Below are 121896 nucleotides of genomic sequence, written 5' to 3' on the forward strand. Positions count from 1 at the left end.
GACACCAAGGCCCCTTGTTTTAAAAAGTCGGGATGTGATGGAGGGCTGTGATGGCCAAGCTCAGGGAAGACCCAGTTACTTCTGGAGCTATAAAACAGGACACGCTGTGGGGCTGGAGGATGGAGATACATGCGCAAGTGTGGATAGGCTCCACGTGCATCGTGTCAATCTGCCATCTCAGAAATCACCCCTGAGTGTGTCTGAGGCCATGTCTCTCCAATATGACCATGCTATGAGAGACCTACTCCTAATCTTAATCTCTTGAACAACCAAATGCTTACAGCTATGGAGTGCTGGAGCTACTAAATGCAAGTCCATGAGACCACCTGTGTAACGTGGAGTTTGACCCCGGTTGGGTCTGAAGAGAGGCCAAACTAAGCCACTGGAGAGCATGCTGTGCCTGTCTGGGTGCTGAGGCCGTCACACTCACTGCTGCTGGGGAGGTAGGACCGTGACAGGCATATCACTACAGAGCTGTAAATTGACATTAGAGTTCAAGTAGAGTGATTAGCAGCTGCAGAGCATCTGGCATTTAATAACTTCTGTCTACATTATAAATGTCAGAACTGACTTACACCTCATTGGTTCCCAACAAAGGCAAAGCCAGATTGGTCTATCTGCTCTTTTGAGCTGCTCCGTGAGCCTGGATGCTGCTGCCAGGGCAGTGGACCCAACCCAGCCGGAGCCGCCAGCTCCAGTACGGTCCTTTCTGCCCCCGTCTGAGTTGGGCTTATTGCCAACAGCTGAGATTCAGCTGTGAGATGTTGTTAAGTCCCAGTTGACTGCTGGGGTTTAAAAAGAAAAAAGAGGCAATTTTCTGTCATGTGTTGTACCTAGAGGATGTGATACTCAGCTTTGGACCTCAATGGGAATTTTGTCCTCGAGCGTTTGGTGGGCAAACTGATTTGCTTTGGCTAGCTGTACTTTCCTTCCCTGCTGAGGTTAAAAATGTGATATTTATCATGTAAACAGACGTGGACATTAAATTACAGATGCTCATCTCCTAATACAATTTTCTCAGCTCTCACAAATCAAAGGACCTATATTCAAATTTATACTAAGCAAACATCTTCAACATTCTCTCTCTCATATTGCTGCCAAAAGCATCAGTAACCAAGCACCAGAAACCCAGGGAGTCTACAGGAATACGTACTGTCAGAAAATACAGTACTCCAGCAACTTCTCATGAACCGACGACAAAAAAAAAAAGCCTGTGCTGTTCTCGTAGCAGAAGTTAGTACAGCACATTGCCCACTTCCCCACATTTTTTGCCAATGACATGCTTCTCCACCACCATAAAGCAATGGATCTACTGACCTCCCTGGCTCATTTCCCTGGCTGTTCATTACAGGGATGAGTAGGTCAGGCAACCTTCTGGAGACTAGAGCATTGCACAAGACAGACCCACTTCCTCCCTCCAGCTCCTGGAAATTTTGCAACAGTGCAGCATTGAGGACGCTGCGATCCTAGCAGAGATGGAACGACAGCGCAGCCCAGAAGCAAGCAGGATTGTACAGTTAGATTTGCAGTTATACACAAGATGCACACACCTTCCACAGTCACTGCCTTTCTCCAGCAGATCTGTAGTCTCTCCCAAACAGTCCTAGGGCCATCGTCCCCACCTACCTGAGCAACACTTCAGGTCCCTGTGCCTCTTTGAAAAGCAACACTCATGCAGGGGGGTACACTTATTTCTTCCTAAAAGCACCAGTTTTATCTGGTCATAAGACAGAAATTTAGTCCTCTTACACACGCTGTATATGTATCATACTATTTTGAATAGGAAAACCCAGCAACCCCCCCAAACAATACGCAACCAAGTTTATCCTCCCAGATGCAGCTGCCTTGGGCTCGCACCCAGCCCAAAAGTGCAGGCAAACACTGGCACGGCTGTAACAGCAAACAAAACCTGGCAGGCAGAGCTCCGGCTCCCTCTTCTCCTGCATCAGTCCAGCTCGGCGGCTCACCAGCTCCGTGGCTCTTGCAGCCTCCCAGTTCTCCGTCACCCCCCCGCTCTTGTCCCCAGCCCCTCTGCGCTGAGTGTCAGTACAGACCTGGCAGCTAAGGACAGCTGGGTGCAGGGCTCCAGCCCCTCCTGGGGATAAAGAATTAGGAAGATGTGAGCCCTGGAAATCCCCCCGGGTAATACCCCTGGGGTGTGAGCGGGCAGAGGCTGGCTCCTTGGCTCCTGCAGGGACAGCAGCCTGGCTGTCACTGTCCCCTGTCCCCGGGATCAGTGCAAAAGGTAAGAGGCAAACAGGAAAACACCCAGACTCACCAGGCTGGGGGAGGGCAGGAGCCCGTGGCGTGGGTGCCGTCGGCCGGCCTCCCGCTGCAGGCTGCAGGTGCCGGCTCCAGCCCTGGGCACAGAGGTGGGAGGCGCTGAGGGGGCACAGGGGCAGCTCCCGCGCCGGCACCTCGGGGTGACACAGGCCCAGCACCACGGGGTGCGGGCAGGGCCGGCACAAGGGGAGCGGGAGGAGGATGCCGGGGTGTCGGGGCATCGCCAGTCCTGCTGCCTTGGTCCCACGCGAGCTGCCCTTGCACCCCGACACTCGCCTCCCCACTGCCCTGCGCGCTCACACCCACAAACGCACCGTGCCCCACGTGTCCTTGGGTCTAGACAAGGGACCAAAGCTGTGCAGGTAGGCACATACAGAAGCATTTTTAGAAACAGCAATAGTGTCAGCAAAATCCCCTGGGATTAGGAGCTGTGATGACATAAGGTGAGGTCAGTCTTACAGTGACATTACAACCTTTGGGGTGTGAGGAGGAAGGGAGGAGCCATTTCTAGGGCTGCCCCTCGAACCCAACACAAACAGCTCACAACGGGGGCCCCTGGCTAACTCCTATCCATCACCTAAAAAGAAAGAAAAAGCCCAAACCCTAAAAACCTATTTTCCATTTGAGAAAGAAGTGTCTGTAGACACCACTTAGCCAAAGGGAGTGTTCATTAATGTCCACCTGGAACCTATAAAATGAACTTGTTAGCTTTGCAAGGCAGTTGCATTTAAACTCATTCAGATGATGCAGGTGGTGTGGGATAACATACTCTCAGCATCCCTGGGGCCGTGACAGACCGGCACTGGTGCGTCATGTGGCCCCTGTCAGTTCTCAGCCCACAGCAAGCAGGGACAGAGACGGCCCCTCCTCGGCTTTACCAGGTGCTGTTGCTAGGATGGCTGCTAGGGAGGAGAATTTAGGCAGTGATTGAGATATTTAAATGAATGGATGAAAACAGTATCTTGATATTTTCTTCCATGCCCGCTTTCAGCTTTATTCTGTGTTCTCGATGGGGTGGGGAACATAGCCCATGTTTTTATTGCCCATGATATTGCTGCATCCAAATGTGGCAGCAGGCTGTTAACAAGATAGGATAATTCCCATTACTGGGAAAAGACACTGCTGTAAGGATGGGCTGTGGTTAATTAGGAAAACTGCACTGTTTGATAAATAAATTGATTAAATCCTCCAGCAATGCAGAAGGATCAAAAAGAGGGCTAGGGCAGCAAAAGTTCACTCCACTTTGGGGCAGCTTGAGCACGCTGGAAGGTGCTGCCTCAAACCTGGAGAGGTTCCAAAAGGGGATGAGAGAGGAGGAGGAGGAGGAAGAAGAGGAGGAGGAGGAGGAGGAGGAGGAGGAGGAGAGGAGAACGTGCATTGTCAGTGACAGCAGAGAGCAAGCAGTCAGGCCCTGCTTCCTCCTTGTAGGGGAAATTTTGGACAAAATTAGATCACACCACTTCCTGGCCCAGCCTTCCTCTTCCCATGGCTGAAGAGCTGTGAAGGTGTTGGGGAAGAGGAGAATGGCTTTGGTGTGGACTTGGCAGCCACACCCTTCCTTTGGAAGAAGGACAAGCATAGGGAGGGAGCTGCTGGGACATGAGGCAGGCTGGGCACCAGCGCCCAAGGAAGGCACTTTGAGCCAAGGCTTAGAGGCAGCAGTCCCATTTCTTGTCACCTCCCCCCAAGGTAGGACTCCCCACTGGCACGAAGGATGATGGGCCATGGAGAAGATCTGAGCTGTGCTGGAGCAGCATCACCTAAACCCATGCTGGGGCAGCATCACAAAACCCACGCTGAAACTATCAAAGAGACTTTTCCCTGGGGAAGGTGGGAGCACATCATGGGGAGCAGGAGCCGGTGGGTGATGAGTCAGTCCCCTGCCACTGTCTGGGCAGGTGAAGGGTGGGGTGTCAACCTACCACCCCAAATGCAGCCGGGAGGTTACAACCCGATAAGGGGTGTGATGGGCAGGGAGTGAACCCCTTCTGGAGGGGAACAAGGGGCAAGTCTCCCTTCAACCCCATATAAACACCATTGCACCTCTGGGATTTGCTTTATTTTTCTTATATCACAGGAAGTTGATATTTGCAGTCATATTCCTAAAATCAGCAAGAGATCTGTGAACAGGATCCCACTGGCTAACACCCTGTGATGGAGAAGAAAAATGCAAATACAGTGACTAACCCCTGCTTTCCTTCACCCCATAGCCTCCTCACACCACTAAGCACTGGAGTAACCTCCAGCAAAACTGCTCCAGTTGATGCAGTTCCAGAGGGGGCTGAGCTGTGGGCTGGGCAAACCAAAGCAAGGATTGTTTTTAAGAGATCTCAGGGTCTGTGTGGGACCTCATTTCCACTATCATCACACTAGCATGGCTCCATTGCAGCTGAGAGGAGGATTATATCTTCATTAGGCAAGAGCAGATTCATTTTTTTTAGAAGCATCTGTGTAACTTCTATTTGACTTTGGTGGGACTTGAGAGTGTGTCAGACAGGGACAGTATTGTTTTTACATAGCAATGGTAATATACAAGGGCTAGGTTCAACTCCACAAAACCCCTCCAGGCAAGAAGTTTCTTTGCCCTCATGGATCTGTCAGTAGCCGAAGGTTTCATTTCCTTCAGCACAATGACGACATGTAGAGTGATGAGATCCCTCAGAAGGCAAATGCAGATTTTCTCTGGAAGGTGATAAGGGACATTTCACAAGCACAAGGATTTTGCAGATCTCCTGAAACCATATTCCTGGTGGAGGTGTGGAGGTCTTTTATTTTTAAATTGATCTTACCCTTGTTTTGGGGAAAGAAATACTGAAGCAGGTATAGGGAAGAGAGAATATAGTTTACTCTTTCAATGAATCGTTGCTCTTTCTTAGAAAGGTTACTGCTGTGGTTCTTGCACATAAACAGATGAAATCTAACATGTTTCTGTCCAGATCATTATCTCTGGCACTTTCCCATATATGTCATGTTAATCCTCCAAAATCAGGGGAAAGCACCAGGAAGTTATGCAAACCCTTGCAGAGTTTTGCTGTTGTCACAAGCAAGAAATGAAAGGGCTGCACAGGGCAGCCCAGGGGAAGGAAGAAATAATTCAGAAGGTGCCTTTGGTCTCCTCTGGTCCCACAGTGAACTGAGCTGAGCTCAGCTTATGGCAGGCACCAGGTTGCAGCTGCCCACTTGCCTCTGCTTCCTTATGGCTGAGCCAAGAGAATGGGAAGATGACTGGGGCTTCGAGCCCTTCTCCAGCTCTGGCCCCCATCCCAAGAATGTCTTCCTACAAAATGGCTCTATGGCTGAAGGTCTTGGCCGGCTGCTTGGGACATGACTGCTGATTCAGCCCAAATGCTGTAGAAGTGACTTTGGATTGGGGGTTATACAAGTCACGTTACAAAGGATGGGCTTTCAGGAAAACCACAGCATTGGCTTTCTGCAGGTGAAGCTTGAGTCAGATAGTCAAAAATTAAAGTAGTCAGAACTGCACATAACATTTAGCGAACCTGGCAAAGAGGGTGACATTAACTGACTTGCTGGTATCCCAGCACTAATGAAAGCACATCCAATTCCTAAAAGCAAGGACATGGACCACCTGCTCCCCTACATTTGCACAACCTCTCCTATTATGCAATTGCAAAATAAAGGTTCACTTGGCTGCAGCAGCAGGAGCGATGCCACAGGTCAGAGACGCAGCTGACACAAGTTGGCAGAGCTGCAGCAAAGTAAGCAGAGCTGTGTGGATTTACACCAGCTGGGGAAACTGGCTTGCAATTTGCAGCCTGCCTTTGAAATACAATTTAGACTGAAAAAACCCACAATGTTAAATTAAAAATGTGCTGACACCTGCAGTGTTTGGAAGAGACACTGTATGGAGATGCTTCTGACCCCCATAACAAGGTTAAATGCAATTCCCTTACTTAAGAGTAATTCATAGAAGCCGGCAGAAGCACAAAGGCTGTAGTGTTATATTTTTATGATGATGATTCAGATGAGTCATCTCCAATCAGCAAGCACTCACTGCTTTAATGACCAGACAGGGGAAATTCAGTTTAGCAGTGACTGATGCTGCATTTTATTCTTCTGACCGTTCACCAGGCGTTGTGGGAAGGCTATACCAGTAGCTACAAATTCATATCCACTCCGGACTATGTCTCCTGAGAGCAAGCTATGATTATCAGCTCCTATAGTACCTGTGCTGTGACTCCTGTCCCTTCCCAGTAACAGCATTTTGGGTGATCAGTGGTGCAGTGCCTGTGGGGAAAGGACCTACTCCTTTTCTCACCACCACGCAGCACACCTCTACTGTCCCCACCACTCAGTCGCCCGGGCACTGCTGCAAACACGCGTGGAAGCAACACAGTTACCTAACAACAAGCAGAACCTCCTTTAAAAAAAAAAAAATCACAGTCATGCTCCATGGGTACATAAAGATGGCCATAAAATTCCTGGGCACATTCCTACTGGCTAGCAATGTCGTTTCACAATTGCCCCAGTACTGCTGGGGAATGAGTGCTTCCCGGGACAGGAGCACAGTAATCACATTAAATGGTCTCGGCTCAGTGCTGGGTACGCAGGTGGCCACAGCTCAATAACCACTAGTAGCACTGGCCCTTGGAACCCAGCAGCTGGGCACATTGCTCACAAAAATATTCAATTCCATTTTTTAACAAATGGTAGTTATTTTTTTTCCTCAAATGAGTCTGGTAAGTAAAAACAGGATTTTTTTTTTTTTAATTTACCCACCACACTCCCCTACAAACATTCAGTCCTGTGAAAAGATTTTTTTAAAGATGCTGTTTACATGGGTAACAATCCCCCAATCCTTCCCTCACCCTGAAGCCATCCCCAAGAGGAGGCCAAGTTTTGCCCCAAGCAGTGGTACAAGAGCCCAGGTCATGACAGAGCCATCACATTTCTTTTTTCCTGCTCCCAGGAGGAGAGAGCCTGCCTGCGTGCTATTGCTGCTCCTGTCTCCACAGATTAGAAAAATGCATTAACAAAGGGGAGGAATAACTATCACATGTTTCCTTGAGAAAGAGCAGTGATACAGGCAGCTTTTTTGCTCTAAGGGATGCTTAGACTGTTTTTTCCACTCTTCTCCAGATTTGCAGGGATAAATCAGAGTCTGCTCTGAAGCTGGCTCAGACACATGTGCTGCCCTGGGTGCACTAACAGAGGTATCTGCACGGCTAACAGCATCCCTTCCCTGGCATGCATCCTGCACCATCACAAGTCCTCCATGTGCTGCTCACAGAGCACCTTATGCCGTCAGGTGGTTGCTGCTCAGGGACTGGTTTCCCCCTCCTTTTAGGGCATAGATGCTGCCTAAAAGGTCTGCAAAGGCATGACTATTCATTTCTGACAGAGGCACACTTGTACCTCGGGAGGAGCATGTCCATATGTGCCAAGGTGAGGGAAGACATGATGCAGAGGGGGAGGCAGGTGTTTCCCAGTGGTGCCTCACAAAGAGCAGCTCCTTAGCCAATTTGGAGATCGGGCCAGCCTGCCCTGCGCTCTGCTTTTGCTGGTACCATCAGCTCCTCACCTGTTGGGAGAGTTAGGGCAACAAGCCAGAAACAGCTGAGGGGAGATAGCATTGCCTCCCTGCCCATCTCCCCTCAGCACGTATCTGTCAGAGGAGGTGTCTGGGGCTTTGCTCTGCAGAATGCTCATTTTAGGCTCAGGCTCTTAGCCTGTCACAGGCAACATGTCTCTGACCATGCAAGCACTGATGGTGGGGGACCCTGTCTTGACACCAAGACAATACACCCCTGAAATGTCACCACACGTGTGCAGGCAGATATTTCTTGGTTTCACTCTGCACTCATTTGGGAGACAAAAAAAACCCCACTACTTTCTCTGCAGAGATCATTTGGTTCTGCCTTCTTCAGAATATTCTGCTCCTTAAAATACTGGGTTGGGACTGAGAGCCCCTTAACCCTTCAAAGTTTCCTAGGTGGTCTTGGCATGTTGCCCGAACTCATCAAAAATTGGATTTTAAAAAAATTTAAAAAACCCAAACAAATCAGAACAAAAAGATTAGTTGCTGCCTAACTGCTGAGGTGCCCAGCCTAACCTGCTCATTGACACTGGGTTTGTTCATGCCCTGGCAGGGGCACATGTGTGCACCCAGAATGGTCCACAGCAGCTTGATGCCTTGCTACTGCCAGCCCCCAGCTGCCCCCGACCTGTGTTCCCAGCAAGGGTCACCTGGCCAGCAGTGCCCCTTGAAGCCACACATACCTCTGAGCAACCAGCCCATGTCCTCCATGTGCCCACTAGCCCACCACACTTGAGGATGCCTGGGAGAGTTGGCCATGCCACTGCCCCAACCCCCATCACTCAAAGCCTTAGAGGTGCAGGAGGCCCCAGGGCAGGTGTCTCCTTGGCCCAAAGCATTTCAAGCCTTCGCCACCCACGTCCTCAGACACAGCCCCACAGAGCAGGCTGCTGCTCTCACCACGCACGTGGTGCTCTCTCCTCCTGAGGCTGGGTCACATCATCCCGCTGACCCCACAGGGGAGTAAAGAGGCTCTCCTATGCTGCAAGCTGTGAATTAGGACCCTGTCCTGGGAAGCACATTTGTCTAAATTTTTGTATTCAGCCAAGTGACATAAGTCTGAGATGCTGTGGAGCTGCTGAGGCACACCTAGGGCAGCCTGCAAGGTGCTGCCTTGGAAAGCAGGTGACATGGTTGTCAATGTTTTGAGGATGTAACCAAATCCTTGTCTTTCATTCCCTACATAATTGCTGTAACCTGTCCATGCAAGCAGCCAAAAATATATTTTAGAATAAGTTCAATCCTACCTGGCCTCTGTTAGGTGTATCCTGCAAAAGCCCCTTGGGCTGTACACAAGATTTAGGCAGAGGGAGAACGGACAAGACTCTGGATCCCAAGCTCAGACATATTCTCCCCAGGAGTGCGTCTCCTGGCCCACTCCGGCGCACCTGGCAGCAGCTCTCCTTGGGAAGCTGCTGAGCATGCCTGGGCACCTCCAGGGCTCACTTGGATCACCGTTTTGGTTCAGCACACTAGAAGGCCCTGTTCTCTACTGCTATGGAGGAGGGTGAGGACAAGCAAGGTCTGTACCACCTGTGCACAGCCAGAAGGAGCCATCTGCTTAAGAGTCTCACCACACTTTTCCCCCAGGTTGTCTAAGGGGGATTAGGTACATGTTTGCTGTAAGTTTACAAAAAGGTGAGACTACATGCATCTTTCAAAAGGAAGGATTGTCTTGAAAAAAGTACAACTAAAATAACACTTCAGACATATTTTGAGTGAGGATTTAAAGATGCTGTCTGAAGATCTCACTTAAACCAGGTGGAATTACAAAAGCTAAACTCAAAAAAATAAAACATTATGAGAAAAAAGCCTGTGAAAACAGTGCCATGGAAAAGCACCACAGACCCCTCCATACTTTGATGCTGACATCATGTTAACACTAATTAGTGAGTGGAAAATACTGTAAACTTTCTCCTTTGCAGTACACAGAAGACAAAATCCATGTCAGATTCCATTAAGAAATAAAAATGACATTTTTCCAAAGACAGCACACACCTTAGAGATGCAGGGTTCAGGACGTACCAAGTACCAAATGAGAGCATATGCCTGAGCAGGGTTTATTGTCACTTGTTCCGCCCAACCACATAAGGACATGATAGTACAAAAAGGAAAAAAATCCCACTCCCTGTTTATATTTAAGGTTATATCTGCAACTGACCATGCAACCTCTGCTGCTGCTGAAGCAGTAAGCCAGAGGTTTTCAGATATCGTACAATGCCCATCACAACCCGAGCTTAGTACCCAAAAGGACACAGCATATCCATGCTACAGGACAGCAGTCAGGGGTTTGTGCCCCCTCTCCCTACAGCACAGCAGCACCCCTGGTCAAGCAAGGGGTACCCAGATGATGCTCCCCTTCACTACTCTGTCCTTCTGCATTGCCCAGCTCCCCTCACCTCACCTTGGGGGGGAAAATGTGGGCCTGACAAACCACAATCCCAACTCAATCAGGTGACAAAACTTAAAGATTATATTTACAAAACACATCTAATCAAACTAGATCACACAGTACTGATCTCCAAAAAAACCCCCACCCCAATCCCCCAAAACCTGTATGGGCAGCGGAGGGTTTGTGTTCACAATGACCCATGAAGAGTCATGGCGTCAGACAGGAAGGGCTTTTGGAAGCCACCACAGCATCATCACGTTGTTGGAGGTTTATTCATTCTCTCAGTGTTTAAAGTATTGAAAACCTGACAGATTTGCATTGTTCTCCTTTGGCAGTGTGTTGCCTAAGCAAAAATAATATTGAGCCTTTGGCTTTTCCTCCACTGAATCCAACCAACTCAGAGAGCATTTTATACCCACATTTTTATCAGCAGATCTCCCAATACACCAAGAAGCAGAGATGTTTTATGCTCAGAAACCAATTTCACTGGCGGTATTGCCAGAAGAAAGAAAGAGCAAAGATCCCCTAATGGTACAGAAAGAGCAAGCTGTCTAAATGCCCCCTCTAATCTCCCAGGAATTTGCACTAAATTGCTAGGTAAGGTTGGGAGAGGAGGGCTCTTCATATGCTAGGAAGGACAATCTCAAAAATGCACCCATTCAGGAGAAGAGCCAGGTCATAGGGGAAAAGAAACCTTGTATCTTGAGAAGCAAAAGTGAAAAATACCTTTCCATTAATTTAGCTAAAATAATGAAAGCTATATGCTCACTCTCTCACCCATGCAACTCACAGCTTCCTGCACTTGCACATCACATATGGTCCAACCTTGGCTGCATTATCAAGGAAGTCTTTCACAGGCAGCACTAGTTCTGATTTTTTTCCCCCTCTTTTCTTCTTCTAAAGAAGCTGCATGTTTTACAGTGAGGCACAGAATAAACTTTTCTCCAGAAGCAGCCGCACATATCTTCCCGCTGTGCTATTTTTCCCCTTGAGCAAACACCAGATGCGAGCAGTATGAGCAAATTGCCACCCTTCAGAAACCTCCGAGATCCTTTGTGTTTCTGGTCCACTGACCCACAGCAGAGCGAGAGGGCCAGGGCTGCCCCTGGGACGCGCTTTCTCTGGATGTGCAGCTATGCCCCTGCAGCCTTTGCCAAAGCACTGGCACAGATTTGTACTGTTCTGAGCATCTCATCTCTCCTTACCCCAATTTTGCATGGATTTAACCATGTTAGTGTGAGTAAATTTTCTCAAAGTTCGGTGTCAGGAAAGTCAGACCTCGCATATCAGCTTGAGGGCACAGCCAGAGCTCAGTTGCTCCTGAAATACCTTCCTGAGTAGCAGCAGAGGAACAAGATCAGCCTGACAAGGACAAGTCAGTGAAGCAGGTTTCTTCATTGCCGTACCCCGACAGCTCAGCCAGCACAAAACCTGGCTGCCATCATCCCAACAAGGGTCTGCACAACAGAAATACATAGCGCCTGCTTTCTGGTGTCTGTCCTGCCCTCCTCTGCCTCGGGTGAATGCTGGGCACAGTCCGAGCCTCTGGCCATCCTGGCACTCCACAGCCCATTCGCACCTCTCATGCCGTGATTCTGGCTTCCTCATCCCTGCAAATTGGAAGTGGTGAGCAAAAAAATTGCCTGCTGCTCAATCCTTCCACAGGTCGAGGAAAGGCTTTCCATATTTGTAAATTAAACCAGACATCAAAGGCAAGTGTGAACCACATCACCCATATTTTCTTCAACAGAAGTGATGCCACAGGGCCCTGTACATTAGATAGCTGCTCGGGTTATGTAACAACTTGCTTGTAGCTTTATAAACCAAAGGGCGAGATCATTCTTTGGTTAGAACATGAGGATCATACCTTGGTTAGTACCCAGGTTATCTTTTTTCTCTGATCACAACCAAGCAGAAGGAAATTAAATCCTGAGGCTTAGGAACAGAATGTACAGAAAAGTCAGCCTAAGAGTGGTTTTACTCCACCCGGAGCCGGCGTTTTCAGCCAGGTTCCTCTTTGCTTTGACACACACATTTCACGGGAGAAAAAGCAAAAGGTTGTGAGCTGACTCAGAGGACGTGAATATCAGACAGGGTACTCAGCATCCGAAATGCCTTGAAGCAAAGGTACAAGCTGTGACTCTTCTTCCAGGAAACCTTGACCAGCTCCTACATGCAAACAGCCATAACTGGTCAATTTCATTTAACCCAATATTTTGAGTGGCCAGAGCACGTTTAGGGAACACCAGTAAGAAACTAGTGTCAAGCTAAGCAGCCTTTGACACAGCTTCTCAGCTACCAGCAGCTACAGCTGCAATAGGCACTCCTTGCACAACACCACATGTTTTCAGACAATTCCCTATGTCTTGCTGAAATTACAATCATAGAATCGTTTAGGTTGGAAAAGACCTTTAAGATCATCAAGTCCAACTGTTGACCTAGCACTGCCAAATCCACCACTAAACCATGTCGCTAAGCACCACACATACATGCCTTTTAAATACCTCCAGGGATGGTGACTCCACCACTTTCCTGGGCAGCCTGTTCCAGTGCTTGACAAGCTCTCAGTGAAGAAATTTTTCCTAACATCCAATCTAAACCTTCCCTGGTGCAACTTGAGGCTGTTTCCTCTTGTCTTATCACTTGTTACTTGGGAGAAGAGACCAAACACCCACCTCTGTACAACCTCTTTTCAGGCAGTTGTAGAGTGTGATAAGGTCTCAGCCTCCTTTTCTCCAGACTAAATAACTCCAGTTCCTCCAGCTGTTCCTCATAAGACTTGTTCTCTAGACCCTTCATCAGCTTGTTTGCCGTTCTTTGGATATACTCCAGGACCTCAATGTCTTTCTTATAGTGAGGGGCCCCAAATTGAACACAGTATTCAAGGTGTGGCCTCACCAGTTCTGAGTACAGAGGGACAATCATTTTCCTAGTCCTGCTGGTCACACTATTTCTGATACAAGCCAGGATGCTATTGGCCTTCTTGGCCACCTGGGCACACTGCTGGCTCCTATTCAGCTGGCTGTCAACCAACACCCCCAGATCCTTTTCTGCCAGGCAGCTTTCCAGCCACTCTTCCCCAAGAGTAGCATTGCATGGGGTTATTGTGACCCAAGTGCAGGACCTGGCACTTTGCCTTCTTGAACCTCATACAATTAGCCTCAGCCCATCAATCCACCCTGTCCAGATCCCTCTGTAGAGCCTTCTTACCCAAAAGCAGATCAACACTGCTGCCCAACTTGGTGTTATCTGCAAACTTATTGGGGGTGCACTCGATTCCCTTGTCCGGTTCATTGATAAAGACATTAAACAGAACTGGCCCCAATACTGAGTCCTGGGGAACACCACTTGTGACTGGATTTAAGTCCATTCACCACAACTCTCTGGGCCCGGCCATCCAGACAGGTTTTTACCCAGCAAAGAGTATGCCCGTCCAAGCCATGAGCAGCCAGTTTCTCCAGGAGAATGCTGTGGGAAATGGTGTTAAAGGCTTTACTAAGGTCTAGGTAGCCAACATTCACAGCCCTTCCCTCATCCACTAAGCGGGTCACCTTGTCATAGGAGGAGATCAGGTTAGTCAAGCAGGACCTGCCTTTCATAAACCCATGCCGACTGGGCCTGATGACCTGGTTGTCCTGTATGTGCCGTGTGATGGCACTCAGGATGGTCTGCTCCATAATCTTCCCTCGCACTGAGGTCAGACTGACAGGTCTGTAGTTCCCCAGATCCTCCTTCTGGCTCTTCTTGCAGATGGGTGTCACATTTTCTAACCTCCACTCAACTGGGATCTCCCTGGTTAGCCAGGACTGATGATAAATCATTGAAAGTGCCTTGGTGAACACTTCCATCAGCTCCCTCAGTACCCTTGGGTGGATCCCATCTGGCCTCACAGACTTGTGTGTGTCTAAGTGGTGTAGCAGATCACTAATCGTTAGAGACAATAATGATATATGTGAATTAAGAACACATTAGAATGATTAAGGCATTTCCCTAACCAAAAATACACATAGAAAACAAATACAGAGGTAGCATTGGGTAAGCATAACGCTGGTTGGGAGTTTCTGCTTTGCCGTTGTACTGAGGCCACTCATTCAGTATCATGCAGAGCCTCTGGACCATAAATGCATTGAAATGAGGAGACCATGACCACAGATTATTGTATGGCAGCACCACCATTGCACCTGGTGCTGAGTTCAGATCCATCCCATACAGCATCCCACACCGTACCTGTCCCTGCTGCACCTGAGCACCATCTCCTGTTCTAACATTGCTGCTACCCTGTTTGTTATGCAGTCTGGAGGAGAAACACATGCTGCAGAGGCTTGAGCAGCACAGTCTCTGCTCAACTGGTGGACAAGAAATCCTATTTTTAACCAAAATCAATAACTAATTCCCCTCCCTTTCAAATAAAATCGGCTCTTGTTTAATACCTACCTGGAGTTAGTGTCCCAAGCTGCCTGCAGACTGCACAAGTGCATGCCAACCATCCGTGGGGGTTAGGAGCTGACTGTGCTGGCCTGAGGTGAAGCAGCCTATCTACAAGCATGAGGCTTAACTAGACTTGCCTTGGGCTGAGGTTATGCAAATTCAATTAATCAGCACTTAAATCCTTACCTCAGAGCAGGGCCTGCAACACCAAGGTGAGCAGGAGAGCAGCAAAACAAAGCTTAACACAGAGTTTACCATTGGGCTGCTCCGTTCTTGAAGGAAGTCCTTCTCTTCCTTATCTATATCAGCATCGTGTGTTAACTGTAACTTCCTCACAGCAGAGACCTCATCTCTTGTTTATCTAGAAAACCTCTCACAGAATTTAGGCATGATGTAATTAGAGGCAATGATGATAATAATTGATTTTGAAGTTATCATCCATCTCCAGTGCTTTTAATGAATGTCAGAGACAGACCCTCCCAGAAGTGCCAGAGGCTGTAGCTCCACCTAATGACATTGCTAAAAGAGAACCTCAGATGCATGCTGGAAGAGATTGATGGTGGTAGATAGGCTGTCAGTGCTGCAGTTAAACTTTTATTGTCAGTCATCTGGAGACATAAGCCCAAGGCTACTGAAAAAGGCAGAGCTGGAGAATATATCAGCTAATGGCTCAGGCAGCTAATAGTCAAAGGCAGTGATGGGGAGAATAATATTGAAGCGTAGGCCAAGAGTTTTGTATCAGTCCACTGAAATAAATGCCTTGATCATTCACAATATCTATACCGCCAGCCTTAAAGCCCAGCCCCTCAGTATATTGTCTTTTTTTTTTTTTTTTTTTTTTTTTTTTTTTTGTGTGCAGACATAAAAGAAAGAAAGAAAGGGAGACAGAGATTTATCAGTCATGCAAGTTCAGCGGAAAGCTCGGGGGAAGGAACCAGCTCTCTGAAGTTCAGAAGACTGGCTGACACTTGTGATCATGAAAGACACACCCACATAATCTGATGGCTTTCTGAGAGCCGTGAAACATTTTTATTCTACACCATTAGCTCCTAGACTGGCAAAAAAGCAAGAATCTTCTTGTGCTACCACCTATGAAGAGGGGAATTGTTGGACAATTAAAGCTCTGTCTTGCTTTCACCATCTATAAAATTTTCACCTGTAAGAAATTCTGGTAAACGCAAGTCAAAACCGCGTGTGCAGGGAACAGAAACGTTGCACCTCCACAGCACCCACCAGCCATGCAAGGATGCTCTAGGTCAGCAGGCAAGGGGCTGCCTCCTGCCTGCTTCCCACTGCGCTCACCAGGGCTGCAGCTCCTTCAGCTCCCTCGCTCTGCACTCTTCCTCTCCGCCTGGGTTTTTTATATATATATATTTATACACACATGCTTTAAATATGCACATGTGGACACACACTGCATATTTTTGTTACTTTAGGCATTTCTTTTCCTCCTAGGCAAACAAGCCTTCCCAGCTTTTTTTAATTCCCTCCCACTCAAAACAATAGGCTAGACACAGAGTGAAACTGTCCCTCCTTAAATCAGGCTGCCACACATTCCTCTTGCTTTAAATAAGGGACTATTGCTATACTCATAATTTCCATTCTTTCTCAGTCAACAAGCAAGGCTGAAGCCCATGCTGGTTCTCAGTCAGGGCAGAAAAGGCAGCCTGTGTTGCCCATCCATTGCTTGGTGCCTGTGACAAGCCATACTCAGTCATAGTCCAGGGACAACACCACCACAAGCAAATGGTGAGGTGACCTTAATCACAGTGGTTGTAGAAGGGTTGGACTTCATTACTGAGATGCTTTAACACACTACTCTATTTTCCTGCTTTTAAAAATTCGTGACTGAACCTATGCCTTCTCGTTATTGAAAAGCAAACAGGTTGCTAGTAAATGAAAAGCTGATAGTTAAAAATAAAGTTTCAGATCCAGGCAAAAATGCTTTGGAAGACGCAGACTTACTATGGGAGAGCAGGTCTTTCATTGAAATCCCTAATTGCTACAAAACTCATGGGTTTTGAAAAAGTTGTCATGGCAGAAGTACCAGCACTGTCAATACATTTGAGCTCTGTTAGCTTCCCAGCAAGCCATCCCAGGCATACTGGGGCTCAGCCCGCAATGCCTTTTGCAGATACATCCCAACCCAGTGAAGTCCAGGGACTCCTTGTTACCGACTCCTGTGGGTCATCCGAGCCCAAATCCTCTGTCACACACAAATGAAGACACTCAGGTGCAAGATACCAAATGCTCCATCTTGCTATCATGTGCCAAGCAGCAGGTCTATTTTATTTAGAAAACTGTATATAGTTATAACAAACATTTTCCCCAAGCAGTGGCATTACTTGACCATGCCATTCATAATGCAATGACTAACAGATTTACTAATTTTAAGCCTACTTTGTTTGTTCCACACTAGGAAATGGAAAATGTGAATTCCTGTTGTTCAACTCTTGTGCCAGATATAGTACATTATTTCTTTTGTTTGGAAAGTTTCATTTCCAAACACCATCCATTACTCAAACTGTATTAATGCAACAAATCTACCATTCAAATAGTTTCCAGTAGATCTCACCAAGAGGATGTTTTTTCTGGTGTTATGACCAGCTACACTCATGTCAAAAAGCTCCACTTGACATCACCTTTTAACCCAAATGCTTTTAAAAAAATAAGTAGGAGTCTTGTCTGTTCAGGAGTTTTAACTGCCAGCAATTTGCTACCTGCAAGCACCACAGGAATGCTCTAGACAGCAAGGACCACTAGAAACTTCTCAAATGTTTTAGCACCTTAGTCTAGGGTATTTTATCTGAACCAAAAACATTTGGTTCAAGTACTGCAGAGCATTGTAGGCTGAGTCCCCGGATGCCTGTCTCCATCCTACACCACCCCAACAGCAGCTTGATTTCTCTGGGAGGTTTTCCTCCATGGTACATTGGTGGGAAAAAACGAAGTGATTTGAGATGCCCCCCAGTGAGTGTTTGGCAAGCACAATCCACACCCTGATGCCCCTGAGGCCATGTGCCATGGGGTGCCTGTGGTGACCCTGCTTCCAGTTCTGGCAGCTCAGCCACCACCATCCCTCTTGAAGGCTTAGTGTCATCACCATCATGTGACCAGAGGTAGGTGGCCCTATGATTGCCCTTGACCCTCCTGGCCCAGCACCAGAAGCAGCAGGTCTCACCCAGAGATGCCAAGGAGAAATCAGGTAGTTGCTGTGCATTGCCCCTCACCTTTCTGTCCTTAACCATGTACCCATGCTGCAGCATCAGGAATAACGTGGGGCTTGCCATGACAATGGCTGGGAGGTGTATGAATACTTGAGTCCTTTGCATAGATGCTGCTGTTTATTTGTAACTCTCCTCCACTCAGCTCTGCTCTAGCAAAGATGATCTTTAAGGTCTTTAGAGTTTCTCATCCTTCACAAAATGTAATAATGCTTCTGATGGCAAATTAATCAAACACGCTGACAGCCACGATTTAATTGCTGGAAATGAGACAATCTCTTGAAAAAAAGTCAAAGAGAAAAGCGTACCTGAAAGTAAAGCTTTCTAGGACAAAGCAGTAGCATGAAAACAGTATTCTTGCTTAGTCTATCACACCTGATTTCATCTCATCACTACATCTCAAGTTCAAAGTTAACCATTTATGTTTCCACAGAAGCGAAAAATGTTTCCATGGTTTGTTTTCTTTTGAATGTCATCCAAAAAGTCATGCCCACAATTATATCAATAGGTGTTAGTGATCTGAATGCCGCTGTACCACCCTAGTGAATAAAGCAGGACATGAAAATTGCTTGAAAGTAACAAGAAGCAAAACTCAAATTGACCCAGTATCTATCTGGCATATGGAAAAATAACCAAGATATCAACCCTTTTCTTTTGAAAGCTGCAACGTCCAAACCCTCAAGTGAGAGCGGGGTCCCCTTTGGCCAGGTGCCCTGTGAATGCAGCTCCTTCCCCAACACCCAGCCAACAGAATCAGTGATGCTCCCCATCCTTTGCACCCCATCACCTGATGCCCCACGAGACAATCTGCTCATGCACATGAGTCCCTCCACTTCACAAAATATCCCCTGGTGAACTAGGGCCGCCCAGACCTCCCCCCTTCCTGCAGCAGCAGCAGCACAGGCAGATCCCAGCAGAGGTGTTTTTGTCTCTGTGAGACAGGGTGCCCCGAGTGTCGTTGAAGGGCAGATTCATGGCCTGGGAGACCTGTTCTGCCTCCGCCTCCTCTCTGGCATATGCAGGGCTTCACGGGGGAAGAGGTGGAGAGGGACTGCCAGGTGTTTCAGTCCCTGGTGCTCAGGGGATCCTTGCGCCTCCCTACTTCTGCCAGATTCAGAGACCCCTGTGCTACCAATTCTGCCATTGCTGCTCCCAGGCAGCACCGCAGTAACTCACGGTAGCATCCTCGCTAACGAGAGGAGCATCCATACTCAGAAGGGAAAACTGATGACTACGACTTCTCATATATTTGGTCAAAGGCAGTTTTTGTTATTTTTGTACTTTGCTTCCATGAAGTTGTTTTTTGTTGGTTTTGGTTTTTCCTTTTTTTAAGCAAAGATCAATATCAAATCACCTTGCAAATATTTACACATGTAGGAAAAAAGATCACCCAAAAATCCAGTTGAAAAAACCCTCACAACTAAAGAAACAGAAGAAACTATGTGCCCGGTCAGACAGCAACACAAGTCAGTACTTAGACATTGCATTAGTATAAAATTCATATTTTAGCCTGCTTCTGAGGTTGCTTTTCTGCATGCTTTGTTTTTAAAACTGAACCACTGGATATCTGGAAGGAATATATAGGTCTTAGGGCATCTGCTTGGGGTAACAATATTAACACCAAGACCAAATACACACACTGATGAGGCTGCAGATGATCTCTTTGCAATAAGCACTCCAGAGCTGAGGAGGCTGGCGATGGTGAGAATCCCATCCTGTAACATCTCCCATGCCAGGCTGGGTCGAGCCAGCGTACGTTGGTCCCAGCACTGAGGCAATGCGGTCCCAAGAGCTGCTGCAATTCTGCCTGAGCACTTTCACATGACTTAGTCCTCCTGTTTAAAGGTTTCCTTTCTGCTGCATGACCATCATCAGATGTTACAGTTTATAAAAAATACATTTCCGGAGCATGTGTTTGTGTGGATTTCATTTATGAGTTGCCGCATTCAGCACAGGCTCAGTGAGAGCTACCTTGCTGCCAGTAGGCATGACTCCCACTGAAATAAAAGTCACAAGGCAAAAGCAACTGTCAAGCCAGGGAACATGGCATGAACCAAACCTTCTGGACAGAGACAATCTTTTTGCTCTCTTTGTACAAGAGGAACCCCAGTCAGAACACTAAGCACTTAAGTACCTCCAAACGACAGCAAAGGCCCTTGACACCACACTTGCACAAATCAATTCAACAGTCTGCAACATATAAAAAATTGATTTTCCCCGCCCGCCCCCCAAAACCTGAGCTGGGTGCTTGTGCCAACTGCTACAATGCATGTCTCCCTCAGCAAGCACCTGGCACAAACCCACCAGCCAGCCTCTGGGCACAGGGCAGCTCACAGGCTGATACCCCAACACCGTGCTTTGTAGAGCATGCATGAAGTCTGTGTCCATTGGGCCAACCTTTCAGCAGCTATTGCTGGTCAGATGTGTCAAACCAAAGCTATTTTTTCTTTCAAGGTGGGTCAGAATTTACCGACCTGCCCAAACAGCAATCAGCCAACAAAGCAAGCTGCATTCAGAGCAAGGTCAGTGCAAATAATTGCGTTTTTTCAGCTAAAAAGGGGAAAGAGTTCTCACCCCACCACCTCCACCCAGAGCAAACCAAACACAAAAGCCTTCTGTTCTGTCTTTGAAGTAAAAATCCCCTGGCATTTCAGTTTGTTTGATAATATGCTGTTAGCTGAGGTTAAAACCATGGAAATATGTTGATTTGGAACACAAGGACTCTAAGCATGAGTCTATCACCATTTCTGTGGTTGCACATGCACAGGGACATCTCTTGTCCTCTGTTTTCTCTCCAATTAATTATAAAGAGAAGAAAAAAAATAAACAAAGATATGGGGTAATTCCCATTATGATCTTCTCAGTAAGCTTTTTTACCTGGCAGTCAGGACATCACAGCTGAAGTTAAGGAGGAGGGGCTAAGCCCTGGGGCTCTAGCCCTGCTCCTTTGAAGTGCTAAGAAACAAAGGAAATGGATTTTCCCTGGCAGGAAAAGTCTTCAGATTAAATTATCCAAATATCTTTTTAATTCCATCTTTAATAGTCATAGAATTGGATTGCACTGGTGGGAAGGGCAGGGAATAGCACTGTGCAGCTCCAAATCTGCAAGTTACAATTAAAAGGCTTTCAAGCAGTCAAGTTCAGCTTCTACTACCAGAAAAACTTTTGTCAGCACGGCCTCTAGTTGCAAGAGCTTAATACCTGCAGGGTTAAAAGTGCTAGCTGGGGGATCTGAACATGCCAGGGGCCTGACAAAACATACAGCCTCTCCCTTCCACCTCCCCAAGGGGAAAGCTATGTGCTTGCTTAGGAGATAATGAAAAAAGAAAATTTGAGAGCAGCTGTTTGTGCTTGAGCATCCATCTGCTGCACCACATAGAGCTTTGACACCCATTTTAAGATGCACAACATGGGTGTCTGATTTGCTGATAAAGAAAATGATCACAAGAGGCTGGATGCTCACATGCTTGCAGGTTTGGACTTCACCCAAATGAAAAGGTTGGCCTAAGCTGGGGTCAGCTCATTGTGTCACCAAGCCAGCTAGTGTGGACATAATACAACAGTAGATGAGTGCAGGTATTTAACTTAGTCAGTTTTCTGATGTATTTATGGGTCTCTGGTAATACCCTGGAAATATTACTGCTGTGTTGGACAGACTGGGACACAGAGCTTGAGAAGAATTTGGACCTCTGTGAACTGACCTTGTACATGCATCAAAAAGTCATCCTACATTTTTACCAAATGCTTTAAAAACACTTTAAAAGCTTCATCTCTGCAAAACACTATTTTTACCTGTAACATATTTTTATCTGTAACAGATATTTTTAAATCAATTGTTCCACAAGTAGCAGGATGAAGGAAACTTGCTTTCCTATGGATTACCCACTTTACAGTTGGATTTTTCTTGTGCTCAAAAAGACCCCCAGAAAATGGTAGAAGCGTTCCAGCAAGGCAAGACACACTTGTGTGCATTTCCTTCCTTCATTTTGCTTGCTGGCTCCATGTCAAATTTCTGTTCTCTTTATTCCTTTGCCCTCATTAGAAGCACTAGCAGGTGTCTCTCCTGCATCCGGCTATTTATCATCTTCTCATGGAAGTCCCATGCACCTGGCCAGACAGCAAGATTACCTGCCACATAAGCTCTCCACGTGGCTTCTGTCTGAAGCACTCTTTGTGGAGTTTGTTTGTGGAGTTGGAGCAGAATTTGCTGCACCATCTGGCAGTGTGTAATCAAGTGGAGCACAGGGAAATTGAGACATTTGGAAGCAAAATAGCTAGCATCTGCATATAGCAAGCAGCCTCATAGCCAGCCAAGCTGTGGTGTCATCGGCAAAAGTCTGCCATTTCCAGATCCAGGCTCAGTGATTTTGCAATGTCAGCTGAGGAAGCACTTGTTTTTAGGACGACTGGGGACCATGCTGCTGTTCAGGTTGACTAATGGTAGCAAAATGGCAACCTTCTCACTTCCCACTCACCCTAGGCAATAGGTGACAGCTCTGCTAGCATGTCCTCGGGCTCTAATGAGTTACCCTGTGGGTAACAGACTAAACGTGTCTCTTCAGTGCATTTCTTTTTCTGCCAGCAGCCAGCATCTATTTAGATGCATAAGCAATTCTGCATGACTCAGCTGTCCAAATGAAAGCATCTACTGCAGAGGAAATGAACAGCGCTGGCACCCGCTGCCTACATCATCCCTCTTACCGCTCACCACTGCCTCACACAGTCCAGCCTGCAGAAGTGACACGACTTCTGAGACTTTAGAACAACTCTCATCTGCCCCAGGGTACAAGAAATTTATTTCCAGTAGGACTCCATTTTTAAAGTGTTCTCTTAAACAGCTGAGAGCTTCCTCCATGCTCGTGAGCTCAGAGCCATAGACTGGGGCTGTTTCTATCAGTGCCTCACTTGTGCTCAGTGACTTATTCTTTCTGGCCTCCTCAGTGTCTTCTCTCACATGCCTGGGTGTCTCGTCCTCTGCTTACACTGTAGTTCAAAGTTGCTTAAGACAGAGACCTTCTGGAGCCTGGCATTTGCAAAGTACACGCATCATCATGAACTTTGGTGAACAACAACTAATCATACATTTTAACCTGTGCAGTTCTTCCCTCCTCCTCACAGCCCACACATCTGCCACAGCCTTCAGCAACCCTGATATCTGATGAGCAAGGTACCCCTGAACCAACACAGCAACACCTTACTTCTGTATTGATGTTCTCTGACATGGAAACTGGGCCATGCATAAGATGAGTCCCAAAATGGCTCTGGCAACGCTTCGGATGTATAAGGGAGGCAAGGGCAGAGAGATCAAGTACTGAGCAGTACTATTACCCAAATGCATTTTGGAAACCTTTGGGAATAGAAGGAAGTTACAGGACATGTGGACAAGTTAATTCATTGCCATGCTCTATGGAGAAGAAAGATTGGGTATTTACTACTAACCAGCACAACACTCCCCCAAAACAGTGCTAGTTCCTTCCCTGGATGGTTCCACAGGCTGACAAAGCATGGAAAGGTCTTGCTAAATGTCTCTCCCACACAACACAATTTCTCAGAGAAATTAACAGCATGACGTACTGCACCTTCTTTCTAACCTCATGTAAAAATTTTGACTGTTAAACCACTCTCCTTAAACCAGCAGCAAGCCATTAGAACCGCTCCTCAGCAAGATATGTACTGGAACACAGTAATGTGCTGAGGAAGCTTTTTGACCTACCTACCTACAGGAGCTATATTACAGCAGCACTACCCTATAATTAAGGTTGTGTCAAAGTTTCAATTCTATAATGCTGCCTTGACAGGAGAGAGTATCCAGAGTTGAAGGTACCTAGAAAACTCATGGTTACTCATCAAATTGCTTGGGGCTTTTGTTTAATATTATTTTAAAATATTTTTTAAAAATAATACAAATTGTTTAGTACGTCTGAGACTTCAAACTGAATACCTAGCTGTGACTCACCCAAATGAATTCAAGACCTTACCGGTACGTACAACAGCTCCATGTCCCTTCTTGAAGATTTGCCACAGCATAAACTGCATTATTTTCATGAGTCTGAAGTTTCCATCTCACCTTTCCTCAAGAGATCTAAGGCAGTAGAAGTCTTCACTCACACTACTAGTTCTCCAGCATAATTAGGTTACCTTTTCCCAGCTTATTGTGAGCACACTGCATCTAAGTGGACTTCCTAGTGGTACAGCAACACCAGTGATGAGCTCAGCTATATAGTACAGAACATGTGTGTACGTGTACCTGCTATCAGACTGAACTGTGTATTCTCCTTAAAGCATAAAAAAAAAGCTCCCAGAAAATGCTTAAGTCCTTAGCTCTGAAAATAAAATAATTTTCTTTGAAAATAAAGAAACTATATTTGCTTGTACTTTTGAAAACAATCCCATAGTTGTGCTTGGCTGAATCTTGAAACACAGAGATCCTGATCAGCAGCACCATGACTAGTTCAAGTTCAGGTGGTGAAGGAAGGGCAGTGAAACACAGATGTGCAACTGGAACATAAGAAAGTAGAGGATTTCTCTCTGTGAACCTCAAAAATTAGGAGAAGGGTAGGGGGTTGAGATGTACCTGGTGCTGCATAAGCAACCTGGTGATGTGGAACGTGTTTTGGGAGAGGAAGGTGAAAAGGGAGCAAAGTTACAAAGAGGATCAGTGTGACAGTCCCTACAGCAGTAGTATTGCCAGTGGGTATGAAGAACCTGGAGGACTGCTGTGCCCACCATGAGGAGCCATACATGAAGGCACTGAGGGGTGGTGAGAGACGAAATCTGAGCAAGCTATATGCAGACTCCTCATCTCTGCCTCAGGAATCTCTTTTGCCTCTCCTTTTCCTAATGAATTCATGCAGGCCTAGCATAAACCAAGGAGCCAGGGCAGGCGTCCAGCTGCCTCGCACTCCAAGCAGCAAGGTGACCCTCTCATGACCGAGAACAACAACTGCAGTTGTTGCTGGCCATCCCAGTTAGGACACAGGCAGAAGCGTAAGCGTGACAGATGCCAGCGCGTGACCTGAGATGCTTGACTCTCAGCCACCCTGCTGACTAGCCCAGGCAGGGGCAAATGATGGTGACAGAGTCACAGGTGTGGTCTGGTGAGGCCATCTTCTCATCCAGGAATGACAGACTAGACAAAGGGACAGTGCACCAGCTCTGCTCGCTCCTGTCCCCATACACCTGCCTTGCAGTTCTTCAAGTGGCTCGTATCTAGTCATGGATCAGGTCACAGATGATACAACCACGTCAACTACAGCAGGAAACCAGCAAAAGACACTAGTGACAGCTGCTCTGTGTTCATACTTCCTTCCAGTTTCTTAATTCCAAATCAGTTCACCTGCTCCTAGGACTTCCTTCTGTCCTGCCTCTGCCTCTTACCCCCTTTTCCATCACAGTACGCTCCCTCTCTTCCCTGTGTCTCAGTCTGACTGCCACTTGGTCTTCCTTAAAAGCCCAACATAGAAGATTTAATTAAAAAACCCCAAAACATCTGGAGCAATGGACTTCAGCATGCAAAAACTCTCTTTGAAAGCCTTTTCCATCTCTTTGAATGAAATCCTGTGCATGGCTGAAGAAATACAAGCCCAATCCTTTTGGTCTTTAGAATAACGCCAGTACGTCTGAGAAGCAGATCTTAAGGCAGTTTGGGCAGATACCTTGTTTCAGACAGAGCCACCCTACACAGACTGGAAAAGCAATTACAAGCAAGACTACCCTGCAGCATTTTAAAAATTTTTTTTCCTTCCAAGAAGTACAATTCCTTCCAGGTGTTCTTCATCACAGACAAGCTCATTTCCCTTCAGCCAGAATACTGCATGCTATGACATGCAATAGTTTTGACCTTCAGTATCAGAACAAGGAATATAGTGTAATTCCCCCTCACAAGATCTATATTAGCATGTATTTTCTCTTTGCATACTCTCCCTGCTTTGAATGAGGTATGGAATACACACAAAGCATCTAAGAGATACATCTGAGAAAGAATTTGGCTGAAAAAAAATTTCCTTGCAGCCTTTAACGTTCACTGGCTGTCTGCTTCTGCAATTCTCAAGAGACCAGAAACAGCATTTTTACAAACATTTGAACAGGACATAAAATACGAGAGGGACACTGAGAAGATGCTGAGAAACACTGAAAAAATCTGTCATTTTCTAGAGAAGTAAATGCACACAAAATCTCCACACATTTGCTCTGGTAAAGTGCCAGCTGACTGCTGATTTCTTTGTCATCACTGAGCAGGGGATCAACCAAAAAAGGGGTGAGTCCCCCTGGCCTACTACACATAAGTGCTTCAACACCTGAACCATTTCAGTCACCGCTGAGTACAACAAGCACCTCAGCACCTTGCTGCTTCAAGTCATACCAGGACAGTGGGATTAAACTCCATTTCACAGAACAGGCAAAATCTTAAGAGTGGAAAACAAGAGGTACAAAGGGCTGTACAACTACTTTTTATGCTAAGTCATGTATTTCCCCAGCTCAAATAACATCAATAAATTGATCATAAAATCATAGAATGGGTTGGGTTGGAAGGGAAAGGTCATCTAGTTCCAACCCCCCTGCCATGGGCAGGGACACCTTCCACTAGACCAGGTTGCTCAAAGCCCCGTCCAACCTGGCCTTGAACACTGCCAGGGAGGGGGCAGCCACAGCTTCTCTGGGCAACCAGTTCCACCAGCAGAGTGAAGAATTTCTTCCTTATATCTAATCTAAATCTACCCTCTGTCAGTTTAAAACTGTTATCCCTCGTCCTACCCCTACACTCCCTGATAATGAGTCCCTTCCCATCCTTCCTGTAGCCCCCTTTAAGTACTGGAAGGTGCTATAAGGTCTCCCCAGAGCCTTACTCTTCTCCAGGCTGAACAACCCCAGCCTGTCCTCATAAGGGAGGTGCTCCAGCCCCCTGATCATCTTCGTGGCCTCCTCTGGACCTGTTCCAGCAGGTCCATGTCCTTCTTATGTTGGGGGCCCCAGAGCTGGACACAGCACTGCAGGTGGGGTCTCACCAGAGCAGAGTAGAGGGAGAGAATCCCCTCCCCCAACCTGCTGGCCACACTTCTCTTGATGCAGCCCAGGATACGGTTGGCTTTCTGGGCTGTGAGTGCACATTGCTGTGTCATAGTTTTCCATCCACTAATACCCCCAAGTCCTTCTCCAGCAGGGCTGCTCTCAATCCACTCATCATTACTTATCATAACAAAGGCTCAATCCAACACAGCTCAGCTCCAGTCCTGGAAAAGGTCAAAAAAAAAAAAAAATCCCTGCTGCTGTTAAAGGCACTTTACATACCTGTTCCTCTTTGTATTTGCCTGACAGTAACTCATATTGAGAAATGCTTTTGGATGAACTCACTTGTGGAAGTTAAATACACCCTGTGAATTAGCATTACTTTATATAGTGGCCACAAAGAGCTGGGCATCTGAACTTCACCTTTCACATATGTAACCAGCCAGTTTTCATTCTCTGTGCTATGTGCCCCTTTTAAAGCAAACTGTTTTAAGAAGAAAAGTTGAAAAAAATAGTTTGAAATTTTTCTCATACTACTTTAAACATGTCTAATGGCTACTAGCAATTTTTACTCTCATTTATGTGGCACAAAGCTAGGCCAGGGGAGCTGGTAGAGCAAATGATAGTGTGATACAAACAGAACTACATTCCAGAGAGTTTCTATCCTCTGGCATAAAATCATACCCCACTTTTAACAGGTAGCTTCACTGCTGGTTACACTTCCTTTGAGCTGGCACACTTAAATATATAAGTTAGATTAACGCTAGTTTGAAAAGGTATGACATGAAGACATGTGCAAGCATTAACCACTGCAAGCCTGCAATGCATGCCAGCCTTTTGTAACTTGCTTTTCCTGTTACGTGAGCACTGCAGTGATGACTTCTTTTCAGTGACGAAAAACTTCTCTCCACTGAACTGCTACTCCCCAGCACAAACAGCCCACACACAAAATGCTTCATCATTTGGATTAACCCCATGTTACAGTATGCACACTTACTTGCATGCAGGGATACCCAGAGATGCACAAAGTTACTGAAGTTATTAGAAGCAACCTTGCTGTGAAATATTGGATACACATTTGATGTGCTTTTTAGAGGTTATAAAACACAAACTGCACAAACAGAAACAAAATTATTCAAAACCTGTACTGCATCCTTGTGGCCTCCTAACAAGTAGAGATGTGAAACTAACTGCCAGCTATCTTTCAGTAGTTAACCTGCTCTGAAAATGAAGATTTCTTAGCAGGCAGATGCAAACGCTTTGCACATGTGAACATTTTCTCATGAGTGATATCAATGAAATTAAGTAGAGCACAGCGTGCCACATTGCAACTTACTGCAAAAATGGCTTACAATTACCTTTAAGAAGTATTTCGCTACAAAATTTCCTATACACCACAAATATGTTTCAAATCAACTATATTCAAAGGGATCAAAGACAAGGAATACTGTATTTTCATAATCTAATAGTGAAATTATTTCTTTTCCACATCTGCTGTTGCAACGGGAGCCTTAGCTGGAGGTTGAGTTTTGAGGTTTAGTTTTATTCAGTGGCATGCAATGACATTGCTTGATATTTAGCTCCACCTATGGGCACCTCCACGTACCTCTTTCAATTCATTGAAATCAAACGATTTAGTTATGCTTTAAGACTCTAATCATACAAGTCTCCCCTACCCTCCACCCCAAAGAAAAAAAGTAGATGTACGATTCCTGTTGAGAACTGCATTGAAGTTAGGATGTAAGTTATTATTCAGATCATGCAGCACACGAATTGGTTAATGAAAAGGAGAGAAATGAGGGAAAAGGGGGGAAAAGGCAACCCGGACAACTGCATCTTAGAAGTGAAATTAAAAAAAAAAAAAGATTCAGGATCTCTTTTTAGAGAATATACAAGATTACTTCCTTATTTTACAAGGCATTCTTACGGACTGACTCTTTTAAAGTCATGAGAAAGTCAGACTATTTTATTTAATTTTCCTCACAAGAGACACACACTGTAAGGAAGCACTAAGATGATTTCACCAAAATCTATTTAAAAGCCTGTCAGGTTTTGAAAGATGCATTTTTAAAGTTTTAGAAGAACTATTACAGAAAATGTTGAAAAGATCTTAAGAATCAGGAGACATAAGTTTATGATGTAAGGGAGAGGGGAAAGTAACAACAGGATTTTGGCAGAGACCTGGCAGTATAAACTTTCAACCACTGAAATGCAGAGGCAGAGAGCTCAAAGGGGAGCTCCAGAACATGCCTAAATCTAACAGCATCCCTAGGCACCCCAAAAAGCACAACACATTCCCACAAAGGAAATTCAAATCAAATAATGGTAATGTCTATCTGAATGACACTTAAACGACCTCTTTAGTGCTCTTATAGGCTTGATATTGGACTAACTCCAAATATTCAGTCAAAAGACATAATGCCCAGTAGCACAACAAGACTCAAAGACAGATATATTTTCTACCTCTTCCTCCAGATTTCTGCAGTACCCCAGTAAGCCCTATTTTGTGAAACCTGTAACTCTAATAGTTAGGCTCCAGATGAAACTGAATAAAATGGATTTAAAAACAACGGAGTTGTGAGCAAAACACTGGCTACCCACTGAAATCCTCAGTATCAAATGCAAGTACTCTAAGATGTAAGGAGCCTGTCCTAACAAGTGTAACAAGTTGAAAAGTAGTAAGTGATACACATTAAAAAAAAGAGAGAGACAAGTCGAATTCTTTCCAATACTCTAGGGCTCTTTGTATATTTATCCTTGAACGAGCTCCTCCTCACTGGACTTCAGAAGTGGTAGAGTAGGACAGACACCATCAAAATTTCCAGAGGTTTTGACAACGGTAGGTTGCAGCCAGCATCGCACTCATGAGTCTGACTTGTTCCCAGACCTATACAAGTACTGAAGGTATCACAACACACTCTAGGAGATAGGGCATTGATTATGGCTTGGCCAGAGTTACAGATACATGGTACTGGAACACAGTACAACAATCTGCACCAGCAAATAAATAAAGGATAAGCGTGTATAAATGACAGTAGGAGACATGCAATACAGAGCAAACAGAAAATCAGATATCATTTCATTAGGGTTAATAAAGGCCATGACACTTTGGGCATTAGGTGAATATAGGAAAAGCTCTTAGCTGCACTTGGAGGTTTCATTCAAGTAGAATGTGGTAGTAACGAAATTGCAAATAAAATTAATTCCTGGCACAACTTCGATGGCAAGAAAACATACACACACTCAAAGTGTAGACAGGTCCACACAAAGTTAAAAGTTAAGGAGATAAAGGACCTGCTTGGTATATGGTACAAAATGAGCTGCAATATATAGGAAGGACAAAAGAAATAAAGGTAAAGAGTGGAAGATTTCAAGATGGGACAAAGATACAAACCCCAAAACACCACACCCCAACAAATTCACACTCTGAAAAGGATTGAGACTACAAATTGTAATCTATAAATACCTAATCACTCTAAATATAAAAGTCATTGACAGACTCCAAGTCTAGCAGCAACAGTAGCACCAGACTGAAGATTACTGGAAGATTTCTGGTCAGTGCTCCTCCCATGCTGTGCTACCAGCATACACGACCTTTGCAAAACCTTTGTAAAGCTTGTAACAAAATTCTGAAGCCACAGATAGTGTTCTGTCATCCTTGGATAAGAAAGAAAGTGATTTCATAAAGAAGACCTAGGAAATGCTTGTAAACCTCAGAGACTCTCAAGTCTTTTGGAATTACGGAATAACATCCTGTGGAAGGGCAGGGGTGGGGTCAGGAAGCAACATTAGGAAGAACTGGAGCTTCTTGAGCCGGTCTTTGGGAGGCAGAAAGTCCAGAACAGAATGGGTGACATGGTTGCCAGAAACGACAAAGTGCTATTTGGAGCCTCTATCTCTTCCTCCACCCATTCAATCTTTCATACTTAAATTCCCACCATTTTGTTTCTTTTCATACTTCAGATAGAGAGTACCACAGTAAAAAACAATTGCCAGTTACTTAAAAAAAAAAAAAAAAGCAAAAGCAAGATGACAGAGGTGATATAGTTTTAGATACATAAACACATTTATCAATGTACATTTTGTCAGAGAAGATAAATCCAGTCCTGCCAGATCCATCCTGTCACCTACTCATCAATCAAGTCACCTCTGTGGTCTTGCTTTATGCACTGTAATGTACAGTACCTTGGGGATGTCTTATCTTTGTTATTATTGGTTGGTTTGTTTTCTTCTTTTTAGACATCCAAATATGAATTATGAAAAGCATGAAGCAGGTATGATTTTCTGAAAGTCTCTAAAGTGTGTTGGGCGAGCCAGGATAAAAGCAAAGATGACAGAAGCAGCACAACAGCTGAACCCAAGACTCGGTAAGTGCATTTCTTAACTTAAGTCTATGCCTAGAGTAAAGGTCAAGCCCTTGCTATCATTTTGTATGTTTGGAACTCAAGAGAGGGTTTGGGACACACCAGAACAAGCAAGCAAGCTTTACAGGTACAAATCACAATTTCAAGTTAAAGAACTTGTCTTCCTCAAGACATTCTTTCTAGTGCGACAAAGCAAAACTTGACTAGGCAGGTGATTATGCCTAGGGCAAAATCCATGCTGTAACTGTTAACATGGTATGAGAGAGTATTGCTAGAGTTCATTCCTTCCCCACCCTTGACAAGTCTGGACTACACAAGAAGAACAACTAATACGCTTGTCCAGTATTTCAAATATCAAAGTTACTACACATGTTGCTGCTCTGAAACACAAAACCCTGATTAGAAACACACTTTAGTCTTAGATGTTGTTGAACTCACCTTGGTAACAAGTAATGCATGCACAAATGCATAATCCAGTGATAGGGATGTGTATCACTAAGCTGGTAACAAGTCTTGCAAAATGACAAATGCTAGTGATCGCTTACAGATTTAAGGAGATTGTGTATGCGAACCTTATGCAGAGGGCAAATAATAAAACATGGGCTCTACTTCCAAAAAGAAAAAGAAATGAGGTCATCTCCATAAAGCAGGATGGCTCAGTTGGAATTACTATTTCACCTTCTATCTTTTGTTAAATCATTCTGTTACTCCACACAGGAATTCCCCTGATGGGCCTGCTACTGATGAGCAGCAGCATTTCACAGTTTCAAACCACTTCTGTGTATGGAACAATTTCTTACAAACATCAATACTTCCCAGTCGTAAGTAGAGAAGAATGATGAGCATTAATATCAATAACTCCTTTTTACCATGAAAGGATTTCTACCCGTATCAAGAGTGAAACCTTCAATGCATTTTTGCGTAACATGCTTTGCAATGAAGACTTGCAGTTACTAGGTAAAGCCATTTAAATGCTGATATATTTTCATATTCCAAGAGCTTTTAAAATAAAATTATTCATGTTGTAGAAGAAAACTGGTAAGGATATTATGAATGCACAAGGATTATTATAGAATAGTAAGATGTTGATACCCTTATTACAAAGGGTCAACTTCAGGCACAGAAGAATTAGTTTTGAACTGGAATATTCTGGACTGTATTTTATTCATTAGTAGATGGCTCATGCTTTGAGATCATGCAAGTCTCTTAAGCAGAAGGCTGGAAAGTTTTTCTCTGAATAAAATCATTTGGTTGGTAAGGATGTGGCCTGGGACAATATTCTTACTGTTTTCAAATCAGAAGTGTTTGGAAGCTTAAAGTTCAGATTTTGGCGCAAAATCTTCAACTAGTTTTATGCATAAATACCACGACATATCTAAGAAGACAACAAAATATTTTAATTTAAATATGCCCCATACTATACAACTGTATAAAATACCAACTAAGCATTCATTTGAACATTAAAAAAAACAAAACAAAACTGGAAAAAGCAAGTAGCACACTGTAGTAATGATAACAGAAGGTGGCACAAGCCAGGATATACATCCAGAAACACAGGCAAGTTACCATCTCACAACCTTTTTTCACAATTACCATCAGAAGGGGAAATACACTGTAACCATCCCAAGACTTCCATGGTGTCTAGTGCCCACCTTATCAGGCAGATGTCAGTGTACTAAAATGATGAAAACCATATTGGTATTTAACATTCTGTTCTTTTTAAGTGAAAGGTAGCACTGTTTTCTTAGGATTGCTAGGAAACAGAACAGCAGCTACCTGGGTTTCTAATGCAACACTAATGCTTTGATTGGTAATCATGGAAAGATGGAAAAAGGACAGAACAGGAATTATTCCAACAATTTTCATTTAAATGAAGTGAAACACTAAGTCCAGAAGTAATTTGAAAAATATGGAAAAAAAAAAATCTTGGAAATGCTTAAAGGCAGTTGTGACAAACCTACAAAGTCTCTCTCCATTTCATTTATTTATTTAGTGTGTTAATAAGCAGTACATGTATCCAGCTGATTGATACACCTCAGTGACACAAAATACTCTTATGCCATGTCCATAAAACACTGCTTCAGCAATACATGGCATTAGCTCTTCTTAACACTGTTAACATGGAGAGAGTGCCACTTGAGTTAGGTCCAAGACAGACACTAAGCACCAGTGTTTGTTTCAGTTTACAGGGCATACCAATCAAAACAAGATCATAACTGCAAGTATTACTAAAGTTCAATATATTCCTGCTCTCAGTAGTCACAGGATAACAATTTCTACTTTGCTTAGCATAATGACAGGCTTTCAATAACACTGTGCTTACACTGCACCACAGCTTGGGATGGCTTCATTATACATCTTACTTTTTAAAATATGTATTATATATTTAAAAAACAAGGTGTGAATCTGGGCATTTAACTCATTGTTTGCTTCAAATGGCACAGAATGCATTTCTTTATATTAACTCCAGCTACAACACTCATTCTCAGACCAACTGTGACAAAAGCAAACCAACAAAGAACCATGCTTTGATTTCCAAAACACATGTTGAGAAGCTTCAAACATCCCCTTTCTAAAACTGTGATATTTTCCCACAGATATCAGTTACTGTCTCTTAAAAAAAAATACTGAAATCTATGTCAAAGTGAGGATCTCCATTTTAAAAAACAAGTAATAAAATACACTTCTGTCATCCCTCTTCCTCTGAACTTGTATGTCATGAGCTACTGTCTTTAAACACTAACATATAAAAAACCCTAAAGCTTCTCCCACATATACCCATTACTTCAGTATGAATCATTACTTGGCATTAAGCATTTCTAAATACCAGCTTATTTTGGAAGCAAAGCTAAGAAAGTTTATATTTATGGACATACAAAGCCCGTAGAAAAAGATACAAGTGTGCAGCTTGTAGAACAGTTCACATCAGGAATGAACGAGGAAAAGGCACTCCACCTCTCTTCGCTGTTCTACACACTGTGTACAATTTTTTCAATCACTGTTAAACCTTTGCTCACAACAATGCAGATTCACATACTGAGTAGAGTTCATGTCTCTCTGTTACCATTTTTTTCACTGAAAAATTACATTGTTGTGAATACGCAGCATTAGCTTTATTTATACGTTTAAGAGTACTTTTTTCCAAATGAGAAAGCCAAAGCTACCGAACAGATGTTATTGAAGATATAAATTAAACTTAAATAATTTAAAATCAACTTGTTTAAACAACTTTCCTATTGCACATTTTTCCATTACTTTGCCAGATAAAACCCTATATACAGGCATTTAAAAGGTTAAAATTTTAAAAGCACAAGTTACATAGCACCAAAATAAGGTGCTGAAGAATTTGTATGCCTGCTGGAAAATGAGTGCCAATAAAAACAAATATAAATATATATGTATATACACATCTAGTAGTAAGTCCGGGATGCTGAGATAATAAATACTTTAAACAATTTCCCAGATTTCCAGAAACGTGAGAAACTATAGAAAATAATGCAAAGTTACTTTAGAAGACCAAGAATACACATGCACAAAATCTATTATAAGAAAAAGGTTTACAATTCCCATACTTTAATCTTTAAAACCACCTCTGTTATCACTATGTACTCCACACAATGACTAGCCTATTAGTTTGAGGACTTATGTGAGTCAGAACAAAGAAAGCTTCCCCCAGTTGCTTTATAATGGAACAGCCTACAGTACTCCCCTGCCCCCCTCCCCCAACAACCTAGTTTGTCCTGTTATGTTTCAAAATGTCATCTTCTGCCTATCTTTCGTTCCCAGTGATCTGGGAATACACTCATGACATCCAGCAACCCGCAGCATCAAAAACAAGGATGAAACTTCCTGTATTTTTTCTGAGCAAACTTATACTGGAATTTCTCCTACTATAACTGCTGCTGTTGCCACCAAACCTGTGACCTGCTGTTACCACAGTAAATGTTTCCCTTACATATGTCTACCAAAAAACAACAGCAGTTCAACTTAAATGGGTAGGAGTATAATCTGGCCTTCTCGTCTGAATAATTTTTGGTTTGGGTTTCTTCGCTTCTTCTTCCACATCGTTTTCCTGGTCACTCTCACATACGTGGACGACAACACTAGGAGTAGTGTCAGTTGCAGCATGTAGCTCATACTTTTCTCCTGAAAGTTAAAATATTAGCAAAACTGGTTAAAGAGGATCCATTCTGCAGAAAAGTATGAAAGAAATTACTAAGAAGAAAGGAATACATAAAAATGTATAAGTAATACACTGATGACAAAAGCTTGATGCCACAACTCATTAGATAGTGCAGGCAAGTGCATTTCCAACAGTCACATTTACCATCCGGGAGTATTTAGGTTCTGTTTTCAAAGCAACATAGCTCAGCTGTTCTCTTAAAAGCAAGTTTACGTACATCACCCTAGGTATTCAAGAAAGCATTCTACATGAGCAGTCGTAAGTCTTCTTGGTGGGTTTTTGCCATTTTAAAGCATACAAGATTATCTTTTTAGACAGGTATCTTCCTGTACCACACTCAGGAAGACTTGTTTTCCTGAATGATGGCAAAACCACAGGATCCTCCTTTCCTGCACATGCTTTTAGTGTTAAGAAAGCTGGATGCAGTTCTTCCCACCTCACACAGAGGTGCTCTAACACTGTTCTGCACATTATTTTCACCAGAATCTTTCGATATCACCGACACAGAGTGAACTATAAGCTACTACATAGAGAGCTTATGCATGGAGCTGAAAGTTCTGCACTACTCTCTTTCCCACTCTTTGCTACTGGCATAAGACATGTTCCCTAAGCTGGTAGGTAAACAGGTATATAAAAATACTACAGAAAATTGATTCAGACTACAGTTTTTACTCTCTTTGATACTACTATTAAATGTGGCCATTTTTTCTCTCCCTTAAATTTAATAGTACAGTTGCAAACAAGTTAAATCAAGAGTTGTAGATTTTGGGAAATATAATTTGCACCAATTCTCATTAAAAAGATTGTCTTAACAGAGGAATAAAATGACATCAAGCAATGTGATCACTAATCACTGAAAAGCAGAACCATGCTTAAAATAAGAGTTTAGTGGAACTTTACATCTATTTCTGATTCTCCTGTTTCTCCTATCTGCGGTGCTATTTTTAATTAATAGATCTATAAACAGTCTACACAGCACGGTTAGCTGAAATGACAAGCAACTTATGTGATAGCACTAGAAATAAGGGGTAGGAATAAATTCTTAATATCTCCTTTAGTTTGGACAGTGGGAAAAAAAAGATGATCCTGATATAAACTTCTTTCCTTACCTTTTCCAATAAATGAATAAATTGCAGCAGATGAAAATTAGAAGGAGCAAGGAGTGGCAGAAATCTCTCACTCTTAACTCCAAGAGAAAATGAGGTTGATACTGATAGTTTCCCTCCTACACATACTATCTCAGATGCAGAGGTAATTCTAACACAGCGCTACACAGCTGTTAACTGGTTCATTGTCATTGTCTGAAACAGGACTTTCCCATCCCTTCAAAAGGTGTGTAACTACACAATTGCCTCTTCATTTTTAGGAAGCTGCTTCTTGAAAATTCTGATGAACAAGCTAATATAGTGAAGCAACATTCATACTCTTTACAAATCACATAACTGATCACATTGTGGAGGTCTGGGCCCTCCAAGTGATCCTGTGGAATTACTACATGCATAAGAAACTATACCATTTACTAATACTTTTTCTGATATTACAAATTTAATTGGTAGATAGTAATTAATTTGAAAAGTTCTAGAAATTCAGGAAGTTTAAAAGGTGTTTTACTCAACGAGCATTCTAGTGTTTCTACTCCTTACCTGGTCCTAACTTGGAGATAGCATATAAAAGGTCATAGTTAATGACTGGAGTAGCATCTTCTACTTGCTTCCAATCAACAGGTGGAGAGGCAGGAGGTGAAATCAAAAACTGTTTGTCTGGATTTGGTGGTGCCAAATGTGAGCTTCCAATGTGCAAAGTCTGAAATGAGCATAAAAGCCAAAGCTGTTGCACTATCATCAACGAATCCATCATTTAGGAGGAATTTTAAAGTTTGGATAGATGTTATGCTGTAACAGGCACTCAAGGTGGCAGCATGTAACTATAATATTGAAGAGAGCTGCATGAAAGACCCAGTATACAAAATACAGACAAGCCACCACATTCATTAACTCTGATGAAACATGCAATGAAGTATGCACATCCGCATCTTCTCATTATGGAGTTTTACAAAAATTTCACCAGAAAACATCTGTCCTTAAAATACCGAAGTAGGAGGAAGCTGGATATGGGCTTTAAGGCCTAATGACAAATGGTGTTGAAACTCATTACCACAAGTGAGAGTGGTGAGAATTCTAGAAGGTATATAAATAAACTGGCTCCTTCAGGACTGTCCCTAGGGACATCTGAAACAGACACACATAGATTAATTTTCCCATTAAATGTATGGAGGAAAATACACAGCAGCTACCAAAAAGCACCCAGATTACCAGAACCTGAGAGTTTCACATCTTTAGCAGCAGATGCTAGCCAGCTAAAGAGCTACACTGACGGTGATCTCCAAATACAAACATGCTAAACAAACGATTTGCAGTAGTGATAGAGGGATCAACAGGCAGAGATGTGCACTACAGATGAGCTCTACACTTTGAATTCCCTCAGATACCATTTGAGCATGTATGTGTGTGTATACTGTTGGCAGAGCACACTTGGCTTCCCCCACCCCGTTAAACTCTATCTTTGACTATGCTGATTACTATCATCTACTCCCTTTTCCCCAAGGTTATCAAAACAATACAGAGGGAGACATAAATACAAAATATGCGACAGCCTCCAAATACTTGTAGCTTTGGAACAACCTGTGATTCTCTAATCAACCTGAAAAACTTAACAGTGTTCATCAGCATGACTGAAGACCTGTGGAAGCTTATCACGAGTAAGTTATGCTTTAGCACCGCGTAAGGATAATCACAAAAAGACTTACCTGAGCAAAATACAGTTTTATTTCCTTTCCAAGGAACTCTGTCTTGTGCAACTGGATTCTAGCATCCGCTGCAGATAAAGGGTTACTGAAATTTATTCGTACTCTTTTGAAGCTCTTAAAATACTGAAAGGTGATATCTCTGTCGTATGTTCTAAACAGCGATTCAAATTTGGCCTGAAAAGAAAGAACCAGAGTAGAAAGTGAATATGCAACACTCTACATTTTCTCTAAAGAAATACAGAAATAAATTGGAGTTACTAGTAGGGGCATACTATCGCTCTTGAACACTGATGTATTTGTAACAGCTTAGATTTAGTTTTCTTCTCTGTTATAATTAATTTTTCTAACCTACCACTTGTTTTCTCTATAGCAGCTTTTTTCTCCCTGATTAAAAAAAAAATATACTGTCGTCATCAATAAGTGTTGGACACGATACTCTGATTTAGTGTCATAATAGAAATAGTAGTATTGTTATATTGGAAAGAAATGCTTGCCTTATAAAATTAATATCCAAAGGCCTTGAAAAAAGTCTGCCAAGCATGCCTTTGTCTAAGTGTGCAATTTTCAAGGAAACCAACACAACAGTTTTAGTAGAGAAAAAAGAAGAAAGCATATTTGCAAGCTAAGTGTAATTTTCTTCAGTGACTCAGCATGCATAATGAAGTTCATGAACACCTCCTGTTCTAATAGCTGCTACTTTCATTTAGGAAAATGAACATATTATTACTGAGCTCAAGTTTAATAGCCTCTTCTATTTCGGGAACCAAATTCTAAAAAGGCTCCCACTATCTTTCCTAAAAAAATTGTAAGTACTAACCATACAGCTCCTGTAGGGCCCCTGACACACTTTCTGTTTTGACTGCGTGGTAAGAGTAGGAACTGAACCTCATACCTTCATGAATCCGCAGCTGAGTTACTCTGCTGTCCTATCTGCATGAAAAGACTGAAGCACCTTTGCCAACAGCTGGCTATCTCCATTTCACACTTCAGGTTTATGCTCCTAGGGCATCTACACAAACCTAACTTGGCTATTTTTCATATCATTTATATGACGAGTGCTTCCACTCTTACTTCAGGATGCCAGACCAAAGCAGGAGAAAGAAGCAGGAGGTTCTGAAGCTGCCATGCTCTTGCAAAGTGTTTCAGGCTCACACTGAGAACACAGTAACCAGTCACAAGCCTTATTTCAGTGATGGCAATAGATCAAGCATTCAGATTTCAGATATTTTCTCTTCATAAAAACTTACTAGAAGTTCAATACAAAGCCAAAATAAACAAGTATGTAAAATCACATTGCCTCATTTTTTTTTCACTGTTACATTTTCAATTAGTAGAAAAAAGCAACAAAGATTACGTAAGAAGGCAGCGATTACTTCAAAATTTCATTTTCCTTCCTGAAAAGCTCTGCTTCACAAACTCTCCACAGCTGTGTACAGAGCTACCATGTTTCAAAGACATTTTAAAATCAGAGCTGTCCTGCTTCTTGCTGAGCCACACTTAAGCTTCTTCAAAATGAGCTCTGAAACCAGACCAGGACCATCCACATGCAAAACCTGTATTTGTTAGCCTCCTGTACTCCAGAGAGAGCTGGAGACAAGAGTGAAATGTAAGCCAACCCCATGCTAAATTGCATTTCAAAGTTCGCATTCAACATTTAAACTCAGAGAGTACATGCAAGGTTTGTGCAGCATGTATAGTTTTTTAAAGTGTGTGTGATTGTAGAGGTCATATACATCATGGTAGCAATATGACACTAAACAAAATGTTATTTTTGTCCTTAAGGTATCTTAGTCAACAATTCACTGTATCAGGACTGGATTACTTACACTGTATTAATTCTAATCAGTTAAATATAAATCCGAGAGGACTTCTTATAGTTTTAAACATTATGCTCTTAACTATAGTGCCAGCCAAAAAATCCCACAAAAAGTATAAAGTGTACTATAAATTAAAGGAATCTTACTACCAAAATTATAACCTAAACATTTGCTGAAAATGCATATGCAAGTGAAGAATACACTATACAGTCAAGGAAGTCAAGGTAAACTTCTGATAATTTTCAAAAACATTGCTTAAGATCTAATAATTTCCAGAGTTAGAGTCATTCATATCAGAGCATACTGTCGCAGACTTGTAAGACCCAAGACCCTTACATCAAACTGAAATTTTCTTACAAGTCAAAAAGCTACCAAGGCTTTTTAAACAATTTGAAACAGCACCTATATACTTCAGTATTCCAGTAGTTCACAGAAATAAAAGATAAAGCATACCCTTGTTTCTGCTTGATTGAAGACATCGCTATCTGCCACACAGGCAATCAAAGAACTAAAACTGTAGTTAAAATTTCTAAAATGCATTTTGCGCTTTGCCAAAGCGATACTTGCTGTTCCACAGAAACCAATGACTTTTAAGGAAGCTGTTGGTCCTGCAGGCAGCGTTTATAAGGGAAACAAGTCCTGCCCCTCAAAAAAAAAAAAAAAAAAAGGTTTCAGAGCATCCTGTATGTGACAGCGAATTCCTGAACAAAGTCCTGCATGCTTTGAGGCAGTCAGGAACAAAATGTAAGCTGCGACTGGAAAGAGGTGACGTCAGCACATTAGTCAGCTTCCCTATGCTAATTACCAGCGCTCGGGAGGATGGAAAAAACAGCTGAGGTTTGCACAGCAGCTGCTTTATCGAGCCTCTTGCAGCATAGTTTCCACTGGTAGTAATTCCATTCAGCACTCAGACAACATGCTCTTCACTGGAATGGGACAACCCATCTTAAGATGGAAAATGTTACTGCTAAAGGACCAAAGTCTAGAGTAATAGGCTGTAATTAGCCAGGAGGAAAATTTCAAGACTTCGGAATGGAAAACAAATCCCTCAGGTCAATACCTTTTGGTAATTTTGTGGAAAAAATACACGGACTGAAATCTAGAGATTAGGAGGAATTGATTTGGGAAAACACTTTTTCCCCCCATTACAGGGAGAATTTTGTTTTGAAGATTTCTTCTAAGCAGCTATATGCACTAATTACCATGCTCAATGTATGAAAAACTCATTCCAAACCTCATAAACCATCAAAGTTTTTTGTTTTGGGATGGTTGGGGGTTGCTTTTGTTGGTTTGCTTGGGTTCTTTAGGGGGGTTTGGTTTTGGGGTTTTTTTGTTAACAGGAGCTTCATCAGAAATCTGCTGGCAGGGTTTTAAGAGACAAACTGAACTACCGACAGCAGTGACGAGGTATGAAAGCTACATTTCTGACATTTGCTGGTTTATTTGTATTCCAGTTTCTGAACTTTTCCCAGAAAGTAGCACAGGACACAGCTTTTTAGGTGAAGTTTTTTGGGGGGGTTTTGTTGGGTTTTGGGGTAGGGTTTTTTTGATTTTGCTTTTGTGTGGTTTTTTTTTAAAAAAATCAAGAACCATTTAAAAAAATCATTAACATTTAAAGTAATTCATTAAGCTAAGCTTTTACAAGCTATTTGGAACTCTCCTACGCAGCTTCAGATCAAAATTTCTAATGAAGTCAAAATCGTTAAGTGCATTTAGTTCATTTTACTGTAACACAGGGTTATGAGAGAAGCATCAAGCTTTATGAAATACTTGCAAACAATAAACAGTCATAAGTTTAAAGCCTTATTTAATAAATATTTAATCATGTATAACTATTCACATGAATAGCCTTCTCTATTTCCATGGGCTCTACTTACTTGCTTAAAGTTAAGGATGCTTATTGTGCCACAAGCTAAAATCCCTATTTAATAGTCAAACTCTCTGCTATTGTAAAGTTACTTTAGTGTAAAAGTTATGTTAGCATGAAAGACTACTCGGACCAACTTCCTAGCACCTCTTCTTAGAGATCCTCGCTTAAAAATAAGCTCAGCTCGGGAGAAGAGAAGGTATTCTGAAGGACAACTCAACAACTGGTGTAGATGCTGCCAGTGAGATTAAACTAAACTCTGAAAGAAGAGTAATATGTAACAAACCTCCAGTGCTCCAGAAGCACCTAACGTACTGGGTGCCTGAAGGACAGAAAGACAAGAAGAAACAGCAGCTCCTTTCCTCTCTCTGAACTCCCAGGAAGATGGGATGCAGTGGCTATCCAGCCACTCAACACAGCCAAGAACAGGTCTGACTTCCCAAGCTCACGACCTGTACCCAGAAACACAGATACCTAAGAGGAGGATTCATAAACAGCCATCATGCCAAGCAGTGAACCACCTGAGCTCACACAGAAAACCATGCCGAATATGTCTTGAATCCTGCCCTTGCCCTGGAATTAGGTCGTCAAGTGTCTTAAAGACTTCGGAAGTGGAAGCACCAAGCATGACTCCATAGACCAGCAGTCAGGATGCTCATCTGGAAAATATGGTCATGAATCACCTGAGCGTAAAAGGAAAACAGGCTTTCTACATCTGAGGTGAACGCTACAGCTACTGATAAGAAAGTAAAGAAGGTCCCCCCTTCAACCTGCTACAGCATCAGAGTCATTTGGCATACTCTGAGGCTACCAAGGTGACTGCAGCATCTCTGTGGATAACAAACAGGTGGAAAGAATATTTCTTTTGTAGAGCCTCATAGGGCCTACACAGGAGGCAGTTTGAGCTGCTCAACAGAATGAAGCCTTTGGCAACTTAGCTGCAGACCTTTATATAAGAAGCTTTGACACACTTAGCTAGCAGTCCAGTGATCGTAAAAGTCTTCAAAAGCCCTATTTTGGACTTCACTGCTTAAAGTAGGACAGGTAGATTCTAGGCACTTGCATCCCTTTGTAGCTCTAGACTTAAATTTTTATGCCCAGATCCCATGAAGACATTAAAAATACCTGATTTCTATCCTCAAGGCCACCTACACATTACTGAGACCCAAGGAAAAATGACTTTACAAGTCTTACTACAGCCATCTTTCAAATATAACTTTGTAATCTAAAACAACTATAGCCTGCTAAATTACTGTGTTATCTGTAAACAAACCAACTATTTTTGACATTTAACACCTCACAAAACAATTTTTTCACACTGTGTTCTCCAGATTTAAAAATAAACATTGAGTCTTCTACTGATACACACTAGGTTTTTACTTTGTCCATTTAAAAAGACAAAGAAAAAAAATCAGTCCTAGTCTGTTCCATTTTATCATTATCATTATTTTTTGGTAAGGTTATGTCACCAGCCACTCTTAAAGAAACAATTCAGGCAAAACAAGATGGTTGCATATTGACACTCCATTCGCAATGCAGAATAAACTGGGAACTAGTAGTCTGGGAAAAAGAAAATAACAAAAACAATCACTTTGGAGTAGTCTAACATCCTTACTGCTATGCTTGAGTAGAACAAAAATGCAGTCTGCAATGTCTCAATTAGCGGACTAAATAAACTACCTTGAATTATTAAAAAACAGAGGACTTACTTTTTCAAAAGGAAAACAAGTTTTCACTACCCCGCTTAATTTAATGAAGTGTTATCTAAGGTAGCAGCATTATGTTGAGAGCCCTGAGATCTATTGTGGAAACCAACAAAGTTACAAAACCACCATTACAAAATCCTGACAGTGTTGCAATGTTCCTTCTGTGGTGTTCAGGTCCTGTAACATTTGTTAACCACATGCTAATGAACTGTCTGGAACAAGAACAGGGCAAGACTATCAGAACTTCTGGATTTGATGTTCTGATATTATCAGAGTGCAGGTTTTCTCCTCCCTTGTCTTCAGAGAGTTTGCTGCTTTCTGTCTTCTCTTTGAGACTCCCTAGTGACCTACAGAAAGAGAACAAGGGCAAGGAGATCACCTGCTTAATGTTGTCATCCAGATACCAAATAATGTCTGATACTAAGGAACACAAACTTCATTAGTGCAATGGGATGCAGCTGTACTTTGGGCAACAAGAATCAGGGAAACCAAACAGGTAAGAATTGTATGACATGACAGTCTGCCCTACTTTCTCAGGTTTCATCTTTCCCTTGAAAGGTACAGATTCTGGGGCTCAAGTTTTAAAAGTTGAGTTCTAAAAACTGCAGACAAGATGCTCGATGAACACCTAAAGTACTCCCTAACATCAATAGCACCTGACAGATCCTCCACTAGTAGCACTTCCCAGGCAGCGAAATTTAACAGAGACCATTTTTTGATTACTTGGGGATGAAAGGAGGAACAAGGAGTCAAATGAGTATATGGAATAGTGGGAACACAAAATGACTGAATGCCATAAATAGTTCCATAATTTAATCTCCACATGCAGTAAAACAGGTAAGGCACAGAAGATGAGGAAACGAGACCACAGGAGTAGAAAAAAAAAAAAGCAAGTCACAAAAATGACTGTTCATTGATGATAACTACATTAGCAAAGCTAACAATCTGGAGAAGAAAATTAACATGAAATTAAATGTGTTGGTAATTCTGTAAACTTAAAATTATCACCTACGAGCTATAAATCAGAACACTATAGTCTATTATTTTCTCTCATCCCTGGCAGACTTTTACATTTGCCCTTGGAGGGTGCTCTTTATGTAATCCCTGTACTCCCACTATATATACTTGCTGATCTTTTGCTATCAACATATAGTTTCTATTTCTGTCTTCATGTTAATTATCTTGACTTAGACCTTACTTATGACAGGGATAAACATCTTCAAGTTATCTAGAATGAATAACCATACTGTTTTCATTTTCCTAGTGGTTGGGAAAGGAGAGGAAGAGGCAGACAATAAAGTATAAATAGCTTCCAGAGCTATCCATGCAAGCCCAGGATCGGTAAGCTCTGCTCTGTGTGCACTAGCACACACCTGAATCCAAGCAACCTTCTAACCTGCACTGTTCTGTCAGCACAGGAACAGGGGTGCTACATGTCTGCATGGGGCAGGCGTGCTGAAGGAGAGAATGGGAAAAGACAATAGATGTTCCTTCCTTGAACTTAACAGTCATCTAGAGCATAGCTTCAACACACATTCAGGTAAAAACAAAAAATTCCCCCAAACTCAGACCTACTGAAAGACTAAGGAAGTTTAACATAGGAAGGGCTAATGAGCACATGTCCTTGACAGTTATTTAAGGGTGTTCTGCAAACTAACACCACCATCAGGAAATGGTAACATTCTCCATCACTGGAAAACCTTTTCCCTACCCTTGGGATTCAACAAGTGTGTCATTTTTATGTGGAGGTTTGTATTGTTGGGTTTCTTTTGTTTTGAAACTTACCTGATGAGCAAAAGAGTCACACCAATGCTGTCTGGCTCAACGACAGAGCCAGGAGTGAGGGCAGTGACTTAAGTCACTTGCCTTAAAATGTCTGCACAGTTCTTAATCTCATTTTACCAGTCAAAAGTGAACCAACCATCCCCCCAAAAAAATTCCCCCTGAAACAATGACTGAAGGGAAACCTGCACATGATTTCATTTTGCAAGTCTAACAGAATTTGTTATGAAGTAAAATTAACTGGCAGACCAATCATATTTGTATACTTTTCTCCTCAAAATCCTTACAATAGCCTGAGCACTGGGAGACTGGCAACCTTGATGTCTGATCCAGAACACTGGCATGGCTATACACCTACTCATGCAGTCAAGCAGTAACGCAGCCCTTAACTTCGCCATACAAATGTCTCCCATGCCAGGCAAACCCAGATCAGAAACACAGGGAGAAGAAGGAAGTCAGAATTATCATATAACTGAACATGTTAACGGACAGTTTCTTCTGCTTTGTGGTTATAAAAAACTTTATGTTTTCCAAAGTTGCATACTCATTGATTTTTGTATTCTACATGTTCATCAGATCAGAAAGATATGACAAGCAAAATAAGTATATATACACCAAGTTAGTACACCAGCAGAGAAATAATGTGCAACAAAACACCTTTTTAACAAGCAAAATAGAGCCTTTAGTATTACGGAATAAACTGCACAAATATAATCTGAAAATTTATTTACAGTAAAGAAGTCACACAGAGCAGAGCAATGCAGGCGCACAAACTGGTTTTCCAAATTACACAGAGCTACGTGCAGTGTACTAAGTCAAGGTAACACCCACACAGTGACAAAATGGAAAAAGGGGCATGAAGCATGGAGTTAAGACTGTCATCATCAGCTCCTCTCATTAACTTTGTTTATAAGGTGGAACAGCAAGCACATGACCATTCACTATTTCATATGCTTACAAGTATTTCAGTCACTGAATTTCCAGTCATAAAAATAGAGACAAAAATTTGTACAGTTTTAACAAAATTTTAGCATCTGATTCCATATAATAGGGTACACGAAAGAAAAGCCTACCTGTACTACATGAAGTTATGTCAAGTACTATATAGGAGTACCATTTGAAAGAAGTATTCAATGGCTATAAAACTCTGAACTACTGGACAATATTTTCATATCTAAAAAAGAACTTTTCAGAATGAAAGTTTGAATACTTGTCAGGCATATTTATCAGAGCACTAGTTCAGCATAATTATCACTAGCATACTTTGTACATTAGCGTAGATACTTATTGCAGACACGGCTAGACTCAGCTGACAATAAAAATTAAAGGCCATGCATCAGGGGTGCAGTGCCACCTCCATTTTAGACTTTTAGCTGTTCCAAGAAAACCTTTTCCTCTTCTAAACACAAACCAGAGCAGAGGAATGAGTGACCATTTTCTAAGATGTTAGGGAAAACATGTAAAAACAAGCAGAAAAACTATGAAGATTTTGCACTTTACTAAGATAGTACACATACTTAAGACACAAGACTCAAATACCTTTATATACCTAAAATGATAGAAGGATAAATGCCAATCAAAACAAGTTTTTCAAAAAACTATGTATTTCTCCTGTATTTATTTCTGTTTAAATTCATTAACTGATTCACTTCAATTACAAAATCGTCTACAGGTAATATATTTAGAAAGAGCGTATCATGAAACACCAAGTCTTTTTGCAGTAATTGGTAGGGGGGTTGAAAAAAGGAAGGAGGAAGTTCTTGCAAGGTCAATCATAAACATTCCTGCCACCACAGAGAGAGAATTTGTTTCAAATAGTCAAAACAACCTTCAAGAAGATGAGATGCTTCTTAAAAGTGTATGAAAATACCTTAAAAAGATTGTCCAGCAATATTATAGTTCAATCTATTACATGTTGGGGGCAGTGGGGGAGCAGGGGGAGGCCTGCAAAAAAAAAAAAAAAAATCCGGAAAATAAAAAGCCAAAGACCAAGATGATAATCTTGAACCAAGGCAAACGTAAACAAGATCATTCCCATGGCCACATGTAGTTGCAGTGTCAATTATTTATTTCTATTTAAGGCATAAAGGGGAAAGAAAAGGCAACGGGGACAATAGCACAGTCTATAACTCATCACGGAAGCGGTGCACATACCACACTAGAAAAGGCTAACTATGGAAAGGGAAGGGCAGGAAATCCTTAAACAACTCCTCTCTTCTAACTTAAACTTGTTGAAGACTTCTATAAATATAGATATTTATATAAATCCTTTACTCAGAGTGGAAATTAAAAACGTGGAAAGAGGAAAATTCTCCAAAGATCATCTATATTTATTATGAACTAAAAAAGAACAAGGGCTTTTAAACCAAAATGTGTTAATAGGCCATTTTTGCATACTATAGAAAAAGCATCTTTAAACTATTTACAGCAGAACTGAAGGAAGTTATTTGTTAAAAAATGTTCCTGCACCCCCCAAGATAGAAAGTAATCTCTCATAAGCACCGTGTAACTATGAAATAAAGGAAGCATGTATTCTTCCTACCATTATAACTAGGAAAAAATCATCAGCAGTCTGACCTTTTCAAGGTTATTTATTTGCATACCAGCGTGGGGGGGGGGGGGGGGGGGGGAATCTATACAGTAATTAACAGATAGGTGGATTTGCAAGATGAAACAATTTAAGAAAGGGACATGCTCTACACATCTGTTACTAAAACAAGAACAGCCCTTCAGATAATTATTTCTTGAGTGAGGGGGCACCTTCTGAAGATGATGAACATTTTGTTTTGTAAAGAGGGAACAGCTGTAAAGTTATTTATAAGCTAGATTCCACAGAGGGAGAGGTCCAGGGGATAGGGCACATGCTTAGATTTGGATTCATACATTCTTTAAGCACGTCATACATATTCTGACACTTACCACAGCTGGAGCACTGCACTCTGATGCTGCCTCTGCACATCACCCATGCATTAGGGTGAGCTAAGGGGCATTCATGAAATGTTGGTGCTGGGCTTGTACGCTGGTATATAAAAGATACCACGTTTGGAGACTGAACCGGAACCAAATTTCAGAGAAACGGGCCTTTAGTGTTAACCTAGATATATTTAAATGTTGACAGTGATGTAAATAGAACTATCTTCAGCAGCTGAAACAAGAAGTGATGAGGAATGGAAGCTCTTGCAGAAAGACAATCATGTTATGAGAGCTTACAAGAAAGGATGTAGAGTGAAAGACACAGAAACCAAAGTTCCCCAAATCTCTGTCGTGGTAAGAGGGAAAAAGACCCCAGTAAGTGATCCTGCAGCATGTCACAATCCAGTCCCACAACAGAGTATTTTATTCAAACTCTATCAAATTGAAGCCAGTGTGGTCAGAGCTCCCCAATATCCAGATGTTCCAGTAGTAAGCACACACTTTCAAAGCAGAAGCAGCATCCACAACAAATGAAAACACAAACGGAACACTGAATCTAAATTTGGTTTGATTTTAAAAACCCAAGCCAATAAGCTGTGATCTATTTTGACATATACATGTATCAGTACAGTGATGAAGACACGATATATTTTACAACGGTTTTTAAAAACTAAATTTTGAGATGATTAGGCAGAGTTATAACCCAGATTCATATATTAAAGACAATGTCTTCTAAATATATGTTAGAGTAAAAGCTTGATGTCAGCATCTTAGTCTTTTAAATATTGCCTGAGAAAAAAAAAATTGTCCAGCTCTCTGGTTTTATGAAACACACCCTGATCATCACTGCAGGATTAAACGGCAGGTGGCATTTTTTGTTCAATATGCTTCCATATCCATTGAAACTTTTTGGAAAAGACCAAAAAAAGTCAAGATATTTTTATCTCACTTTGTGCATTCCAGATAATGAAGGAGATAATAGTAAAAGGTCAGTACAGAGGAGAAAAAGCAGAAGGAATGAATCTGTGTCAGCTTATCTTTAGTCCCTACTCAAAATCTAAATCAAGAGTTACCATTATAAAGCATGAATCATTGCATATTAAAGCTTCAGATAAACCAATTTAAGAAGCCTAACTACTTTTTCTTTGAGCAACCAAGGTTTTGTTTTCAAATCTGTTCTGGAACAGTAAGATCGTATTTTAGTGGTTTCCAGACCTATGATCAAGGATCTCTGATGGATATTTCAGATCAACTGGTTAAACAAGGAATTCCAGAGGTCTTTAACGCAAGAAAACTATGAAGCCAGATGTCATTTCTACTCATGATCTTGAAGGCTGCTAGGAGCACGCCACCAACCTGTGTTTTGGTATGACTTGCAACATTACCTCTACTCCTCGATTCCACTGACTGCATTGCAATATGACATGTCTGTATCATGTTAAGATAAAATTTTAAAACAAGTGATATCTGATGATGAAAATCAAAACCCAGTCATTCCTATCTGACTGTACTCAAACAGAACCAGAGCTTTTGAGCTGAAATGAATCTTTTGTGATCACACTTGGGAAAACAAATCAGTTCACCATAGCTGGTTAAACAAAACAGTAGTAAGTAGGAAAGGACAATGCAGTATTCACTCCTCAGTTCCACCTGTATTTTCCTATTGGAAGGTCTTGAAATTCTGTAATTTGGAGTTTCTCCAGAACAGATGCACACTCCTCAAGGCTAACGAAAGCAAAAAAAGGCAACTTGGGCCATCACTGCAATAAACACGTTATTTACTTCCCCAACATAACAGCAAGGTGCTACCTTTATTCAAACCAGTGGTCTTGGCGGTCCCTCCTCCCAGAAGCTGTTTCTCAACATTACTCTGGTAAACTTTTGAGAATTTGGGTATAGTCTTACACCCAAAGATAATACACAGGTGCCATTCTGTGGACTACTCCCACTCACAGATGGAGTACAGCTGATTCAATATCTTCAAGAGCTATTATTACTCTTTGATGACATTTGCTGAAGTAGCATACTGGTTTGCCTACAGTCCCATTACTTTACAGCAACTCTGGAGCACTTATTTCTGAATAAAAAAACCTGAGGAGAATGGTTTGGAACAGTCAATCAGTTTTTCCTCACAGGATCTCCAAAACCTGTGAGACAATTTTGTTTACCATTTAACCAATAATTCTTGAAATTACAACCTTATTTCTTCTCCCTTCACTTAAAAATTTCACCTATTAAAGATGTGTGAATTGAAATCCAGGCTTGCTCCAATGAATGCCAGTTAACTTACTAATAATTCAACAGCCTTTCACATGACAGAAGAAAAAAAACTTCCAGAAGGTTATTTCAAAAGGAGAATAAAGAAGAAATCCCACTCAAATTAATGCAATTACAAACATTTATTTGAAGTCTAAAACTATAGACTGTGCCCTGAAGCTATATGTCCTTTCAGCATAAAGCCATAATGCCAAGAGATCCACAGTTCTGACCACAGAAGTGTGCATCACCTATGGACGTCAGTAAGGTTTCTATGAAGCCAAGTGCTGAATTCAGCCATTTCTCTGCACACAGAAGCTATCCACTCCACAGTTACTCCACTGAGGGATTAAAAAAAAAAAAAAAAAGACTCAAATAACCCACTGTTTTGTGTTGTTTTTTTTTTTAAAACACAGATTCCAAAAGCACTGCCAAGAAGGAAAGTAGCTGTTTTTACTGAATAGACACTTACAAGATTATTTTTTTTTTAATAGGAGCTTAAAATATATGAACTGTTGTCATGCTTGCATTATGTAGCCTACATATGTTCAAACAGAATATAAAGAGCTGTGCTCTATCACAGAAGGGCTATTTACAGATTCAATGTGCGACAGTTTTCCAGCCAACCATCTGAAAAATAAATACCTACAGTGTGCTTATTCCTTCCTTGGAAAAATCCATGACTTACACTTCCATTTCCAAGCATTAAACATTAAATTCCTGTTCACTGACTGGTAACATAAAAGTGGTAATTTGGAAATTCCACTACAGAATATTTGAGTAACCAACTAGACTCATTTAGAAAACTTTTTAATATGGCAAGTATATGCCAAAATTTAAAGTCTCTTTTCAACATGTTTCCACTCCTGCAAGGAATTTACTCAAATGATCCACAGTAAACGGATTACAATTTTGCCCTCATTCAAGTATTCTGGAAGGAAATAAGCATTTTCGTACGTTATATTTACTGGCAACTATTTTTCTATTCATATTAAAAACACCATTTCACCTGGAAAAATAACTTCTAAGTGCTAAAAACCAGAATCCAAAAGTGTGCAAAATTACAGTGACTAAACAGAATAGTGGACTTACAAAAAAATTATCTGAGGATTTTATATGCTGAGAGCATTTTAGAAGACATAAACAACTTCTGTTTAATTAAGTTTGCTTCATTGAGAAAAATATTTTTAGTAAGATGCAAAACCAGAACAAGTAAATAAGAACTACATAGCATTCTGTCAGTCCATATGGGAAGATTACACAAACAGAGTCTATTCAAATACTCCAACACCTGTGCAAACCAGCATCTTGAACTGATCATGAATAAACCTGCTGAGGAAAGAACGGAGCCCTCTACAGAAAAATCTTCTTTGGATTTTGGAACAAAGGTGTTAACCTGAACTAAGCAACCATGATGCTCTGTTATCACCAATTCATGTAATGCCACCTGAAAGCCTGATCAACACTAGAATTCCTTCCCACTCATCTGTAACTCAAAGCCATCCTGTGCTCGGGATCAACAAATCATTCAGTTCAGAGTAGCTGGTGTCTCTCTGGAAAACACAAGAAAAGAGCAAAGAATATTTATGATCGCTGTATACCTATGAAGTATGTTAGAAAGCACATAAAGTTTGTTCTCTCCTGGAAAACAGAACACAGTCATTAGCAAATAGCATCTTAAAAGGTTAAGGAATTTCTGAGGAGGACTCTACATTCACTTGAAGGATTACTAAGAGCCTACAACCCTATATTCAGACATCACTCAGGGATAATCTCCTCAGGACATTACTTAATCTTTTAAAGAATGATCTAGAAAAAAAGGCATTGTGTTTTACTTTGAAAGAGCTCCTTCATGCAAGTATAAATCCACAGAAGAAAAATCTCCCTTAAAGTGATAGGGAGAGTTTTCTCAAAGTCATCAGACACGGACATCAGACACGGACAGTCTTGAGCCTCTTAGCAAGCTTCAGTCAAGTACGATACCAGGCCAAAGGGTTAAAGGATAGCATTTATGATAGAGTTGTGTGAAAATATCAGCGACCGGACAGAGTAGGAAGGCCAAGGAAGAAGCATGCAGAACTCCGTTGTCAGCAATTTTGCTTGGCAGAAGCAAGCAGCTTATGTGGGCCTCCAGACAAGCTAGAACAAGTATCAGCATATGCCGCAGGATGTAAAGAAAGGAGAATTAAGAACTTTGTAGAAGGTGACAGCCAAGGACACAAACCCAAAGACAGACAGACATTTGTTCCACAATCTGTGAAATATGCTTAGCGTACAAAGGAATTTGCAAGCTTTAGGGGCTCACTTAGTCCACATGCTATAATAAGATTTTAAAAATAAAATCACTGAAGTTACCCTAGCAAGAAAAGTGTCTTGGTTTACCAGGAGTTTCCAGAGCTCAAAACAAAAGTTACGAATGAGTGAGGGCTAAGGATAATTTAGAAGGACCACCTCCTAACTTGCACATAAAAGCTGAAATGCACACTGAGCAAACAATGTGACTCTTACAAAGTATATTTGGCACAGTATGCATGCTTTTGGTTTTAAGAATGAGAACACAGTGGCCAGAAAGAATTATGAATGGCTATTTAGGGCTCAGTAGATTGGTCAAAAATTGAGGAGAAAAAAAGAATCCAAATGGATGGAGAAGTGCAGTGATAGGTTCAAGCTTGTTCTGTATACCAAGCAGGGGACAGTGTTCAGCTCAGTGGTATCTTGTATGGCTAAGAATTAACTTCTAAAAGCCCTTTCTTGTCATTAAATTTCTTCAGATGTATTTAACTCAAAATGAGGCACCCATCCACTTCACAAAGAAATTCAAAGTTAAAGTTGTCTAAGCACCATTCCTTTACATTGCCTTCTTTCAAAAATAGCCCAGCAAGTTAGCAAGACACAGTTCAGTACAGCTGAACAGGAAAAGTGAATGCACCAGTTTTCACTTACTAAATTACAAAATATTCAACCTATTCCACTAAACTGGTCTAATCAAGAATATATCCATGCACAAGCTGTTGCCGACAAAAAAAAAAAAACAACAAAAAAACCAAACAAAAACCAAAATGCAAACTAACTTCCTATGCAGCCCCCTAAAAGAACCTGGATGCAATTGCCTGGCAGAACCAGCTCTCATCAAGGAAGAGGAAGCAACGAGAAGTGAGACTTGTCAGTCATTCAATACTCACAGCTTCATATCTACGAAAGGATGTCACTAAGTCCAAGCAACTCCCTTCCAAACACCAAGGGCTCCCCATGGCTTTTGGATCAGTAACTTGTGTCACAAAAACTACTGCAGGATTCACTCCAAGGAAGATTGAAAGCTGTACTCCCTCACCCCACACACTTCCTTCTGACATTTCTGATATATCCTTCTTAGCCTCGTAATGCCATAATCATTATCATTATTCAGATCACACTTGCCAGTGCAAAAAGCATGAAAGTTCACGCACTTCAATGCATTTGCATGGGTAAAACACACAACTGTAGAATTTGCCTGATAATTACACTGATAACATGGAAAAAAAAAATTGTCATCCAGTAAAGAAATACTTGGCTAATTTACTGCATGTGAGGACACATTTTCCACCAGTTCTCTGAACAACAGTTATCAATACTGCAGGATGTACATTATCAAATAAGTACCTTGTGGAGTACCGATGCAGAACCTTCATTTTTATAGTTAAGTGGTTTAAACCGTGCAGTCTTTGACTTTGCTTAGTTGTTACCCTGAGTAAAAGCCTGACAGTCAAAGGAGAGAAGACAAGTAACAGTTTCAGAAGAGAGGGAAAACGCACAACCCCCTTTTAAATTATGCCAGCAGGAAAACAGGTAGAAGAGGCAAGTTCAGGGGCAAAAGTAGAGAAATTCCCTGAACATCTTAAAAACTTGAAGATTTCTCCCAAAATACCCACACCTTTTGTCTAGTATTAAATTTCATATTTATTTCAAAATAAGCATTTTTAGAAAGCTATGAGAAAGTCAAAGAGCAGAATAGCAAGCAATTACAGTTGCTAACTATAGCTTTTCTTATTTATGCCACATGATTTGTATAAAATCATGGAAAGCTGCACTATTTCCTGATAGCAGAGGCAAAGGGTGGTCACTCAAATATTTGACTAATTCATTCCACTGGATTTTCCATAAGTGATTCATGGCTGTACTCAACTTTCCTGGAAAACATTTCACAAAGTCTGCACAGTATGTAAAGCAGCATATTCTCATTGTCTAGTTTCTAATTATGAATCTTTGAGACTCTCTCTTTAAAAGCAAACAGCATGTTTTAGTGACTTCATTCTATCAAATACGATTTTGTTAACTGAAGCACTCTTATGCCCAGAATAACTGCCATCACACCAAAAATGCACACGCTTGTTTTCCTAAACAAGTTACTCCAGGCTTACACACAGTTCTACTTCAACATGTAACTAGACTTAGTACATCCTTTAATAGTCCGTTTTATCCTCTCTTGCCCATCCTGATCCTGACATCACTATTTTATGTCTTTATTCTGTCCCTAGTTAAAGTTAGTGACACTTTCCTAAATGAAAGGAGGATCAAGTTCTTATCTATAAGCTCGTCTAAGAAGAGATTTATCACTGTTTAGATGTTGCTGCCAAAATGAGACAACAAAACCCCTGAAACTATCATAAATACAAAATCACCTGTTTAATACAATTGAAGGAAGACTATGAGGACAGGTTACAATTTCACTTTACGGCAACCTCAAGAGCCAGAGGCTGTGAAAATACAAACAGTTCCTGCAAAAAGAAGCCTCAAAGAGCAGAGTTGGGCAGATGTAACGCCCTTTCCATTAACCCAGAAAAGGCTACTGTGTTTAAATAGCAGGACATAACGCTCTATCAGTGTGTATGTGGGAAAAGAAAATGAACAGACATATACATACAAATCCCAAATCTATAGACACACTCATAAACACAACTGGAGTTTCCCAAACAATTCTTTTTGCTTCTTTATAAAGGGTGGTATTATAGGCACTGGCCTGATTCAAGATTTAGGTTAAAATGATGTTCCGCATGGTAAGAAATTTACTCAGCCTCTTAAAAGGAGTATCTCCGAGGAAACCTCCTCTGCTAAATCCTCCAAGATAGAAGTCTTGAGAAAATGGGAAAGAGGGTAGGTTGTGGCTGGAGGGCATGGGGGTATGTAATTTGATTTTGTTTAAAAATTTTGCAAAGAAGTCTAAATATTTATTTTCAATGCTTATTCTTCCCCAAAAATATTATGAAAAAAACAAAACTTATGAATATTTTTCACTCCATTTCCTATATATCCCCCTATCCAGCCTTAGATGCCCTAAGAAACAGGATTTTTTTTTTTTTTTTAATTTATTTTTTGGTAAGGGAATTTAGAAAGAGCCTCTCTGAATACCTGCGTCTTCTATTAAAAGTCTGTTCTTTTCTTGGAAGTCACAACACTACAAAGAGTTTGTTTACATAGAGGGACTGTGAAATAATTACAAGTTCCCTGAAACTACTTGCCCAACTGGTTTCTAAAATCCCTTGTGGTGTCAGTTCAACACAGCACACACCAGTGAGGCTGACTTCAGTACCTGATCAAAGTTCTGGTTATCCTGTCTGATCAAGCCTGAGTCAGGAGGGTACTACTTAAACAAATGAGTCTTCAGAGTAGTTCCCAGGACCCTCATCTCCTCTCATTTTCATTATGAAATTTAAGAGAACCTGATTTTCTTTAGTATGCAGATAAGCTCTGGGTATAGTGAAACTACATATAACATCATTTCACATTATTTATACCTGCGTTGCTGCCTCTGTGCAATTCAAAGCATAACAGGTTGATTTCTCTCACCCAACATTCTTTCCTACTTAAAAGGGCAATCGATTACCCAATTCCTCCTTTCCAGACAGTCTGAAAGACCACTGCTCACATTTCTCATGGATTGAATATGACTGACAAATTTCGTTTTGAGGAGAGCTTTACAGTCCTTGCTTCAGGTAAGTTCTGCTGGACTTCCATTAAGTCCCTATTTGAAATGACTTCAAGTGTTTACACTCTATGCCCTATTCATTTTTACCAATTTTAGAAACATAGGTTATCACACATGTAAGTAAACCAGTACTATCAAAATAGGCTTTCAGTGTTATAAATTTGTTCCTATTTCCCAGTGAACGTAATAAAGAAATTTCAGTGTGATATTAAACATGGATATAGTTTCTCAGGTTTCCCTACTGCTTTCAAACTTCTTGTTTACTTGTTTTTGTAGTCCCCCAAACCCTGTTTTGGAAAATACAACCATGAAGCCTTTTCTCCAGCCAAGGAAGAAAGGCAGACAGCTCCCTTCAGGGCGCTGCCCTGAGCTATTCTTAGTCTGTTTGCTATTAATGTCACTCTCCAAGGTATTTCCGAGGAACTTCATTAAGTTACTGCAACAATAACGTCCTAATCAAAGGAAAGACTGTATACTTAGCCTTTAAGTAAATACAGAAATAAAGACATCTTTTGCATGTGAACAGTTAAGGCTTATCATTTCTTCCAGATGAACTGGGTTTTGATGGAACTACCTCTGTAAAACACTTTATCTCCAAGCTTTTTATTTCACAAGTTTGACTATGAGGAAAGCACAGTAATGTTCTCAGGTGTTCTTCATAAAAACAGTTTGTGCATGATTAACAAATACTCTTTGAGGAGGCAAAGTTTCATAAACAGTGTATTTTTAACCACCACAGACTGGTCACTTCTCAAAGTCACTTGATTCTGACTGACTCTAAGGAAAGTACTACCTTGGTTGTTTCTAAAGCCAACTCAGAAAATTTTAGCTGACATTTCAAACCTGCCAAGCAGAGCAAAAAAGGGCTTACAACAAGCATTTCCAGTTCTACATTATGCAACCGAATGTTACAACAAGTTTTTTGCAGATTTAAATGCAAACGTATTACACAGTCTTCAAATAAGACCATGTGCAATGCAAAGTACTAACCAGAACAGTCAGCAAAAAAGTCATACTTAAAATAAGCAGGGAGGGAGGGAGGTGGGAAAGGAGGGCAAGAGAGATTAAATAATGTGCAAATACATGAAAAGATTAAGTGTGTTGGAAAAAAGAAGTGGGGAGGAAAAAAAAATAATCTTACCAGCAGCTCCCTTAAGAAACCATGGTCTTGTGAATTTACAAGAGAAGCCACATTATCAACTACCAGAAAGAGTTAGCCACATGTTTTGAGGCTCAGAAGCTACCAGTTACATTAAAGATAAATCAACTTGCAATAACAAAACTTTCCAGAGTATGTTCTTCCTTACAGGGGATGGAAAAAACCCAACCAAACCACCCCACACTACTAAACTAGGAACATGTCTTTCAAACTGCTCTACTGCACACTGTTTTATATGTAATTAAACACAACTGCAGGACATAGCAATTACAGTAATTTCTTTTCTGTCCCATATGGATGAGGCTCCAATATACTATAAAATAAATACCATCAGATCTGTCTGTTCAGCAGTAAACTTTGGTGTCCTACATCCAATGTATTAAAAAAAGATTATTCACTTCAAGATTTAAGGTGACCTGGTTGAATTGACACATTAAGACACATTTTCAGCACGTATTGCATACAGTCATTCTTTGATTTTAGATTTTTAGATCCAACTATTTCCCACTCAAACCCTCATGGTCTGTCACACTGCTAACTTTTTGGTCTTCCTAGCCTTTACTCTAATTAGTAGATATGTCCAACTGTTCAGAAAGAACATGGCTGACCTTTCAAGCTAACATCACCCCTCAGCGTAAGTGTTCCCAGTGTTGTGCCAATTCCTCAGTGCCACAAGCAGCAGGTTCTCCTGCCAGAGAGCTGCCCTGGTACGCAGGGGCCTTGGAAGGGGCCTCAGCTCCTCCGCTGACACTACCTCAGCTACCTTGGACTATGTTAGCACAAACTGCTGATAGCTTATCTGCAAGTGGCTGTATTGCATTGCAGTTTTGAAGCACTGAAGTGTTGCAGCTCACTTTTAATTCTCCTGTTGCTTGGCTTTCACAAGATCCTTTACCTCATACTTAAAGCTTATACTTGGGCAATTTTTAAGGATAAGATGATGGGGCAACAGCCCGCCTAACAATTATGGTTAAACTACAGGTTCCAAACACTGAGCTGCAGGAGTTTAAACCATGTTTAGTCTAGGAAAGGGAGACATGGAAGCAAAGAGCACAGATGCACAGATTAAGTAACTTCTACTTTCCAATTTACGATCAACCACTAAGTGATCAGAAGTTAACTCTTATCATTTTGCCTGGTTCTCCTATAATCGAGGACATTTAAAATTTGTTTAGAAGGGATATTAGACTTTACTTTTTAAAGCATCACATGCCTTCCGTTTCATTACTCACCGTGGCATTTAAAAGAGTGGGTCTACTACAAATAACTTTAATAGCTGATTAACTGTGGGAAAGAAACACCCCTCAAAAAACAGACACCAGTGTCATCATCTGTTTCCCAGACCAAAGGACTCTCTAAATAGCATCAATTCAGGTCCCAAGCTATGTCATACAAGTCTCTTCATCACCGCTGTATTGCAAGTTACAATGGGGCTTGACTGTTCAGTATTTGTTTACTTCCTGCACTGACTTCTACAGGAATTTACCATGGACAGTCACTAAAATATTCTTAATTTAATGGAAGTCCACTATTAAATAAAAAGCTAGTTCAGAACATGTTCAGAGATAAAAGCTGTAAAAAAAAAAAAAAATCAGTGTGGTGTTCCGTAACACCTGAACTTCTGTGCATTATGGAGGGGAAAAATGGACTTACAGCAGGTCATAAGAATTAAGCAGCTGCACATCATTTTATACTGGTTAATTCACTTTGACTAACAAATTTTTTATGTCTTTTAGGCTTCAAACACATCTTCAGGACTGCATCATCTATGGGGTCTGAGATTTATTACAGTAGGTATTATTATTTTCAGCTAGCAAATTAAAATTTGCTGTCATTTACAGTATCTAGAAGGCAGCTCTTCAAAGGTTCCCAAGAAAGAAGCTTGCAATTTCATTTCCATCAAACATGCACAGATCTCAGAATTGTCAGCAGCTTTAAGAGTATGCTTGGCATTTTCAGAAGGGAAGGAACAAATACAGGAGACAAAGGGGCAACACACTCACACAAAACCAGTTCATTCACACCAGAATGCGATGATAGTTTGACAGCACTGGACAAGGTCATGTGTATGTATAATCTAATGCCAGGAACACTGCAAAATCCGATGACAATTCTAAGGTGCGTTTCCTAGAAACTGTGAACTGTGCTATTAGAAGCAACTCACAGCCTGCAGCAGCTACCCAGCTAAAGCCTTGTTATCTCCTTGGCACACTTCAGAGCCTTCAAAAGCCCTGAAAGTCCCTGCCTTAGTGATAACGGCAGTAGAGTGCAGGGCAGCTGCTCAGAAAGAATGGCCTCTTCCAAGATTGCAAGGCCGGTGTTGCCAGGATGCTTCCACAGTAGCCTAACTTATCAACACTTCCCTCACCACACCACAGGAATAACCTCCTACTCTCACTTTCAGTTCTGCTGCTTCTGTTTTTCTAAAAGTAAAGTGGGAGCTTGGGGCATTTCTGCTCATACAAATATGCTTTGCTGCACGTTGTCAGCTATCATTCTGGTGCACTTAATATAGCTTATATTTAAAATTCAGCCTCCATGTGTGTGCCAAATTTCACCTAAGATACTCAGTTTATCCTTTAAATGACAAAGATGGTTAACAGGTGAAACTAAATATAGCTATTACCTTGGGTTTTTTCCTTTTTTTTAAAAAAAACCTTGCACCATCTTGGTTATTTTTTTTTTTCTTTTGATCTTTTGCTGTCATTTCCAAAAAGTAAAGCAGGAATTGTCCCCAAAACATTTTTCAAAATTGTTACGGTATTTTTTCAGCTATGACAGGTACATGAACTGTCATACTAAGTAAAGATGTGGCCATAATCCTGATGAAATTTAATGAAAAATACTTCTGCAATTAACTATTTACTATCATTAAAAAATGCAACTATATTATGCCAAAACTACTACTTGAGGGAAGACAAAGTCAGAAGGAAGATAAGGTCTAAACTGTATGAAAACAGCATGTATTTTGGGGCTTTTTTAATGACTAGCTCTTTATAGCATGACAACAGTATTTGTTTAACTTAAGTATGAAAGGTATTATCATAGGCAAGTTACAGTGTTCATCTTCTGACCACTCTTCTGATACATTCTCTGTGCTAAGGAAAAAACAAAAGTCAAGTTAAAAAAATAATTATACTCTAACACAGGAGTCTTTAGAAAACCACAGTAGTTGTTCAGAAGCAGGCTGGTATTTTTGTGAACGTTAAAGAATGACATTTTCCACTGGAGTCATGGAAGGAAGAATGGAAGATAGTTTCAAAATGTTTTTAAAGAATGTTCTGGATGTGTAGCAGAAGAACAATGTAATTGTAATTAGTGATTGTACTTCTAAGAGCATATTAAGCACACCTAGAAAATTCAAAAGCGTTTAAAAAGTATACTAATAAAGATAATAAAAGGAGCCACAGAAGAGTCTTGATTTTAACCTACATCACATGTATTTTTGGTAAGGTTAATGTCTAATATGCTGTCATTTTCTCAGGCATGTTGTCAGTGACATACTAGATACTGTGACAGATTGTATAACCCATATTTGCAAACATACTACAATGTAATCAATTATAGTTTCTTAACAGTTTTGCAGACAGCCTGTCTTGCAAAGTTTGTGAAGCTTCCTATGTAACTAACCCTTTCATTTCAGCAGCCACATAATAGCAACACGAGGGCTGAATTACTTCAACTGCTAGTGGCAATATCTTGGCATTAAAAAGACCCAGCAAAATAGACATATGACCATCTGACCTAAACTGAGATGCCTCAGGGTACTTTTGCTGTTGAAACACTACTAGTAAGAAAAAACACTGGCATTTAAAGCTTTTGAGGTACTTAATAGTCCAGCTTTCAGGATGCATTTAATTTCTTTGTTTATATGGCAAAAACACATCTGTTTTGATTGAAGGGGAAAAAAAGGATCAGTATTAGAAAATAACTCCTGAAACCATTACAATTTCCTGAATATTCAAGGCAAGAGTTTTTGTTTGTGAACTTACACTTCAATTAATATTGCTGAAAACCAACGAAGTTTTGCATTTCACTCCACCTTCTGCTTCCCCTGCCCTTCCCATAGATATTTTTGGTTTTCACTATTTTTCAGCAGGGGAGATGAAAACTTCATCATTGCAGTCTAATATTGATAAGAACAGTTTTATTTTGGCAGCTTACTAAGGAAGAAACAAGAGACACAGCTGCATCTCAAGTAGTTAATTAAGGAACAATCTCTCCTGAAATCGTCCCCTGTGAAGAATTACTGGACTTAATCTGCTATGGGCTAGGTTACTAAAGTCCCTTTTAAAGTTTGCTTGGCATACACCAAAGAAAAAAACTTTTAAAATGTGTTCAAAGTCATTATACACCTCTCCGGCACATAACCTGCTCTCCCACCCCTTTCTCGAGATAAAGATATCTGACTCCTGATATGAAGGCTTTATCTAGTCATACCTAACAGGTGGGCTCTAGCATCCTTAAATTATATGCTGTAATGAGGCGTGAACACATGGGCTAACAGCATTTTTAATAGAAGTCACAACGATTTAACCTAGTCTCTGATCTGATTATTCTTTTGGTTATACAACCCCAGGCAAGAGTTATTCATACTTTCCACTGCCTGCAACAGCAGCTGTTTCACTATCACCCTGGAGCCTCAGGAAAATTCAAGCCCTTAATCACTGTTTCCATTAGCCAACTGATCTTTGCTATCAGCTTGATGCGATATAGCCAAAGTGCCAAGCAGTAACTACAGGAAATTTATTTAAAAAAAAAAAAAAATGCATCCTGCAAAGAAGCATCTACATACCTCAGAAGTTGGACAAATACCACTCATGAGTTCCCACTGAGTTCCCGCTCACACAAGCCACGCACATAAGCGTTCTCCACAATACTTCACAAGTATGTATGTTCTGCTTGACACAAGAAAATATCTCTTATTACTTAATATCACATCCTGCAAGATATATGCATGTTAGTTCTCATCTCACGTTTTGTTCTTTTGCCCATACTTAATTTCATCCTCCTCCCTGAACTGGGCAAACCAGTCTGCAACATACATATTCCCACTTTTAGACAAGAAGCAGGACTAAAAGTACCATCAGCTTCCTATAGCAATGGATGTATTAGTACTGCAGCTTCCTAGCAAAGCCACCAGTCCTGAAATATTATCAAAATTCTATAAACAAATATCAGAGATGGGAGTTGTTGTAACACATAATATTATTTACATTTGTTGGATACACCTTCCCTTTCTCATGTTTTCACTAGAAGCTCCCAGATGTGTTTTATTTAACTATATGGATTGTGACAGCTTCTTCACCTACAAAAACTGGAGCGAGGAAAAAAGCAATTTATTATAACAATATAGCTTGCGTCTTCTGGCTGTTCACAGCTCAGTTACCCTGGCTTCCTATCCCTACACAGAGAAAGGAAATAGTATCTCTGAGAAAAAGAGAAGCAATTCTCCATGCCTTTCAGCCAGCTTTTATTTGCAAAGCATCCTGATTTTTAAGAGGCCTTTTCATCCAGACAATCCCTTGTTTACAAAGCAGGCCCAAACCTTCACAGAAGCTTCCAGAATGGTACTCCATCAATGAAAGAAAGTAAAGTGATTTTGTTTTACCCACCTATACAGCATCTAAAAGTCAAAGTCTGACCCTTTTAAAGATACCAAGATTTTTTTTTTAGAGCATGATACAAACACACATATGTATCAACCTATTTATCAAGCAATCCTCATCTCACCATAATCTCAACTCAAAGCCAACATGCAATCCAGCATATTTACAGCTAAAAAACTGGACATATACCTATCACAGCATTAAGCTTTTAAGAGTTTCTATGTGTGCCTCAAGAAAACTCTCTACAGCTTCTCAATAGGGCAACTACAATGTAGCTTCAGGAGAGAAGTGCCAAAAGCACCTTGTTCATCTCCTTGCCAATTGTCTGCCAAATGACTCAAGTTCATTCCATTCGAAAACATCCTTCAGCCAGGCTGAATATAGATAGGAAAAACTAATCGCAATACTTCTGACTCACTCCTTCAGTCTTGTAATAGGGCAGTTTGACCACATTTACCACTCCTAAAACCACTGTTGCAGCACAGAGATACACTATCCAGTCCACGGTGTTCACTGTGTGTGCGTGTGTTGCATTTTCATACCTTTTGTATTTCAGGAACAAGTAGTAACTAAAATCCAACTCATTAGGTTTGCAATGTACTCTCAGTTCAATAGCTAAGAGTGTGTTTACCTTCCAGGAAGTCGGCCAACATGAAAAAAACTCAAAAAAGAAAACATCAAAAAGTAAAGCCAGTTTAAATCCAACTATTAAATTCTGAAGTATCTGAAAATCTGCAAAGCGAAGAGGAAAGTTTATCTTGGACAATGAGGTTATATTTTAATAAATTAACTGCACAAGCTATGAATATTGATAATTCTGCCTTTATGAGTGAGACCAGTAATAAATAATGACTCACATAGTTAACGAAAAGAAGAAAGCCATTCTTGTTATCCCTGGCAGTACAAATGCTTGGAGGAAGAGACAAAAGGTATAAAGCCAGGTACATATAAACTACTCTTTGCCCATCTAAACCTGGCGATAGTACTTCACAAACTCTGAGGATTAAGTTATACCCTAATCACTGTGCTTGACAGATAGTACTCATGAATCAGTCCCACCCCTTTTTTAATATGAGGCTCCTGGATTCCCAAACATTCAAGGGCAATGACTTCCATGGTATAATCATACACTACACACACAAAACTAAATCCCCCCATATTTTAGACCTGTCCCAACTTCAGTTTCACTGAAGACAGCAAATTTTTCAGGTTCACTAATGCATTTCCAACATTCTCATACTGTATGAGGAAAATAAGAGTACAAACATTCCACACAGTGCCTCACTCCCACACCTCCCTTCTCTCATGGAAATGGCTTTATGCTTCAGACTTTTTTGGTAGAATTTGATAGAGCCAAAGGAAGTTTGTTTGCTTGGGGTTTTGGTTTGTTTTTTTTGTTTGTTTGTTTTTTTTGGAAAAAACCCCAAGCCTGAAAATCCGTCAGAAATGCCAGGTTACAATAATCGGTGCTGCATGAATGATCTCTTCAGATTTAAAAAAACAGTCTCCCTTGGGGGGTCGGGGCAGGTTCTGGCTATCTGAATGGAAAAAAACTGTAACTAATTATAAAGTCATTCCTAGTTGCTTTTAGGCCAAAGGTGTCTAGAAACTTCATCACAGACAAAGTGAAGTCCTTATGTTACTGACAAGAGTCTCAGTTGGGTCTATCTCTCAGATACTTCTATAATCGGCTGTATCAAGTCTTAAGTGGGAAAAAAAAAAAAACCCAAACAACTGAAAAACCCACCCACAGTCTGCATGTCATGGTTGTGGGACTTCTGTTTTACCAAGCTGAAGCCTCAGTGAAAACCAGGACTTCTTAATTATCTTACATTTTTTATAAATTAGTACATAGAAAACATTAACTACCTTCACCAACTCTTCTTTTGCATTGTTTTACCTGTCACATTGGTGTCAAACAGGCTTGGATTATTTATCAGAAGATACAGCAACAGTAACAACAAAAATTTCATTTTTCCTCACTAACTTGAGAAGCATCTCCATGAAAAGTCTGAAGTATACAACCATGCTTTGGACCTGGTCATACTTAGAGCAAGAAGAAAAAGCCCAAACCAACTGCAATTAAAACTACCTAACAGCCCAGTTGAGGAAGGTGGCACATCTTTGTCAGAACACCATTAAAAAGCCCAACAAAAACAAAAACACACATCCAGATCTCCAGCATGTTTTCACACATGTAAGAACAAAACCCAAACTACAATGCCATTTCTATTTAATGTACCACATATGACCTTTGTGTAACCATTTTAAAATTATTTTCCTCATTTTTCATTTTCAGTTCTTCTGACATTCAGTTATGACACTAAAAAGCATGTTCTTTACTAATGACCAATATTACTTATAAGTTTATAAACCGCATTGCTTATTAAAACTTGTCCAACTGAATAAGCAACTTCATTAACAAACTGCTGTAGAATTAGTATGACTGGTGTCAAAAAGACTGTCTTTTTATCATTTTAAACCTATTCTGCATAGGACAGCTCAGTCATTGCTGAACTTAACCTTTTATTAATGCTTATGTTATTGAGAGGTGTTTGGGATAAGTTTCAAGTTAGTATCACATCTAACATTCTGTAGTTATTTCCATATTTTTCTTTTTACATGGGTACGTATACACCAGTATTCCCGGAGAAGAAAACTAAACTTGTTCCTAACCAAAGAATATAAGGAAACACACCCCATAGCGTTATAAAGTATATTAGACTTGGTGTGACCAGAGCACAGTGATTTACACCAGACAAAGTTCTTCCAAGTTTCCACTTGATTCTCCAGGAAGATTAAAGCACTTAATCTTGCTGTAGCACAGATCTTGCCTAAGATCTTTTTTCATGACTTTGAGCTAATGATTAGAGCATTGGATCATATGGAAATATTTTTTGTTAATATTGTCATTAATAGCCTAGATTTTGGAGATTTTACAATATTTGTTTTTATTTTTAAGGTATTTTTAAGCCACCCAACAACCATCTTATGCAGCAACACCGAAACTGTCTCTAAACAAAGATAAATTTTGACTGCTCCTTATTCCTATTTTCACCCCATACGTATGACCTATGTTAGCATATTATATAAATATTACATACTTCCATTTTATTTCTACTTATAAAGGTATTTGCATTGTTTGCTCGAAGAATGGAATGATCAGCACACTTTAAGGACTTAACTAGTAGTGGATTTTTGACATAGAAGTAAGTATTTTGTTATTTTCACCTGACCTAGGAGACCTACAGAGGGTCCAAGTGTGATAGAAACCTGAACCTGCTCCCAAACACCTTCTCTTAACAAAACCAATATACTCAAAGCTGTAGCACGAGGGTTCTTATTAGCACCTTATTTTATCAAGGCCTCAACCGGTTATGATGCACTTCTAAATGCCCTGAGCAAAACTAACAGTTACAGAAATTAAAATAATTCTCCCTCCCCTTGTGAAATCAGCTTTTCTACTACAGTGTCATGGTATTATCTGTACTTTCACAAGAAGTATAACATACAGACAATAGTTAAAGGAAGCCACCTAGATCACTATTTAATTCCTCAAAGTCCAAGTATATGAAAAAAGCAGTCAAGCATTGCTTGACCAAAAAATTTTATACTGCACAGTCTTCTTCAAAATCCTTCTACTCCAGCTGAAAATAGAGTATTCAGCTCAAAACTTATTCAAATCACCTTTGTGATTTGAATTTTATTGAATTATTTATTTGAAGTTTATTCAAATCACCTCTCAGCATCCCACATGAGAGCTGGAAAGGAGCAACCAGAAAACCTACTCTGGGCTCACAGGCCAAAAAAGGCTACTCAAGTGAGAAGACTGAAGACACCATCCTTAAACTAAACAGACACATTGAGATCGAATACAACTTTAATATATGGAACAGTATTCATATTTTAATTCCATTTTCTTATTAAGGAATAGGATAGAAAGAATGGACAAAACCCAGCAGGACAGCATCGTAACTAAGCAAACTATGGGCATTAAAATATCTATTGACTTTGAGTCTATAAAGTGTATAGCTTTTGTCTTCAAAGTGAGGAATACTCTAATTTCACTCTCTCTGGATATTTCACCTCTTCATGACCAACTATTGCTTAGGTTTCCACACAGAATGCTTACACAGTATAAAGTGTTAGAGCTCTTCATATTATTCATAAAGTATGTCATCTTTTTTAGACAAAAAATATTTTTTCCAAAGACCCTCAGAAGCTGAGGGGGTTAAGCATCCCCATCCCAACAACTCTCAGGAGCTCGAGTTTGTCCTCAGATGCAGAGATATGAACAAGTTCTGCTTGTGCACTTGGCAGACTGGAAGCATCCCAGGAGCCGTAAAACTGCATTAGCGTCTTATTATGCTCTACTGTAACGTCAAAGATTATTACGTCAGCTGTAGCATTATATTTATATGGCTTCCAGACTTCAAGTCACTCAAAAGTCTGCCTTAACCTGTTAATAGCTGCAGAATAAATCTGTATCATCTGAAAATATAGGAACTAAATACTTCCAGAAGTTTTACTGCAAAAATTTTCATGATGGAATACTTTTAAGTTTCAGGTTTTTTGAAATCACCCTTAATCATTTTACTGTTCCTGTTACCAAAAACAGGTTATTGGGTTATGATTTTGAACAACAGTCTTAACCCTGGGCTTTTTTGGAAAGCAATAGCATAGAAAGAACTATAGATACTGCCACAAAATATTTTCAGAAAAACAGTGGCAGAGAAAGAATGAAAACCTTCAAAATATAAGCAGAAAAGTACAGATGCCATTAGTAATTTTAACATTCCCATTAGGGAATATTTCACCAAAAACAGAGCTGTGGTCACAAAAATATAAACATATAAAAAAAAAAAATCACCTTTTTGAAATTTACTTTTAAAATATTTTTTTTAAAACGTGATCTAAGAGGATTAACCAACTTTAATTAAAAGGATTAATGAGGCATGTGACTGAGACAGGAAGAGATTACCAGAAAACCCAAGTACTATTTTGTAAATACTCCCGAGAAATTTGACAAACTTCCTGTAAAGTACAAGTAATTCTCTAAGTATTTAAAAAACAGAAAATACATTCAACATCTCATGATTATTCCAGTAGGCTGTAAGTCAATTAAAAATTTCTAAAAGCACGGCTCATTTAACAGCAGCTTTATTTTCAGATCAGTTCACAAACAAGTTTTTCCATACTGAAACTACCTAAAGCTAAAGGAAGAGTAGAATTTTAAAGCTATGATAATCATTAACAAGATTCAATACACCTGCCATTGCTCTTTTTTCCCTTGGTTATACTACTGCAGAGATTTCTGACCTTATTTAGACCTTATCTTCAAACACAATTATAGTCCTTTTTTTTTTGAATAAATAATCACAGACACTGTTTCACAGCCAGTTCTACTTTTGCTTGCCACTGGAGGTTATGTGAGGACACAGACTACTGTAGAAGACTGGCTCACTCCTACTTCTAGTGCACTTAAAAGCAATCAAGCTAAGTTTCTTTAAAAATCCAGCCTTCAGTGAAGTTTTCCCTAGTAAGCTCCAGAGAAAAAAACTATTATCATGATTTAACATCCTGTTTTCAAGAGTTATCTATGAATCTAAGTTTTCGTTAATTATGGAAACCTTCTGCTACATTCATTAGTTTGCAGTAACTTGCAAGATTTAGCAGATTAAAGCAATTAAGGTTTTAAAGTAATTTTAGGTACTCAACCCGTTCTAAGCAAAATTAGCTGCATCAAAAATCTTTCATCTCTTAGCCCTAAAAATAAATTCTTTTTTCAGTAGCCCAAAGTTGAATTATTTCTAGATACTCTTTATGTTCTTTTACTCTTCACAAATTAAATGAGTGATACTTGTCTACAATTAAGCTGAAACGGAAACCTGACAGTTAGAACAGACCTAGGTAACCTACTTAGCAAGAGACTACCAGGGCATAAATGAAGTTATTTAGCCCCCCTGTGGCTGTACTCAGAACTTTAAAGTCATCAGTGAAGTATGCCACATCCCTTTAGGATTACAAGATACGAGCAAGTGTATTACCTACTGGACTTGCCATTTCACAGTACAAGTTCTATAAAAAAAAAATGAGTGTCCTCTACTGACATAAAAAGGCTCTTAAAAATTGAATACCAGTTGAGGAGGATGGAAATACGCAAAAGCATAATTGCTGGCTCTGGTAATTAGCTACTGACACTTTTTTTTTTTTAATGGGTTCACAGGAATACAGTTACAATAGATCAAACTCATCTGCATGTTGTATGAAGAAATACTGCTTTTCTCTACAAAAGAATTACAATTCCTCAAACACAGAGTCAACATTAAAACTACCAAAAAGCTGGCAGTTAGAGGTAGAAGACATTTCAGGAAATCAGAACAGAGTTTTTCCAAAGTAATCAGCCAACATGAAGATCAGATAAAGGGTTTTCATTTAAGATGATTTCTTGTACTTCAGTAAAAGCAAAAGAGGATGCAGAACCTATAGGTATTCCTCCAGCTGTGCTTTATTAAAACTTGAGAGTAAGTCTTTAAGTGTTCTCTGGAAGATTTTGGAACCAACATTGAAAAACTAGCCATGAGGTATTTAAGCAAGTCAGATTTTCTTATGAAAATAAAACAGAGAACAAATTGCCATTTACTAGAACTATTACCTTACTTGATAGGATGGTCTATTTTTAAGAGATTGATTGCAAACCCAATAAAACTCGTTCAGATTTCTCAACTGTGACATCAATACCTTAATTTTTTATTTTTTTTTTAAAAAAGAGGAAAAGCAAGAACATACAACCAGCATTTCAAGTACAATTCACCGTTTGGGCAGGGGGAGGGCAAAATAGAAATAGTTGTTGTCGATAGCTGTCTTATCTCACCTTTAATTGGATCAACCCTCCTCAAATAGGGCAATCCAGGATTATTAAGGGGCCTACTGAGGAGAAAAAAACACCAACTATGTAGACAAGGTATTTTAGGAGTGTTACATACACTGAAAAAAGTAGAAAGTTCACAGAACAGAAGAAAACACACTGCACACACCAAAATTCATAGAATATTTATAAAACACTATTTCTGGTGATGTCATATTTTACAATACCTTTACTCACTATTTTATCATCACAGAAACAAAGTTCCACACAACCGTTTGCTACACCGATAAAAGCATGTTTGATTTTTCTTTATGCACTCTATAGTAAATTAAGTGAATTTTCTTAAAGTTAACTCCATAACAAAGCATAGCCTTTTAAATTACTATCTTAGAATAATTTTCAGATGCCAAGTTGTCACTCTACACCAAAACACCTTCTTTTTCTTGGATACCAGAATCAGTAAATGCTAAGGTAGAGCTGGATGCATGCATGGAATACTCTGTAATCTTTTCCCCACTTTTAATATAACCTTGTTCTTTTCATACCATCCAACAGCAGTACGCTGAAGCCACCTTTCACGTATCCAGTCTGAGATCCAGTCTTAATGCCTCATCCCACCTTTTCTCTCTTCTCAGCTGTCTTTGCATTTGGCCAACAGAACACGTTAAAAATTACCCAGCCCATGAATCTGCTGTTTTCCTACACAAGTCATACATTTCCAGCTTTAAAGAGTTAGCTCTTGCCATCTCTACAGCTGCATTAACTGCAGCTAAATTATGTATTTCAATGGCTGAGATTCAGTTAGCAAAAACCTAAGCCGATTTTCCAACTTATTAAAAGTCTGTGAACACCTATCACATTCATAAAACACCAGGTCCCAAGCCCCTCAACTTTTTATTTTGCGTTATTTATAAAACTTTGAGAAGGACTTTTCTTCCCTCTTGGATACACATATCTATTCACGTTCAATGTAATTCTTCTCTTCTTTGACTTAGGAATTTAAATTTTAAAATCAACAGCTATGCTGCAGTAACTGTACATGCTGTCATCCATGGTTAAGATAACACAGTTTATGCTGAGATGATTAGCCTCAAATTAATTTATTATTTTAAGTAATCCGCATTCCTTCCTGCTGCAGCTCTTGGCAAGAAAAAAAAAGTACTTAAACCACTTTTTTATTGTAGTGTTAAGGATGCATAAGACTTTGTCCCGATCTAAATTAAGTGTCTGGAGACAGACATGCTTTGAAATCAAAACAGAAAGAAAAATGATTTTAAGTGTTCAGCTACCCCTTGGCCTTGCATGGGATTATGTGTCTATGTTGTCATCCATCTAACTGCTGTTTCAAAACATGCACTTCAAGGTCACAAGAATCCATCTGAGAAAATACTAGTACTACATGCAACTGATGATACTATGTAGAACTGATTATCCTAAGCATAAGAACTGTTTTCCTAAGCATACTTGGAGTGAACTTGAATTAAAGTCAATAGCATAAATCCCAGTAAAGGTGGTATTCCCATCAATCACACCTGCAGGTGCCCCAAGGGATACAAAAATGTATTGCCATTAAAAGTTACACAACCTTAGAAAGTAACTGGAATACAGTGTAGCTGCATCTCCTATTTCCAGCTCATTTTTAATGCATTATAACTGTTACCAGGGTTGAGATGTTGGACTACTACAACAACAACTCTAAGCTGTTTTTCACAAAGAGACAGCCAATTATTTTAATAGGATTTTAAACCAGTACAATTATTGACTAATTTTTCAAGTCCATTTCATTTCAATCTTTTTAAAAACTAGATATCTCCTTATCGGTCACTAGAAAATAAGAGCCTGACAGCAAAACCAACTATAAAAACCAAGAGAACAGTTAGCTTCACTCGTTCATTAGTTCTTGCCAGGGCTGAGACAAGTTAAAAGAAGGATGAAAAATTAAGATTGATTTGAACTCCTTCATCAAGAAGGCCACAGATAACATGAGAAGCCATTCTCAAATATTTATATTCACTTATTACACCTGTAGTTGCAGTTTACCTCAGACACGTTTAAAGTATTCCTCTGACAGCTACTGTTACCCTTCTCTGCTCTGGAACAACGGCTGGTAATTTTGATTACTTTTTAAACAAAGTGGTCCTCAACTCAGACAAGCGCTGCAGATCCGTGGGAGCTACCCAACATCTCCCTTTGCCTGCAGGCAGGCAGTTTCTGCAGCCACTCGGCCCCCTGCCTGCTAACTGCCTGCCTGCCACCCTCCCGGGTCTCCGAACGCTGCCTTCCGCCTCGCGTCTCACCGAACGCCTTCGGCTGCATCAATGACCCCTGCCTAAACCACAACCGCAACGCTCGGAACAGAGGGGTCGAGGGCAGGTTGTTGGGTTTTTTCTCCCCTTTTGGTCTATGGGTCTACGGGTTCAGGTCAGAGGATCAGTCCCGAGGACGGGGACCCGAGACTTCACACACCGGGCCGGCGGAGGGGCCGGCCCGCCGGGGCAGAGCCACCGCGCCTCCGACCCTCGCTTCGCGTCAGGCGAGCGGGCGGGGAAGCAGAGCCACCGCCTCGGCCCCCCACCTCCTGCGGGAGGGGCTGCCACGGAGACCAAGGCGCCCGCCCTCACACCCACCCTCGCCGCCGGCCCGCAGCGCCCGCCCCCGCCGCAGGCCGCCGCTCCCCACACGAGCGGCCCGAGGTGGCGGCGGACCCGGCGGGCGGGGACCGGCCGAGCCGAGCGGCGGCAGCTCCTCGCCGGCAGAGGGAGCCGGCCCGCGGCCCTGCCCGCGGCCCCCCGGCGCGGGGCGGGCCTGCCCTCCGCGCTCACCCGGCACGGGCCGTCCTGGAAGACGCGCGGGTCCAGGTTGCAGGCGATGGTGGCGGTGGGCAGGTCCCGCAGCGCCACCGCCTCCATCTCGCCGTCAACGAAGCTCCAGTCCGTCTCCGCCTCGGCCGGCAGCAGCAGCAGCGCCTCCTCCTCCTCCTCCACTTCCCCGGGCGGCAGCGGCGGCTCCTCCTGCCCCGCCGGGCCCCTCCCGCCGCCGCCGCTCTCCATGGCCGGGGGCGCGCGGAGCCCCCGCGGGGCGGGGCCCCGGCGGCCGCGGAGGCACCGTCGATCGCCTGGCGCCGGCGGCCGTTTCTCCCCGCTCCTCCCCGTTTCCCCCCCCGCGCCTTGGCGCGCGCACACAAAACTTGCAGCGCCGCCCCCCCCCCCCCCCCCCTTTTTGTTTCCTCAACCCCCGCGCCAGTTCAACCGGCGCCTTCCTGCTCCCCCACACCCCGCGCGCAGGGCGCACGGCGCCGCGTCAGCCAATGGGAAGCCGCCGCCGCCGCAGCAGCAACAGGTGGCCTGCCCGAGCCTGGCGCTGCTTCCGCCATCTTGAGTGAGGGCAGCGGGAGGCTGGCGGGCTGTGAGGGAGCCCGCGGGGGGCGTGGGGCAGCGGCACACGGACGGGAGGTGCGAGCGGCGGTCAGGGCCCGGTGGGGAGGCGGGGTGAGCCAGCAGCTGAGCTTGGACACGCGCCTGGTGAGCGCGGTCGCCCGGTCACGGGTAATCGCTGCCACCCAGGGCCAAGGGGACTGGCCAAGGCCTGCTGCGGTCGCATAGCCGTGTTTTGGTGCAGGAATGGAGCACGGAACGACACGTCTTCATTTAGAAGACAAGGAATATTATGCAACAAGCAGATGAATAAAAAAACCCTTACTCAGACACTTGTAAATCAGCCGAAAGTTGCCGTCGTGTACATCTTAATTCTCTTATCTGCATTAAGGAGAAGCCAACCAGCCCTTGATGTTCTGCAAACAGTTCACTGAACAGGCAAGAAAAAGGAAGCCTAGAAGAGAGGGGAAAAAAAAAAAAAGCCGTAACTTTGGACACTTGCATCGCCTCCTGCTGGCAATTGATGCAGCTAATCTTCACCCTTTATACTTTTTTAAAAAGTAGCCTATTGCTGGGCCAAGACCAAAAGTGTTTTGTCTTTAAAATTTGTGAAAGCTGGCACATAAAAGCCATGCCTATGTCCTTTACTCCTCGCTTTGGATGTGAAGGAGGCGTTTCCTTACAACCTTTCCTTTTTACCTGTTTCAATAAGGCCATAAAGGACAGCTGCACCTTCCCAGGCTACACTCGAGGAGCTGCTTGTGTCAGACATTCTTATGTAGAAGAATAAAGTTTACCTAATGTGCTTAACTGGTTAGTCCAACCTAACTGACCTAGACAAACACTTCTCTTACATATGTATACTTAGCATCACCTTCCCGGGGCAGGCCCAAAAGTGAGCTTTGGAGGTCACGTTTTTTTTAAAAAGTTATTGTGACATTCACACATCTACCTCAAATGTCCTATACTAGTACAAGGGTAATGAAGAATAGTAAATGGCAGTGAGGAGTGAGAGGATGCTGGACAGTGGTTGGCAGAGTACTAACCTAATATTCTACCCCTGCAGGACTGCATAAGAAAGAATGAGGTCTGAAAAGTGGAAAAAAACATAAGTCAGAAACCTGTTTTCTCACCTGAGACCTGTTCAATGTCAAAAACATGGCTGCTAGCAAAATGTACTTGAGTTCCTGTAAAGAACGAGAACTGGTGGCAAAATATGGGTGTTCCTTCTTATCATGAGAAAGCTTCTGAGGGGTTAATCCTATTCTCCTTTCCAGTTACAAGAAACTTCTCAAAGACATGAATGAAGAGACAGTTGTAATTTATAACATAGTTCAGAGTCCCAGGGCTTGCTTAGAAAGCATAGTGATCTTGTCATCAGGTGTCATCTATCCAGAGACTGGAAAAAAATTTTCATTTCATAATATCTGGTGTTCCAGATCACGGGTTTTTACCTGTATTTTTGTAGCTAACACGTGTTAGTGTGCACTTGGAAAACTACTGTGCCAAATATGGGAGTGTATTTTGTAACCAGACTATAAACATACTGATACAGGCTATGACAGGTCACTTCTGATACAGCAAATATTTTCAATGGTGTTCAAAGTAAAATACTCTTATAGATATTTTCTTCCAAAATACAGCAACATGAAAATCTAAACTAGGCGAAAACCTAATTTTGACAGTTGTGAACGCTGTACTGCCTACTAATCTGCACTGTGCAAAGTTTACAGCTGAGGCAGCAGCCCTGCTCCTTGAGATACCACTGTTACCTTATCTTAGGTTAGCACTGCTGACCTTTTTTTCCAACAGATTAAAGACTTTAAACTGATGAATTACTGGTCTTAGTCAATTTTAATGAGATCTTGCAGGCTACAACAAGAAGGAGGAAAATACCACATGAAGAGATAATAGTTTTCCTTCTCCCTCCTCTTCTGTTAGAAGTTTTTTCAGACTCTCTAATCTGATTTGAAGCATTTAAGCCTTTTTCAGAGAGTTAAGCTCTCATCTTAGATACAGGATATTTCCATGATCAGTTGTTCTAAGTGACATAAGTCTTTGTGTTCTCACACTAGTTTTCACAAAAATTCATACAAATGGTATCTTAAAAGAAAAGTCACATATGTGAACAAGCTGAAACTTTTCAATGCTAAATTAGCATTAAAACCTCCAGACAAGCTAACACCATTTTTCTTAGAGTTGCTTCTTGACAGGAGCAGTGACACTTGCCTCTTTGAGAAGAAGCTAGCTCTCTGTATTCTCTGCATCAAGAGCTCTAGCCCCCTACAGAAATCCCACCTGAGGAATCTGAGTGGAAATCTGCTGTTATATATATTCAAAAACTTAAAGTCAAGAAGCAAAACCTGCCGACAATAAATTCCTGTAATTGCAGCCTGCCATCTTAACTATTATGAAAGCCATTGAAAAATATTAATCTACCCACTACTGGTCTAATGGCATAAGCCACCTCAGCTGGTTATTGTAACTCAGGTGTCAGATTTGTGGGTGAAAATAAGGTATTAATTATATTTGTGTCATAACAGCTCCTAAAGCTCAGCTGAGATCATTATCAGATCCTATCAAGTGCTGCAGTACTCCACAGTCAAAGGACCTATCTGCCCTAAGAGCTTAGAAGTTCAGACAACCACCACCACCCCCGCATTAATTTAGTCATAGACTTCGAAGAAAAATTAAACCTGATTCTCCCTAATCTTAGGGTTTAATGACAGATCAATCGTTTCTTTTTGTTACATAGGAAGGGAAAGCAAAGTACGCTTTGACAGGAAGAGCTGGCAAACCAAGAAAAAAATGTATCTTCACCCCCAATGTTCAGGTTTGGGGGCAGAGTGTATCTTTCAATGTAAGTGACAATGATTAACGATAATGTTTTCTTTACACGCAGGAATAAAAGATTCCTGGGGTAAATAGCTAAATGCACACTAGAACAGTGCCATTCAAATGTTTTACACAACACACACTACCATCTAGTGGTAGAAGGAAAAGCACGATCTCAGAAGGGCTACTTTTATTACATGCATCTGCATCAAAAATCCTCACTTCTCAAGTGAAAAGTAGCTAACCAGAACGAAAAAAACCCACAAAAAAACCCAACCAAACAAAAACTATACAGAACTTGATTATAATTAAATGGAAAATGTTTGGAGAAAGAATAAACATGTGGCCCTATAGGTAACTGTTTCCTAAACACTCATTTAAACCACTGGTTTATTTAATATTCCTCAGAATAGATTTTCATTGCACCTATGTAATGGCTACACATGGGCAGATATAGTTAGCAGTTTAAACGCATGGCACTGGTATCAGTGACAATACTTCAGAAGACTTGAGGTTTTTTCCTGCATAGAAGCCTATTCACAAGACAGTACTGCAACAATTCCTTGGCTGTAGACTTTAAAAAAGGATATGCATATCTTAACATTGAAGATTAATTTTGGCTATCAATAACACAGTTTTCATTAAAATAAATTTAAAAGACTCCCATATACTGCAAGTACAAAAGCACATTCTCAGTTGCTTCCTTATATTGACATTGAAATGTTTGTACTATCAGTTATTTGCATATATATGCAACAGAAAATCTTGATTTCTTAAACCTGAACCAAATAATCACCTAGTTTACAATAACGAATGTCCAACACATTCACAGACTTAAAAGCTCAAAGCAACCCAACCATCCAGTTGAATCTAAAAGATGATCAAAAGAACTCAATCCCATACTCACACTTTACCCACAGTCAAGCATGGCAAACCAGTGTATGATACGGCATTTTAGATATTTCTCTTCTTAGATTATACAAACTTCATAAAAGCCTGACTGGTTCAGCAACACTGACTTGTGGGGATCTTCTTCATCAACAAGGTTCAAGGAAGGGCTTCTCAGAGTCCTGTGTGGGAGGGCACACTTTAAGTGTGCCAGTCACTTTTCAATCCAGTTCTTTTGTTGGAGGGGAAATGCCCACCCCTGATTCCTTCCCAGAGCCAGGAAGATCTTTCCACACAGTGGTGGCTCCTTCACAGGCTACCCAAAGAGCTTTACCTCCTACGTCTCCTACAGCCATCCTGAAGGCCTTCTTTTCTAGGAGGTTTCACTAAAAATTCTACTCAGTAAAGTCTTCATTTTACCTCTTTCAAGTGCTTATTATTTGCCAAGCAGCCTCTCTGGGTTAATTTCTCACAGATAGACTTGTTCCCCTTAAAACAGCCTCCCATAGACAGAGAGAGGTCTGACCCTCTTTAAAGCAAGCCTATCATCTTAAAGTGAATATATAAAGTACACAAAATTTCACTACTTTTACTTTAACTTCAGCTTGAGCAAAGCACATGCCCCCAAAAGAAAATAGATAAAAAGAAAATTCCCAGCCTTATTTAACAGTTTGTTCTGATGTTAAATATTGTTAAAGTTATGTTTTGTTCCTAGCTTAAATTTGCCTGGTTCTCACTGATAGCCATTTGTTCTTGTTATGTTTTTCTCCACTGTAACAAAAAGTCTCCTGATGTTTAATGCTTTATTTGGAGTCCCTCCTCACTATTCTTTTTGTTCAGCTAAGCAGATCCAGTCCTGCAAATCTCTCAAGAGTGTTTTTCCTCTCAGAACTGCTGAAAGTGGTTTCACGCCTGGTCATACTTCTTCCCATTATGTTCCCTTTCCTTCCCTGGACTAATCCAGATATCCTAAGGGATTCCCCTTTCACAGTATCATCACCCTTGCCCTCTGAGGGTTGGATGTCATCCAGTGCTACTTGCCAAGCTCCTGCCATACCTCTGCAGCATCATGCCCCTACCCTGCCTTTCCTCCTGGATGCCTGCGATCTTCACAGCTGCTTGCTCAGCTTGGCCTCTGTCCACCGATAGCTGCAGCAACCACAGTAACCAGGTGTCCTGAGCGCACTTACTCAGTTTGATAGCCTTCCCCAAGCCTCACCAAGGCAAACATACATCTTAAAACACCATTACCACAGGTTTGATTTTTTGTTGGCTTAGAACAATTTGTATAGATCACTTTTCTGTATTTTTGGTCTTTGTAGCCCACAGCATTCAAGGAATTGCTACAGCCTGTATTATATCAACCATCTACATTAGCTATTTCCAGCTGTATTGACTGAAAATATCTCATGACTCTGGCTCTCATAGCAAAATGTCTTTAACAGCACAACCTAAAGGGTTGTTTCTGATAGCAGTTTGGTGCACTGCATTTGTCAGTACAATACACCATCCTCTCTTTTTTTTTTTCTTCTTTAACTTGTGCAGACCGATCCTCTTCTCAAAACCACAGTAGTGAGAATGAGAAAGCGGATAGCCTCTCTGTCCCATATTGTGTAGATGGGTCTTTTGTAGAAGGACTTGGCACCCACAGGAGAGATGGAATTAGCTGGAGTGTTTTTCAGAACTGCTAGTATTTGGGAGAGTAGGAGTTGTCCCAGGACAGAGAAGAAACATACAAATAAAATGCTGTTAAATAAAATAAATACAGCAAAGATAAGGTTTCTTTACCTCGGTATTGGTAGGAGGCTAAAGAAAAGTCTTGACATGCAGAAGCTAAGCATTGTTAAGGAGTCTTTAAAGTGGTAGGTAATGTACAAAGCAGATCAGTTGCTTTGTTAAATGCCTATCAGCACAATCTCTTCTCTTTTACACTTATCTCCCCCTTCTCCCATGGTTTGCTATGCTCCTACCCTGCCGCTGTTCTCAGTTAGATGGTTAAGTTGTTCTGGAACGTGTCTTCCTATGTTTGTATTGTGCCTGGCAGGGTTGGACTCCCAAGGTCACGGCCACCTTTGGATGCCACCCCAGATCTCACAATGATACGCTTTTCATTATAGTCATGCAGCAGGTTACCATGTGCCTCTTACTGATTTTTAAACTACGCTCTGGTAAGTCAGCTCCTAAATTAGTAGAAAAGAGTAATACATAGTAGAGGTAGAAGAGCCATTTATTTCAGGAGCAATCAGTAATAAGCCTGGTTACTGATTTACCATAGAGCTCATTTACAAGAGCTGTAGCATAAATGGGTTTTGTCAGTAAGCACTTCTGAAAAGGAACAATAAATATACAATTTCAACAAAAACTGTGTCAAAGCTGTTAATAGAAAGAGTATGGTTGGGTTCCTAATCCTGGGGAAAAGAAAAAAGGAAAAATAAAAGAAAAAGAAAAAGAAAAAGAAAAAGAAAAAGAAAAAGAAAAAGAAAAAGAAAAAGAAAAAGAAAAAGAAAAAGAAAAAGAAAAAGAAAAAGAAAAAGAAAAAGAAAAAGAAAAAGAAAAAGAAAAAGAAAAAGAAAAAGAGATTGTGGCATAACCTGCATGCAAATAAAATGAAATGAACATCAGTGAAAAATGGACCTGGGCCCATACAGAACAAACTGTGTATAATTCTATCCCAAGGCAGATGGTGCTTGCCTTTTTCTACAGTTTCGTCCCCTTTATCATCACTTCTAGAGCATTATTCACCAAACCCAGCTTCATTAAACACCCCCTTAAAAAAAAAAGAAAGAAAAGAAGTCAGCTGCATAGATGTCATGGGAATTCCACATTCAAATTAACCAAAAGGAAAGTAGGACCGAAGAGACCTCTGGAGATCACCTATTCCAGCTGCTCACTACAAGGCTGCAAAAACATCAATTCCTTTACTGATAATACGAAAAGCTATTTTCAAGACTATTATTACAGCGTATAAAAATATTTCAGAAAATTCTGTACTAGTGAAAGCTATATATTAATTTATAGAGAACTACATAGAGATGTGATCTTTTTCTAATGAATTGAGTAATTTAAGAATCAATCTGCAAATACTGCAACGCTGGTAGTAAAAGACAAATGAGCACTGTACCTCTGGATTACATGTGTAACTTACTTCTGTATCAGCTAGGTATTAACTCAAATAAATTTATGACTATTTAGAACTATTCTAAGTTTTACTCCCAAAATCTATAATTATCTTTAAAGCTATAATAGTTTTAGAAGTTCTTTGAGTTTTGCAAAGAAGAATTGTATTAAAAGCCAAGTTCAAGTGGAAATGGCACAGAATGTGACCCTGCTTTACATGGAAAAAAAAAAGCTGTTAAGAAATATGAAAGGTAAACTGAAATTTAAAACAGAAGCAAGAGTATGAAAAAGGTCAAATGAGGTGTGATTAGGCATTATATTTTAAGAAACTATTTCAAGATGCAACAGGCACAGTAAAATAGGAAACTAATTTAAAATAAACGACAGTTTAATGTAATAGGAATTAAAATAATAGAGGAGTTCAAGAAAATCTGGACACTTTATTAAAAGTGAAGAAAATCTCTTGGACCTTAGCAAAAGCTTTGAGTTATTTCCAGGTTCCACAGTCAAATGCTCTGATGGATCTAATTAGGACTTCATATACAATTTTGTAAACCAGGTCAATGTGAGAAAAGCAGCGTTTATAACACAGAAAACATGAAACACTGTATGTAGTTTATCCATTTAGTTTTTAGTATAAATATGTCCTGGACACTTTTCAAAACAAGTAAAGCATGTTCTCTTTGTCAAAGGTCTTATATTTTAAGGACTAGTTTTCAGATGCCTTGAGCAGATGAAATTCAGCTGAAGTTGGAGCAGTTCATCATGTTTGAAAACTCACACCTCAAATGCAGTGCCACAGTATGTGTCAGAAAATGGAGGGAGGCAGGAACGATGAGGATGATAATAATGAAATCACAGTTACTTAATAGGACCCAGATCCTTGCAAAGACTCTTAGCTTTAAACATATCAGTAATCCTATTGAATCATGTGCAAATCAAGATGCTCCTTTAAATAGTATTGTGTGCACATCCTTCCCTAAGCAATGGTGCATGAGGTAGGGGACAGGAATGGCTGAAAGGCATTTGAAAGTGATGGAGAAGAGGGAGTTCAGTGAAGTAAGTTTATTGGGGATTTCCCAAGCAGAATCAAAAGCCTGGGCAAAGACCTGGAGTTGTCCAAAATGAGAGCAGGTCCAGAGTTCAAGCCAGACATACTGTTAATAGCAAAGTGAGAGCTGAGCTGGCCTTATTTAGCTAGTAAACAAGATAATAAGAGGCTCCAGGACAGTCATCAGACTTTCTAGGAGCTTGATGCTTCTGGGGCATGTTCAAAGTTAATTCCAAACCACTATTTTATTGAATTAGATATCATACTTGGCAATAAAAATCTACATATAAGGTCTTTTGTTATCTCATCTGTGGCACATGGAGGACATTATTTCTTCCTTAAGATAGTACTGCTTATCAAAAAGAAAAGTAAAAGATAAGAATAGGAAAGTCAAAGACTTTTGGAGAATGAACAGATTTTAAGTACTTTAAAAAAATAGTAAGCAGTACAGTGTTCATTTTTTGAAAGCTTTGTTATTGATAATTCTTCTATTTTTTTAACACGCTGCAGAGTGATTCATTCAGAATTTAAGTACAGGCTACTTTGGTGCTTGCAGCTTTGTGGGATGCTGGGAATTTGGGGAACTGAGTAACAAATAGAAGGAAGAGAGGGACTGGTGGTATCTGGCAAGAAGGTGCACTTACTCTTCCTCTCTGCTTTTTCAGCCTTGGTTAGAGGTAGCTTGGCTTTCTGTGCTTCCTAGCCCAGCAACCAGGCTTTTTTTCCCCTTGCATGTCTACATTCCTACCTTCTTCCCAAGCAGACTGCCTCTAAGCAGCTGGGAAAGGAGCCGATTGCCCCTAATCAGCTTAGTGCTGGGAAGCTCAGAACACTAAATACAAATGGCATCACCCCCCAACATGCAGCATGCCGCTGCAATTTTCAACAAGGCATCTCTCCCTCTTAATTTTGTTTGTGTGGACTGAACACCCTCTAACCATGGAGCAGCAGAATGCCACACTGACTTCTTGGCAGAACTTTAAGAAACCAGGGACAAACATAGCAAACATACATGTATTTTGAAAGTGGTAAAAATTATAGTCCTCCAATACCATTTTTTCACTTGCAAGTTTGTCTTTTCCATAGTTGACATAGCATATTTTAAATAGGATAATACAGCACTGGCTTACATACAGATGTTAATACAGTTTTGGGTTTCTTTTTTTCGATCACAAAGGGCTGGCTAGGCAGTCATATTTTTAATTGGGATAATGTTTTATACCACAAGTAATTTGTCAAAATTCCAGTTAAACCTCCAGCTGCAATAAAAATAATGCAGAAAAAGTAATTGGGCTTTGACCCACAATTTGCTGACTGTCCATTTTCACATTTCAGTCTGTAAGGGAATCACCTGGGACAGGATTCATCTCATATGAGCTTAGATATGTCCAGCACAGACGTCATCCTCCTGAGCCAGTCACCCGCAGGTCCTTGTACAGACAGTGCAGAGAAATAGTCACTTTTCTGTCAAGGACCATCTGGTCTGCTTTAGACATCTACCTCAGGATGAGAAGAATCATTTCACTGACTCTGCTCACTAGATCTCTGTTGGCTCTAGGATCTGCAGATATGCAGTTTCTACCTGTCTACGTTTACACTGATAGATTCCTCCCTCCATCCCATGGTGGGGAACCCCATAAATGCCACCTGATTTCTGGAGGCTCTGTTCACCCCTATTTCCCACTGAGTTCAGTGCAAAATAGCAATTACTCAGCATCTGGCAGAAACAAGGAGAATTCAGACCATGTGCAGACAGCTTTTGGGCTGGGGATACTTAGCTTCACTTCTGAAATGTGACAAACCCTGGGAAAAGCAGACGCACATGCTTGATGAAACAACACAACTTCAGCCAGAGCAGGCAGCAGGAAATAGGCAGCACAGGCTTCTGTGGGAGGCAGCAGCCAGCACAGGGAGGCAAAAAAGCCTTGTTGACTCCGTTACCCCAGTTCACTTAGGGCAAACTGTTAAATATTTGACATCTGTGTATTTGGCACTGCACAGGACTGTGAACTGGAGTCGCAGAGGCATGAACAAATACCTCCGTCTGCGGTGGGGCTGACATTTCTTCCTTCCCTTGAGCTGCAAAAACTACAACCTCTATACAGTCAGGGAAGAAAAAGAAGTTACAATAATCCAGGTAAGTACAGCCTAACTGATAACCCCCAGGGATATAACTTGTTTGCTAACAAGCTATAAAGGGATCTTCATGTTGTCCACTAATGTCTAACATCTGTGATATTTAATTACCTGCACTCATCTTTTAAATGAAGAAGGTGTGCAGTAATCTTTCCTGAAGCTGAACTGAGAAAATATTTATTAGCTGAGGGCCTATTTTAGAAACAGATGGGGTGTAAAGAGCTTGAAGGTAGTGTACAGGAGGAGCGTGGAGCAGGAAAGATTAATTGTTAAGTAACTGAGGTAGAGGGGAAGAGTGTTGAATGCAGAGAGCACAGAACAACAGATATTCAAAGTTCTGGGATTTCACTGGGACAGATCTAGTTTTAATGGTGTATTTCCAAAGCTGCCTTTGTGAAACCATGATGCTGAAGAGCGACAAGGAACAATGTTGGGCTGACTGGCCAGCTCTCCTCTGAGCTGTGCCCACCCCATCCCTCTTTACTCTGTCCGCTGGCTCTCTGACTTCCTACTTTGCCTCTCCTGCTTGCACAGAGACCTCGTGGCATAAGCACCAGCAGGGCAACCTGCTAGAGCAGCAACATTAACCCAGTGTCATTGCTAGGTCTCAGTTCCAGCAGAACTAGAAAATGTCTGTTCCTATACTTGAGGAAAACCACAGCAAGATCTGTTACAAACTGCTCAGTCATTACTCCATAAAAATGGTAACTGTATCAACCACTATACCTTAAACTCGTCTCTATCCTACCGAGGTAATTAACAACTTGGCTCTATCAGCTGTTAGTCCTTTTCTGCTCTGCCTTTGTCAGACTTCCATGAGTATTTAAAGAGCTAATCTTTTGTTATGCTTAAACATTGCCCGGTGTTAATAATCAGGCAGTGTTTATCACTGAAAGCTTTTTTTTTTTTTTTTGCCAGCCTTAAAATCCTCACCTTGTTTTGTACTAAGAGCTACAGAGCAGGGAATAGTCAGATAAAAATAGGATACTGGTGTTAATGAATAAGCTCTGCAATGAGTAAGTGTAGGTGAGAGACAATCATCTCTCAGGTAGTTCCATCAGATCAGCAGGATGCAAGTCCCATGTCAAACTCACAACCTGAGCAAAACCTGAAACTAATACCAAAAGAAGTATTTAGAGAAGCGGTGCAGATCCAAGGGACAGATGAAAGGAGGAATGCTCCAGCACGGGCAGCTCCTGTGAGCCAGAGGTGGCAGTGCTGCAGGGGGCTGCAGAGGGAGGGAACCCTCAGCCCAAAGCTGAGCAAAGCTGAGCTCATGGGGACTGGGAGCAGGAGAGGGCTTCTCAAGGGGTGCAGCCAAACACAGTATTCATACAAACATAGCCAGTTGACTTCAGTAGTTGTGTCTATAACCTGCAATGATTTCTCCTGAGAAATTCCCACCGCTTCTATGCCATGGATATTGCTTTGCTATTCCTTCCCACTGTGGAAACCTAAGGTGAGCCTTCCTTCCAGCCAGTGTTCTATTCACCACTGGACAGGAGACAACATGGCAGTGATGGTGGATGGTCTGCATGGCTGAAGACCGTTCTGTCTCATATCTGAAAGCTGGGACTTGTATGGCATCTGGGGGATGTGGCCAGCTTTCAGGCCAAGGGTTAGGAACCCTTCAGCAAGGGTTAGGACAAGTAAACCAAGAGATGACTGAGATGTGTCATTCTACTGATGTCAGAACCCCTAAGACAGAAGTGAAATAATTACCTTACAATTGGTCCAGCTGCAAGACCTCCATTGCCAGATGCTGAGCCTCCATTCCTAAACCTTCAAGAAACATCCCTTCTGAGCATGACTGCCCCTGTTTTTTTTTCTCACTGGCAATGCACCTCTGGGCAAGGATAAATTCTATGAAAAATATCTGCAGGATAGTCTATTTATTTGTCTGTTTATTTTTATCAGAGCACTGACCGAATGATTTATTCTGTATTTCCCATCTCATTGGCTGCATTTTCTCCCTTCCCACCCATTTCAAAACCCTGTGTTCAGTCTGTCCCTGCTCTTTCCACTCTCAAATATAAAAAGGTGGGTTTATATACACATACATAAAACTGTTTAACTGCATGTTTTTTAATATGATACCTCACTCCTGTCAGCTATTTTCCATTCAAATAGCATAAGTAGCGCTTTCACATAAATCACTTCTGAGAAGGGTGGGACTAGAGCGGGCTGCATCTCCTAGAAAATGACTTCTTGCCTACAAGCAAAACTACTGCAGCTTATCCTCATACCAGAACCTGCTGATTGTCCTTTTCTGTGTAAAATGCCTCCATAAGACAGAGGAATTACCAAAAGTGTGAAAAGATGTCTTTTATCTGGAACAGAAGAAGGCCTGCGGGATGAATCTGCAGCTGCCTTACCCAAACTAAAAGTTACCGCTTCTTTCACACCAGCTGCCTGCTCTGAACAGAACGCTGTATTTCTCATCACATTTAAATGCAAACTCTTCCAGAGGTGCAGAGCACTTGACATGCTCACATACGAAGGAAAGCTACTTAAAAGTATGCAAATCTAGTTTTTTTACACAGAGTGTTTCAATGTTCCCTCTTACAACTTTTGAAAGTTGATAAGGATACATTTTCCCTCTTAACAATGTTTGGTGCAACCCAAAGATGGCTTGGGAATATGTTTGAGATGCTATGTAGCTGCTGAGATGAGGTATTGGTTCATCCGTATTTTTAAGAAACCCAAGACTGACGGGGCTCTGCCAGTTTCAGTGCGTCAGCAGCGGTGGGGGTATTAGTGGTTCCCTTCGTAAACATGGTTTTGGAAAATGGCATCTCTCCTTGTTCCTCTCCCTGTTCTGGTGGCCAGCAAGCCCTCAGCCCCTGGGTGGCTGTCAGTCCCACCGGCCAGTGGCCCAGGCTAGTGGCTGAGGAGGGCAGCAGGGTGCCTGGGGGTCTGCGGGACACAACACGCCTGAGGCCCTGAGCTGCAGCGACGGGAAAAAGTGAGGGCAGAACTGGGGCTCGGGGGGCTTTGGGGGGGGAGGCGAGGCCTGGGCAGGGCAGGCAGCAGGTGCTTGCCGGGCATGGCCTGCCAGCCCCGGGGGGACCGCTGAAGGTGGGGGGTGCGGGGGGGGAGGGCAAGCTTTTTGGCCACTCTGCAAAGACTCCAGTCTCTCTGAGCACCTGCAAGCAGCCGGCAGGTCGGGAGGAGATAGCTGAGGGGAGGCCTGGCAGCGCTTGGTGCCACCATGGCCACGCTCTCGCCACCTTCTCCCGTGCCAGCTGCACCCAAAAGGGATTTAGTGGAGGGGGGAGGGACCCGCTGGTCTTGTCCTGTGCGGGGCTGGCGCAGGAAAAGGAGGAGCGCGGGCACCTGTGGCTGCCGCCCCCACGCACACACACACACACAGACACACACAGACACACACACACAGACACACAGACACACACACACACACAGACACACACACGGGGGCGGCCGTGCGCAGGCGCCGCCGTCCGTTCACCACCACCCCCCCCACCCCCCCGCCGTCGGTGCCCGGCGCTGATCCCCGGCGGCGGCGGCTCCGCTGGTCCCCGCTGGTCCCGGCGGCCGGACGCGCCCGCCCGCCGCGCTCTTGGGCAGCGGCCCCGGGGGAGGCCGACATGGCGGAGAACCCGGGGCGGCCTGGCGCCCCGCCGCCGGAGGGGAGCCACGTCCCGCGGGAAGGAGGCGATGAGGAAGCGGCGGCGGCGGGGGAGCCGCAGCCCGGGGTGTCCCCCGAGGGGGCGGCGGAGTCCCCGGACGGGTCCCCCGCCGACGAGGCGCCACGGCTGAACGGGGAGGCGGCGGCTGGGCAGGAGGCGGCCGCGGCGGCGGTGCCCCCCGAGGGCACCGGCGGGACGGGGAGCGGCTCCCCCGAGGAGGCGGCGGAGACCCTGGGCGGGCCGGGCGCGGGGCAGCAGGCTCCGGCGGGGGCTGAGCAGCCAGAGCCCGACGGGGGCGGCCCGGGGGGCGAGGGTCTGCCAGGAGGGGAGCCGGTGGCGGCGGCCGCGGGGATAGAAGCGCCCGAGGGCTCCGCGCCGGAGAGGGAAGAACCCGAGGACACGGCGGTGGCCCCAACGGGGACGGAGCCCGAGGAGGCAGCCCCGGCGGGGACAGAGCCCGAGGACGCGGCCGTGGACCCGACGGGGACGGAGTCCAAAGAGGTGGAGGCGGCCCCGGCGGGGACAGCCCCCGAGGAGGCAGCGGTGACAGCCCCGGTGGGGACAGACCCCGAGGAGGCGGTGAGGGAGGAAGCCCCGTCTGGGACAGACCCCGAGGAGGCGGCGGGGACAGACCCCGAGGAGGCGGTGAGGGAGGAAGCCTTGTCAGGGACAGACCCCGGAGAGGTGGTGGGGACTAACTCCGAGGAGGCGGTGAGAGAGGAAGCCCCGTCGGGGACAGACCCCGCGGAGGCGGCGGGGGAGGAAGCCCCGTCGGGGACAGACCCCGCAGAGGCTGCAGCGATAGCGGACTCGGAGGTGGTGGTGAGGGAGGAAGCACCGTCTGGGACAGACCCCGGAGAGGCGGCGGGGACGGACCCCGAGGACGCTGCGGCGACAGCCCCGTCTGGGACAGACTCCGAAGTGGCGGCGGGGACAGACCCCGCAGAGACAGACCCGTCGGGGACAGATCCCGAGGAGACGGTGAGGGAGGAGGCCCCGTCGGGGACAGACCCCGGAGAAGTGGCGGGGCCAGACCTCGAGGAAGCCGCGGCGACAGCCCCGGCGGGGACAGACCCCGAGGAGGCTGTGAGGGAGGAAGCCCCGTCTGGGACAGACCCCGAGGAGATGGTGAGGGAGGAAGCCCCGTCTGGGACAGACCCCGAGGAGGCTGCGGCGACAGCCCCGGCGGGTACAGAACCCGAAGAGACGGCGGGGACAGATCCAGAGGAGATGGTGAGGGAGGAAGCCCCGTCTGGGACAGACTCCGGAGAAGCGGCAGGGACAGACCCCGAGGAGGTGGTGAGGGGGGAAGTCTCGTCTGGGACAGACCCCGAGGAGGCTGCGGCGACAGCCCCGGCGGGGACAGACCCCGAGGAGGCTGTGAGGGAGGAAGCCCCGTCTGGGACAGACCCCGGAGAAGCGGCAGGGACAGACCCCGAGGAGGCGGTGAGGGAGGAAGCCCCGTCTGGGACAGACCCCGGAGAAGCGGCAGGGACAGACCCCGAGGAGGCGGTGAGGGAGGAAGCCCCGTCTGGGACAGACCCCGAGGAGGCTGCGGCGACAGCCCCGGCGGGTACAGAACCTGAAGAGACGGCGGGGACAGATCCAGAGGAGATGGTGAGGGAGGAAACCCCGTCAGGGACAGACCTGGAAGAGCTGGAGGCGACAGCTCCGCCGGGAACAGACCCCGAAAAGGCCCTGGGGCAGGCAGTCCCAGAGGGGACAGACCTCGAGGAGCCTGCGGCATCAGCCCCGGCGGGGCCAGCCCCCGAGGATGCGGTTCTGGAGGCAGCCCCGGCGGGGCCAGCCCCCGAGGATGCGGTTCTGGAGACAGCCCCGGCGGGGCCAGCCCCCGAGGAGGCGGCGGCCCCGTCGGGGAGCGAGGTGGCTCCCGAGAGCGGCGGGGAAGCGGAGGTGGCATTGCCGGCCGGAGGGGAGGCCGACAGCCGAGGGCTGTCGCCGGGTGTCCCCGCCGGCGAGGACGGTGGGGAGTCTCCGGGGGCGGAGCCGGGAGCCGCTGCCCCGGCAGTGGCAGGAGCGGGGAGCGCGGTCCCGAGGGCAGGCAACGGCGGCGCGGCGGCGGCGGGACAGCGCGGCGGGTCCCCGGGCCCCGAGGGCAGCGAGTGGGCCGCGGCAGGTCGGAACCTGAACGGTGTGCGGGGCCGGGCGGACAACGAGGAGGACGAGACGGGCTCGCCGGCCGCCCTGGAGGAGGAAGAGGAGGATGAGGAGAAGCAGGAATACGACATCTCCCTCTTCGTCAAGGTAGGGTGTGAGGGGGTGCTGGCAAACCTGGGTTCGCGACCCTTCCCTCCTTCGGGAGCCCCGGGCAGCTCCTGTGATGAGTGGCATTTAAATCTGGCGGGCCGAAGACCAGCCTGACTAAGGTGATTTGGTGATTAACACCCCAAATAAACTTGCCTCTGGCTCCTCATTCCTGTGGCAGACGGCAGGCAGGACAGGACAGGGCTGCCCGTCCCCTTGGCCCTGGGAGCTGGTGGTATTGCTCAACCCAGAAAGCATAGATCTGACCTGCAAGGTGGTCTCTCCCATAGTTTCCCTTGATGGGCCCAGTGCTGGGTTACCTGAGGTTTCTCTGGGTTTAAATGGGAAGGGTACATGGGCATCTCGGTTTCCAGGGGCTCTGCCTGTGCCCTCCGCCCCATGGGGCTGGGACCCAGGGCAGGGGTGGGAATGGACCCAGCAGCATCAGTTTGGAATCACTCACTGTGACTTGTGCTATAAGGAGTTCTCAAGGGATTTTAAGATCTTCAGAGTGCAGTAAGAATGGTACACATCACAAAAATAATTTAAAATGTGATACTGGAATTTTCCAGTATGAACTGTGGTTGATATTTAGATAATTGCCCCAAAGTTTGGCAAGGCTAGATTCAGAGAGCCAGTAAACTGCCCAGCAGTGTAGCATCCCTTGTAATTGTACAGTTTGTCTGGGGAGGGAACATTAAGGTTAGAGGGAAATGGACAAAAAATTGTAATGCTCTTAAAACTACTTTATGGTATTTTGTAGTATAGAGCTTTAGAGATGCTTTCTAGCCTGTGCCTGGTATCCCACCAAAATCAGTGGGACTTGGCATGGAAGCAGCATCCATCCACACAGACAAAATATCAGATGTTAAATTTTTGTGTGTAGAAACCATACTAAGGTGTTTTTCTTCCCATTTCTCTGACCTCTCTGGACTAAATAAAGTGCGAAGCAGAGTGGGATATTTTTCTCAGAGTAGATGTAAAACTAAGGAACTAAAAGTAGGGAAGCAGAAGGCGTTTGGGACCTTCTCCACTACAAGCCATAGCTCCCATGCAAATACTGTACCTCTTGAGCTGGCTCAGGCTGCTTCTGTAGCATCCAGAATTATCCCTGAAAGAAAAACTCATTGCCAGCCTTCTGCGTGAGGGGGGTTAGATCTGAAACAATGTTTATGCCTTGATTTATCCCACCTCAGCGCACACTCCTTTTTTTCAAGTTTGAGTCTCCGTTGAAGTGTTGTTACTTGAAAAAGGCTGAGGAATGCTCTGAGGCTTACATGTAGTAGTGTCGGATGTGCTGGATGATGCCATACTGGAAAGATGAGTGATAATAGCGGCTGATGTTGCTGAATGTTCCCCAGCCATTCCTCAGTTTAAGCAATTCTTTAGCATGCAGACTGGGATGGATTCTGTGGTCCAAAGTCAGCTCTGCACATCACGTTGGTGTACAGTAGCTGGATGGTAACACTGGAGCCAAAATCTGATTTTATGTCAAACAGCAGGAGCCATTACTGTTGAGCCTGGTAGAAGTGCTTTATGGATTTTCTGGCTCACAGATCAACAGCTCCCTTCACAGGGACACTTTTGTAACTTCTTTTATTCTCGTTTTATGCTCTTATATCCATCAGGGAATGCTGGACAGTGGCAGAGACTAAAGTCATAATGGCCACATGTGCATTATTGCACTTGGGTGCACGCTTTATGGAAGAACAATGTGGCCAAAATTGGAGAGCAGTCTATAATAAGAGCATATGTTGAGACTCTGTAGTCCCCAAATATTAGGATTAAGCATGGTTTTTGAAAATATTTGTGAATTAATAAAGACAGAAGAAGGAGCATTTTTATGATTGATGTAACATTAGTAACTTAAGAATGCCTAGAAAATAATACAGCTGCTTTTCTAATGATTTCAGTGGAGAAGTATAACAAAGCTTGAATATTTTACTTCATCTGGAGCTAGATTTTTTTGAGTTTGGTTTAGTTGAGATTGGATTAGGTTTTTTGTTAGAGATTGGCATGAGTTTCTCCAGTTTAATGGAAGAAAAAAATGCCTACTGTAGAGCTCAACATCTCCCCACTCGCCAAAATGTGCCAGGGCAGCCATGCTGCGAAGTGAGAAGCTGTCAGGAGAGTTCATGTTCATACTGCTCTTGCTGTCACCTTGAGACATACTTGCTATCTTTCTACCCTTCTTTTGGCAGCAGGAAAGGGGCTATAAACAGAGGGAGACTGAAAGTTCTCTGGTGGCTTAAAGTAGGTTTTAAGAGCACATACATAATACTGTGCTGATGCATTTTGATGGGAAGAAGGATTCCAATGTGAGACAGTGTAAACTCTGGCATTTGGGGATTATTGAATGTTTATGACCACAGCACGTGGTCCACAGACATGGTGTTCCTTCCTGAGCAATTGCTAAAACTCAAGGGTTAAGGAAGTGAGAAAATGATCCAAACTGAATGCAAATATTTGTTTCCAGCCTGAAACACTTCCCTTCACACGCATGTCTCTAATGCATGTGACCACCCCTCTTATGCTCTATTATATCACTGCTCTATGCCTGCCTATTAGCTCTTCTGTGCTTTTGAGATGTTGACACCCACCTCTACTTTGCAAGTGTCGCTGACCTCTTTCACCGTTCTGCTGCATTTCTCAGCAAGCACCTTGTGTGCTTCCTCCCATGCACCTGGGGGCTTCCTTGTGGGTATATTATCCGTTAGCTCCCTGACCTTCAAACCTCGATTTAAAACTACCCTTCTGTAACACTAGAAACAGCGAAGTGATTAGGCTGTTTACAATACTGAGATTATTGTCTGTCCTGTTCCTAATTTCTTTGTCATGCCTATTCATTTCACCTGCCTATTGATTTTTGGCTTATTTGTAAATGGTCAAGGTGGGGATTGTCTGCCTGTTGTCTGTGCCTGCATGCTCAGTGCTAGAGATAGGAGGTCTGTGCTGTGATTTGATAGCACTATACAAGTACAGAGAAATGTTAAAAATAAGTCCCATAATAGGAGAAGACTCACAGGAAAATCATACAGTAGTAGTGATAGAATGTTTCTCGCAGTTTCCCTGCTAGGGAACAGAAGCATCACTATCACAAAGAAACTTTTCGGATGTAAGCATATGAGCAGTATTTCTTGTTTTTACTGTTGCTGACCAGGCTTGTTGTTTTTAGAGGGTTTGGGATGGTTTTTGTTTGTTTATTTTTTCTGCTTCCTGCTGCTTTGCATTGGTTCATTTAGTTTTGCATGTATGTATTTGAATATTGTACGTATCGTGTCACCTCATGCCTCCCACAGTGAGGTGGGTGGTAAAATTCCTGCTAGCTCGACAAGCATGGGTACCAGCAATTGTACGTTTAAGTTGATCTGAGTTGCTATGCAGTGCTATTTAGTTTGAACTCAGACACCCAGGGTTCAACTTTGAGATCTCATGCTATCTGAGATATTTAGCAGGGTTAGCAGCATCTATGGAGATAATGTCCTCTCGACCAGCAGCTCAATGCCAGACAGGATACAGTAGGGCATCTCTAAAGACAGCAGACAGCAGTGTTTGGGCATCTGTGCCCTTAACGAAGCTGAACTACATAACACTCCTTGGCTATAGGCACAAGACCGTATCAGAATTGCTTTGAGGGTTTCACTAGGTGCTTATTTGATTTCAATTTTCCCATGAGACAACGTGTACCGTGTATTTCCTTTAGATAGTAATACTTTATGTTTCTGTTTTTTCAAAGTCAAATGTTTGCAAAGGTTATCCAGATATACTTTCCAATCGGTCTTTGGTAATTCACCTAAGCGTATCTGGCACCTTGGGTAGGACACCTTGTGGTCTTCTAAGGTCAATGGTGTTACGTATGTTGGTTTTTTTTTCCCTTCGGTGGCAAAGCCCTTTGTTTGTCAGAAAACTTCTGTAAATGTCATAAATTTTAATATTACCATTTCAATACAGTGGAACTCTCACTAAAATTAGTCAGCTAATTTTGAGCAATTTAAACATTTATGTAGGACTTAAGAGTTTATTTCTAAATTAAAAAAACCCCGAACCCCAAAACCTCCAAGGTTACCTATCAATGAATTTTAAATTTTCTTAAAGGTAGAAGATTTGAACACCAGAATCACAACTGCAGATTTCATCATTCCAAAGATTTCTAGGGATAGTGATTTATTTGAAAGTGCTGAACACAAACAGTCAGCCAAACAACCCAGCTTGAGGACAAGGCCTTCTCTGACATTGCTTATCTTCCAGAACATTTCTTGGTTAGCTTCTGGGCTAAATGGTGTGTAGTAAAAGCTGACCATGAACCTAAGGTAATAGATTTTATCCAATGAAAAGTAATAGGCTTTATTAAGTTTTGTGACATTCTTGTTCTCTAAATCAGTCATTTACTTTCATTCAGAGAGTTATTTAATTCCTACCAGGGACCAAGGTTACTTTACTGAAACAGAATTTCCTTGCGCCATTCCTGAGATCTGCTTGACTGACTTGAGATCCTTAGAGATGTGCTGAATTATCAAAAATGCTAATAAATAAGAAAGTAAAAGCCTTGCTGCGAGTAGAGACGTAGGAATAATGCATGCTAGCATCTGTGTCTCCAAACACCACAGATTAATGTATCCAATTTAAGTGGTAATGGGTGATTCATACTAGAGCATAAAAAAGAATCTCCTTTTCTGTGATGTGATGGATCTGTAGTTTATGTATAACTTACATTTGAAGTATAAGTTGAACTTCTAGGCTTTGAGTGCTGTAGATAAGAAGTCCATGGGGCAGCAGGAGCTCAGATCCCTGGAAAAACCTCCCAGCCTGTATTCCCATTCAGTGACCTCTGTGCTGTACCTGATGCTTAATGTAAACATTTACAGTATAATCACTGAGTAGGTATTTGTGCTTAAGATCTTGATTCTTGCTCATTGGTGCAATCAGTCTGCAGGGGGTTTGGAACTAGATGATCTTTAAGGTCCCTTCCAACCCAAACCATTCTATGATTCTGTGATTCACCATAGGAGCCCAGTATTTAGATGACCTCAGGAGAATGAAAGTAAAGATTTGTATGTGCGGAGTTACACTAGCTTCGTGTGTATGGATTAGAAGAAGTTTGGGGGGAAGTTTATTTGCTGTTTATTTACCCAAGGAAAGGCAACTACCCAGAGCTCGCCAAAGGTGAGCACATTGGATTTGTGTGATGCTACAGAAGGACAAACTGCTGTGAAATGAGCAGGGGAGCATTTGGTATGGTTTGGGCAATAGTAGGAAATGGAGAGCTTCTCTTTCACCCCATCGCAACCAGCGCTGCTGCATTTCACTTTCTGTTAAAACCATGCTGCATTTTCCCTGAGGAACACATCTGCTCCTTTCTCACTGTTTTTATTCTTCTCAAGCTCCATTTTGTGTACCTTCTTTAGAAAGCAGGACCTTTTCTCAGGTGCCACATTGCTGCCACTAAAATCCTGTCATTTTTTTATATGTTGTTTCCCTCCACCATTCTTTTGGATATTCTGTTTTACAGTTGGCTATGAGACCTGTCTGCTTTTATAACTGAGTAGCTATGAAAGTTACCCCAGAACAAGCAAAAAAGAAACCCCCCTCCTGTGGAGCAGAGCACGAGCACTGCGTAGGCTAGATCTGCTGAAACCAGAATCAAACCGAAGCTGGTCAGGACTGAGCCTTGGTGGGGCAGCCCAGCAAAACCAGCATAGTCCCGCTTTTCTGGCTGCTGGTTAATTAGCTGTTTGTATGGTGTTTTTGGCTCTGACTACATACAGCTGTACAAAAAGTACCAAATCAGCAGAGGTGTGTTTGTTCAAAACCATTTTGCAGTTCTGTTCCCAAGACTGTTGTACAAAGCAGGAAGCTGGCTCCCTTCCCATGGGTATTTGCCCTTTCTCAGCTACTTTTTTTCAGCTGGAATATGGCAATTTCAGGTTCCCTAATGCAGCTTAAGAGGACTGGCATTACAAATTCCTTTCATAACTCTTCAGGTTATTGTGCGTGCCGGGTGCACCTGCAGCAGTTCTTCTGGGGGCTGAGTACTCTTCCAACAGTCTTCAATAAAACTGTGCTTGGGAGACTTTGCTTTGAAAGGCAATAATACCAATCTTTTTCTGAGAGAGCTGTGCACATTTTTTGAATGTGCAGCCTTTTTCATTTTTACCTCTCAATACTTTTCTTTCTGGCCATTCAGTTTGTCACCTTTTTAGAGCTTAGACTGCTAAAAAGAAACAAGGTTCCTTGGAGCTGCTGAGTAAAGAATAATTTTGAAAACTACACCAAAATTAGTTTTGCTTCTTTGCTCCTGGAGGATGCTTAATGGAGCAGTAGTGTGCTCTGCTGGTTTATGCCAGTGTCAGTTCTGACAGGCCAAGTCCTGTTCCAGAAACACACAAATCAACAGATAGGCATAAGTGATCAAAAATACGAAGTTGCATCTAATTTTGGGTTTTTTTGTCGTACTTCTTGGAGTCATCTTTTTGTCCATGCTTTGAAAGCGGTAAAACTGCATGTGCACATTGGGCTTGTACAAGTCTTAAGCATCTACGTATTCTCAGTGTGACTGCAGATCTTCTGCGGTTTGAAGGCTTGTTTTAGGCAAAAAAAGTTTTGAAATAAAGTAAATGTCTTCAAAGATACGTTCCTAGACCTTTTCCTATTTTTATTTACTCTCAGCTCGCTGCTTCAGTAAAGCACCTCACCATGTGTTTTACTTTAAGCACAAGCTTAACGTCACATGCTATTTAAGCCCTTTGCTAAACAGGGGACACTTTCCTGATTCAGTCGTAGGGCACGGTCTGTATTTGTTACTGGCTGAAACCAGCAGAAACTCCTGATGAGATCAGCCTGCTGCCCAAAATTCAACCATACTGCCTCTGCTCCTTGAGTTTTGTCTTCATTAAAAGGCTGATCTTACCTGTGATTGTTACAGATCAGGGCGAGGATGGAAGTTTTCCATGTCTGCTTTCTGCCTTCGGTCTCCGGTTGTCTGAAGTGAACCTTTATTTCATAAATCCTGTTGGAGAGCTGCAGCCTTCTTCGGAAACACTGGGGATTGCTGTGTGAGGTGATTGCCATGCAGCTGTGCCTGGGAATTTTCATGCTGGCTGTCTGTTTCATTTGAGGCTTGACTGATGTTTGTATACAGATGAATAACAAACCAGTCTACAGGACTCATGGCATTCACAAATATAAAACATTAGAGTGTGGTGAATAATTTTCTGGGCAAGGGGAGGAAAGGAATTTTGCCAATTAGTTGAAAAATAGACCTGTACTCAAATTATTAATAAATTCAGAGGAAATTTTGCTAATGGTCTTCATTAAACAAAAATTAAGAGCTTTTTTTTAAGAAATATTACCTGTCGATGTTAGGTCTAGATTCATTCACAAAGGGTTTAGGCAGAGTTGCCAAAACAGAGGAGGCAGCAGTAACTACATTGTTAGCCCTGTACGTAGGACACTGATGTGGGATGCAGGTGACTGAGGTTGTGATGTTACCTGGAGCGTAAGTGAAAGATTAGTGTGCATCCCTCTCCCAAGGCAGTGCCATAGACACAGAGTTACAGAGTTATTCCCTGCTCTCTCTTTGACACCATCAACATATAATAATTATCTGCAAGGTCAGACAGCATCAGAAAGATAAAATGCAGGGAAACAGGAATGTCCAGCAACCTTATGGTTAAGCAATATATGGCTTATCTGCTGTTATTTCTTATCGTAGCAGTTATGTAAATTTTAAATGGTATTCAGTAGCCTCTGGTTCCCATGGATTTTGAGATTGTTTGTGGAATAAGAGATGTGTTACCCACATGCTTTGAGAAACCAGAATGTGGTAGGCATTAAAAATATGAAAAGGTATCATGTCCCCTTCCCAGCATGGGTGTAACAAATCATGCCCAGTTGTCTTGAGAATCTGGATTTGGGTTTTATTGGCATCCCTAACAATAAAAATAAACCATTTTTTCATTGATTAAAAAAGTCTAATTCTATTTATTAAATATCTTTAATACTAAATCAACTTTTTCTTCTATATCTTCTTCCATTTGAAATCAGTTCTCTCCAGCAGTTTGCTGCCCTGTTCGCCCGAAGAGGATTAGGCAACCTTGTGATTGCTCTGCTTCCACAAACATTTCTGCCTTTTTGGGCCCTGCACCTTGATGGGTGCCAGTCAGGGTTAGCCATCCCAGGGACTCTGTGTTTCAGCCTGTCTTACAGTCTCGTATAGATCCATGCAAAATTATATTTATGGCTCTTTTTTAGAAGTTAGTTTCAATATTGTGAAGCAGAAGTGATAATGGAAATTATTAATATGACCACACTTTTTTAGGATGCTTATCTGGTGAAGTCACTTTGCATTGGCGGCAGTTTTATACTTTTTAGCAAGAGACAGACCCCTCCTTTTCAGAGGGAGTAAAGGGAGTAAAGGAGTGAAAGGAAATATACATATTTTATGGAAGGGGAAGTGAAGCATGGAGACTTACCTCTGTGCCATCACTGACGATATTCTCTGTGTTTCCCCTAACAAGGTCTTACTGCTTCTTTTAAAAAGTAAGAAATTGCATGTTTGTCGGACTCTGCCCAAGGAGCATAAGTAAATGCCACGTGAAGGTTACATGATTATTTTCTTGCTCAGATAGTAAAATATCACGCTGTGATAAAGACTTGTATGCATTTCCATTTGCAGTGTCTGATTATTTACTGATAAAAGTCTGAACAAGTTGAGCGACTTGGTTCCAGTTGCTTTCAATAATACCCCCCTTGTCAGCACTAAAGGAAGGTGTTTTAATTCCTTCAAAAAAGTATTTAGCTTCTCAAAGCAAACAGTGGCAGCTTGTACAGCCAGGCACTAACACCACTGTTGGAGGCTTTTGCTTGGAGGAGGGTGCCCATTGCAGCCTCTTTCCTTCAGGGAGCTGGGGACTGGTGTGCTGGCCGGCTGTGGGGTGTGCCATGAGCAGGGCGATGGTTATCGGGAAGCCTCACAGACAGTCAGAGGTGCAAAGGTGGTATTTCCCTTCTTGTTTCTTTCCTCTTCATATGCTGAAATTTTAGCACATATATGAATATTCTAAAGAGACTAGAAATATAATTGCTACAGAACAAAGTAAGCTACAGCTTACAGGAGTCACAAGTGCCTGCTCTTTTCCAAGTTATTCAAATAGGGTAGTTGCAAAGAAGTTAAACATTTACTCAGATTTCAGAAGAATTCTCATTTGTGTCTTGGAGAGTCATTGACATTTACCTGGTAGTAATTTTTGAAATTATTTTTAAAAGCTGTTACAGAACCTGAACGTTTTGTAAAAAATCAAGTTTCTTTCCATAATGGTGACAGATGAAACTCGAAACAGAATCCAAATATACCTTAAAGACTTAAACATTGGGAGGCCTATGCTGCCTGCAGAAATGAACATGCTACCAACCCCTCAGCTAAGCGTCAGCCTCCTTTTTGCCAGGAGCACCGCAGTGACCAGGACCACAGGAACAGTCCTTGTTTTGAGGCATATCAGTGTTATAGCTGACTGTTTTGCAGTATGATTCATGCACTATATCTTTATGTAAAAACTGTATTTTAATTAGGAATACTGTGTTTCTCATAGTTTCCAAAGATCTGTGAATGGAAGTGACATGGTGAGGAGGGCAGGATGAAGAATAGCCTTGAATTTGAATTTACACCAGGAAGGGAAGGAATAGAGTTTAGCCCCCACCTCTGTCAAGCTATTGGGTTTTTGCTGGTACTTGTGTCCAGTTTTTAACTGCTCTTTCAGGACATGTCTTTGCCAGTTCCCACTGGAGCTGACAGGTTTTTTTATGTAATATTTTACCTGGTCATTTGAATTATTTTGTATGTAGACCAAAGCATCACGTACTTGTTGGAGGGAAAAAAACCCCACACACTCTTTTTATTTTTCACTTTCACCTCTGGATTTAAACAGCAGAAGTAGGAATACCATTGGCAAATTATTTTCTCAAGCCTTCAGCGACCTACTCCCTGAAGCTGCATAAAATAGCTTATTTATTTAGGTATTTCTCATTTACCACACAAATCACAGATGTATATGTATATAGTTTTTGCATTTAGATTGAAACAGCACAGCTGTGTGTTGCAGGTTAAGTCTCATATGGTGAAGTGTAAAACAGGATGTGTCATTGAAATACCAGTTAATCTGTTTTTCCCAGACCTATAATGTGTTCGAGAATATAATGCTCTTTTGTTGAAGTAATTCCCCGTAAGAATTTAAAAAGGATGTAAGATTTTTGTCTCCATGTAGAATGTTCAGCTGGCATCTTGCCGTGTTATTAAATACGGATTAGGAATAGCATTGAGGTATTTAAACATAATTCTTGTAACAGGATAAATAGCTAATAGCATTTGGTTTGCTGCTTGTGTGCTTGTGACCCGGTAATGTTCCCATTAACACAAACAGACAGCACAAACTCTGTAGGCAGAATTCACAGGAGAAGGAAATTCATTTTTGAACTAGTTGGTATAAGACTAAAGCCAGTGATCTGCAACTGGGCGGCATCTCCCAGCTCCAATTTTCACCTGTGTTCAGTTAAAAGGCTCTTGGTTTTCTTAGACTACTGGCAGGTTTTTGAAAATAATCTCAAATCTTAAAATTAAAGAATGGATAAGGATTAGGGGGAGTGATCTTTTTGAGGGCTGTGTGTTTTTATTAATTAGACAATGTATTTCTGTTCTGATTAAAGTGGATGATGACATCCCTTCTCCTCACTTCAGGGGGAGTGGAGTGGGGGCACCTCTGCAGCCATTCCGCTTTCCCCTTTGCCTCTGTGTAAAGCCTTCTCTTCTGAATAAACCACTTTATTTTATTTTATTTTTACAAGCAGGGGAGATTTTGTCACACTTCCCGTTAAAATAAAATGTCTTCCGTTTTGGAGGAGTGGCAATGATTACTTACGTTGCTTTGAAAAGTCTCAGTCACTGTTCATGAATACTACGCATATAATTCATTATCATCATGTACTAAAAAAGTAAACACATAGCAATGACTGAAAGTAATGCTATTTTGAATGAAACGTAAAACAAGTGTAATTCATGCAATATGACAACTACTTGTGTAGCAGAATGATATTCCTAAATTGGTCAAAATTAATTTAAACCCTACTAAATTGTAGGTAAAGTTTTTCAGTCTTTGCTAGCCACAAGTTAATTTTCCTATTTATTTTTACATTTAATTTGCCTTGCTTTGCCTCTGTTCTCCTTGCTGTGCACAGTTCCTGGAAGCTTGTTTGTCACCATCATCTTAAGAAAGCCTTGTAAAATAATGAGATAAGTAAGTAATGCATTGATAAGTATGAAGGGATAAAGTACTATCTGTTGAAATAATTTTCCAAGCTGTTTTAGGAATAAACTGTCACAAAGGGTTACTATATTCATATATTGCTGGGGGCTAGACATCTAAAAACAGTTGAAAGGACATTTACTTTGCCTTAAAGCATTTAGTATCTGGCCAAAAAAAGACTGTGCATGATTGCTGCACTACGTCTCGGAGATGGAAATCTGGGAAAATACTGAATTTTGCCCAGCTCTCTACCAGGGCTTGCTGCCCCCCATCTCTTGGAGCCCAGCTGCACAAGATGTGGCACGGGAAGCACCGCAGGCTGCTTCCCGGGTGGGCATCCCTGAGCGGCAGGAGCGTGAGACAAAGATCTCCCCACAAAGCTGAAGCTACCCCAGGGAAGCCTCTTTCTGATGCCCCCCAAATGCTGGTGCTGCTACAGAAGCATCTGATTTCCCTTTCCCCCTCCCTGCAACACAGCGTGGGAGGTTCTGCTCTTGCAGGGAGTCTTCTTCAGACAGCTGTGCTTGGGATGACCAGGCCTTATTACTCAAACTAGTTATTAATTATTTAAGCAAATTATTGTTGAGCTTGCAAAGCAGTGGATTCCTGGTTGCTGATTGCTTTTGCATTATTACCACATACGTACTGTGCTGTGTGGATGGCAGGTAGCTAGATGCCAGCATCCTCTATGTTTAATTAACTGCCTTCTCATCATGAGGGGCACCAACGGTTTCACTCTGAAACCAGGCTCAGCACTGATCCAAGTTACGCTAAATACTGTAGCTACCAGAGTGGCTTTATTTGCAGACCTGGTATAGGTAGCTTAAGATATCTGAGAAAATAAACCTGTAATGTGCATTTTTCCTTTGTAATTTTAATTTGATTTTAAGGATTTTTTTAAGAGGACTGCATTTAACAGCCCTGTAGAGAGCCCCTGCTGTTGTTGAAAATACCTGTGGTCACATGAAGGGCCTGGCCCGAGGCTAGCAACAGCAGTGTGTGTAAAATCGCAGAATTGGTTTACTTTTCTCTTTTGTAAGAGTGCATACACACATAAATTTAATCTTTAATCTCTTTAATGTAAATAAGAGTGAATATTAGTAAAACCACAGCCTCTATAAATGTATTACAAAACATTGCACATTTTAATTTTCACCTGTACTCTGCTGTGTTTTGTTCGCTTTACCAAATTATCATTTAATGGTTCATTTATTTATAATCTTTGTCAGAACTGGAAGGGCAGGGTGCAGGCAGACCCACTGCTCAGTAGAAGTACTGGACAGACTGTGATATCAAAATCAAAAGTAAATGGGTATTTCATGAAAGTACCAGGAGTGATTTTGGGCCTTTTTTTTCTCATTATTTATAAAATAACTGGACAAAGGTAAGAAGTTTATTGCCACAAAGTTGCTTCTTAATGAAGGAAAATTTCTTCCTTGGCATCAAAAGCATTTAATTACTTACTAAGTAATTAAGTTAATTTCAGCAATAATTACTTACTCAGCAGACCGTGAGTAAGTAAATAATGCAGTGAAAGTTAGAATAAAGGAGGCTTTCTCTGCTCTGAAATGGCTGCTGGCATGTAGGGGAGGGAGAGAACTGAAACCAGAGGAAATTACAGCTTCAGACTTCTTTTCCTTTCTGTCATCTAGAGAGGATTAGAATTTCCAGATGCATAGAACTCCTTTAAGCTGTGACCACTGTTCACTACATAAAAATGGGGTCGAGGGAAATATCCCATAAAGAAACTCCAACGCACTGTTAATCCCTCAACATGAACTGAGGAACAAGAGCATTCAAAAAACTGTGTCTAGCAAAGAGCCTTACTGAACATATGAATTATGAAATCTAATAAACCAAAGTAGTCATAGTAAGTTAATGCAAACACTGCATGAAAGTAAGTATAGTATAATTTCAGAAACCTAACAGAATGAGAAAAGCCTTAATAATGAAATAGTTAGAAGATGTTATGAAATGCTAATAGGTGGCTGGGAGACACAAATCTTGCCCAAGCTTCAGATGTTAAAATGTGAGGTAGCAAGGGTTTTGTTACCTCTGCAGGTGGGAACTCAACCTGAACTCACATTCAGTGCCAGAAGAGCCCTGCTCCAGGATAGAGCCCATCTTTTACTATCAGTAATAATAGTTAGATAACTAATAATGAGATGAAAACTAATGTACAGCTGCATCATTAAAAACACAGTAGACGGGTATATCTAAACTGTCACCTTGTTTGTAGGTAGGCTCAACCTTTAGCCTACTACTTATAACCCATGGTCACACAAAAAACAGTGTAATGGTGTTCTGTGGTCAGCTGAAGCTGTGCAGGTGAAAAGTTAATTCCTTTTACCACCTTGCACCTACATTAGTTTCCTTTCATTCTTCCCTTGGCATCTTTTTTTGGCCTAGCTTTGGCTAAAGCTTTAATCTACACAATGTTTTATAAAAAGACTTCAAAAAATCCTTTGGCATTCCCACATACCTCCTAATGGTCTACATATGTTTTCTGTTTGTTTTTTAAGTTAGGAGCAGTCTTTTCATTCTGTATTTGTACAGTACTTAATTTATAGTGCCTAGATGCTACTAGAAAGGTCTACATTTCCCTGTCTCCATGAGGAAAAAAAAGAAAGCTGGGCTAAGGACTCCTCCTGTCTGAGGATCCCAGCCACACCTTTTCCATAGGTCTATATTTGCATCAGTTTGGGAGCTGCTCTGTGCCCTGGAGCTCCACATCCTGATAGCACTTTAAGGCAAGGCTCCTAAGATATCATCTTTGTAGCCTGTTTTGAGGATGTGCATTACCATCTGATGAGTACAAACAACTGCTCATGGGTTTCAGCAGTTGATCTGTCTCTTTGTCAAGAGTATTGACTATGTGCATGCTGTGGCCCAGCAGCGGCCAGCCCCAAGCGCCCAGAGCAGCCTCCTGATGTCTGGTCCAGGCACTCAGCACCTGTCTGAAAGTTACCACTCCTTATCACCAACCTTTTGGTGGCTCATAAGTATGGTCAACATCCCATCCTTTGATGGTATTGCTGTTACAGGTAGGAGACTTTCTCCCTATCCATTGCTGCTGCTGTTCTGCTAGGTGGCATTCTGGTACCATGTATGCCTATACCTTGTTTTGATGATTATCCCCAATCAAGCCAGTTGGTGGCTGAGATACCTCCTGAACCCTCCTGTACTCCGTTAGGCCTGAACTGCTTGGATGTCCTTGCTGTCTGAGAGGATGTGGCTGCTGCAGCCATCCTGGGTTGCATTTGGATCCTGTAGCTGCCTCAAGACTTTTGTCCCATTGCAGCTCAGACTCTGTTGCCTTTTGCCAATGCTGTGTGAGACTAGTGGGCTGAGGAGAGTGTTTTTCCAGTTGCTATCCCTGGGATCCTTGTATTGCTTTTTGTATTCTGTAAGTTGGACAGTAGTACCTGGCCAGTGGATGAATACTGGCCAGTGTATGAATACTGGCTCATACTGGCATGTGTCCATCCCTAGTTTAAGCATACATCAAACATACAGCATCAGCAGTTAGATTTGCAGTGATTTGCTCAAGCCACTTTAAATAAAATGCCATTTTGTGCTAACTGCTCTCCTGTTCTTCCTCAGAAGAGGATAACCTCTGGCACCATTTACTTTTGCCATCTGGCTAATCTTAACACATGGACGCTAATCTTAACACATGGACTCTCTTCATTGCCAACAGCATCTTACCCTGGCTGGAGCTTGCTGTCAGAGATACCATATCCATCATCTATTTCCTTTTCCAAGGAATCATTATTTTAGAGTGTAAACTCTATTTGGGATAGCTGCTGTTTACTGAGCAGTACCTTTCCTTTCCATCATTGCCCCGGAGTTCACTACATGCATTATTTTCACTTGGACACATTCAGTGGCATGGAATACAAAAGCATGCCACTTGCCATCATTGTGTCCTTGGAGTGATGTCCACGTCATGTGCAAAGAAACAAAGGGCAGCAAGGAACCTTCCAGTGGAGAGCAAGTCCAAGTCCCTGCTGAAAAGGCTCAAATCTCATCTTGAGACAAAATGTGGATTTTTTCTTTTTGTGCTGTCACATATGCACATACATATTGATACATCTGCTAATCCTGCTGGAAACCTGATTCAAAACCTTGTGCTGTGGTAGTTCGGAGCCCTTCTAATTGTCAGCTAGAAAAATTGACGGCCAGTTTGTACCCGTTTGGTTTTGTTTCAGCATCACCCCCAACTATCAGGGAAAAAAATTACACTTGCACTGCGTAATCATATCTTCCCTCAGTCTTTGCTCTCCAAATTTAAACAAGAATAGGTTTTCCTGCCTTCTGTTGTAAAATAGGTTTGTCATTTTCATCATCACCTTAGTAACGCTTGACCGAGTTTGATTTAATCTTTCATGAAGGTGGAAGACCAGATTCTTGCAGAGACCTCTTCAGGACCATGTACAGTGTCTTGTGCTGTGGCTTGAATGCTGCCCTGCCTCCATGGAAGTGCCAGCTTTGATGTAACCTAAGGCAACATCACCTTTTCCCTACAGCTCCATTGGGCAGTTGCGTCAGACACGCTGAGAATAATGCACTCCAGCCTTTTTTTTTTTTTTTTTAGCAGTTAATCTCTAGCTGATAAGTAGTCTCCAAGGGTGGGATTCAGCTCACTTCAGTTAAATTAGATGTCTAAACACTATAGGGCTATTTAGTACTGTACTCAGAGAAAGCAGCACTCCCAGAGAGCACGTCATCCCAGGTGGGTGGGTGGGTGAGACAGGCAAAATGATGAATCCTCAAGGAGTGTCTCTCTCTCTATTATATATTTATTTGTCTCTACTAACCAGAGACCTGTTTTTTCTTGCTGACTCTATGCAAGGTGGCTTCCAGCTTCAGTGTGTAACGTAACAGTTTGTAACCATTTTTATCGCTTTTCCATTATCCCAGCACTTAGGGTTATCAGTTTGTGGGGTATTCAGTCTGTTCCAAAAAAGCACTGGTGGTGCTGGTGCTGCTTCTGTCTCCTGGGTTGCAGACTCCATCTGCAGGTCTGGTTGTTACCATTAGAAAATTGTTCAGCAACTTTCTGACTCAAACTTGCCCTTACGTTTTGCTGAAATGCCAGACAGGACCTCCAGGGTTCCCTTGGACCAGTGTGAGTTTTAATTTTTGTGAGGTGGAGGAAGAGAACAGGAAAGCCACCATACCAGGGATTTGAACCACTTCCAGCTACCCTGGTGCTTTAGAAGGCATGTGCTTTTTAGTTAATCATACTGTGCTCTGTACAGTGAGACTCTCTGCGCTGCTGCCTTTCCCTGTAGCACATGGCATCCATTGACCTGGATGGAGAAGGCTTCATGTTTCTGTAACAAAACCAGGCTCTTCCCTCTGGGGTAGTAGCAGCTCACAGTCAAGCCAAGTGCACACAAATTGATCTGATCCTCCAGGTTTCCTTCCTGCAGTTCTGTATGCACCTGTCTTCAGGTTTTGTGCAGTTTGCTAATTTAGGCATCTACCCTTTTTAACATGCCCTCTTCCCAGAGCTCCTCAATTTTCAGACTGGATCATTGAGATCTAAAGTCAAGTGATGCTCTACTTTGTCATTTCTCCTCCCCTACTGAGTGCACAGGACTTACAATGAAAGTCTGATTTAACTTGAGCCAACGTAACTAGCTGCGTTTCAGGTTGTCCTTCAAGAGGATATTTAGCAGATACAAAACTTAAAGGACTCATCCTTCTGTTTGCAGTTGGTGAGCCAACTTGATTGTTTCAAAGTTGCAGGTGTGCCTAAATGCATTGACTGGTTGTAACTTGAAAGAGAGGCAGGGCAAAGGGGAGAAGGTGGAAGACAACCAGAGGCCCCAGGGTCCATTTTTCAGCTGGCCATCCAGATTACTAGTTTTGCACGCCCTGTAAGATGTATTGCAACATGTTGGCATTGTTTAGTTTGGATAGGTGGTCATGGGGATCCTTTTAGTCTTGCGTTGAATGATCTCATTATTGAGACTGTATCTTGAACCACTCAAACACGTACTCGAGGACGGGTGTATAGAGTGAGGACTTGTCTGTGATGTAGCTGAAGACTGCAGCTGAAGTCTTTGCAGCCCTAGCTTGATCCTTCTTACATAGGGGGTGGTGGGTAGAGAAGGTGGGTAGATTCCAGCTCAGGTGGAAAAGGGCCATGCTTCCTACAGGGGTGGAGTTCAACATAGACACTCTTCTGGTCAAAGACTCAACTACTCAACTACTAGAAGCTGTTTGCTTTGGAAGGAGAGCGCTTGGGGTTTGTCCCCAGTTGCATTTGAGTCAGCAGGGGCTGACTTCCAGCTTCAGCAGTAAAAAGAGGCCTTATAAGTCACATCATAGGAGAAGATGATGAAAGTCAAACCACCCCGTCATTCTTTAGTGAAAACATTTTAGTATACTTGCTCCCTCCTTCCCCTGCATGCTTTTTTGTCTTAGTGCCTTAAAAGAAGAAAGAAGCTATTTTTAGCAGAGTGCTTGTTATGTGTACTGTTGACTCCTTAACCTGAAAGTTTAATTAGGGTTTAGGACAAAAAGTGTGTTATTGATCTTGTGTGTTCAAAGTTGTAATCCTTTAAGTATATTTGGTGTTCTCTGAACCCTGCAATACTGTCCAAGATAAAAGATAGATGTTACTAATATTTCTAAATATAAAATAAGATACATTTCTTTTTAAGACAAAAATACTTATGGCACACTTTCAATATTAAAGTGCTTATTTTGCTCTTAAATAAGAGAGAAAGGGAAAAGGAAATTTTTTTTTTACCCAAAGGAGTGTCCAGTTGCTGTTTAACACAGCTTTCTCATTGGACTTTACTATTGCGGATATCACACACAGCAAGAGTCTACCCTGGCAAGTACCAAAAATACAATTTATGCACAGCAATCTCAACTACCAGCCACATTTTAAATATGAGTATTTCTGCTGTTTGGCTGAGAAATTAAACAGCAGCTGGAAACATGTGTTTTAAGTGTTGGATATTAGCAGATAGGCAGACCTACATGACTGTTCAAAAGTATTGGAATAAGTGGCAAAATTTTTGCTTTGTCTATTCAAATGCATTTTAAATTACAGATGCTTTGTCTTAAAACTTAGTCTGGAAGTACTATTTCAGCATCTCAAGTACTCTCAAGAGTGGTGCTAACAAAAAAGCAAGGCATCTCGCTGCAGAGGTGGCTCTGAGACAGAACCTCTCATGATGAGATGTGCTAACGTCTGAGGCTGCCACCGCTCATGGCTCCAAGAGCAGAAGTCAAGTTTTCCATTTCAAGCCCAGTAGGTGGCATCAAAAGAGTTCTCTAAAATTCAGCGTTGGGTGTTTATGCCCTAGCCCTAGGCCACAAAATGAACACAGTGTTTAGATGGAGAAAATTCCAGGTAATCTGTCTCTTCCTCGCAAAAAGCTTTGGTTTGAATGTGATCTGACCCAAATGACATGCCTGTGGTGCTTCTGTGCCTAGCACAGAATATCATATGTTATTAAGTGCATTATAGTTGCCTTCAGTGAACCAAAATGACTTGTAACTACATTTTTATTGCATTCATAACAGAAGTAATATTGCCAATTTTGTTTTTTTTCCGTGTTGCGATACTATAGGAATCTGCATGAGTACTGTAGCAGGCATCAAGAATGTAAAACACACTTTGTATCCTCAAGGAGTAGATGTGGGCTTTTTTTAAATTAAATCAATTTATCTGTCACAGTACACTAACAGAACTTGGTTATGTCTAGAAAATAGACATTTTCTAGTGTAGCTGCAGTCAAACCCATGAGCTTCTCAGAACATATTGCCAAGGCTGAAGGATGTTTTTGTGCTAGTGGGAGTGTGGGAGTGCAGTCATACCGCTTCCCTCTTCTTTCTGCCTGTGATCTTAAAAAAAATGACTTGGACACTTCATGGTAAACCAGAGCACAGTGGGATTTCCTCTCAGGGGTGAGGCAGAGAGGGGAGGCACTGCGAGCTCCCTTCCCTTTTCTCTTTGGCCATCGTGCAGGCAAGTTCAATGGCTGGTCCCAGCAGTGCAGCAGGGCAGGAAGCAATGCTGTCTACCACAGGGGTCTTTCTTGCATTGCCGCTACATGTGCAGAGCCAGTGGTAGCTACTGATAGCAGCTACTGCCGTCAGGCTGGCATTGCAAGGCTTAGTTCAGGGCAAGGGTCGGTGCTAGGAATGCAGTGGGCTCAGTTAATCCATGCCAGTGCAGAACAAATGAGTCTCTAGAAGGAATTAAAGCAAAATAGCTGTTGGTCTTGAAAGTCACACCCAGCCTTACAGTTCCTTCCCACAGGCAGCCCAAACTTGCAAACTTCTTGTAGTTTTTGAGGCAGTAGTTTTGAGCCGATTGCTGTGGTTCCTGTTCTTTGACAGGAGATCAAATGCGTTGTGAAAAAGGAGAGGGAAGTTGTTGGTGTGGTATGAGAAGGAAGAGCACACAAAATCTGCCTGATAGCTGAGGATCGAATAAGGAAACTTGGAGGAAAGTCCTAGTTCAGCCTGAGACAGCCTGCTCAGCAGAACAGGCAGGGGCAGGTCCACAATGCTGGTCCCAGCTGGATGGTTCGTTGCTCCCAGTAGGCAGTGGTTCTGCTCCACTTGCTGGATAAACCTGCCTCTTAGCCAGCATAAATATGGGAAAGGAGGTAACTTAGCTCCCTCGTGTTGAAGAAAGAAAATGGAATTAGAGTTCAACTTTTGGGAAAAAGAAAAAGTTATGTTCCTTGTTCTCCTTTTTACTGTAGCTTCAAAAGGATTATATAATTATATGAAAACAAATAAAAAAGTCTTGTCTGCTCCTTCTGAACTGTTTCTTCCGTCCTTAACCTTCAAAAGGAAACAAAAAGCCCAGGAAAAACAAATTCCAGTCATCACAATTTTGAAGGCACAGAACATTTGAGGTCAATAGAACCTTCAGAAACCCAGTTCCCGAGATGTTTGGACAGAAACAGTTACAAAACAAATTCTTACAACAGCTCCAGGGGCAGAGCAGCTCCAGCTCAGGGAGGGCCCAAACTACTGCCTTAAGAATAACATATGGTGTGTGACTCCTGGATATAGTCACTATAATTATCCTCTTGCTATGGATGAGGACGTGGAGGCAAGTGACCTCTTCAAGGCCACTCAGAAAAGCAGAGCTGCTGAATTAAGGTGGAAGCAGCAGCTTCAGAAACTGAATATAGTTCTTTTGGGACCATCTTTAATATATTGCACATAAGGTCTTGCTGCCTAGTGAAATTAGCCTAAGGCATGGTGGTGCTCCTACCCATGAGCTTAAGCAGTAGTGGAAAGGAGGGTGTGGAGAGCTTTTCCCTTTCCCAGTATCTTTGAGTAAGACCCAGAACAACAACAAAACAGACCGAAGAGAGTGTGGAACAGTGAAAAAAGAATGAAAACAGGGAGTGTAGGCTAATAATCCCATTAAATAATGGCACATGATTATGGAGAGCTGTCATAAGTCAATACTGTCACAATATACGATCAGTGCCTAGAGCTCTGAAGGCTCTGAATCAAAGCTTCTATGCATGGCCTGACATTTTTCTCCTCTGTAGCAAAGGCTGCCTTAATTGTTTGATTAATGAACTCATTAAATCCAAGTATTATTAGAAAAAGTATATTGACCTCCTGACCAATCACAATTAAAATGTAAATGCTGCTTATTCAAGACACTGGTTAGCCATCTATTTAAGCAGCGGAAGAGCATAAAAACCAGCTTCGTATTTCAGGGATTTGGCCCACTTCACCCAGAAGATCTGGATGTTAAGAGAATGTCACAACAATTGTAGGTAGAGACCAGCTTGCAGCATTACCTACAATTACAGCAGCATTTTCCTGGTTATTAGGATTATAACCAGTCTGAAAACACAATCCTTCATTGAATCAACAGCAAGAGACTCCGGCTGACTTCACTGGAGTTAAGACTTCCCTACGTAACCACTAAGCACAACAGTGAGGAAGCTTAATTAAATTCTGCACATGTACCAAGCACAGCTCAAAGTTACACATCCCTGAGTGGTGCTGTGGAGAAAAACACAGGGAGTTTTGGTCCCAGGCTGCAATGCCCCTGCACTGTCTTCTGTGGGTCAGGCGAGTCTTTTCTGGTTCTCTCACTGCTGCATCGTGTCCCTGCAAGGTAAGATGTTGACACAGTCTCACTTCTGTAAAAAGGCCACCCTTGTTTGTTGGAAGGTACATTACTGTACAATGATGGCATAGTTCAGCTATTGTCGTGTTGCTCAATACACGGCTATAAAGCTATTTCAGTGTCTCAGCTCATGATTTTTGAGTGGCTGGTGTCATTATGGCAGACCCTCTGTTTGGAAACTTGAACAAACACTGTTGGCATGTGTCACTGAAGCTTTTATGTCCAGTAGGAGCTGTAGCTCTCCAGATTAGATGAGCTGAGTTAGGAGGACAGAGTGGTCTCCTGTAAGCCAAAATGCAAGTTGACGTATCTGAAGGCACTTTAGCTAGCTGTATTCACCCTGTTTTCTGCAGCAGGCTGAAATATCCACGTTCTGGGCTTTCAGCGAAGGTTGTAGGAAACTGTAGCATCTTTGAACTGCCAGGCCAAACCATGTCAAGGTCTGAATGAGGTTTGGTGTTCAAGGTTCTTGCAGTCACTTCAGACTGCTGGTCACTGTTACGGTAGGGAAAGGTTTAATCACTGCTTGCGCTATTGTGTGGGCTACTGTAATTTGCCTCCAGCTCTGCAGAACTGAAGGAAACCTGGAGGTATCCACCACCAGTTCTGGCGTGCCAAGTCTCAAGATTTGTCCTCCCTTCACCTCTCACTCAGGGCTGAAGTCCTTGGGGTCTAAATGGCTTTCAGCTTCCTAAAGCTTGATGTGGTTCACCAGCTTGCCAGTTGTCCCTACCTGAATGGCTGCTGCCTCCTTTACCATAGGACCTCAGCAGCCGAGGCTTTTGACTGAGTAACTCCCAAAGATCTGCCTGTTGTTCTCAGTCCAGGCACAGCAACCCTAGAGGACACAGCCCCGTCTTAGATGTCAGGATGTACTATACAGACTGGATAGCATGGGCTTTTAGAATAGATTTAAATTAATAAAGTGCATCAATGATTTCACAAGGAAACTGCTCAGCAGATTTCCTCCTTAGCCTGTGAGAAGGATCATGGCCACATCAGAACTGGGGAAACATACTAGTCTCTTTGAATTTATTTTCTGCTGCAAAAGCCAAGTGCTTACCACAACCACTGGAGACAGCAAAGCTGGGCAAACACTGCAGCATTTCACTAGAGACCATGGTACCTGCATTGCACAGAACACAGCTGAGATAGCAGTACACTATTAATGTCCCTTGTAGGCAGCATGGGAGGGGAGACAGCACAGTACGTGAAGGTTAGATACCTTCTGGACTTTATTGATGTGTTCAACGCCATCAGAACTACCCATAGAACTAGTCAAAAAGTACTACATAAACAATCAATCATCTCAGTCATTACAGTTGGCAGAGCACTGCTGTAATCAGCAATGCTTAATCCCCTGTTTTATTCAATTCCTCAGTGTTCAAATTATCTTTTTTATTTTTTGTGAAAGGTGGCTAGCAGGCTGAGAGGCATGAAGGTAAAAGGTTGTGAGATTTGCTGTTTGCTACTTTATCCATTGCAAAATAGAAAAACAGTAGTGCCATAGTAGTAGGTATGGACATTAAAAAGTTGGCACTTAGAAACAAGACAGGAGGTTGCTTCTGTAACATCTCCAGGGCTGCCAGTTGCTCACCATCCTGGTTGCCTATACGTCATTCCAGTTAAGGACATACTGGAGCTCAGTGCCTGCTTCGTGCCTGTGTTTGTCATGGTAATGTGTCTGTCCTGACCTGTATCTCTGACTCTACCTATGGATGTTTCCCCAGAAGAGCAGGCTGGGGCTGCTGCGTCTGGCTCCCTGAAATGTACTGTCACCGAGGTGATGTGTGACAAAACAAAGCAACAGCCTGTTTCCTTAGCTCTAGCAGTAAAAGTTAGAGGGAGCCAAAATTTTAGTATTTAATGGCCAGCGGAAAATAGTAATTGATCAGGAAAAGTTCAGTCTGCTGTCACTCTTGATCACATAGCTCTTCTTGATCACAGAACTATCTGGGATGTTCTCCAAGTGGTTCTTGAACCCTGCTGAGATAACTTATTTTTTCCTATCGAAGGCTGAATGAAAATATCAAATCAGTTGTAGGAACTGTTTTTCTGGACACTTGTTCTTTCTTTCCCCAGACCACAGCAATCTGTTGCTGTAAGACTATTTCTTCACTGGCTTGGCTTAATAGTTGAAATTCCTTTATAATAAAGTGTTCAAGACATCAAAGCACAGGTTGGTACTAGGTTGGGCTGCTGTCCCCTCAGTGTCCTGCTCAAGGGGTTTCCCTGAGAGCCCATCTCAGGCGGAGAGCTGGGTGGGAAGTGGTTGCAGCAGCACCTCCACTGCCAGAGAGCAAGGGGCAGCTGGAAAGGGGCCGGCAGGAGCTGACTCATCACCAAACATACCTGCCTGTCTCCTCCAGACATGGCACATCTGAAACAATGTCCCCTGGCTGCTGCTTCACCCCTCAGTGCAGCCTGGCAGAGGGTGGGGGTGTCCATTGCTATCACCGAGGGGTCACAGTAATACTCTTCACTCCCCTTTTTCCTTGGAGGGTGGGTAAAACTTGAAATAAGAGGCAGTATGAGACAAAATGGTGGTGTCATGTATTTGGCTTTATTTTAAGCACATGCTAGCAGCATTTGTAGTCTTATGAAATACAAGTAGTTTTCTATTTTCTCATTGCTGTAAACTGTACAGCACTGGAAAGCAGTGCTCTGAGTAGGAGGAAAAATACAATAGTAGCTTTTGACCAGCTTTCATTTTTGCCACCTACGAAACAAGACTTCTCTAACACAGCAGTCCAGCTGTTTTAGCATTTCTGGAAGTTTTCATCCTCTGGCAGTGTTTAAGGCAATAGGCTATTCTAGTTTTTACTACCAAGAAAGCTAGTAGTTGTCACAGTACCAGAGGCAGAAAGCAGGAGAGAGTTACCAGAGGAGAATCCTTCAGATTGATAGGGAGAATAAGACAGTTTATCAAGCTGCAGGAGCATCTCTCCTCATGCATCCCTCAAGCTCCATGGCAGAAACCTGTCTGCTCCAGACCAGGTGCTCATTTCCAGACATAGAGCTCTTTGTGAAGGTGAGGATTCTAAAGCAATCCAACAGCAATGTTTGTTTATGGAGAACTTCTTGATATATTTGAGATTCATTTGATAGCATTGAGGAAGGTGAAAGAGCAAGCAGAACTGGTTTCATTAATTGGTTCTAAGGTCTGCAAACCTTAATGAACTAACCTATTAACCTATTAACCAAATAAATGATGCACCTGTTTTTTTTACTTCCATGCCCTTACATTTAATCTAAGTTTTAAAGCTGCACTTTAGGAGAATCATACGAAGGAGTTAAAAATTAGCCCTCTGATCTCTTCCAACAATGTCGCATGAAGCCTAATTTAACCAATAGCAATTATGCAAGACTTCACCTCATTTTAACAAAGCCCCTTAACAAAATGCAATACAAAGTACATGAGAGCAGCACTTCTGCGACCACATGTACAGTGAGTTGCACCTCTTATGCTTTACACTGACACCTGACGATTTGTTTAGCAAAAAGAAAAGACCATAATTACAGAGGCACACAGAAAGAGAGGTTACATGATGTGGGTATAGCCACACTTCAGTCTTAAAAGTGGGAGCCTTGGGTCTATAACAAGGAGGGATTAGCCAGGGGGACGCGGCACTTGTGCTTCATTAGACCTCAGTTCTGCAAAGTGCAGAAGATGAGTGGGTCCATCTGGAGCAAGGCTACCACCAATTTCCCGCCTTCTCTGGGGCCCCCCACAGTTGTTTAGTTTGAAATTCTTAATTATTTGATTTTTAATGTTTATTCCCTTAAGTGCTTTAGACATTACATCTCAGTTTATGCTGGTAAATCTTTCTCTTTGTTTCCTGTGATCATAAACTGATTTAACTTGTTTTAATTTTGCAGTGACTTAGGCAGATTTATGTTCACGTAGACAAATGATGTGGAGACTATTTCCTTTGGATGGACTGCTCTGATTTCAATTTTGTTCTCTAACTTGTGGCAATATTCATTATGCATTTTAATGAAAAACTGCATCTCCAAGAGGACAGGATTCTTAATCATATCTATGTGTGTGTTTAGAGAAGGATATAAGGAAACTGCATGAAAATACGTATTAGTAGAGATGAGTAACTTGCTATGTGTACTTGTAGCAGATCTGGGTTTTCTGCTTTCCTACTGCATCTGCTATCAAAATTTGCTGTCATCACAGATGTATGTATACCCTTTTTTTTTTTTTTAATTGTAGGCTGGCAGTGATGGGGAAAGTATTGGAAATTGCCCGTTCTCTCAGCGTCTCTTTATGATTCTGTGGCTAAAAGGTGTCATATTTAATGTCACAACTGTGGATTTGAAAAGGTGAGATTGTAACCAGAGTTCTTTTCAGAACAACTTTTCCAAAATGGTGATTTTAAAGGGTGATTCTCTTCTGATAGATTTGAAATGCACACTGTGGCTTGGCATTACATTAACAGTCTGGATGCCTGATTCCTCTTTAGGGTTCATTAGTATAAAGTGGACTAACTCCTTTGAAGCAGTTGAGATTTAAATCTGTTTTGCACTATGTCTCTGTAACATAACACAGAAGTTTAGGAGTTTTTTTTAAGCATTTCAGAGCACATTCAGATACGGGCTAGCAAATTCCCATGCCACCAGTCAGCTGGCTAAGTTTTATTTTGTAAGAAAGATGTAGAGCAGCCTGCTATTCTAAAGGGGAAACAGTTCTTTGCAATTAAGTGTAGAAATTGCAAATGTGGTTCCTGTTGTGATTAATCCCACCTCTCTCATCCTTTTAGAAAGCCTGCTGACCTGCAGAACCTTGCCCCGGGAACAAACCCCCCCTTCATGACATTTGATGGTGAAGTGAAAACTGATGTCAATAAGATCGAGGAGTTCTTGGAAGAAAAGCTAGCGCCGCCCCGGTACTGTATTCCTGGCCACTTCTCTTGCTTTTAGCCCCTCACGTCCCTTGACAGGGATCAGTGACCAAACCCCCTCGGTTTTGGTGGGTCAGACCCTCAATGAGCTGCACGTGTTATAATTGCATGTGGGAGGCCTGGCGGAGCTGGTCCAGCTGCTGCAGTGGAGCTTGCAGGGATGGGTAACTTTGACTGGTGTGAGACAGTGCTGAAGCCTGGCACCATGCAGGGGGTGTCCCCAAGATGCTGGCTGTGCTCCTCCCGCTGCCCTCGCCTTTGCCCTGGGTTCACTGCTGTGCCACCACAGTCAGTCATTCCCAAGGCACAAAAGCCACCCTGCTGCAGCAAGCATGTGCAGAGACCTGCATGCCACTGCAGAAACCTGACCTCTTTTCCTCCACTTGTGTTTGTTTGAGGTTTTTCTCTTCATACTATACAAATAATTACACTTACCGGGAACAGGTAGTTGGAAGAAAAGGGCAGACATGCTGGGGCTCATTTTGAGTGGCCAGGTGGGCCTATCTTGGCACACACTGGGGTCTGAGTTTCAGACTTGTCCTTCCCCACCCCAGCAGCTCTTCCCACCTCGCCCCAAACCCCACTGTCCCACCATCAACAGCATCGTGTCCCCCACCCATGCACGTTCCCTCCCCTGGGACATCAGCCCCCCTCTGCAGCTTTCCCTTCTCAAGCAGCTGAACCTGACTTAACTAGGCAAGCAGCTTCTCCCCTCCACTTCTCCCTTCCTGTCTGCCCCTGGCAACAACAGCTGCTGGACCGGCTGCTCTGAGTTTGCTCATGCAGGAGCGGGCCAGGCAAGGAGGCTGGGAGGAACAGCAGCTACTACGAATAGGGATTTTCCCTTCACTCCTCCTCACGGTAGGAGCCACGCTCCACACAGCCTTCCCTCCAGTGGAGGAGGCCTGGGAGAGGCACCGGGCTGTTTGGCCAGTATTTGCACTGCGAACAGTCATTTTCCATCTCCCTCAGGAAAAGGAGGTCATCCACATGGTTTAACTAGCGTTTAAATTTGCACCTGCTAAGTGATTTTTTAGTTCAGGATGCTTCCCTTTGAGAGTCTTGTGTGGCTGTATATTGTGATGCTACAGTGTAAATAATGTATATTAAGTAATTAGTGGAGATGAAAATAAAGGCTAGTCATTTAACTTCTTTTTGCTTTTTTAATCTCCTCAGGTATCCCAAACTCGCACCAAACCACCCTGAGTCTAATTCTGCAGGAAATGATGTGTTTGCAAAATTCTCTGCGTTCATAAAGAACCCAAGAAAAGATGCTAATGAAAGTATGTGCTGCAGTCCTCTTGTCAGCCCTGGTAGTTACTGTGAGAAATTAGAGCTGTATGATTCTAGCACACTGCGCTGGAGATATCTCATTTACAGCTTAGATTAAACAGTCATTTTCCAGAGCATAAAGGCTGGGGAAATCCATGCCTATTCACTCTCTTATTTGAGGATTCCCAAAGTTAGTTTATGCAGTTACCATGTTCATTATAGGAGCACCAACTCCAGCTCCTTCTCGTTTCTTCAGCTCTCAAGCCTGTAACACTGCATCTTCCCCACAGCTCTGCTAAAAGCACAGCCTGCTTGAACTGAGACCTTACCTTTCTACTCCTTTTCTGTAAATAATGAGGACTCTAACCCCATGGCACATCTCTCTAGAGCAGAACACTCACTACCACCGTGCATTAACTCATCTCTGTCCTCCAGCTCTCAGCCTTGTTCCCTTTGCTTTTCCCTTCTCCCCTCTCCACAGCAGCCCACAGGCACCACCAGCCCATGAAAATCCCAGCCAACCCTTGCCAGCCCCTACTGCCCCGACCCCACTCCTCTGCGCTCAGCCGAAAGCACAGGACTCAGGGGCTGGTTTCCTGTACACCCCAAAGTGGCATCCCAGTGGCTTGCTGTTGTCACTCCAGCCTTGCTGTCCTGCCTATGGGCAGGCACTTGCCCCATGGCTCCCAAGGTGAGAGTCAGCATGAAGGCAGAGCCACTCTGCCAGGCATCTCTGCAAAAGCACACTCCGCAGAGGTGTTTGAGGAGTCACTTCTGGTAACACATCCCCACTCTGGTTTTCCTCAGAACCCCCTTTAGCTACTTAGAGGTCTTATCCCAGCATTAAGTTTTAAGCTTAGGATAAAGGAATTGCAGGAGTTGGCATGGCTGGGTGTCTACGAGCTGGGTTGGTGCCAGGAGACAGGATGCAGGACTTGCCTTTCTGCTTGGTGTCAGAGAGACCTTGGTACAGGCTTGAATGACCTTTTTATTGTCTTAACCTAGATTTGGAAAAATCTTTGCTTAAAGCCCTGAGGAAGCTGGACAACTATTTAAATAGCCCCTTGCCTGATGAAATTGATGCTTATAGCACTGAGGAGATCACTGTTTCCAGCCGGAAATTCCTGGATGGAGATGAGCTCACTTTAGCGGATTGCAACCTCCTACCAAAGCTCCATATAATCAAGGTTTGTATTTGCTTTTTAGCTTCCTGAAGAGAAGGGCAGCACAGAAGCTCAAGTCCTTTTCTAAAAGGCAGAGGAATCCTTTATCTGTTCTGAGGCCACACAGTAGCTGTAGGGACACTGAATGCTAATGCACAAGACCATTTCATTACATCACAGCTAGGCAGATCCTCAAATTGATGACTCTGGAGCTAGAATATCTGGTTTCATATCTGGGCTGTGGCTGCACTTGCCAAGCCTCTCACAAGTATGAAATGAGTACTATATTCAGAGCTGTAGAGAAGTGTTTTCATTTGCATTTCATATGCAGAGTGCATATGACCATGGACCAGTGAGGTTAGATTATTTTGTCCATGCCAATTCAAGAAGCCAGAAAAAGCTGAAATTCAAACCTGTCTCTCTCCCACATTTAATCCAAAATTCTTGTTTTGCTGAGTATCACCACTAGTACCAATAATGCTGGCAGGGTAGCCACCACCCACTGCCTTCCAGTCAAGGCTCCCAGCCTCTTCTTGCAGGGCTGTGGAGCATCAATGCACACCTAACAGTCCTGGTGACCATGATGTCTGGGTGTTGTTACAGCCTGTCCCTGGGCTGTTCTGGAGCCAACCAGGCTCTGGGAGAGAAATGGCCACACTGGAAGTTCATTGTTGTTCAAACAAACAAGCTTCCTTTTTGACTACTATTTTGCCAGAGGAAGAGTGGATTGAATTGCTTTCTGACATCTCCAGAAGTGAAAGCTTTCCCCCGAGATGTCCTGGTTGAACCTATTCCAGAGAGCAGCAAGGGAATGAGCCCTTTCCCACGCCTACACCAAGCTCAGGCACAGTGGAGCTCCAGAGGTAGGAAGGGTCAGCAGGGCCAGTACGGGTAGGATCACCTTATGTCAGGTGAACATCTGAAGGATGAGGGAGGATGAACGTCACACCATCCTTGCTGGCCGACAGGGAGAGATTAGCTATCAGCCAATAGTTGTTTTCCCTAGCTATTTGAAATTTAGTATTTTAATTCAAGTTTTTAATTTCTGTTTCAGTGAAAGTATCCAAGTGCGGGCCAGTTTGTTACTGTAAAATTATTCTGTTAATTCTGGTTTAAGCTAGCTCCTTTGCTGTTTTAAGCTGTATCTCTTCCAGGTGTGGTCTACTGGTCCGCATAGCTCTGCATCACCTTAGCAGAATATTTATACCAAATAAATCCTTTTAAGTAAGTTAGCTTGTTAGCTAGCTTTCTTCATCCCGTGTCTTCTCTTTTTTTTTTGTCTTCCCTTCTCCTTATCCCCCTATGTTGCATATAACAATAGACTTACACACTGAAAATTAAACATGTGCATAAAGAGTAGATTTGTGGTTTTTTTTCAGATCACGTGTGTAATGATATTTTTCTTTTTTCTTTTAATAAAAGGTTGTTGCAAAAAAATATAGAAATTTTGATTTTCCACCTGAAATGACAGGGATTTCAAGATATTTGAACAATGCATATGCAAGAGATGAATTTACAAACACTTGTCCTGCTGATCAAGAAATCGAGTATGCGTATTTGGATGTTGCAAAGAGAATGAAGTAAACAGAAGATGCTTCCATTCTTTATTGCTTCTGAGATTTAGATGGGCACCAGCCAAGATGGAAAAAACAAAAGCCAACATACATTCTGCAGTGTAATTTTAAGTTCTGCTTTGGGCCAATCCTTCTTTTATAATGATTGTATAGCATTATGTTCATTCTTAAATTATATATGTATATGTTTGAGTGTCTGTACAGATGTCTGCACACATGAATGTCTGTTGTGCATTCCAAGTTAAAGACATCAGTCAATATTAAAGCATTTGTTGAAGTTAGGGAAACAGTGTAGGTCACACAATTATAGCAATATTGCAGACTAGTGACATGCTAAATTGCTGAATTTTGAGAAGAAATAGCCGTGTTTCTAACACATTTAACCTGTCATTATTGCTGCCTCTGATCTGTGTTTCACAGTTGTTGCCAAACTTCACAGTTAACGGGAGGGTTTCTGTTTGCTTCTCTGCAAGCCTTGGAGGGCCACAAGCCAGGAGCTGGTGCCCAGGCACCCTGGTTCACCCAGGAGAGAGGCCAGCCTGTAGGTGGGAACACACCTGACATCCCAGAAGCCCTCTCCTCTGTGCTAGAGACCTGCAGGGCAGGTCAACGAAGAACAACTTCTTTTCACATTGTGTGAGTCTTCTTTGGCATTAAAAATAAATAAATAAATAAAATTTCCTGCCTTCTCCTATCTCAGTGCTGGATAACCCATCAAACTTCCCTCCAAACTTCCCCAGAGAGAGGAACACGGACTGTCACTGGCCTAGGGTCTATCTGATAATAGATATTTGACAAGAGAGGAGGAAGAAACTTGGTTGTCACTGTAGACAGAAGAAATGGTTGAACATCTGTCCCCAGCTACTGATGTAGGATTTCTTGGTCATCCTTCCATGACTCTCACTTGGTTTTGGAAAGCAAAGAGGAGGAGAGGACCTAAGAAAGAAACAGTCCTATACTTCCTTTTCCTGGTTGAGCTCCAGCATATTGGCTTTCCCAGGGCAGCTGTTAGGACTTCAAGAGTGAGAGCTTTACAGCTGATCAGACAAGTATTTATCAGGAGCAATGTAGATCTACCTCCTGCCCTAGGCAAGGTATGGAGTAGATGAACCCCTCTAGCCTTGCATGGGTCTGTGTTCAAGGCAGTCAATACTGGTGAGAAACACCCTCTAGCCTGGCATCAGGGAGCACACTATTAGAGATGTATGGACTACAAAAAGTGATCTCCACAGCTGCTTTTTGCTGAGCAGGCCCTTAGCAAGCCGTAGGAGTAGAGGATGCAATGCTTTAGTCATAGGGCCACCTGGAAGTTTCCTTCTGATGGATTTCGTCTGTGTGTACAAAATAGATGTGAAAATGGCTAAAAATAGCCTTTACAGCACCTGTATCCACAAAAAGACTCTTACAGACTAGTCACTCATCCTTGCCCACGTCAAACATACGGTGGCTTTCTAACAAAGCACTACTTCAGGGTAATAGTCTGTCAGATACATTGTGTCTGCAGTGTCTTCATCTTACACGCTACACAGTTCTGATGCGAATGTGCTATCATCACAATTCCTTGTAAGCAGTGTTAAATGTCCAGTTTTAGTTTGCCTCTAGAGAAAACAGACCCAATACCTTTCCCCTCCCACCCTTGACTGTGGACTCATTCTGGGGTGATAGCGGAGCAGTCACTCATCACATATTACTAACTGTTACTCTATGTTTTCAAATACATATATATAAAATATATAAAAAATGAAATCTGTATACTCTTTTCATATGCCTTACAAATTTAAATAGAAAATATACAAATTAATAAGTAATTTGAACAGTGTTCTGTTTTTATTTCCTTAGTAATTTCTTGGTAAGCTGCATTGCAACAGTGGTCTAGATTTTAATGAATACAATGCAAAATTTAACACAACTTTCATTTGTTTTGGAGGAATTGTGTATGTCACAGACCTGCAGTGAGATCTTGAGAGCAATATATACTGGCTGTGCCCGTTACTGATGAATAAAAAATGAAAAGGGCAGGATGTAATCCTTGACCATCTAGCCA

General features: G+C 42.4%; 3 protein-coding genes across 7 annotated transcripts in view; 1 reads left to right on the forward strand and 2 right to left on the reverse strand.

Annotated features, from left to right (window-relative positions):
- KCNE1 (potassium voltage-gated channel subfamily E regulatory subunit 1) overlaps positions 1 to 14740 on the reverse strand; it is a 20247-nt gene extending 5507 nt beyond the window's left edge. The window contains exon 1 of one of the 2 annotated variants that reach the window (XM_074816853.1): positions 14667 to 14740. The gene's annotated coding sequence lies outside the window, so the exon portion shown is untranslated. Of the gene's footprint in view, positions 1 to 2054; positions 2080 to 14666 lie in introns of those variants that run through there. The other variant, XM_074816854.1, reaches the window with a different exon arrangement.
- Positions 14741 to 32630: 17890 nt separating this feature from the next.
- RCAN1 (regulator of calcineurin 1) lies at positions 32631 to 73324 on the reverse strand. 2 transcript variants are annotated; one of them, XM_074814308.1, is made up of 4 exons: positions 73005 to 73324; positions 38244 to 38417; positions 37081 to 37240; positions 32631 to 35400 (listed from the first exon to the last, which is right to left on the reverse strand). In XM_074814308.1, the coding sequence occupies exons 1-4, from the start codon at positions 73230 to 73232 to the stop codon at positions 35237 to 35239; spliced, it is 726 nt and encodes a 241-aa protein (XP_074670409.1). In that variant the 5' UTR covers positions 73233 to 73324; the 3' UTR covers positions 32631 to 35236. The 2 variants fall into 2 exon arrangements, with proteins under 2 accessions (XP_074670409.1, XP_074670410.1); XM_074814309.1 differs by lacking the exon at positions 73005 to 73324 and adding an exon at positions 40514 to 40751.
- Positions 73325 to 87042: 13718 nt separating this feature from the next.
- On the forward strand, positions 87043 to 121660 carry CLIC6 (chloride intracellular channel 6). Of its 3 annotated transcripts, none has more exons than XM_074814311.1 (7): positions 87044 to 87983; positions 88026 to 89498; positions 115156 to 115265; positions 115703 to 115828; positions 117020 to 117126; positions 118121 to 118302; positions 119701 to 121660. In XM_074814311.1, the coding sequence occupies exons 1-7, from the start codon at positions 87192 to 87194 to the stop codon at positions 119860 to 119862; spliced, it is 2952 nt and encodes a 983-aa protein (XP_074670412.1). In that variant the 5' UTR covers positions 87044 to 87191; the 3' UTR covers positions 119863 to 121660. The 3 variants fall into 3 exon arrangements, with proteins under 3 accessions (XP_074670411.1, XP_074670412.1, XP_074670413.1); XM_074814312.1 differs by having other exon boundaries at positions 87050 to 88316; positions 88677 to 89498; XM_074814310.1 differs by having other exon boundaries at positions 87043 to 89498.
- The last annotated feature ends 236 nt before the right edge of the window (positions 121661 to 121896 follow it).

The sequence above is a fragment of the Strix aluco genome, chromosome 2 (assembly GCF_031877795.1).
Source record: "Strix aluco isolate bStrAlu1 chromosome 2, bStrAlu1.hap1, whole genome shotgun sequence".
NCBI lineage: Eukaryota > Metazoa > Chordata > Aves > Strigiformes > Strigidae > Strix > Strix aluco.

What these genes read in the sequence shown, in the direction of transcription:
- CLIC6 (XM_074814310.1), top strand. Translation starts at nt 87,192, where the DNA reads ATGGCGGAGAACCCGGGGCGGCCTGGCGCCCCGCCGCCGGAGGGGAGC. An exon ending in ACATCTCCCTCTTCGTCAAG is followed by an intron (nt 89,499 to 115,155) that starts GTAGGGTGTGAG and finishes TTTTAATTGTAG; the next exon opens with GCTGGCAGTGATGGGGAAAG. An exon ending in ACAACTGTGGATTTGAAAAG is followed by an intron (nt 115,266 to 115,702) that starts GTGAGATTGTAA and finishes TCATCCTTTTAG; the next exon opens with AAAGCCTGCTGACCTGCAGA.
- RCAN1 (XM_074814308.1), bottom strand. Translation starts at nt 73,232, where the DNA reads ATGGAGAGCGGCGGCGGCGGGAGGGGCCCGGCGGGGCAGGAGGAGCCG. An exon ending in TCCAGGACGGCCCGTGCCGG is followed by an intron (nt 38,418 to 73,004) that starts GTGAGCGCGGAG and finishes CTTTCTTTTCAG; the next exon opens with GCCAAATTTGAATCGCTGTT. An exon ending in TAAAACTGTATTTTGCTCAG is followed by an intron (nt 37,241 to 38,243) that starts GTAAGTCTTTTT and finishes TGCTCATTTCAG; the next exon opens with ACTTTGCACATTGGAAGCTC.